Source organism: Homo sapiens, chromosome 22 (assembly GCF_000001405.40).
Source record: "Homo sapiens chromosome 22, GRCh38.p14 Primary Assembly".
In the NCBI taxonomy this organism is placed as follows: Eukaryota; Metazoa; Chordata; class Mammalia; order Primates; family Hominidae; genus Homo; species Homo sapiens.
Window position 1 is genome coordinate 15,606,119 of NC_000022.11, and position 133,886 is coordinate 15,740,004.

The window sequence follows — 133,886 nt, forward strand, 5'->3', positions numbered from 1 at the left end:
CCTTGGCCTCCCAAAGTGCTGGGATTACAGGCATGAGCCACCACACTGGGCCCCAGTCTTGGTTTCTTTTAGCAGCACTCAGAGAAACCTTTATCCCTGATGGCTTTTTAGACCATGAGCCACCGCACCTGGCCCTTTTTTTTTTTTTTTTTTTTTTTTTGAGAAGGAGTCTCGTTCTGTTGCCCAGGCTGGAGTGCAGCAGTGCGATCTTGGCTCACTGCAAGCTCCACCCCCGGGTTCACGCCATTCTCCTGCCTCAGCCTCCCGAGTAGCTGGGACTACAGACGCCCGCCACCATGCCCAGATATATATATATATATATATATATATATATATATATATAGTATTTTTAGTAGAGACGGAGTTTTACTGTGTTAGCCAGGATGGTCTGGATCTCCTGACCTTGTGATCTGCCCACCTCGGCCTCCCAAAGTGCTGGGATGTATACGATGTATTTTTATTAACTATAGTCATATGCTCTACCTTAGATCTCTAGAACTTACAGCTGAAAGTTTCTACCCTTAGACGAACAACTTCCCATTTCCCCCGCTCCCTGCCCTCTGGTAACCACCCTTCCACTCTGTTTCTGTGAATTCTACTTTTTCAGGTTCCACAGAGAAGTGAGATCACATGATATTTGTCTTTCTGTGTCTGATTTATTTCACTTAGCATATGTCCTCCAGGTTCATCCACATTGTCATAAACGGCAGGATTTCCTTCTTTTGAAGGTTGAATAGCATTCCACTGCATATATATACCACATTTTATTCATCCATTCATCCATCTATAGACACTTAGTTTGCTTCCATATATGTATTTGTTTTGAGACAGAGTTTTGCTTTTGTTGCCTAGGCTGGAGTGCAATGACGCCATCTCGGCTCACTGCAACCTCCGCCTCCCAGGTTCAAGCTATTCTCCTGCCTTAGCCTCCCAAGTAGCTGGGATTACAGGCACGTGCCACCACACCGGGCTAATTTTGTATTTTTAGTAGAGATGGCGTTTTCTCCATGATGGCCAGGCTGGTCTCGAACTCCCGACCTCAGGTGATCCGCCCACCTCGGCCTCCCAAAGTGCTGGGATTACAGGCATGAGCCACCGTGCCTGGCACTCATCAATGTTCTTAATGGAATCTAGAATGGTGACTCCTTTCCACAAGGCTTTCCATTTACTTTGCACAGGTCCATCAGAAGAATCACTATCTGTGGCAGCTTTAGCCTTATAAAATGTATTTCTTAACTAATAAGACTTGAAAGTCAAAACCACTCCTTGAACCATGGGCTTCAGAATGGATGTTGTATTGGCAGGCATGAAAACAATATTCCTCCCCTTGTACACCTCCATTAGAGCTCTTGAGGAACCAGGTGCGTTGTCAAAAAGAAATAATAATTTTGAAAGAATTCTTTTTTTTCTGAGCAGTGTGTCTCCACAGTGGGCTTAAAATATTCAGCAAAACACACTGTAAACAGATGTCTTCCAGGCTTTGTTGTTAAATTGACAGAGCACAAGCAGAGTAGACTGAACGTAATTCTTAAGGGCTCTAGCATTTCTGGGATGATAAACAAACAACAGCTTTAATTTAAAGTCACCAGCTGTGTTAGCCCCTGAGAAGAGTCAGCTGTCCTTCGAAGCTCTGAAGCCAGGCAGTGACTTCTCTCTAGGAGGGATGTCCTAAATGGCATCTTCTTCCACCAAAAAGCTGTTTCTTCTACATTGAACATCTGTTGCTTAGTGGAGCCACCTTTATCAATGATCTTAGCTAGATCTTCTGGATAACTTGTTGCAACTTCTACATCAGCACTTGCTGCTTCACCTTGCACTTTTTTTTTTGTTTTGTTTTTGAGACAAAGTCTCACTCTGTCCCCCAAGCTGGAGTGCAGTGGTGTGATCTCAACTCACTGCACCTCCGCCTCCCAGATTCCGGTGATTCTCCTGCCTCAGCCTCCCGAGTAGCTAGGATTACAGGCATGCCACTACGCCCAGTTTATTTATTTATTTATTTATTTATTTATTTATTTATTTATTATTATTATTTCTTGAGACAGAGTCTTGCTCTGTTGCCCAGGCTGGAGTGCAATGGTGCAATCTCGGCTCACTGCAACCTTTGCTTCCCAATTCAAGCGATTCAACTGTCTCTGCCTCCTGAGTAGCTGGGATTACAGGCACGTGCCACTGTGCCCGGCTAATTTTTGTATTTTTAGTAGAGACGGGGTTTCACCACAGTGCCCAGGCTGGTCTTGAACTCCTGACCTCAGGTGATCCACCTGCCTCAGCCTCCCAAAGTGCTGGGATTACAGGTGTGAGACACCGTGCCTGGCCCAATTTTTGTATTTTTAATAGAGACGGGGTTTCACCATGTTGGCCAGGCTGGTCTCGAGCTCTCAACCTTGTGATCCACCTGCCTCGGCCTCCTAAAGTGCTGGGATTATAGGCGTGAGCCACCGCGCCCGGCCAACCTTGCATTTTCATATTATAGAGATGACTTCTTTCCTTAAACCCCATGAACTAACAACCTCTGTTAGCTTCAAACTTTTCTTCAGCAGCTTCCTCACCTCCCTCAGCTTTCACAGAACTAAAGTGAGCTAGGGGCTTGCCCTGGATTAGGCTTTGCCTTAAGGGGATGTTGTGGGTGATTTGATGTTCTAACCAGCACTAAAACTTTTTCCACATCAGCAACAAGGCTGTTTTGCATTCTTATCATTTGTGTATTCACTGGAGAAGCACTTTTAATTTCCTTCAAGAACTTTTCCTTTGCTTTCACAACTTGGCTAATGGGCACAAGAGGCCTAGCTTTCAGCCTAGGTCGGTTTTCGTTATGCTTTCTGCACTAAAGGTAGCTGTTTCTGACTTTTGATTGAAAGTGAGAATCATGCAGTTCTTCTTTCCACCTGAACATGTATAGGGCACTGCATGGTTATTAATTAGCCTAATTTCAATATTGTTGTGTATCAGGTAATAGAGAGGCCTGAGAAGAAGGAGCGAGCTGGGAATGGATGGTGGACAATGCAGTCAGAACACACATAACTGGCAGGGTGCAGTGGCTCATGCCTATAATCCAGCACTTTGGGAGGCCGAGGTGGGAGGATTGCTTGAGTCCAGGAGTTGGAGACTAGCTTGGGCAATATAATGAGACCTCGTCTCTACAAAAAATTTACAAATTAGCTGAGTGTGGTGGCACATGCCTGCTGTAGTTATTCGGGAGGCTGAGGTGGGAGGATCGCTTGAGCCCGGAAGGTGAAGGTTGCAGTGAGCTGAGATCATGCCACCGCACTCCAACCTGGGTGACAGAGAAAGACTCTGTCTCAAAACAAAACAAAACGAAACAAAACAAAAAGACACATAGACAACATTAAGTTCACCCTCTTATATCAATGAACTTGTAAACAATTACAATAGCAACATTAAGGATCACTGATCACTATAACATGATAATGAAAACATCTAAAATATTGTGAGAATCAGCGAAACGTAATGCAGAGACAGAAAGTGAGCATATGCTGTTAGAAACACGGCACCGCAAGACTTGCTTGACACAGGGTTGCCGCAAACATTCAATAGGTAAAAAACAATATCTGCAAAGTGCAATAAAGCAAAAACACTATAAAACTTAGTGGGCCCGTACATGAGACTTCTCTGCATTATTTCTTTTTTTTCTTTGTAGAGATGGCGTCTCTCTGTCATCCAGGCTGGAATGCAGTGGCACCATCACAGCTCACTGCATCTTTCAACTCCTGAGCTTCAAGGGATCCTCCTGCCTCAGCCTCCCAAGTAACTGGAGTCACAGGCATGGGCCACCACACCGCGCCCAGCCTGTCTTTTCATTCTTAACAGTGTCTCTGGCACAGCAGACATGTTTCACTTTAATGAGGTCCATCTTGTCCATTTTTTCTTTCGTAGATGGTGTTTTTGTGTTGCATCTAGAAACTCATTGCCAAACCCAAGGTCACCTAGATTTTCTCCTATGTTATTAAACTTACAGAAGTTTGCTAGTTTTGTGTTACATTTAGGTCTATGGTCTGTTTTGTGTTAATTGTTGGGAAAGGTGTAAGGTCAGTGTTTATATTCATTATTCCACATGTGGATGTCTAGTTGTTTCCAGCACTATTTATTGTAAAGACAATCTTTTCTCCATTAAATTGCGTTTGCTCCTCTGCCAAAGATGAGTGGCCTCTATTTGTATGGGTCTATTTCTGGGGTGCTTATTTTGTTCCATTGATCTATTTACCTATTCTTTTGCCAGTACTTCACTGTCTTAATACATACAGAAGACAACATAAACAAAGTAGGAAGTCAACTATAAATGAGAACAAAGTACTTGCATTTTTCCCCCAAAGTATTTTAACCAAACATTTTGCAAAAAATCAAAATGCAAAAATATAAGAATGTCAACAAATTTGCTCAACTATAACAGAAAAAGAAAGCTTACAAGAGAATGTAGAGCTCAGAGTTTCTATTTACTGTTCATTAGATAAATGGTTTAAATGGACTGAAAACCCTGAAAAACTGCTCAAATTATAAAGAATCTATGAAATACTATGGAAGCATTTTCTAACCTGTTTCTGAAACCTCTGAAAAAAACTCATCATGTATCAATACAAGCTAACTTGCTTTACAGAAATAAAAGGAAAACTATACATTTCATTACATGTATACATGTGTCTTTCACATACTTGTAACTCAGAAAACCATGCTTTCACAAATATAATAATAGAAATACCATAATATTAGCAATCATAACATTCGTGAAACTATAAAGAAAAAACTGGCCAGATGCTGTCTCTTACACCCTAGAACCCAGGTTCTGGTCAGGGCTTCTCTTGGTTGTATGAATTCACCTCATGGAACTGTCGTAAGACTCAAAAGAGATAGTGTAAACAAAAGCATCCTATAAACTGTATTAGCCTGTAGATATGTGGTTCATGTAAATCCAGGCACTTTAATGACTGACAGCTGCCCCGGCAGAACCGCTTGTCTCGGTTCTTTTTTTTTTTTTTTTTTTTTTTTTTTTTTTTTTTTTTTTTTTACAGGGAATCTAAAGAATTCTTTTATTCTGTTAAACAGAATAAAAAGGAAAAAAGAATACAGACATCACAGTGATGAACTTTCACAAAGCTAACAGATTTGAACTACAGAGCAATGGAATATTCATAAGCAAGATGTCATGGTATTAATGACCAAATGGCATCCAACTAGGTTTTCTAAGCTCAAAAACATTTAAAATCTCAGACTTAAAATTCAAATCTAGACATGACAATTGTAAGCACACCACTCAGTCATTTAAAACTATGCAGTGAGTGCTACTCCTGATTAAATATTTTTTTCTTGTTATTTTTTTCTCCCAAGATTTAGAATGTCACATCTCATGTTCTTACTAGTAATCACACACAGGATTAAAAGCCCAACCAAACAAGAAAGTATTCTTTTTATAATGTGTTCTTAAAAGAAGAAAGAAAAATTAAATGTGAACATTTTGTACAACAGTTGCTGAAGAACAGCAACACCAATTCTGAAATATCATGTGGACTATACAAAAAGGCACGGCTCATGGAACCAAGTATGTAATGCTACAGCATTTGAACATCAGTCTCCAAAAGTTGGTGATATTACATCCTGTACACAGCTCTGTGTCTCTCTACCCGGCTAGCGCATGCCCAGGATCTGTCTGCTTTTTAGTTGATAATTTTTCTCAAAATCTGACAGGGCTTGAGCCCGCAGCTGGGCAGCATGAAGCATGAAGCAAGGACCTTCAGGTCCTTGCACTTGGACTTAGATGTGAGCTGACTCTCAGAATTCTCACTCCTCATGACATTCTCTTTACTTTCCCCACTGAAATGAACTTTCTTCTTAATTACTGAGGATGGAAGATTAAGAAGTTCTGGACTACTTGCCAGAGACAGGAACTTCTGTTCCTTTAGCAAGCTGTAATTCTTCAACAGATTTTCTGGTATAGCCAGTCTGTCCTCTGCTAGTCTCTCACAAACACAAAGCTCCTGTTCTTTCTGCTCCAACCTTTCTTCTCCTGCTTTGAGAGCTCGCTCTTGCTCCTCTAACTGAATTTCCTTTAGTTTCAGCTCACTCAATACAAGGCTGGAATCCGGCAATTTTTCTGGCTCTCCTAATTGTCGCCCTCTTCTCTCAAGATTTCTTCTTTGCTCTTCTGCAACCAAATCTGCTATTAAAGGGTTCTCGAGAATTTCTTCAACAGAAGGTCGATGGTAATCCTTTAACATCCTCATAATAATTTCATTCAATTCATCAGAGTAATGGTATAGAATTCGCCTGAATTTGCCTTCTCTGATTTTCCCAGCGAGTTCTTTCTGGCTAAAAGCTGTAAATGGAGGCATTAATGCACGCGACTCATACGGCAAGCAGCCCAATGACCAGATATCTGGTTTCTCATTGTAGGACATGTGATTCGTTTGTTCAGGAGACATGTAATAAGGTATGCCAACAAATGTTTTTGCAAAACTCGTGTCGTGGTTTAATATTCTGGCTAGCCCCAAATCTCCAAGCTTGACGTTTTGCTTGCCATCCAGGAAAACACTGGCTGGTTTCAGACCCCGACGCACTACAGTATGATCACCACCACTTCGTCTGTGGCATTACTTCAGGGCCAGAGTCAACTGAGTCGTCACTCGAAGAACAAACTCTTCATCTAAGTATTGCCTTTCCTTGGTTCCCTTTGTAATTACACTAGCCAGGTCTCCTTCTTCACAATATTCCATTACAATGTACAGTGTTGTGTTGGTCCGGTCAATAATACGATCATAGTAATGAACGATGTTTGGATTTTTCAGTTTACAAAGCAAATTCACTTCAGAAATAAGCATCTGTTTCTCAGCTTCTGTCATGAAGCCATAATCAAGTTCTTTCCAAGCTAGTATCTTGCCGTCACTCTTCCTCTGGATCTTCTGGCAGCGGCCAGAGGAGCCTGTGCCAATGGTGTCCAACACTTCATAGTTCTCAGCCCGGGACGGCATGGCCAGCCAGTCGCCAGAGTCACGCTGCCTCACGCAAGTTGTGCCCCCAAGTGCAGAGCTCCAGGGACCGGGAGCTCCAGGGACCTGGATGGAGAAGCCCCCGAGCAGCACTGACCTGCCACCCCTGCCTTCGGCCCCATTTCTCTCTCGATTCTTAAACAACTTATATTTCCAAGTCCAGTTCAAAAGTTGTATTCTTGGAAGCCTCCGCATCCCACCTGTCCATCCAGGCAGAACTAATCCATCTACACTCTAGTATTATGCTCTCATAACTCTTGGCTCTTCACCAATTCATTCAAGGGTATAATGAGCATTTAAAATATGTCAGGCATCAGGCTATGCACTGGAGAAAAAAATCCTAAATGTGTAAAACTTCCAAAGTTTTCTCACATACATTATCTCATTTCATACTTTAAAAAAATATCCCATAGGATGATAATTTTTTGTTAACAATTTCTCCTACCAGAATGAATTCCCAGGGGGTAGAAACTAAGTGTGATTCGTCCTTGACTCCCTAGAGTCTAGTGCAGTGCCTAGCACACCGAAGACACTCATTAAATGCTTGATAAAGGAGTAACAGACACTTGTTTAATTACTAAAATATCAATCAGGGTTAACACTGAAATAATCTTTCCACAAAGTTTCCACAGGGGAAAGGGGAAAATACATTATATGAACACATCTGTGGAGCGAAAATTCCTCCCTACGACAGAGCATCTCCAACTCAAGTTTAACTGTTTAACAAAGCCATGTAGCAACTGAAGATGGATTTGATTTCACTATTAAGAGTAATAAGCTCTAACTGAAGAACAGTGAGTTCTGCATAAAAGCTCCTGTGCAGATCATTCTGCTTGGTAAAACTGGACGTTATTGCACAAACATTAAAATAAACATTTAAACTTGGCCGGGCGTGGGTGGCTCACGCCTATAATCACAGCATTTTGGGAAGCTGAGGCGGGTGGATCACGAGGTCAGGAGATCAAGACCATCCTGGCTAACACGGTGAAACCCTGTCTCTACTAAAAATACAAAGAATTAGCTGGAAGTGGTGGCACGTGCCTGTAGTCCCAGCTACTCGGGAGGCTGAGGCAGGAGAATCACTTGAACCCGGGAGGCAGAGGTTGCAGTGAGCCGAGATCGTGCCACTGCACTCCAGCCTGGTGACAGAACGAGACTCTGTCTCAAAAAAAAAAAAAAAAGATTAAAAAAAGTTAAATTGACAGACTATATAAATGGGTTTATCATCCTTTTCTCCTTTAGTATTTACTTTTCTTAATCTCACATCATGTTCTGCTTTACATAAAAAAGCCTCACAGTTTACAAAGCCCTTTCCCTTATATGGTCTTAGCAATCCTGTAGATACCATCAAAAGCATCTTGGAGAGGTAGTGCAGTACTGGAGAAGCAACACAATGAGAAGACCTGGGCTTGAATCTTAGCTTTTACTAGCTGTATGACCTTAGGGATATGTAGCTAAAACTGCAGAAGAAATAAAAATGAATATGTGTCTAAAATTATAGAAGAAATAAAAAATGAAAACATTTTTAATGTTTTTAAAAAGCCTACAACTTTGGATCACACAAATGACCAAGCTGATGAACCTTAAAAATTCAAAATATCGGCTGGGTGTGGTGGCTCTTGCCTGTAATCCCAGGACTTTGGGATTCACCTGGCTAACGTGGTGAAACCCCATTTCTACTAAAAATACAAAAAATTAGCCAGGCGTGGTGGCACATGCCTGTAATCTCACTTACTTGGGAGGCTGAGGCAGGAGAATCTATTGAACCTGGCAGGTGGAGGTTGCAGTGACCCGAGATTGCGCCACTGCACTCTAGCTTGGGCAACAACATTTTTTCTGGCAGCCGTAATCCCATGCCTCAGCTTCTTGAGTGGCTGAGATTATAGACGTGCGCCCCCACGCCCTACTATTTTTTATTTTTAGTAGAGATGGGGTTTTGCCATGTTCCAGGCTGGTCTCGAACTCCTGACCTCAAGTGATCCACCCGCTTTGGCCTCCCAAAGTGCTGGGAGCCACCATGCCTGGCTAATCCCACTTTCTGACTTTGGCCACTGCACTGAGGGGGATATTCTGGCAGTGTCGTTATCACTGGGGAAACGAAGGCCAGGGAGCATTGCCTTATGGGCTGTGACTGTTTCTTCAGCTGCTTTTACATAAGCTTTGACAGCCTGCCCCCTCAGCAGGAAGGACAGGGATGGCTGTCACCGGCAGGCCCAGGCCCAGCCCCTCAGCCAGGTAGGATGCCCGGAGGATGCCAGGCAGCACTGGCTCCCCAGCCTGGGGCTCACCGCTCTCATCCAGGTCCTCCAGGCGCACTGTCTGGTGGGGCACGGGGCCATCCACAACTCGCTCCAGGATGCCTTGGACCAGGGCTGGCTGGTTGCCTGGGCAAACCCTGAGGTGCTCCCCACCGCAGGTAGTTCAGGCCTTGGCTGTCCTCACAGGAGAGTTCCACCAGGATGGTGATGTGGCTTGGGAAGGAAAAAGAAGCCTCAGGTGGGCTGGGCCCTGTGGCTCACGCCTATAATCCAAGCACTTTGGGAGGCTGAGGTGAGCGGATCACCTGAGGTCAGGAGTTCAAGACCAGTCTAAGCAACATGGTGAAAACCTGTCTCTGCTAAAAATTACAAAAAATTAGCTGGGTGTGGTGGTGGCTGTAATCCCAGCTACTCGGCAGGCTGAGGCACATACTGGACATAGGGACACCAGAAATCAACTGGCTGGCCAGCACCTAACATTAAAGGTCCTGCCAAGCAGAGATATTTTTTAGCTGAATCATATTTTCTTTCTGGAATTTTAGACATGCAAGTACTGAGATAATGAAGGGACTACTATCTGGGGCAAAAGCTGAAAGGATACAGAAAGATGAAAATCATGAGGAGGAGCTGAACACAAAACCAAGAGACAGTCAAAGAGTGTAGCCAGTTCCAGAACCCACAGCCATCTAGTTCTCTCTATATCTGGGTAGGCTCTGCTCTAATTCATGCTTTTCCTAAGATCCTTAAGAAAATACAAATGACTGCTTTGCAATAAAAGCCTAACTGGAACAACTTAAATTGATCGCCCAGGCTCTCACAGGTAAACTCAAGATTTGGTGACTAACAATGAGGAAGATAAAAGAAATAAGAGGAGGGGGGAAGGGGGAGGGATAGCATTAGGAGATATACCTAATGCTAAATGACGAGTTAATGGGTGCAGCACACCAACATGGCACACGTATACATATGTAACAAATCTGCACGTTGTGCACATGTACCCTAAAACTTAAAGTATAATAATAATAATTAAAAAAGAGACTCCCACACCACTTGTGCATCCCAATCAGAAGCCTGATACCCATCCCCACATGGACAGCTGCACAGGCCCTTGGGCTCCACGTGCTTGTGAACACACATGTACTCTCAAGTAAGGACACGGGTTCTTGTGCATCAAGTGGTATGTGGACAGGCCCCTTTGCCCATCACTGGGTATTTCTGGCAGTTTCCTGTTGTTATTCTCTTTGATCTTGTAATGGGTTTTGGGACCCCCACTTCTCCAGTCCCAGGGCTCAGAAGCCCACCAGGCTTTCCGATGCTCTCACTAAGTGTTGGCTTCTTGAGCAAGAAGGGCTAGGTCAGGGGGTGGGGTCTGGTTTTACTCATCTCTGAGTCTAGCCTCTAACCCACTGCTTAACGCAGAAAAGGTACCTGGTGAAAATCTATTAAAATCAATGACTGATTTCGCCCAATTTGGAGTGAGACATTCCTGCACAGTCTCAATGTCTGGAGAGCTTTACAAACCCCAGGGGACACCAGGAAAAAAAAAAAGAAATAAGAGGAAAGAATTTAAAATGATTAGGGTTTCTAGATGGGGAACTAGAAGAGATGATGATGCTACTGAGAAAGAGAAATATGGTGTGAAGAGGAGGTTGATTGGAAGAGATACTGAATTAAGTTTTGGACATTTCAAGTCTGAAACGTCTGCGGACTATCTATGAGGAGATTGGAAAATCCGCAATTCAAAAAGCATCACTTAATACATGGTAGTCTAAGCCGCAGAAACAGAGGAGTATCAAAAGACAAGTCAAACCCAAGTGCTCTTTGACAAAGCTGATGGCATATAGACAGACAAGACCTTCATAATGGAGTAAATGGATGCTCTGCCCTGATGTACTGTGTACTCATCTGTCCTGGAGCTAGGCTTCCCACCAGGCGAAAATGAAGGCCAGGAGGAGCTCCAGTAGGTCTAAGTAAGAAGCTAAAAGGACTGAAAATCTGAAACTGACAGTGCCATATCCCCCAGAAAGAGAAAGAAAGAAAAAAAGAAAATCTCAAATTTACTCCTTACACAACTTTATAGGTCACAAAACACTTTATAGGAGAGGTGGACAGTTTTCATAAGCACACACCCCAGCTTTAACATATGAAGCAACAGATTTGGAAAAATAAACTTATCTAAGATTATGCAGCTAAAGCCAGGTGTGGTGGCTCACACCTGTAATCCCAGCACTTTGAGAAGCTGAGGCAGGCAGATCACCTGAGGTCAGGAGTTCGAGACCAGCCTGGCCAACGTGGTGAAACCCCGTCTCTACTAATAATGTAAAATTAGCTGGATGTGGTGGTGCATGCCTGTAATCCCAGCTACTCAGGAGGCTGAGGCAGGAGAATCACTTGAACCCAGGAGGTGGAGGTTGCAGTGAGCCAAGATCGTGCCACTGCACTCCAGCCTGGGCAACAAGAGTGAAACTCCATCTCAAAAAAAAAAAAAAAAAGAATATGCAGCTAATAAGCAGCAGAGCTGAGAATCCTTAGCACTCTCAAGCCACAAGACTCAACAGGTTTCACGGAAACCGAACTGATTGAATCTCACTGAAGTATCCACAGCAGGTCCAATCTGCTTTCCTTTAGCTTTTTCTAGATCACCACAGAGAAGGAATACAAATATAACAGTTTCTGATCCTGAAAAAAAAACCAACCCAACTTTGTTTTCCAGAAATCTTTGCTATTTGTAAACTAGTCAGATTTTAGACTGGGCATGGTGGCTCATGCCTGTAATCCCAGCACTTTGGGAGGCCGAGGCAGGTGGATCACGAGGTCAGGAGATAGAGACCATCCTGGCAAACACAGTGGAACCCTGTCTCTATTAAAAATACAAAAAGTCAGCCGGGTATGGTGGCATGCGCCTGTAGTCCCAGCTGCTAGGGAGGCTGAGGCAGGAGAATGGCATGAACCCGGGAGGCGGAGCTTGTAGTTAGCCAAGATCGAGCCACTGCACTCCAGCCTGGGTGATAGAGCGAGACTCTGTCGCAAAAAAAAAAAAAAAAAATTAAAGAGGAGGGGACACACATCTTCTACCTTCCTCACCAATGTTTGCTTTCTACTTACACAAAAAAGGGAAAGTAAAAACATCCTGGTTGTATTAAAGGTTGGGGTTAGAATGCAAATATGGTTCATCTCAAGTACAAAAGAAAATTAAAAAATACAAACTACCATCAGAGAATACTATAAACACCTTTATGCAGATAAACTAGAAAATCTAGAAGAAATGGATAAATTCCTCGACACATACACCCTCCCAAGACTAAACCAGGAAGAATTTGAATCTCTGAATAGACAAATAGCAGGCTCTGAAATTGAGGCAATAATCAATAGCTTACCAACCAAAAAAAGCCCAGGACCAGATGGATTCACAGCCGAATTCTACCAGAGGTACAAGGAGGAGCTGGTACCATTCCTTCTGAAACTATTCCAATCAACAGAAAAAGAGGGAATGCTCCCTAACTCATTTTATGAGGCCAGCATCATCCTGATACCAAAGCCTGGCAGAGACACAACAAAAAAAGAGAATTTTAGACCAATATCCCTGATGAACATTGATGCAAAAATCCTCAATAAAATACTGGCAAACCGAATCCAGCAGCACATCAAAAAGCTTATCCACCATGATCAAGTGGGCTTCATCCCTGGGATGCAAGGCTGGTTCAACATATGCAAATCAATAAACGTAATCCAGCTTATAAACAGAACCAAAGACAAAAACCACATGATTATCTCAATAGATGCAGAAAAGGCCTTTGACAAAATTCAACAACCCTTCATGCTAAAAACTCTCAATAAATTAGGTATTGATGGGACGTATCTCAAAATAATAAGAGCTATCTATGACAAACCCACAGCCGATATCATACTGAATGGGCAAAAACTGGAAGCATTTCCTTTGAAAAGTGGCACAAGACAGGGATGTCCTCTCTCACCACTCCTATTCAACATAGTGTTGGAAGTTCTGGCCAGGGCAATCAGGCAGGAGAAGGAAATAAAGGGTATTCAATTAGGAAAAGAGGAAGTCAAATTGTCCCTGTTTACAGATGACATGATTGTATATCTAGAAAACCCCATCGTCTCAGCCCAAAATCTCCTTAGGCTGATAGGCAACTTCAGCAAAGTCTCAGGATATAAAATCAATGTGCAAAAATCACAAGCATTTTTATACACCAATAACAGACAGAGAGCCAAATCATGAGTGAACTCCCATTCACAGCTGCTTCAAAGAGAATAAAATACCTAGGAATCCAACTTAGAAGGGACGTGAAGGACCTTTTCAAGGAGAACTACAAACCACTGCTCAATGAAATAAAAGAGGATACATACAAATGGAAGAACATTCCATGCTCATGGGTAGGAAGAATCAATATCGTGAAAATGGCCATACTGCCCACGGTAATTTATAGATTCAGTGCCATCCTCATCAAGCTACCAATGACTTTCTTCACAGAATTGGAAAAAACTACTTTAAAGTTCACATGGAACCAAAAAAGAGCCCGCATTGCGAAGTCAATCCTGAGCCAAAAGAACAAAGCTGGAGGCATCACATTACCTGACTTCAAACTATACTACAAGGCAACAGTAACCAAAACAGCATGGTACTGGTACCAAAACAGAAATATAGACCAATGGAACAGAACAGAGCCCTCAGAAATAATGCCACATATCTACAACTATCTGATCTATGACAAACCTGACAAAATAAAGCAATGGGGAAAGGATTCCCTATTTAATAAATGGTGCTGGGAAAACTGGCTAGCCATATGTAGAAAGCCGAAACTGGATCCCTTCCTTACACCTAATACAAAAATTAATTCAAGATGGATTAAAGACTTAAATGTTAGACTTATAACTGTAAAAACCCTAGAAGAAAACCTAGGCAATACCATTCAGGACATAGGCATGGGCAAGGACTTCAGGTCTAAAACACCAAAAGCAATGGCAACAAAAGCCAAAATTGACAAATGGGATCTAATTAAACTAAAGAGCTTCTGCACAGCAAAAGAAACTACCATCAGAGTGAATAGGCAACCTACAGAATGGGAGAAATTTTTGCAATCTACTCATTTGACAAAGGGCTAATATCCAGAATCTACAATGAACTCAAACAAATTTAAAAGAAAAAAACCAAACAACCCCATTGACAAGTGGGCGAAGGATATGAACAGACACTTCTCAAAAGAAGACATTTATGCAGCCAGAAGACACATGAAAAAATGCTCATCATCACTGGCCATCAGAGAAATGCAAATCACAACCACAATGAGGTAGCATCTCACACCAGTTAGAATGGCAAGCATTAAAAAGTCATGAAAGAACAGGTGCTGGAGAGGATGTGGAGAAATAGGAACACTTTTACACTGTTAGTGGGACTGTAAACTAGTTCAACCATTGTGGAAGTCAGTGTGGCGATTCCTCAGGGATCTAGAACTAGAAATACCATTTGACCCAGCCATCCCATTACTGGGTATATACCCAAAGGATTATAAAACATGTTGCTATAAAGACACATGCACACGTATATTTATTGTGGCACTATTCACAATAGCAAAGACTTGGAACCAACCCAAATGTCCAACAATGATAGACTGGATTAAGAAAATGTGGCACATATACACCATGGAATACTATGCAGCCATAAAAAATGATGAGTTCATGTCCTTTGTAAGGACATGGATGAATCTGGAAACCATCATTCTCAGCAAACTATCACAAGGACAAAATAACCAAACACTGCATGTTCTCACTCATAGGTGGGAATTGAACAATGAGAACACATGGACACAGGAAGGGGAACATCACACACCGGGGCCTGTTGTGGGGTGGAGGCAGCGGGGAGGGATAGCATTAGGAGATGCACCTAATGCTAAATGACGAGTTAATGGATGCAGCACACCAACATGGCACATGTATACATATGTAACAAACCTGCACATTGTGCACATGTACCCTAAAACTTAAAGTATAATAATAAAAAAAAATTAGAATGCTAAAATCCAAAAAAAAAAAAGAAAATTAAAATTATCTTAGGCAATTTAGAAATAGCAACTGAGATAAGAGCTGGAGAGAGGCCTTTCATGGGAAGGTGAGAAGGGGTTACTTAGAATTGTTAAAGGGCGGGGCGGGGAGGTTCGACACAATTTTCTTACTTTCTTGATTCCCTAATGCTCCAGTCCTTTGGACTTCTTGGTCTTAAGGCTATATGAATGACCTAATTAGACAAGTTTCCCATCTTCCACTGATTCTTCACCGCCTCTCCACTATTTCTCAACCTCAATTTGTTTCCTACACACTGCCACCTGTGGCCAGCAAATTGACTAACAATGTACGTCTACTAACTTAACGGTCATGGATGTTAAACACTGTTAAATCCAGGAAACTGGTAAAGATTAAGTCTATAGCTAATGATTGGCAGAACTAAGTCTAAACATGATCCTTGAGATTCCAAAATCAGTGGTCTCTATACGTATCATGTTGTCTCTAAGGCTCAATTACCATGAATGTATGTTATGGTAAATGGGACCAAATAATGTCACAGAAGAGTTTTCAAAAGGAAGGTAAAATGAGGCAAGAAAAAAAGACAATGATAGGGAAGGCAATGCAAGCATCATATCTATTATTAAGGAAGAGCTCACAACATTTCCAGAAAGGCTTTCTAGGAACCAGCCTCGACTGAGGGCAGCACGAACAAGCACCATTTTCCAGGCCACCCCTTGCACCATCTTCATGATTTCCCACCACCCCTTTGAATTATTTGCTAAATCACCCTGATGCTGTCTTACACAGCATATTTTTAAAAGTTCTCAGAAACAGGCTCTTACAGTTTTATTTCTTCTTTTAAAAAAAGTTCCCGCTTATCATGTTGTACTATTTAATCAGAATATACTTGAAAACAAAAGATGCTTTGTGGTTTTTTAACTCTTGGTAATTAATCCATTGTAGGCAGTATTTTAAAAAATGATGTAGGACAGGGAAACCAATATGAAATGGGTAGTCTGAAAAGCAGTTACTAGATACTGACCACCATTTTAGGAAAGGCAGGCTATTTAACCCACTGTATGCTCCCAGGTAAACTTGTCTTCAATTCTTGTTAAGTCAAATATGAAAAACCAAACTTGCCATCTCTATAATTGCTATCGTTTAAAAAATTCTGTTGAGAGGAGACACCAAACATAGTATTTCTTACCCCGTGCAGCATAATAAAAAATAGGATTCCCAGCTTTGGAAGCCCCAGCTTGGTAGAAAATACTTAACGTTTTCAAAGCCTTGATCTCTTCTTTTTCAGGTACCTGATGCCTAAAAGAAAAAGAACAGAGTACCTCTGAGGCTTTATGTTGTCTACTGAGTATGTAAAATAGTCTATAATTGGATAAACAATAAAATACTAAAATAAAAAATATTTTAAAAGCAACAGGCATTCTAAAGGGTAATCTGACAACATGCACCAAAAATTTCAAGGTATTGCTCTTTGAGCCACAAAAGCACTTTTAGGACTATTCTAAGAGAACTATTGGACGAGGATATTAACCATAGGATTGTTTTTACTCATGACATTTTTGTCCCAGACAGAAGTTTATGATTTTTGAATGAATTCATTTTATCAATCTTTTCCTTTCTAGCTTATGGATTTTGAATGGATGAAAAAGGCCTTGCTTTGCCATGCTGTTTTGATTTATGGGAGTTTATCCTCATAAATGGTATGAAGATATTTTTCCAGATCATTACTCAGTTTTATCAACACCATTTATTGAAAGTCCAACCTAATCTCCTGGATTTCAAATACTCAACATGTACAGATTTTTCTTTGTTTTTATTCCTTAAACAATATGGTATAACAACTATTTATATAACATTTATATTGTATTAGATATTATAAGTAATCTAAAAATATTTAAAATATATGGGAGGATGTGCATAGTTTATATGCAAATACTATGACATTTTGTATCAGGGACTTGAGTCTGTGGATTTTAGTGTTCATGGGAGTGAGATGTGGGCAGGAGTTTGGGGGGTGGTTCCTGGAACCAATCCCTGACAGATACTGAGAGACGACCGTATTATAAAGCTAGGCTTTGTCAAAGAAACATATGTAAATGCTTATTATACAGTCCATAGTGTTTAATCACTTTCTGATATGTGTCAATAAGTATTTATCATTAAAGTAGACTTAATTACTTCCTTTTTTGGTCTATCTCTGGTGTTTGAATCAGGAAATCAATTGTTTCTTAGACTCAACACAATGAGTTTCTCAAATAATACCTTTATCTATCTCATCATAACATAAATGCAATCTGAGGCTTTATGTATCTTATTTCCCAATAACTGTAGACTATTCTTCATAAACTGACAACAATAACTTCCCAAACATACCGCTCTCGCACATTTATTTTTCCTGAAAGTCTATCGGTCAAGAAAAAGTAGTAATAAAGATTAGTGTCTTTACATATTTTGAACACAAAAGTTTTACATCTAAAAAGTTTAAATACACATAAAATACAAGTATAAAGCTGTAATGAAGTAGTTATAATTCTCACAGTAAAACCCACTAATATTTGAAAGTCATTTTTTTTACCTTGTAAGACATTTTACATCATCATCTGCTGCTTGGTTTGATGTTCCCATAACCCAGTCTGTCAGGTATTCTACCATCTTATTCCTATAGAATGGTGGAGAAAAGAGAAACAGCACACAATTTTTCTGAAGTCATACCCCCCCACACACACACCTTCAGTGATGTAAGATTACTTATGGTGCAAATAATTTGGCAGATAACCCAGGTGACATGACGACTTTATAAAAGAGATACTGCTATCATAGATGTAAAAGCCAGAAGGAACAAGCAACGTGGATACTGATCCTCCATCATGGCCTTTAGTTATGCTATCAGATTGGAAACAGAATCAAATTCTTAGCTCAAGTACAGCAGAGTTTTAGAAAAAGGGAGGCTTGCCACAGGCACAAAGCTTAGGGAAATTTGAGGAGAGACACAGAGAAAAACAAACATGTAAACTGCTCTCTTTTTATGTCTTTCTTCCTACCAATAACCAGATATCTACTCTATTTCTGTACTTCATTCAACAAATTAAGATTTACAAGACCCTACATTGCTCTTTTGAGAACTCACCTAAATTTCATCTCTCGGCAAAATGAGAGGTCATCTCTCCTTGCCATCGTTACTTCAACCAACTGACACAGTTTCGTTTTTATTTGAATTGCATGGACCATATTCCCAAGCACACAAACGTACCTATACAGACATAGAGACAATAAAAAAGTTATCAGATACAGACACAAGATAAGGCATTCAAAATACTTTAACCATCAAATAAAATGAACTAAACGTAAGTTTGAAAACAGTAAGACATTTATTTATAGGAGAGCATACACAATTTCTGGTTACCTTGTTGTCACAGCCTAGTTTGTGTGCAGTAAAGAATGGCAAATTATTTTATCAATTACTATCAATATCAATGTGTGACAGGTTTTTCTTGTCTCTTAAATCTTAAAGTATGTTTCTGCTACATTTCAGTAGAAGGCTTACCTGACCAGATTTAACATCATTGTTTCAATGCTAGCTTGCTCTAGATGTTCAGAGCTGCCTTCAGTATGATTATCTAGCAAGTTCTTCAATATAGCTAGGGTTTCCTCTACAAATTGAGTATTGGTATCAGTCAATAAAACCTATAGAGAGAACAAATATATTAATGATTTGCCATCAATGCCCAGAAGACAGATCCCTAGAGAGATGAAACTGACTGATCTAAACACACAAATAGAGACATGCACCCACAGGCACGCAGCCAAACAGGCACACAGATATACACAGACACTCATACCCATATACAAGGCACGTATACCCTCAGGCACACATACACATCAGAGTTCCTAGAAGCAAGCTGACCATTCATTGAGATGATTCTTCTTTCTACAATTTTTTGACAATTTTTAAAAACTGTGAGTACCTAATTTAAATAATCTGAAAGAAAAAGGCTTCATTATTTCAAACAAGTCACTCTATTCATAGGGAAAGGTGAAAAATAAAAAAGAGCACACTTTACCTGTCCTTAGGAGTCAAAAAACTTGCTGATGCGTCTCTTCAATTTGTTAAATAGCATCAGATAAAGAGCAGGACTCAATTCTAGACCCACCAGGTCCTTACCATTGGTCCGTATTTGAAGTCCCACTTTCTCAAGCTTACACACCATTAACGACAACAGCTGATCCATATATTTGCTGACAGGTGTATCTGCGTTTCCCTCTGAGGACATCACTGAAATCATGGAACCCTTATGTTCACTGACCGGACCCATGGGTGGGCTATAGGTTGCCAGGCCAGAATTCCTTCTCTGCTGGAGGCACACTCCCCCAAGGGCACAAAGGAAGCTAGTCATGTTGATCCATGCCTGTAGGGAGTCTGTGTCAGACAAATCTATGGGTCCTCCTCCACTCACATGGGACATTCGCCTCTTAACAATGGTCTTGTGAAGCTTTCAACAGCCTAAACACAAAATTTTTGTGCAAAGCATGAATTAAACCTAAATTAGTTGAGACTTGACAAATTACTCTTTATCCAACATTTCTTCCGTGACAAACGTACAAAAAAATGTAAAAAAATACATTAAAATCAACCCCCTAAATTACCATATACATTTTTAAAGAGCCACTGATTTATTTTTGTCATACACTAATATAATTGCCAAAGTATCAAATTTCTTTTAAAAAGCTTTGATTTCACACGGATGAACCTTGGGAACATTATGCTAAGTGAAAGAAGCTAATCGTAAAAGGCCACATATTCTAAAACTCCATTTACAGAAAATATCCAGAATAGGCAAATCTACAGAGACAAAGTAGATTCGTGGTTGCCTAGGGTTGGAGAAGCGGGGGGAAGAGAGACAAGAAAGGTGGGGGGTTGTTAGAGGCAGAGATAGCTAAAGGATACCGGCTTTTTTTCTCAATTGATGAAATTGTTCTGAAACTGATGGTGGTGATGGTTGCACAACTCTGTGAATATGCTAACAACAGTCACTGAATTGGACACTTTGAATGCGTGAATTGTATGGTATGTAATTATATATTATAGTAACAGTTATCCCCCAAAAGCTTTCATTCTAAAGCTACATGTCCCCTCCAAATAAAGGTATGAGGTACACAATTTTGCTTCACGAAAATATAACTTTTTTCTTATTATAATTAAGCATGACAGAAAAATAACATGGGGGAAGAGCCAGTTTTTATAAACCACCTAATAATGAGAGCAATATGAGCATTATAAATCATATACACACAAACACCAACTCATCAATTTCCAAAGTAATGGATAATATAGTCAATAGTAATAGTTGAAGGAACTGTCCATATTTTAAAATTTTATTTTATCTATGGGTTCCATCTTCTGCCCAAGACATTCTTTAATTAGAATACCTAACAAAATAGCAAAATGAATGGTTTCCATGTTAATTTTTCTCTACCTCTGTTGCTCCTTTTCTGAAAATTCTGTGAAACACCCTGATGAAGGGAGAAAGAGCAAGAAAAGATAAAGAAATGGTCTTTGCAACAAACAGTCTCTAGCAGTGCTGCCCAGTATTTCTGTGATGATGGAAACATTTTCTCTCTGCTGTCCAACAGAGTAAGTACCTGTCATATGTGGCTACTGGGTACCTGCAATGTGGCTACTATATGATTGAGGAACTAAACTGTATTTAATTTTAATTATGTTAAAATTTAAGTTAAAGAGTCACACGTAGCTAGTGGCTATCATATTACAAAGTACAGGTCTAGATAAACCACAACTAAATATCAGTTTTCAGACAACTATATGCTTACTTTACTGAGTGACTCGTGAAAGATTACCAAAGAGAAGGACATATATTTAGCAGATCAGTTAATAGACAAAAGTCAACTTTACAGACTTACCTGGCCATCTTCCATTTGGGCTTTTGGATAGCTAAGGATTAGTTTTGTTGCTTGTTCCCATTTTGCATGTGTATCTTCCCAAGTCTAAAATGAAGACAGTTATCACTTGAAAGCAACTTTAAGTCTAGAGCTAAACATCAATCAGCAACAGCCAAGCTTCAAACTTGATATATATTAAGTACTCAGATATTATACTTGTAATATGCACGTATCTTGGATTTACTTCAAAGCTATTCCTGATCACACATATGTAACAAGAGGCTTCCAAAATCGAGCGTGGGTGCCTGGGAGAGGTGTTTTTGTTGCTTAGAGCACACCTCAGTGTTTCCTGCAGTGGGATGCTCAGTGCGCCTCAGCAGTGCCATCACTCTTTCGGAAGTGCTGCTGTGCCTAAGCAACTACAACAGCAAATCAAGTTACTGCACTTAGAGCCCTGCCTGCCAATGGACAACCTGATAAGCCCACCCAAAAGGCAGAGTAGGAGGAGCAGAGCAAATGCCTCAAATGATAAAGCCAAAAACTTCCGTTCACTAACCTCACAGGAAAGGTACTTATCTTAGACTCTACAATGTCCACAGCATAAAATAGCTATTCCCACCTATAATTTACTCAAAACAAATGCCAATGTGTGTAAACTTCACTATCCATAACATACGGAGTTATGGATAACATAAATTACATAGTCATATGTAATTTGACTATGTATATGGATAACATAAATTACATAGTCATACAAACGTAAATTACATAGTCATAACTGATAGTAACACGTACTGCCAGTTAATTTTAAAATCTATAGCACATTAAAAACTCAGTGGGAGACTAACAATTTATTTCAAACGCTTTTTATTTTCATCTTACTTTGTTCAGAAAAGGATTTCAAGTAAGCTACTTGAATTTCTCCTGTAAACTTACAGAAGTGTAATCTTAAATACATTCTCACAATCAGATGCCATGTGCTTTAGGGAGGTTGAGTAAAAAAACCACTATTCATATTTACCTGTTGACATCACATTGCTGACAGGCAAACTCCATGAATGTGTTAAGAGTTGGGCAAGAGGTTACGCACCGACACTTCGTCCACCCCACACCGGGTATCTGCTTCCTCACAGAGGTGGCGGAAACAGGACATGGCAACCAGAACAGCTTCAGTGTCAGGGTTCCGCAGAAACATGTACAGGGCCACTTCTAGACTGGTCTGCGCTTGTCAGCAAGTCAGGGGGGTTCCGCTGCATCCTGCTGCACTATCCTGAGAGTCAAGGGTGGTAGACATATATTTGCAACTTGGGTAATTTTATGTATAAAACCCAACAATGCAATAAACTGCGTGTGTGTGTGTGTGTGTCCACATATATCTCAGCATACAATAACTCATAAGAGCTTTCTCCTTTAATCATTATATGAATTTTTCAAACCCCAAAATATCTTGTCCAAATGAGAAATGAGATTATCTGGACCAACATAAAGCTACTATCTGTCCAATTTCAAATAAAATAGGTATTATCCTATTCCAGATTCCAGAAATGGAAACCGATTCTAACACGGACAGGTAAAACACCATAACATAAATCTACTGCAGTAACTATATAATGTACTTCCCAGTCAATTACAAATGACAAAAACAGAGGAAGTAACAGGAAATTCTATCTACTTGCTCTAGGGAAGTAATAAAATAAGTACACTGCGACACTCATTGAAACAAGGGCATAAACAAGAACAAAATATTGCTGTAGAAGATAGACTTGATTCTGAATGACCTATTCCCCAAACATGAAATGGAGAAAATAATTGACAAAATACATTCAAATTCTGCAAGTAAAACAGACAATAATAAATAGCATACTGCTTAGATTTTTTTTCTTTAACAAGGCTATATTAAAAATTAGGGATGAAAAAAGTTTTGGTTTGGAAAATAAACTCTTCTGTAATGACCCGATATTTTCACTTGAAATATGATTTATATTTAAAGGAAATTATACACACAAATGCAAATCACAGAAACACTTATCTTTAACATGAAACAAAATATTTTGTTTTTATCCCTGTACATCTGTACCTTTGTTAGCTGGTACAAATTCTATACTTCTATGCTATGAATGGTTTTTCATGAGGTGGAGGTTATCAGATACAGCTTGTATGTGTCAAGTGCTATTTACACATTTTTTTATTTAACCCTCACAACAACTCTGGAGCAGGAATTATTATTGTCCCCATTTTAAAGTTGAGGAATTGAGGAACAAGGATGTTAAGAACTTGCCCAAAATTCCATAAAGAGCAGTGATAGAACTAGAGTCTAAGCAGTTTTTCACTATTACTCTATATTACCTGGATGAAATTTACCAAAGTTCATTCAGAAAACAAATAGAGCACACGAGATGATACAGGAAAATTACAAAAGAAGCAGACCATAGAGGAGTTCCCTTTTCCCTTCTGGAGAGAGGCTCAGGAGTACATAGTGACACTTCATGACCCATGGACATTTGATTGGTATTTCCACTAGAAGGAGTATCACATCCTACTCCATAAAAAAGGAGAAAGTGACATGAACTTCTATCTGCCTGCTAGAAAAAAGAAGGAAAGAAGCTTTACTGACGCACTGACAACCAAGAGGAATAAACACTTATATCGGTTGTCTTCCTGTTTGAGACTCTCCTAGAAAACCTCTCCTCTCAATCTCTATGCCCCACCTTGAAGGAAATTCACTAGAAACCCATTAGAACAAATAATGTTCACTTAATGTCTTTAAAATTTCTTTCAGTTTCCCATTCTCTAAATAATCAGAAACAGTAGATTCTACAAATATAAAGTAAGTCTAACATAAACATAAGTAAAACATCAACAATGTAAATCCACTGTATGAAAACTATAATTTGGTCTCAATGACAAAGATTTTTTTTCTGCAAGATTTTATCCGTGCCATGTTGGGATAACTAGAAATTGACTCTTGAGATTAAGTTCTTCTGGACCAGTAATTAACCCTGGTATATACACCAACTATATCACAAGAGTGACTGTGCTGACCAGGGCACTACGAATTCATTACTGGATTCCTCATACTCATATTCTGGAGATTATGCCATAGGCAAGGGCACGAAAGTCTGAAGTCTAATCTCTTTCCAATCTTTGGAATAATGCCAAATTCAGCTACATTAACACATCAAATAAGCCAGATGTGAATAAACCCACTTCACCATTAGTCTATTTCTAAACAGAGACAATTTATTAATAACAAGCTGTATAATACTGAAAAGGATATGAGTTTCATACATTTAAGGTTTTTCACAGCTATGCTTCTAGTACCAGATAAAAATTCATTAAATCAAGTACTCCTAAAACTAGGCCATAATAGAATTCCTAAATTGATTAACTATAGAAACTATATGTTAAAAGAAATGTAAGACTCTTCTCTATCTGCCACAACCTCACCATGTTTCAATAGTGCAGAATCAAAAAATTTCACTCCACCCCAAGAAGTGTCGTGAAATTTTCAAGATGTGAAACCCTTATTGGAGGCATAGAAATAAACCTAGATTGAGGACCCTCAACCTTTTCCCTTTTGCTTCTTGATAGATAATTCTCTGGACTAGTCTAGCCACGACATCTAGGCCTTTATGATTTCTCAGAGCTATGATTCTAGAACTGGACAAAAAACTCATTAAATCAAGTACTCCCAAATCTATGCCATAATAGAATTCTTAGATTAATTATAGAAGCTATATGTTAAATTTTACGTATGAATTATGTCTATGTGTGAACTTGAGAGTAAAGATAGAATATGCTCCTCAAGCTACTTTGGTTATAGCAGCCCCCACTTTTCCTAGGCCTGTCCCATAGAGACCTATTTAACTCAAACTAGAACTAGAATTCATCAACAGTGTGGTTTTACGGCCAAAGCTTCAGAATAATTTTTAAAATGCTAATTTGCCAGCCCTTGTCCTCTGCACATATATATCCTTTTGAGAACCTTGGGGGGAAGGAGGAGCTGAAATAGAAACTAATTTGGCTATAAAACACTTTCTTAATCTCTCCCCATCACCATTCCAAATATTCTCCCATTTTTTAAAGATGTCATTTCGTTTATCTTATTTTTAAGAAAAAAATTTATTCCTGCAGATCAAAATTTCCTGCAACCACTTGAGAATTTCTGTGCTACTAAGCATTTAATGACTAGTTAATTTCTTGCAGATGTAAAAATACACTTGTGAGCTGCAGTAACATAAAATTTATTGTCACTAGCATCAACAATAACCTAATGCAGATATAACCAGACATAAGAACGGCATTCTCCCATAATGAATACCAGCTTAGAGAAGCTTAGTTATGTTAAGCATGTCAGTTGAATGATACGGAAATTAAGAAGAAAGAGAAATGTTAAGAAATGGTAAGGGCAATTAAGAATCTGATCTAATTATATCAGTATTCATTATACATTAGGTTTCTTAGAGACGTCTTAGTTTTCAGTTACGATCAGAAAGGATCAGTAAGTGCTCTTGAGCTAAAAATTACCCTCAAGGTCTTGGCGTTTCAGTTAAACCAAATGAACTTAGTGTGGTAATTTTGACGTATTTCATAAAAAAACACTTACACAAAGCAAGAGCTCTGGATCTGCATGAATTAGTTTCACCATGGACAAGAGAAGATACTTACAGCTTCTTGTCTCCAAGCCTGTAGGTTTTTCTTTAAATTTAAGGCTTGTTACTTTTTCTTTAAATATAAGACTCTAAAAACAAAACAAAAACATGGTATCAGACATAAGACTCAGGATAATAGCTATCCAACCTTTTAAAAGAAATTTATTATGAGAAAACTTTGAAAAAAGCTATTTTTATACTACCAAATGTGTGGTATAAGTAGAAACACTCAATAGTAAGCATAAGGTCAGTATTATTAAGCTTACAAAATGGAAATTGTTTTTGCACCATTTATATTATTTTTTAATCAATCTAATGAAACAATGAAAATCTACTACAATACTCAAAGCTTAATATCAGGTTGTAAAAAGCCTCCTATTTAAAAAACTATTTTCCAAAATGTAAAAACATAAGGGAAAAAATATTTGGTCTATAGTTCTCACAAATCTCCACACCGGGTAACTCATTAACAAACACTCCCCACACATATACGCAAGTATTTCACAGACTCTACAGTATTGTCCGTTTTAAGATGCAGCATTATTTGATGTCCCAAAAGGAATGAAAACACACTGTCAATTGTAAGACACCATCTAAAATACGATACACTCCCAATTTCAGAGAAGAGTAAAAATAAGTGCTCCTTAGAATTAATGAAATATGTTATCTAGACAATCTCTGTATTTACTAGTTTAATTGTAAAATCTGCTTTTTCCTTCGATGGCACTCCATCTCTTTTGAGTTACAGAATGCACGCATTTTGCCTGAAGAACATTCATAAAACAGAAAGAATTCAGAGAAAGGTAAAACTTATGGAAAATATGTTTCCATTACAGAGACATAGGATGAATTAAAATAATCATAGATGTTTTTCAACCAAAAATCCAACAATTATATTCTAGATCTAATATCACCTATTATTATAACATATTTCCTTCCTTTTCTTCTTTAAAAGAACACAAAACTATCTGATTTTGACATGAATGCCTTTATGTAAACATATATATAACATAGAAATAGTAGACTGTGTACCAACTGTGGACCCATAATACAAATGTCCAAGTAAACAGGCTGTCTTTCAAAGTTAAAAAGCGGACATGCATATCTACAACACAAATGAACCATCTTCTGTGTTTAAGTGAAATATGCGTTTGTTATTATACCCAAGAACACTGAAGGGCTGTAGTCCTCAGAAGGGAAGAATAGCTATTTAAATGCACACATTTATATTCAAGAATGTCACAACAGAAGAGAAATAGCAAAACTTACAAATAGTTTGCTTTTATATTTATAACTGCCCCTTAACCCCTAGGCAAATGTTTTACTAAATGATTTAACAAATGCTGGTTTTACTGTTTGCTCTCTTTCAACTGTATTTTTTCCTCACTCTAAGTTGAGGTGTTTCACCTTAGATCAAGCTGAAACTTTGATTAAACAAATGTATTTACTTTGACGTAACTAAGTGTAACTATCAAACGACTCTTCTCTAATGCAGCCATTGCACAGGAAGATAAGATCAGAGAACAAGTAGTAGATATCAGAATTTTTCCTTATTTAAGAATAATTTCCAAAAAAAGTAAATAGTCTTCTGCCACATAACAACATTTCAGACAATGATAGACAATATGTAACACAGCTGAAAAATTCCTATCACCTACTGACATAACCATCATGATGTCCAAGCACAATGCATTACTTTTTGTTTGCAGCGATGCTGGTGTAAACAAACTTTCACTTCTATTCATATAAAAAGAGTATAGCACATTCAATTATGTATAGTATACAATACTTGATAATGAGAATAAATAACTGTTACTGGTTTATGTATTTACTATAATATACTTTTTTTTTGAGATGGAGTTTCACTTTGTTGTCCAGGCTGGAGTGCAGTGGCGTGATCTCAGCTCACTGCAACCTCCGCCTCCCGGGTTCAAGCAATTCTCCTGCCTCAGCCTCCAGAGTAGCTGGGACTACAGCTGCAAGCCACCACACCTGACTTATTTTTTTGTATTTTTAGTAGAGAAGGCCTTTTGCCATGTTGGCCAGGCTGGTCTCAACTCCTGACCTCAGGTAATCCATTCGCCTGGGCCTCCCAAAGTGCTGAGACTACAGGCGTGAGCCACCAGGCCCAGCCTACTATGGTATATTTTTTATTGTTATTTTAGAGTATACTCCTACTTAAAGATAAAAAGTTAGCTATGAAACACAGCCTCAGAAGGTCCTTCAGGAGGTACTCCAGAAAAAGGCATTGTTACTACAAGAGATGACAGCTGGATCCACACGTTATTTCCTCTAAAAACCTTCCAATGGGAGCAGATGTGGAGGTGGAAGACAGTAACACTGATGATCTTGACCCAGTGTAGGCCTAGGCTAATGTATATGTTTGTGTCACAGCTTTTAACAGAGTTTTCAAGAAAATTAAAATAGAACGTTTTTCAAATAAAAAAACTTACAGGCTATAAAGAAAAATATTTTTATACAGCTAGCTGTACAATGTATTTTAAGCTGTTATTGCAAGTCAAAAAGTTAAAAAATTTAAAAGTTTATAAATTTTAAAAGCTACAGAAAAGTTAATTATCAAAGAAAAAATATTTTTTAATAAATTTGGTGTAGCTTAAGGGTACAGTGTTATAAAGTCTACAGTATAGATCCTGAGTATGAGAAAAAAAACAAGTATTGAAAGAGGCATCCTGTGCCCTGGACTCAGAGGCTTCCCTAGGGGGTGCCCCACTTGCCCAAAGCAGTGCAGCCTGAACCCAAAACTGTGAGCAGAGAGTCCCATGTGTGTTTGAAGGGTTTCCTATGTCCTCTGTGTTCTCCTATAGAAAGCAGCAGGGGTGTGTCGAGCACACACAAGACGCGCTAACAACAACCTGAGCACAACCTCATGCTGCTGAGATGCACCCGGACCCTGGACAGGCCGTGGTGAGAGCAGCCCGAGGATCGTGGCTGGGGACTGTGTCTGGCTTCATGGAGGAAGTCACATGGAGTGCCTTCTCCAAGAAGACAGCCAACTCCCTGCAGGCAGCACACTCCACTGCGCACCTATCAGTCTGTACAAGTGTGGGATTTCATTTGGCAGATCCCCAAGGCAGGAGAGAAAAGGAGGAAAGCTAACCTAACTCCAGGCTCTCCATGGACGCCAACATCTAGAAGTGTCTGACAGGAGGCATGCATCCTTGGCCCCGATGAGGCTGCGGGCCATCCCTGCAGTCCTGGCTAGGCAGCCGAGAGGCAGGCCTTGTGGATGCTCTGGGCACAGGTGCTGAGCAAGGTGGTAACCTAGTGCTTGTCCGGGAGCTGCAGCTGCCTGGAGGTCACGCGGTGGTGCATCGACCTGAGGAAGGGGTTGGTGCCTGCAACCGAACAGTGGGCATGAGCCTGAGGCAGCTGGCGCTGCACCCACGCCCTGCACACCCGGCAGTGCTCTGGGAAGTGGCAGCCCCAGGACTGGCTGAAGCACCAGGAGGATCCCTGCACGCTGCCTGCCTGGCCATCAGGCTCTCCTCCCGGAGCCTCATCATCAGTGAAGAACTGAATCTGAACGGGATTTGGAGCTCAAGGCTTTGCCTCTGACAACCTTGGGGACCCAGCCCTGGCTCTGCTATGTGCCAGCTCTGGGCTCAGGGAGACTGACTCCTGTCAACATGACTCTCTTTGGAGACACATCACCCAGATGGGGTCTTGTGTGCCCAAGCTACTGGTAGGACCTGTCAGCTCCACTGAGCTCCCTAGTGGCCTCTGGGAAAAGCGGGGTCTGTCCTTGAGGCGTAGGGTTTCTCACCCCTCAGCCACTGAACACAGCCACCCTGGAAAGCTGACCGGACACAAGATGAAGGGGCAAAGGGACACAGAAGAGCAGAGACTCCTATCTCTCAGGTTACCACTGGAACCTGAGAGATTCCACACAGGAGGAGCCAGAAGAGGGGAGGAAGGGGCCTGAGCCGGGGAGGGGCACAGAGGCTGTCCCTGCAGCACTAGAAGCTTGGTTTTCCAGAATGACCCCTGCCTGCCCTGGGCCCCCAGACAGCTCCTCTGGGTCTGCCCACTGTATAGCCACTGCCAGTCCATCCACAGTGGACTCTGGGCAGGGTAGTGGGTGGGCACATGGTGGCACACTTGGGAGGTCCTTGTCGTTTGCAACACACAAGGCTGTACCTGTGACCCGGACGAGCCCTGGCCTGCCCCGCCTCACAGCCCTGCTCCCGAACAGGACTCTTCACACCCCGGGAGGTTCTGGTGAGGCTTGCGGCAAAGCCTGGATGTCTCTCTGACTCTCAGATTTCCAAACCTGAAGCCCAGAGTGCCCTGCGTCAATGGGTGCCCAGAGGTCCTGCCTGTCACCTCCCTAGGGCCCCAGGCAAGCAGAGCCGTATCTGTGTTGGGGAGATGAGGGTGCGTGGGGGCAGAGGCATGGCCAGTCTGTCCTGGGCTCCGTGTATGTGAAGACAAAGCAGACAGCCTGCTGGGGTGTGAACACAGGGTGGGGTCTGGGCACGGTGCCCTCCGGCTCGGATGGCAGAGACCTGGTGCTGTGGACAAGGCTTCCTAACTTGTGCCGGCCTGGCCCTCCTGGACGCTCGCCCAGCTTGCAGACCAGGTGGACGGTGCCATTGTTGCTGCAGCGAGAAGAGTCCAGGTTTATCATGCACTTGGGGTCCAGCCTGGCCACCTCGCCCTGGAGCATGCTGGGGATGCTCTGCCGCTCATCGTCCTCAAGCCTGTGCTTCCGGGTGCACACCACTGTGGACGTGAGGAGGCAGCATGGTGACCACAGTGGGCACACATGGTCCAGGGCTGGCCATCCGCCCTCTGTAAAGCCCAGCCCAGCTGGATGTATGTGATGAGTGGGCCGTGGATGGCAGTCATGGCTGGAGCGAATGTGCGGTACAGGGAATGGCTGAAGAGGGTGAGCAGATATTGGCTAGGACAGCATCCAGGAGCTGCTGGCATAGGTACTGCTGTTTGGTCAGCGGCACCAGGGGCAGCGGGCTGGCGGTAGGATGGGCACGGTCAGAAGCCCGGGACCTGAGGGTTCTCCATTTAGGGGGCCTTCCTACCTCTGGCCAGTCCTCACTCACAGCCAGATTCCCGAGGCCTCTCTCTTAGCCTCCACCCTTGTGCAGACAATGTTGGCCGATCCTGGGTATAATCCCCACCCCCACAGCCTTGTCCTCCCCAGAGTCCCTGCTGTCTCTGGACCGGGTGGCAGAGGCACCCACGGGGGCCACAGACAGAGGGTGACTTCTCCCACGTTCCCGCCCAGCACAGCAAACCTGGCCTGGAAGAGGCCTGGTGGGCAGGGTCTCAGATCAGGCCCAGCCCCCACCCAGCCTGACCATGAAGGCCCCTCCAGTGGTGCCCCCAGGAGCTCTTGAGGGAGCCCCGATCCCCCAGGGGTCCCCAGCATCCCACTCACCACCGCCATGTCATTCTTGAGTTTCTCCAGGGTGATCTCACACTTTGGCAAGGTCTTCAGGGGACCTGCAGAGAGAGGGGACTTGGGCTGAGCTCTGTGCTGGAGGGCTGGGAGACATGGCAGGTCTCAGGCTGGGATCTGGGATCCCAACCACTGCCACTGGGCCTCGGCCCTCAGAAACCTCTGCAGGAGCTCCCTTCAGCTGACCAGCTGTTCCCAGACCCAGAGTCTAGGCAGGTGGCCCTCACCCCTAGGAGCTGCCCATCCCTGTTGGCAGTGAGGCAATGGGTCAAGAGAAGGGACAGTGGCCAGGACCCTGACCAGGCTGGAAAGGCCTCAGTTGCACCTAGGCCAGTCCCTGTCCTGCTCAGTCCTATAACCCTAATGAAGAATCAACTCAAGAAGGCCTGGAGGACCACCCAATAGTGACTGGCATTCTATCCAGACAAGCAAAACAGAGAGACACTTCTAGACGGGGGTGGGGGGACACCCTGAGTTTAGGTGACAGGGAAGTATAGGCCAACGCCCATGCGGTTCTGAGGTGCTGCCCGAGCTCACAGCAGCCCGTGGCCGGTGGCCCTGCCTTCCACCTGCTTCTCACCAGCACCGTCTTGTTTCATTTTCATGACAGCACACATGGGCTGCAAATGGGGTAACTGAGATGCAGTCGCCTGTCCATGGTCACCGGGAAGTCAGGGGCAGAACTCCAGGTCATGCTCAGGCCCATCACGGCCAGCTGATGTTCAGGTCACTGCAAGCTGGGCCCCCAACTACTGGCTGGATGAGACCTGGCTGTGATGGGCCAGCATGAGGGCCACAGCAGTGGTCAGGAGTAGGGCAAAGGCTGGGCACCGGCCAAGATGAAGCCTGGGCTCGAAGCCCCAGCACACACCAGAGTGGAGACTTGGAGGCCTCTGTCCAGGGCCCAAAGAGCTGCCTGGGGCCTTTGCTAACCCCACATCATCACCAAATGCCCATCCATGGCTGGACGACCCACGCCCTTGTGGACCCTACGTTGGCTGTAGGCAAAACTCACTGCTTGGAGAGGTCTGTCACAATGTCCAGAAGGCTCTTCATCTTGCTCAGGTCCTTTTTTCTGTCTGGGACAGCAGAGGGGACCATAAGACACGAGCCTGGTGGCATCCCCAGGGCACTGGCCCCCACCCCGGCCGCAGCCCACCTTCACTCTTGTCGATCTTGTTGACCACGCGGTGCAGGGGCTTGATGTGCTTGGACAGCTGCTTCAGCGTGTCCCAGTACAGCTGCTCCTGGCCCGGCTGGAGCCGGCTGGACTCATGACAGAGCTGGGGTCACTGCAGGACTATGGGCGGGTGAGGCCTCAGCCCTAGACCCTCAGGCTGGGAGCTTGGGCTCTGAGGGCCCCAGAGCACGCATGAATGGTATGACCTGAGGCCTTTTAAAGGTGAGGGGTGACCTAGCACCTCAACCTGCCAGGCCGTGTACAGCTCACATGATGGAGCTGTGGGTCCCAGGCCTGGCTTAGCAGGTGTGTGTAAAGGACTAGGGGAGGGGACACTGGAGTTCTGTGGGGTTTGTGCTGTTTCTGGGTGCTGGGAAGGCTGCAGTGTGGAGCTGGGCAGGAAGCTACGGGGGACAGAGCAGGGCTGGAGCTGCAGCCAAGCGGGAGAAACATGGGAGCTGGGCCCAGGCAAGGCAGCCACCAAACTCACTCTGCAACAAACCACAGTGGTGACCAATCCCCATCCTCCTTCCCATGCCAGCTGGGCGGGACCTCACCCGAAACAAGGGGTGGGAAAACTGGCAAGACCAGCACCCCGAGCACAGAGCCAAGAGCACACACAGCTGGCATCCTGCTTCTGGAAGGTGATGGGATGCCAGCGAGACTGCAGGGTGGACACTTCCTTCAGCTAGAAGTCTTACGAGCATACCAGCTGGGTCTGCACCAGCTGAAAACACCGGCTGTTCCATGGCTGCTCACTTTCCAAATACCAAGAAATGGAAAGAAAAGGGAAGTTTGGCCCGGCACAGTGGCTCATGCTTGTAATCCCAGCACTTTGGGAGGCCGAGGCAGGTGGATCAGTTGAGGTAAGAGTTAAAGACTAGCCTGGCCTGTCTCTACTAAAAATACAAAAGAAAAATTAGCTGGGCATAGTGGCACGTGCCTGTAGTCCCAGCTACTTGGGAGGCTAAGGCAGGAGAATCGTTTGAGCCTGGGAGGTGGAGGTTGCAGTGAGCTGAGATCACGCCACTGCACTGCAGCCTGGGCGACAGAACAAGACTCTGTGTCAAACAAAAAAAAAAAAAAAAAAGAAAAGAAAAGGGAAGTTCTAGGCTGGGCTTGATAGCTCATGTCTATAATCCCAGCACTTTGGGAGGCCGAGGTGGGCAGATCTCTTGAGGCCAGGAGTTCGAGACGAGCCTGGCCAACATGGTGAAACCCTGTCTCTACTAAAAATACAAAAATTAGCCAGACATGGTGGCAGGTGCCTGTAATCCCAGCTCCCTGGGAGGCTGAGGCAGAATAATCCCTTGAACCCAGGAGGCAGGGGTTGCGATGAGCCGAGATCTCGCCACTGCACTCCAGCCTGGACAACAGAATGAGACTCTACATGAGAAAAAAAAAAAAGAAAGAAAAAAGAAAAAAGAAAAAAAGAAAGGAAAAGAGAATCTCATTTTCCTGCTGGGCTTGACCTGAGGTGTTTAGATGAAGTGAGGTCCTGGACAGGGGAGGGACGGTCCAAAGAGGCAAGAGCAGCAGCTTCCACTGGCTGGGCAGTCACTACATCCCACCACCAGGCTGGCTCTCAACACACACTACGTCTTTCCTCTGCATGAAAGACCAGGAAAAGGGAGCCCCCAGCAGGCCTGAGGACATGTGGAGACACACAGGGAAGTGTGGCAGTTGGGTTCCAACCTTGTCACACAAGGTGGTCAGCCTCCCCCAGCTGTAAGTGAACATAACTTCTGTGGTGTGTTTCACACAAGACTCCATCTAAGAAAGAAGATGACTGCTGGGCACGGTGGCTCACACCTGTAATCCCAGCACTTTGTTAGGCTGAGGAGGGCAGATCACCTGAGGTCAGGAGTTCGAGACCAGCCTGGCAAACATGGTGAAACCCAGTCTCTACTATACTTTTACTGATAAAGCAGACAATGAACATAATGTATAGAAATCTTGAGCACAAATAGACATCAAAAGCACAAACAACAAAAGCAAAGATGTAATTACATTAAACTTGTCAAAAGTATAAGCAACAAAGGCAAAGATGTAATTACATTAAACTTAAAACCTTCTGCAAAGCAGAGGAAGCAATCAGTAGAATGAAGAAACAACCCAGAGAATGGAACAAAATATTTGCAAACTATGCATCAGCCAAGGGGTTAATACACAAAATATATAAAGAACTCAAACTACTCAAAAGCAAAAATACAAATAATCTGATTTAAAAAAATCTACCCAAAACCTTTGTCTCTCACCATTATTTCTCCACCTTCTTTTCCCGACCGCCTTTGGTCTCCTCCCCCTCGCCACCCATTTTCTTCCTCCATCTACCCCAAAACTTTTTCCCCACCATTTTTCCCCCACCGTCATTTCGCAAAGCCTTCTCTACTCTCCCGCTCACCACCCTTTTCCCCATCTATCTGCCCAAACACTTTCCCCACTGTTTTCTCCCACCGTCTTTTCCCCTTCTCCCTGGCCACCTTCTTTTTCCCCGTCCCACTCTCATCACCATCTTTTGCTCCTTCATCTAAGCAAAAGTATTTTCCCCCCTCTTTTCCCAAAACCTTCTCCTCACTCCTGCCGCTCACCAACCTCTTTTCCCCCTTCATCTACCCAAAAACTGTTTTCCTCATCGTCTTTCCCCTGCTCCTCCTTGCCACCCTCTCCCTTCTCCATCTACCCAAAAACATTTCCCCACAGCCTTTTCGGAAAGCCTTCTCCCCACTCCTGCTCACCTCCTTCTTTTCCCCCTCCATCTATCCCTCAAAGTTCTCCCCACCGTCTTTTCAGTATTTCCCCCTTCCCACTCATCCTCTTTGCCCTATCCTGCTTTCCACTCTGTTTTGCCCTCCATCTACCCCAAACTATTTTTCCATTTTTTCCCCAACCCTCTTTCCCTGCTCCCTCTCGCCACCCTCTTTTCTCCTCCTCCTGGTCACCCTCTTTCCCCCGTGCATCTACCCAAACACATTTTACCCATCATCTTTTCTTCCCCGCCCCGTCTTTCTTTTCTGCCTGCTGTGTTTTTGCAAAACCCTGTCTTCCTCCCGCTGGCCACCCTTTTCCCTTCCCCCACTTGTTACCCTCTTTTCCCCCTCTATCTACCCAAAAACTTTTCTCCCCACTGTCTTTTCACAAAACCTTCTCTCCCTACTGCTTGCCCCCATTTCCCTCCCACCCTCTTTCCTCCTCCCCCTTGCCACCCTCTTCTCCTCCATCTACCCATAAACTTTTTACCCACTGTCTTTCTGCAAAACCTTCCCTCCCTCCCGCTCCCCACCCTGTTTCTCCCCCTCCATTTACCCAAAAACTTTTTTCCCACCATCTTTTCCCCACTGTCTTTTTGCAACACCTTCTCCTGCTCGCTATTCTCTTTTCCCTTTGTCACTAACCACCCTCTTTACCTCCCTCCATCTATCCCAAAACTATTTTCCTCCTCCTACCTCTTGCACCACACTGCTTTCTCCGTTGCCGTCACCACAAACCGCAGCGAGGCGAGCCGTCCTACCGCGGCTCCAGCCTCCAGCGTACGGCCTGTGATTACCCATTCCCGGTCCTCTAAGCTGGGCCCTGAGCAGCTCTACAGGAAGATACCGGAACCTTAAAGGGGCAGCCTTCCCTTCAGGATCATTCATATACTGAGGTTATATATAGATGAAGGTTCCTAGACTGCATGTTCTGATTGGATGAGAAAAACCCTCCAGGGTTACTGGGATTGGACTTTATTATCATGTTCTGATTGGATGAGAGCAAGTCTTAAGACAACAAATCACAGCATGAAAATAAAGCCCAATCAGAGTAGGCCTAGAGGTTTTTCTCTCATCCAATCAGAACATGTAGTCCAAGAACGCATGTGCGTAACCTCAGTATATAAAGCACGGTGAGAGCAACCTCAGGTCATTTCAGGTTCTTCAGTGCTGGTGTGCTGCTCTTCGCTTAGAGAACTAGGAGAGGGGACCGCCATCTGCTGCCAGCTGGAGCCAGGGCACTGGCTGTCTCCGGTTGGTGGTGGGGATGGAGCGGTCGAAGGGTGGCCTGCAGTGGGAGCTTTTCCTGCCGGGCAGGAGGAAGAGTAGAAGGGAGAGGCACGGACGCATGCTGGAGGCTGGAGCTTGCGCCACCGCAGCTCGCCTCGCTGCGGTTGGTGGTGATGTCGGACACTGCAGGTCTTCCAGAGTGGTAGACGTGCCGTTGGGTAGGTGAGTTTTCTGGGGCTGCACTGCCCACCTCTGGGGGCAGGGGTTGGGTGTCCTTTTGGGGCTCACTGCCCAAGGCTGCACTCCCTGTGGCAGGCAGCTGGTTCGGGGCACTCTCTGGGGTATTGCTGGCGGTTGGGGGGGGGGTTGGCTGGCTATCACTGGCTACACTGCCTGCGGTGGCGGGGGTGGTGGAGGGAGGCAGATTGTGTGCACTAATGTGTACTGCTGGTTGTGGGTGATGGGTTAGGGGCACTATTTTCTGCTCCACTGCCTGCGGCAGGGGGTGGGTTGGGTGGTTATCTGGAGCTATAATGCTGGCAGTGGGCGGTGGTTTAGGGGTGTTATGGAGTGCTGCACTTCACTTACTTGGGGTGCACTATCAGGAGTTGCACTGCCCGTGGTGGGGTTGGGGGGGGCGGGTTTGGGGCACTGACTAGTGCAGCAACCCCCTTGGCTGGGTCGGGTTGTGGGCCCTGTAATGTGCTACACTGCCTGTTGGGGGTGGTGGCTTGGGGGGGTACTGGGGTTATATGCCTGCAACTGGCACGGGATGTGTTGGGTGTGCTATCCCGGGGCTACACTGCTGATGGCAAGGGGCAGGCAGGTTAGGGGTGCTGTCAGGGGCTACACTGCGTGGCATTGTTGGGCTGCAGAGGTGGCAGCAACAGCAACAGTGGTGGCCTCCTTTCTCCTTCCAGTGACCATTCTTCTTTTCCCAGATTCCAGACTCTAGAGGGTAATCTTCTCCTGCTCATGCAATTGTGAGCACAGCAGGGCCCACACACCCCCCGTGGTTCCCCAGCCTGTGCCTCATGCTGCCTGTTGGGGAGACCACCTGGGACTACCGGGCAGGGATTAGTGGGAATCATGGGGGACTGTGGGGCCAGGGCACTGTAGGTGGAGGCGTCAGGAACAGGAACCAGCACTTGGGTGGGGAGGGCTGCCTAGGTCTGAGTTTTTCCTAGTCCTGCTCCTGGAGGAGTGCAGCCCTGGTGGGCCCAGCAATTTCTGGCCAGCTGCACCTGAACGGGGGCACTTTCAGCGAAGGCACTCACACCCACCTCAGGCCCCAGTTCTTGGCCAGCTTTGCCAGAAGTAGAAGCTGGACTTTGGAGGGTGGGTGTGAGTGCCTTTCCTGAAACTGGTCCTTGCCACCCAGTGGCCAGCGTGACAAGGTGAGGCTCTAAGGCTACCACTCTCTGCATCCCATTCTAGGCTTTTCTGGTTTTGCCCTCCCAGCTGCTCCAAGCCAGGATGGAGGAGGAGGACAAGGAAGAGTCACCTGTGGTAAACTGGAGCCTGCATATGGCTCTGCAGCTGGTCTCACGAGATTGGTGGCAGCGACGGAGACTGCAGCTCGACTGGAGTGGTAGGAGGGTGCCCGCGGGGGCAAGGTGGTAGGAGCCTTGTAGGGTGGGCTGCTGCATTGAGGGCGACAGCGGTTGTATTGGCATCGGTGCTAGTGGTGGTATCAGCATTAAGTCTGGGGGCTGGGAAGGGGGAGTAGGAGCGCTGCAGGGCCCAGCCCGACCTGGGGATGGGGAGGAACCTGCGGGTACTGTACCAGGCCTTGGTGGCAGCAGTGGAGGTGCACCTAGGGAAAGGAGGAGTCCTTCCCCTTCTCCTGCAATCTGTGGAGGGTGCCCTCCTCCTGCTGGTGACTGAGCCAGGCGTGAGGGGCAGGATTGTCTTATTCTTAACAAAACTTAGGGGGTGACTATTTGTGTATCTTGTTTCTTTTTTGTTGTGATAGTCTCTGACTTTTTCAAATTTCATGAATTGGGGAGGGGATAAAAGGTATCATAATAGGCCTTCTACTTCCCACACCTGTTCTTTTTTCTTTCTTCTAGTCTGTATTGTCTTCTTCTCATCTTCTTGTTTCTCTTTATTTTCTTTTGCTGCTGCTTCTATTTCATGTTTCTATTGTGGTTTATCCTCCTTTTTAAATTTTCTTTATGCCAAGCAATGGCCTTAACAAACAACAAACCGAAACTGAGTTAAAAAGAAACTACTGGTCCCTGTGTTGTATTTTTAAAATAAATGGTCCCTTACTGTGTTTTAGAGATGAGAAAAAAAATCAGTTGTATTAGTCACTTGAATAGGTATGCTTTCATGATCGTGTTAACCCACTTATGCCTAGTGTTCCATTATTGGAATACTGAGCATGAGGAATTAACTTACATCCTACTGCCCAAGGTCATTGACAAGGTCTGATTTTTCACTCATGCAAAAATTCAAAAAATTGCAGCCTCTTGCATAAGTGGGCTAATGCGTTGTAAGTAGTTACTCAAGGAATCAAAAATGAAGCATCACATAAAATATCGGTAGCAAACAGCCATTTCATTTCTGTCACATATTTATCTGGAGCTATGCAAGAGTCACCGGGGTAATAAGTTCCAGTTTATGAGATTATTAAGTGAACTGTATTCTCTTCATTTTATTTGTCTGCCACCATTTTCTTTTTTTCATTCATTCTTTCTTTTTTTTTTTTGAGACAGAGTTTCACTCTTGTTGCCCAGGCTGGAGTGCGATGGGGCGATCTCGGCTCACCGCAACCTCTGCCTCCTGGGTTCAAGTGATTCTCCCGCCTCAGCCTCCCTAGTAGCTGGGATTACAGGCATGTGCCACCATGCCCAGCTAATTTTGTATTTTTGGTAGAGATGGGGTTTCTCCATGTTGGTCAGGCTGGTCTTGAACTCCTGACCTCTGGTGATCCACCTGCCTCAGCCTCCCAAAGTGCTGGGATTACAGGTGTGAGCCACCACGCTGGCTCTCTGCCACCATTTTCAAGAGTATTGTCACCTGCATGAGCAAACCTGGTTCATCACCACCTCTTTGTAAGAAAAAAGGAAGTGGGGAGAGTTGTGTGTAACTTTTTTCTTTTTTTTTTTTTGAGATGAAGTCTAGCTCTTGCCCCCAGGCTGGAGTACAATGGTGCGATCTTGGCTCACTGCAACCCGCACCTCCTGGGCTCAAGCAGTTCTCCTGCCTTGGACCCCCGAGTAGCTGGGATTACAGGTACCTGCCACCATGCCCGGCTAATTTTTGTATGTTTAGTAGAGACAGGGTTTCACCATGTTGGTCAGGCTGGTCTAGAACACCTGACCTCAGGTGATCCACCTGCCTTGGCCTCCCAAAGTGCTGGAATTACAGGCATGAGCCACCATGCCTGGCCGTGTATAATGTTTTAAGGCAAAGAGTCACAACCAAAAACAAGGCTTTATTAACTTTTGCCTCTAAGAACCTGCAGTGTTGAGCCCTCTTTTATTCCTAGTATTACTACCTTTGGTGTGAACCGTTTTTTTATTTTTATTTTTACTCATTCTTCTGGAAGTTTATACATTTTCTTGCCTGCTTTAAAGACAATCTATATTATTTTTCAAGCCCACAGTAATGTGTAAGGCCTGTAATTTGGACACTTTTCAGTTATGTTTAAGGTTATGAGCATGTAAGATACTGTTGATATATGGAAGAATATGTCTAATTACCACTAGATAGCTTATATTGAAGAGATAATATCTAAATGTTTGTCCAGAGTTGATTGGGTGCAGTTTCATAGGTGTGTTTCTCAATAAATTGCATCCATGTTTTAAAGCATATAGGAATTTGAATACTGTTTAACCTCATATAGGCCTTGTTTGTAGGTTTAATATTTCTGAAGACAAAAGTCATCACAGCCCCCTTTAAGGTTCAGTAATATTAATAAAATTTGAGATACACAGGGTTAGAATCCAACAAATTCAGAAGAAAATTGTAAAATTATATAGCTGTAGAGCAGGAATGAAACTCAGGTTCTAAGTTCCTAGGGGACCATGAGCTACCATACAGGGGCATCAGTGACTGGGCATAGAGTTGGCAAAATTGCAGGATGGTAAGAGAGTGAGCTGTGGAGCCTAACTCTATGTGAACATGAATTTTTAAACTGCATGGTGCCTCAGTTTATCCATCTTTATGGTGGCGACAGTAGTAAGTTTTTCTTTTTCTGCTCAGTTGTCCGAATTATTTCCCTTGTCTGTCTTGTTGCCACTCTTGATGCTCACGTGAGAGGATCTAAGGTAATTTCTGACAGCCTGGGACTCCTTAAGGAAAAATAGAAGGTTCGACAAACCCCATTTTAGGAGAAACTCTGTTTTCCTCATGGAACCCCAAGAACTTTAAGCAGACAGGTCCTTCTCAAAACCTAAGGCTCTCCTCTGTTTTGCCTTGCGTTATCTGACCTTTTTGGTTTAGGTGGACATCAGAAATTAGTAGGGGAGAGAGATCTAAAGAAAGTTGTAGATGTGAAGATGTATTGATGGTAAGAAAAGTTATGAAGGAAAGAAATGTTGTATGAGAGAGGATCTTATATGGCAAATTGTTGTCCTAAAGTAGAATGACTAATTACGAAAGAGGAAAATACAGGACAGGTCAGAAAGTTTAATCATGTCATAGATGCTCTGTGGAAGTTGTGTTATGGTTCATGAAATGGGAAAGAAAATCTTAACAGCTGCTAGATCTTTTTCTGTCTAGAAGTGTTGTGTATGTGATGTATATATAAAGGAGCTCTAGTGGCTCGGCTTAAAAGAAAATGAAAGCTCTTAAATATTTTGTCAGAAAAACAGAAGCTCTAATGCCTTTTATTTCATGTGAGTTCAGTAATCTTGGGGAAGTAAAGACAGTGTTAAAATCATTGGTAAAATAAAAATATCTTCAAAATTTATCCATTTGGTCTAATTTAAGTCAAAGTTCAGAAGTGCTTTAATGTCATGAATTGATTGTTTGACTTTGGAAAATAGTTCTGTTTATCTGGTTTGGAGCCGTTAGATTTCTAGGTAAGGCCTCCAGACAGGTGGAGTTAGCCATGTCTCCTAGCTATGCTGGAAAGAGTCAGACTTTATCTACGGTTCCGTCTTGAATCCTAAACTCTGCACCTGGTATGTAATTAAAACTTCCTGCTGCTGCTAATCTCTGGGTTCCATTTAAAATCCTTCCGTCACATGAATACTATCCCCTGTACTAAATTTTTCCACAATTAAGTACTTAGAATAGTTTTTGCTGACTTGACCCAACCATTAGTGATATATTTTAAAACTACTTCTAATGTGTCACAATTTATTCAGCAAATGCAGGGAATGACATTTTTCCTTTTGTCAGCATTTACATAGCATTTATGTAGCAATGCTATTTCAAGTATTTTTAGTCATTTAAATATTGAATAATAGATAATGCTTTTGATTCTTTCATTTCTATGTAAATAAATGTAATTGAGATATTTAGTAAATAGTATCAATTACATGTCTCACTTATAGAATATACTTATCAAATTGGGATTATTCTTTTTATACACTACATCATATTTCCTTGTTGGTTTTATAATAACTTAGAAATAATATTCTGGATTAACTGTGTGACTCATGAGAGAGGGAGTTTGTGCAATTATAGTCTTTACAAATTTTTATTAGATTTTCAAGACTTACACTGGAACTGTGAGAACAAGGTAATAAATAAGCATATCTATTAATATCATCTTTGGTCAACTCTTGGCTGGACCCAATGATAGTGTAGGAATTAACATAATTTTTCCTACTAAAGGTATTGGATTTGTTTTGAGAGACCACAGTTTAATATCATTGACATAGAAAGTTTAAAAATTGTTAGACTAAAATTTTTTAGTGCTGTTGAAGTTGTTTTACAGAAAAATATCTATCCTGGTTTACATTGATAGTTTTTTTTATAAGAACTAGATCAAGAGAAAGGGAGAGTAGTGATAAATGTCCAGGTTTTCGAGTTGAAAAGTAACAATCAGTGTATTACAACAGATAGATTTGATGTCAAATTGCAAATGCTGAAAACGTTATATGTAATTGACTAGCCAGAGTAATTATACAAGGCAAAGAAAGGAAAAGCATCTAAATAGGAAAGGAAGGGGTGAGATTGTCTCTGTTTTCTGAAAATGTAATCTTTTAACATAGGGAAAATCTTAGACTCCACCAAAAAAACCCATTAAAGCTGATAAACACTATATTCAACAAAGTTGAGAGTTACAAAATTAACATACAAATAGTATTCTTGTTTTTATACACCGATGATAAACTATTATCTGAAAAATAAATTAATAAAGTAATTCCATTTATAATAGCATCAAAACAAATATATAAATAAATAAAAGGCCAAGGAGTAATTTTAATGAAGGATGTGAATGATGTGTATACTGAAAATTATAGCACATTGATGAAAGAAATTGAAAGTGACATAAACATCCTATATTTATAAATTGAAAAAATTAATATTGTCAAAATTGCAATGCTACCGAAAGCAGTCTACAGATTAAATGCAACCACTATCAAACTCCAATGTCATTTTTCACAGAAATAGAAAAATTAGTCCTAAAATCTGAATGGAACCACAAAAGACCCTGAAAAACCAAAGCAATCTTGAGCAAAAAGAACAAACCTGGAGGCATCAGACTATACCTAATCTTTGACAAAGCAAACAAAACATAAAGTGGGAAAAGATGCCCTATTTGGTGCTGGCATAATTGGCAAGCCACGTGCAGAAAAATGAAACTGTTCTTCAAAAGGTTAAGTATAGAATTATCACGACTCAGTAAATTAACTCCTATGTATACAGCAAAAAGGAATTAAAACAAATGCCTTACACAAAAAGTAGCATACAACTGTTTATGGCAACAAAAAGTAGGAAACAACAGAAATGTCCATCAGTTGAGGAGTGGATTAATAAAATGTGATCTGTCCATAAAATAAAATATTATTTGGCAATGAAAAAGAAAACGGTATTAATAGATGCTCCAAAAAGGATGAACATTGAAAAAATAAGTGAAAGTAGTGAGTCACACATAACTATATATTATTATGATTCCACTTACATGAAATGTCCAGAATAGGCAAATCCTTCCAGAATTGGCAAATCCTTAGGAAGTAGATGGATGATTGCCTAGGGCTGGGAGGGTTTTAAAGGAAGAGTGGGGAAAATGGGAAAAGATTGCTAATGGGTGCAAGGTTTCTTATAAGGAGCATAAAAGTGTTCTAAAATTATATTGTGATTGTTTATGCACCCAGTTAATACACTAAAAAAACCTGAATTTTATACTTTAATTGAGTGAATTAAATAATACATAAATTATATCTCAATGAACCTGTGAAAAAAGTTTAAAAATATGTGGTATGCATAAACAAAAAGTTCTTGTATTTCCATAGGGTTTTGGGGAACAGGTGGTGTTTGATTATGTGAGTAAGTTCTTTAGAGGTGATTCATGAGATTTTGGTGGACCCAACACCTGTGCAGTGTACACTGTATACAATTTGTAGTCTTTAATTCCTCACCCCCTCCCACCTTTTCTCCCAAGTCCCAAAGTCCGTTGTATTCTAATACCTTTGCATCCTCACAGCTTAGCTACCTCTTATTAGCGAGAGCATACGATGTGTGCTTTTCCATTCTTAATGTTACTTCACTTAGAATGATAGTCTCTGATCGGCTGGGCGCGGTGGCTCACGCGTGTAATCACAGCACTTTGGGAGGCTGAGGCAGGTGGATCACGAGGTCAGGAGATCGAGACCATCCTGGCTAACATGGTGAAACCCCGTCTCTACTAAAAATACAAAAAATTAGCTGGGCGTGGTGGCGGGCATCTGTAGTCCCACCTACTTGGGAGGCTAAGGCAGGAGAATGGCATGAACCCGAGAGGCAGAGGTTGCAGTGAGCTGAGATCGTGCCACTGCACTCCAGCGTGGGTGACAGAGAGACTCTGTCTAAAAAAAAAAAAAAAAGAAAAACGAAAAGAAAGTCTCTGATCCCATCCAGGTTGCTGTGAATGCCATTATATTTTTTCCTTTTTATGGCTGAATAGTATTCCATGATGTATATCACAATTTCTTAATCTACTCATTGATGGGCATTTGGGCTGGTTACATATTTCTGCTATTGTGAATTGTGCTGTTATAAACTTGTGTGTGCAAGCATCTTTTTTATATAGTGACTTCTTTTCCCCTCTGGGTAGATACCCAGTAATGGAATTGCTGGATTAAATGGTAGTTCTACTTTTAGTTCTTTAAGAAATCTCCACACTGTTTACTATAGTGGTTGTACTAGTTTACATTACCACTAGCAGTATAAAAGTGTTCCCTTTTCACCAAATGCCCCCCAATATTTTTTATTTTTTGCTGTTTTGATTATGGTCATTCTTGCCAGAGTAAGCTGGCATAGCATTGTGAGTTTTTGGTTTTTTTTTTTGAGATGGAGTCCGCTCTGTCACCAGGCTGGAGTGCAGTGGTGTAACCTTGGCTCACTGCAACTTCCACCTTCTGGGTTCAAGGGATTCTCCTGCCTCAGCCTCCCGAGTAGCTGGGACTACAGGTGCCCACCACCACTTCCGGCTAATTTTTGTATTTTTAGGACAGATGGAGTTTCACCATGTTGGCCAGGGTGGTCTTGATCTCTTGACCTAGTGATCTACCCGCCTCAGCCTCCCAAAGTGCTGGGATTTCAGGTGTGAGCCACCGCTCCCAGCCTGACATTGTGGTTTTGATTTGCATTTCCCTGATCTTTAGTGATGATGAGCATTTTTTCATGTTTGTTGGCCATTTTTTATATCTCCTTTTGAGAATTGTCTATTCAAGTCCTTAGCCCATTATTTGAAGGGATTGGTTTTTTTCCTGTTAATTTGAGTACCTTGTAGATTCTGGTTATTAGTCCTTTCTCAGACGTATAGATTGTGAAGATTTTCTCCCATTCCATGGGTTGTCTGTTTACTCTGCTTATTGTTTCTTTTGCTGTGCCAAAACGTTTTGGCTTGATTAAGTCTCACCTTTTAATCTTCATTTTGTTGTCGTTGCACTTGCTTTTGGGTTCTTGGTCATGAAGTCTCTGCCTAAGCCAATGTGTAGAAGGGGTTTTCCAATGTTACCTTCTAGAATTTTTATGGTTGCAGGTCTCAGATTTAAGTTGACTTTTGTATAAGGTAAGAGATGGGAATTCAGTTTCATTTCTTGGGATGTAGCTTGCCAATTATCCAAGCACCATATGTTGAGTAGGGTGTTCTTTCCCCACTTTATATTGTTTGCTTTGTCAAAGACCAGTTGGCTGTAAGTATTTGAGTTTACTTCTGGGTTCTCTATTATGTTTCATTGGTCTATGTGCTTATTTTTATACCAGTATTATGCTGTTTTGCTGACTATGGGTTTGTAGTATAGATTGAAGTCAGGTAATGTAATGCCTCCAGATTTGTTCTTTCTGCTTAGTCTTGCTTTGGCTATGTGGGCTCGTTTTTTTTTTCCCATATGAATTTTAGAATTATCAGGAGCCACCAGGTGCTGCAGCAGCTTTGGGATAACTTGAGGGCGCATCCTGGGGAAGAAACACCTCCTGTCCATGGTGCTGACTGCTGAGGACAGTGCTTCGGCGTGGCTTCTCCGTGGCCCAGCTTCTTTGGGGCGTTTTTCTTTCATGGTGAGTACAGAAGCTTTCGTTTTGTGGAATGTTCTGTGCATTTCTGCTAGATTCTCACTCCTTTTTTCTCTCTTGATATCTTGCCATTAATTTTACAGTAGTACTCATTCCCTGAGGGCTTTTGAGTTTGGAATGTGTGGGAGGCTTTAGGGCTGTTTCTGAGGGAGACTCCCCATGTAGGTGGAGAGGAAAGCTCTGGCTGTGGGAGGAAGGGGAAGCCTGGCCCAGGTGGGGTTTTGGGGCCAGGCCCCAGTTTGGCTGCCTTGCTTTCAAGCCTCAGATGGAAGGAAAGGATCCAACTTAACCTCCAGGGTTTGCTGATTTTTTAATTGTTTTTATTTTTATTTTTATTTTTTGGAGATACAGTCTTGCTCTGTTGCCCGGGCTGGAGTGCAGTGGTGGATCTCAGCTCACTGCAACCTCCATTTTCTGGGCCCAAGGGATTCTCCAGCCTCAGCCTCAACAGTATTTTGGCCTATGCCACCATGCCCAGCTATTTTTTTTTTTTGTATTTTTGGTAGCAACAGGGTTTCGCCATGTTGCTTGGGCTTGTCTCAAACTTCTGAGCTCAAAGCAGTCCTCGCGCCTCAACTTCCCAAAGTGCTGGGATTACAGGCATTAACTACTGCACCCGGTCTGGTGAATTTTTAAATCTGTATCCCTGCTATCAGGACGTAGGGGTCACATTTCTCCACTCCCTGCAGTGCCTGCCTAACTCTGTCCCTCTAGTCATGGCCACCTGACTGGGGGAAGGGACCTTGAGTGTGGTTTACTGTCCTCTTTGCAGAAATGTCTATTCAGGGTCCCTGCTCATTTTTGGATGGATCATTGGTTTTTTTGTTGCTACTTAGTACTGTTAATGTGTTGTATATTTTCCATAACAACCCCTTAGCTGATTCGTGATTCCTCAAAACATTCTCCCAGCCTTTCTTTTTGGGTTCATTGTTTCCTTTTCCTTGCAAAAACTTTTCACTTTGATGTTGCCATGCATGTTTTCTTATGGCCAGGCATAATGGCTGGTGCCTGTAATCCAAGCACTTTGCAAGGCCAAGGTGGGCAGATCACTTGAGCCAAAGAATTTGAGACCAGCCTAGGCAACATGGCAAAAGTTCATCTCTACAAAAAATACAAAGAAATTAGCCAGGCGTGGTGGTGTGTGCCTGTAGTTCCAGCTATTCAGGAGGCAGAAGTGGGAGGATCACTTGTGCCAGAGAGGTCAAGGCTGCAGTGAGCCATGATCATGCCACTGCATTCCAGCCTGAGTGACAGAGTCCTTGTAGTTATCACTTCTATGTTTCCTTCAAATGTTCTAACAATTTTTTTGAGACAGAGTTTCATTCTCTCACCCAGGCTGGAGCACAGCGGCATATCAGGGATTGTGAGTCCTCCAACTTAGTTTCTATTTCTCAGGATTCCTTAGACATTCAGGGCCATTTGTGGTTCCATGTGATCATCAGCATTGTGTATTCACTTTTCTTAAATTTCTGTGCATAGTAAAGTATATAATTAGAGAGTCTGCTGGGACTGTTTTTCCTCTGGCACATTTTGATTCATGTATATTTTTAGTAATGATCAAATCAGGGTACTTGGCATATCTGTTCTCTCATACAGGTATTATTCTTTTGTGAAAACATTGGAATTGCTCCCTGTGGCTTTTTTGAAAAATATAGTATTAACCAGAATCACGGAGCTGTGGTATAGAGCACAAGAATGTATCTGTCCCAACTAACTGCAACTTTGTTTCCACAACCAATCCTCCCATTCCCTCCTTCCCCTCTCCTCAGAAAACCACTACTTATCCAAGGCAAAGTTTTCTGGATTCCATATAAGTGAGATGAATCTGTGGTTATTTTTCTATGCTTGGCTTATTTTATTTAACATATTTTCCAGGTTCATCCATATGGCTCCAAATGAAAATTACATTAATTATGGATGAAGAGTATTGTGTTGTGCAGATATACTGCAGTTTCTTCATCCCTTCATCTATGGATGGACAGGTAGGTTGATTCCATATCTTCTATATTGCGAATACTGTCATGAAACATGGGAAGGCAGGTAACTCCTTAAGGTACCGGTTTCCTTTGCTTTAAATGCATACGCAGTGTGAGGAACATCCCAACTTTTTCACAGTGTATTCACTAATTCACATTGGCATCAATAGCGTATAAGAGTTTCCCTTTCTGTAAGTCTACACTGGCTGCTACCTTCCAAAAATGTTATTCCTGTTTTTGGTAATATTCTCAGTGGAGTTTGATGGTATCTGATATTGGAGTGTGATTCTGACTTACATGTTTGGAGTGATTAGTGATGTGGAGAATCTTTTTTTTTCACCTGTGAATCAGTTTCATGTCCTTTGCAGAAGTGATTGTGCAGGTCCTTTGCATATTTTTAGCTTGTGTATTTTTTTAATCTTTTCCCCACTTAGTAGCTTTAGTGCTTGCATATGTTAGATAACAACCCCTTCCAAAATCACGATTCTCCACAATTTTAACCCAATCATCCTTTCCGCCAAGGTAAGATGCTTTCTCTTTGGGTTCATTGTTTTCTCCCCCATGCAGAAGCTCTAAAGTGTTGGTCTCACAGTTTTTTATTTGCTTTTGTCAGCAGGGATTTCTGTGTCCAATCAGAGAGAGAAAAAAGAGATCACAAAGTCATTGTATTGTCTACAGGTATTTTCCCTGTAAGTGAGAGCATGTGGTATTTTGTTTTCTGTTAGATTGTGTTAGTTTGCTTAGCATAGTGACCTGCAGGTCCATCCTTGTTGCTGTCAAGAGCATGAATTTTTTTTAAGCTGTGTAGGATGTTGTGGTATCTATGTATAGCACTTTTAAAGCATGTAATCAACTGTTAAGGGGGGACATAGGTCGATGTTATTTTATATTTCCATGTGAATAGCACTTCCAAGAACATACCCATGCCTGTGTCATTTTGAAAGGAAGATTTATGATTTATTTTCCTTTGTGTAGATACCCAGTTATGTGATTGCTCATTTGGATGGTAGTTGTTAAGTTCTTTGAGGAACCTCCAAACCACTTCTCATAGTGTGAGAGCTAGTTTTTATTCCCACCAAGAGTGTAGCAGTGTTTGCTTTCCTCCATTGCCTTGCCACCATGTTAATGCTTGGCCTTAGGACAAATGGCCATTCTGACCGATGTGAGATGGTATCTCAGTGTTCATGAGAGTTGCATTTCTCTGATGATGAGGGATGTTGAGGTGTTTGTTCATGTTCTCTACCCATTGTTTGAATGGTTTGTTTTTCTGCCTCTTGATTTTTTTAAGGTCATATTAGAGTCTGGCTATCAGACCTTGGTGAGAAGCATAGTTTGGGAACATTTTCTCCCATCCTGTAGCCTGTGTGTTTACTGTGCCAGTGATTTATTTTGCTATCTGGCAGTGTTATAGTTTCTTAGGCCCAGCTTGTCCTTTTGGTTTTTCTTACTGTTGCTTTTTGTTTAAATGCTTTTCCAAAGCCCGTACTGAGAAAGATATGTCCTAGGTTTCCTTGTAGGACTTTTATAGTTTGAGGTATTCTGCTGAAATCTTTCATTCACCTTGGGTTAGTTTTTGTATCTGACGAGAGTTAAGGCTCCAGTGTTGTCCATCTGCATGTGTCTAGCCACCTAGCCCAGTGCCCTTCACTGCATAGTGAGCCTTTTGTCCATCTGACGTTTGGTGTTTCAGCATGGCTTTGGAGTTTCAGGGCATTTTGTGGTCCCATGGGAATTTTAGCATTGTTTGTTTATGTTGTTTTTAGGAAACAAAATTGGCCCTGTCCTAAATATGTACAACTAGAGGGTCGAGTGGGACATTTGGGTCCATGCATGCATCGTATAGGGATGAAATCAGGGTATTTAGCATCCTTTTATGCCTGGTAGAGTTTTCATGTCTTTGAGTGAGGAGAGCGAGAACCCTCCTTTCTGGCTGTCTTGAAGACCACCCTTTGGTAAAATTTTCCCTAGTCATCCTGCTGAGGAATAGAACAGCAGGTTTCATTCCTCTCATGCAACGTGTCACTTTGTACCTGTTTCCTATGCCCACCCTTGCCCAGCCTTCTTTTCCAACCCTGGCAAGCACGATGGTGCTTTGTAGGTCTGTGTGAGATAAAGTTTCCTAGATTCCTCATGAGTGAAGTGATGCGAGGTTTGTCTTTCTCTGCCTAGTGTGTTTTGTTTACCATAATGTTCTCCAGGTTCCACAGTGTTGCCACGGATGACCTGATTTCAGTACCCATGTCTGGCTGAAGAGTATCTGGTTGTGACTGGATACTGCAGTTTCTGGATCTCATCCTCTGTGGGTGGACAGGTAGGTTGATTGCTTATCTTGGCTATTGCGACTGTTTCCACAGTCAGCGTGGGAAGGCAGATACGTCTTCTGTGTACTGATTTCATATGATTCCAGTAGCAGCACAGCTCAGTGGTTGTAAGTTTAGTTTTCTGAGGAACCTCCAGGTGGCTTCTGTAGTGTGCATACTAATTACCTGTTAACAGTTGTGGATAAGAAAGCTAACCTCTCTGGAAATTCACAGCAGCTTCTTTTAAGATACACAAAGGTCTTTGTAATAATCGTTCCACCAAGAGAGGCACAGTATCTGAGTCTTGTTCTGATTTTCATTTTTGCCATGATTAGTGGTGTTAACCGGGTGTTAACAAGCATACTTATTTTCAGTTTTATGTGTCTTTTGCAGAAAAGCCTCTTTGGTTTTTTTATCCAGTTTTGGTTTGGTAATTAATTTCTGTTTTCTGGTGTTTTTTGCTAGTTAGTAATGTTAGTTACTTACACCTTTTCCAAAAAATGCCTCATCAGCTGTGTTTTTCTCCAAATGCTTCTTATCATCCTTTGTATGTTTCTTTCTTTTCATTCATGTTTTTCATTCTTTCTTGCCCACAAGCCATGTAGTCTGATGCAGTTTCAGGTGTGTGCAGTGTTCTGGTTTTCCCTTACTTTGGTGACTGATGAAGTTAAAGAAATTCACCAGCTTATCAATCTGTTGCCAGTGAGTTTTGGTTGTTGCTTGTTTGTATTCTTTTTTGTCTTCTTTATTTTTTCTGTTTTCCTTTTTGCAAACCATGAGCATAGTTCCAAGTTGACCCTGGTATCTGCACACTATATGCTTTCTTCTTAGAGAGTGACTTTATCAGTTTTGGATAGGTCTTTCTTTCAGTTGAATGAATTGTGAATTTCGCACAATAAGGACCCTATGTTATTTTGCTTAGGGATATCCAGTTCCCTGAACACTGTATTGGACAGACTCTCCCTTCCCAGGGTGACTTTTGTGGTTGTTTTCAAACATGTGCTTACTCGTATGTTGTTAAAGGAAAGTATCTTGGTCCCCCAAAATCACTAAGGAAAACTCAGGCTGGAAACTGCTTAGGGCCAACCTGTCTCCCATTCTGTTAAAAGCCACCCCTCTGCTCACTGAGATAGATGCATATCTGATTGCCTCCTTTGGAGAAGCTAACCAAAACCTCTAAATAATGTAATTATTTGTGTATCTCTTATCCATGACCTTGAAGCTCCCTCCCTGCTTCCAGTCTTCCTGCCTTTGCTTAAAGTTGTTCCACCTTTCCAGAACAAACCTATGTACTTCTTAACATACATTGATTGTTGTCTCATGTCTCGCTAAAATGTATAAAACCAAGCTGTGCCCTGACCACCTTGGGCACATGTTTTCATGACTTTCTGAGGCTTTGTCAGGAGTGTGTCCTCAACCTTGGCAAAATAAACTTTCTAAATTAACTGAGACCTGTTTCAGATTTTCAGAGTTCCCCTTTTGGTAACCACGAGGGATTCTGAGTGGAGATGCCCCTGACCTTTGGCAAATCTCCTGTCAGTGCTTGGGACCAGTGTGAGCTCACTTTATGACCCAAACCAATAGGACAATTTGCTGAGATCTGAGAGCACTCCCTCCAAAGAATCCTTCATCTCCAAAACTTTGGTCAAGATCTAAAGTTTATTTTGCTGTACAACTCCTCTTTTTTTTTTTTTTTGGAGTTTTACTTGCGTCCAACAAGACAAGTTTTCACACCTCCATGATGTTGGAAGGCAGGTAACTACTTTATAGAGTTTGAGCTCACTTCTTCTATTAGGCAAATTTGTTTTGTGTGTTTGTTTGTTTGTGTGTTTTTCCTGCTTCTAGGATAGTAGAGAGTAGTTTGCAGCCTGAGATCCATCACTAGGTAAGAAACTAGTTTTGGATTCTGTCTTGCAAATTCCTTTTAAAGAATAAAGTTAACATTTAACAACCAGCCGGTGTTAATTTCTGCTTACACGTCAGAGTGCTCAGAAATCATATAATTTGTGTGACCATTGTTAGTTTAGCAGCATTTTGTCCTCGCTGAAATATGGTAATAAGATTAAAAGAGTTTTGTTTAAAGGAGCACAATTGTGTAAAAGTCAGCTTAATTAAAAGGGTAACATCCAGATGTGTGTGCATGTGTGCGCATGTTTGTATTTGAAAGGCCTTCATGTTTTTTGTTTTTTTGTTTGTTTTACTCTCCTAAGACCTTGTCTTTTTGTTGTTGTTGAGCAACTGTGTTTATGTTTTTTTTGTCTTTTTTTTCTCAGTTGACTGAATTCTGTTTTCACTTGATTTTTCTTGACTAAAGTAGTTATTGCAACAGAGGCTACTCTTGGGTTTTTAAGGAAGACTGTAGTTTAATTTAATGTTTAGTTTGGCTCGAAGAAAATATTAGTGTCTCCCTCTAGCACCACCAGACTCTTTCCTTGTGTGCTTTATGTAGTAAATTTTGCTATTTGATTTTCACCTGAATTGTTTCCCTTAACGTTCAAATTTAAGGCTGTTTAGTTGACAGCTGCCTAGGGTTGTGAAACAAGTTACCAAGAATCTGAAAGTCTGAGAGAGAAAAAAAGGGGGAGGTCTTCAATCTATAAAATGTACCGTGACAGCCCAATGCGTTCACCTTGCCCGCTGCCTAGACAGAACCGATTTATCAAGGTAGAAGAAGTGCAGTGGAGAAGGAGTAATTCACGCAGAGCCGGCTGCATGGCAGACCAAAGTTTTTACTCAAATCGGTCTCCCCGAGCATTCGGGGATCAGAGTTTTTAAAGATATTTGGTGGGTAGGGGCTTGGGAAGTGGGGAGTGCTGATTAGTCAGGTTGGAGATAGAATCATAGGGGGTTGAAGTTAGGTTATCTTTCTGTCTTCTATTCATGGGTATGACGGCACAACTGGTTGGGCCAGATTACTGGCCTGGGCAGGGTCTGCAACACGTATCAAGCCCTGATCTTAGGTTTTACAGTAGTGATGTGATGTTACCTGCAGGAGCAGTTTGGGGAGGTTCAGACTTTCGAAGCCAGAGACTGCATGACCCCTAAACTGTACATTCTAATCTTGTAGCTAATATGTTAGTCCTGCAAAGGCAGACTGCTCCCCAGGCAAGAAGGGGTTCTTTTCAGGAAAGGGTTGTTATCAATTTGCTTTCAGAGTCAAACCGTGAACTAAATTCCTTCCCAAAGTTAGTTGAGCTTACACCAAGGAATGAACAAGGACAGCTTAAGGGTTAGAAGCAAGATAGAGTCGGTTAGGTCTGATTTCTTTCACTGTCATAATTTCCTTAGTTGCAGTTTTGCAAAAGTGGTTTCAGTACTTCCATAGATATGCCTGATAGATTTTTAGATGTATTTATGTATTGTGTACAGAATGTTGGACTACTAAAAATATATAAAAGCTCTAATCGGCTTAAAGAAAAATAAAACCACTTAAGTTAAATACTAAGAAAGACTTGTGAAATGCTTTTTCAACTTTATGTAACTTAAGCAAAATCTTTAATAAATAAGCTATCTTTAAAATTATTGGTAAAAAAATATTAGAAATGTCTTAAAAATTGGCAGCATACATTTTTGTTTACATTTAGTATCAACCAATTTCATACATATTCCTGCCAAATACTATAAGGTGTCAAAATTTGGCATTGGGGTTTCAAAAGTATAAACCCAGCCCAAAACGGAATGATCTTTACTTGTGTAATTTTTAATAAGTAAGACATTGATATGGGGTTTAATAAAAACAGCTGCATGTTGAATTTAGTAAGATTACTAGCACTTCTAATCCTGCGGCATTTGGCAGTCTAGTCCACAGACAATAAGGTAAGGACTGTTACTGCCTTTGTTTCAAATCTAAACTATAAACCAGGTTCCTCTCAGTGTTAGTTCAGCCTATGCCCAGGAATGAACAAGGACAGCTTGGAGGTTATGAGCAAGATGGAGCCAGTTAGGTCAAATCTTTTTTTCACTGTCTCAGTTATAATTTTGCAATGGCGGCTTCATAACTTTAAATCATGACTATCACAGATTTCATAAATAATCTAGATAAACAATTAAAATAATTAGGTAATTGTAATGGGATAAACACTTGTAGACAAACTGGTCATAATTTAGAATATAAAGTTAAGTTAAATAATAGATATTTCATTATTTGGGTATTTTCCAATACACATATATTGTAGGAAAACATTCTTGCCAAAAAAGTGTCTTTTTTTCTAAAAAAAAAAAAAAAAAGAACATGTTTTGTCTAATTCAAAGCTTATTTAAAGTTATATATAAAACAAAGTAAAAGGAACCAGGAAATAAAAAAATGTAAAGAAAGTTGTAAAGAGGTAGTTTTTGAGGTAAAAAAGAGTTTAAAGAGAAATACTATTATATAAGAAAGAATCCTGTGTAGTAAGTTTAGTCCTAAAATAAAATAACTGGTTGTTTAAAAAGAAAGGATGTTCAGAACAAATCAGAAAGTCTGACCATGTCATGAACAATGTAAGTTACAATAAGGATTTATATATTTAAAAAATCCAAAAACTTTTATATAATAAAGTTGTCACATTAAGTTTTGGTTTACTTAGGAAAAAAACTGAGATTTTTTAAAATTGAAGTTATTACATCCATGTATCTTCCTGTATATGCTTTCAAAATCCTTGCAACATTGAGTTACAGGGCTTTTTAACTCCTATGTCTAAAAACGAAAACCAATTCCTGCTAAATCTTAAATACCCACAGCAATTAAAGCCTCATCTTCAGGACCAGTAGAAGATGCCAATTTAAATAAACTGCTGCATTCCTGAGACACAGGGCAGGAAATGAAAGCTATTGAACTCCTCAAGACCAAGAGACTATTGTGAAAGAGGTGGGAGCATAAGATTGTAAGGGCCGATTTTGAAAGATAAAGTTGGTTCAGTTTCTCTATACATTAATTATTAATGTCAAAATCACAATGATGCAAAACCAGTATATGGACCCCTGTGTCAGATTAACAAGGTTTTCTTGAAGCATTTACCAACTCCTTAGTACAGGTTATAAAAGGCTTATGGAAGTTATATTTTATAATCAAGATTACATTTTATAGATTTAGAAAATTTTAAAAAACAAATGTAATTGGCTTCATGCTGTTTTTATTAGGGCTTCTTGTTTAAAAAATTAAGTCTCCTGTCTCAAAGGATGAAGGTTTTCACTTTTAAAAAATCCTTGAATTATCACTTTGGTTAAATAAATGACTTTACAATGACCTGTAATCCTATTTTTTAATATCAAGTGTTTTAAACATTTTATATTTGACAAACTTTCCAAAATCAAATTATATATTATGTCTTTTTCCATCCTAAATAGAACATTAGTTTCTCTAAAGTCTAAAAATGACATAATTTGGCTTATCTGGTATAAAATTTATACAGGAAAGTACTGTCAGATAAGAAATGGTGTTTGGCTTTCTTTCATATCCATTTGTATAAATATGTTATTGGTATGTGTTCCAAAATGATGGGAAACTCCTGTAATTCTGATACAACTTAGTGTACATTATTCGTAATAATCATAATTGCTATGTTAAAATTATCGTGTGCCACGGAGGTAACACATTCACTTGTCAATTGTATCTTTTAACTATGGCTGCCTTTACTTTTTTTTCATCCACAGACGGTTATCTTGTTTTGTCTTGTTTTGTCTTGTTTTAAACCCTCTTTATAAGGTGGGTTTATAATCAGCTGTAGGACTCTTAACAGGTGCACTTAAATTCAGGTTTTCTGATAATTTTGGAAATTGTTACATTGGAATAAAGCAAAAAATTTCGGAACTCTCTCATGGAGAGCTGAAATGTTCCTGACTATGAAACGGAACAGGAGTTAATAGAAATAACTGAACCAACAGAAAATTGAAGTAATCTTTTTGACTTCTTGCTTAAAACATTGCTGATACTTTGTTTAGTTTTTCAGAGTTAAGAAAACTTTGTTAGTTGCAGATTTTAACAATAAAGTATATTCCTGTGAACAAAATTTGGAGCATATTTGTTTTTCTCTACCTAATTTCTCCAGAATTTGGAAACTGGGGGTATTCTTAATTTATGGCAATATAGTTATTTGCATAAGTGCAATAAGAATCTGTTTTATTTAGCAATAGGACACAGTTGGAGAAGTTGGTTATTTTATCAAGGGTTTGACTGAAATGGTGTGCTTTCCTTTAAGGAATCAAACTTGACTTATAGAAGCCAATAAAGCCCGTGGAAAAACTGGCCTCATATTTTGTGTACACAGTCCCTGTACAGGGTTTTGACCTGTGGTAAATAAAGAATGTCACTTTCTGACAGGTGCAGAAGCCCCAGGTTTATCTTGGAACCTCAAGAGGAGAGGAAATTCACTGAAATCATAGGTATTTGATGGCACAAATCCATGGCTGGGCCTGGCTTAAGAAAGTCTTATCTAAGATTCCTCCTATGGAACAAAGTTCCATCAAAGCCAATTTAAAAGCCTGTGTAAAAAATAATTATGGTTGTTGCACTGTATGCAAATAATTAGACCAAGAATAATAAAGCAAATCAGTTCTAACATGATTTATCTTTAGTAAAAATGGAAAACTGGAGAGAGAAAAAATTATGTTTCAAAACCACAGTAGACCTGTTTTTAGATTCTAGTCTTGCCTAATATTTTTTTCAATTTTTATTATTTTCTGCAGTTGGGACCAAATTCTAATTTTTCTTGGCTACAAGTCTTTAATGTTTTCAATTTTTTTTTCAATTATTCCTAACTTGGAGTCACTGAAAACTAAGCTGTGCTTTCTTAAAACCCTGTGAACTGAAGCCAGACAAATTAAACTTCAGAAGAAAATAACAGCAACCTGTTGACATACCTAAGCCACTTTCATACCTGCCTACTGAGGCATGGACTGCAGAGTAATGTGGCTTGCATTGATTTTTCCAGGATTGTTCTTTTGTTTGTTGTTGTTTTTTCTCACTTCCTCCCCCCTATTTTAACTTCAAAGGATGTGAGACATCACAACCTGCTAAAAATGAGCTTTTGGGACCTACCTCTCTAGGAATAAACCCTCCTAGCCATGAGAGATCAGATGAAACCCGAGACCAGAGACTCATTTTCTTGTAAAATGCTTTTTCCAAAAGATTTTTTAAAAAGAAAAGGGGGGAAATGTGAAAGGAAAATATCTTGGGCCCCTAAAATCACTAAGGAAAACTCAGGCTGGAATCTGCTTAGGGCCAACCTGCCTCCCATTCTATTCAAAGTCACCCCTCTGCTCCCTGAGATAGATGCATACCTGATTGCCTCCTTTGGAGACTAATCAGAAACTCAAAAGAATGTAACCATTTGTGTATCAGTGATCTGTGACCTGGAAGCTCCCTCCCTCCTTCCAGTCTTCTGAGTTAGCTTCAACTTGTCACACCTTTCTAGACCAAAGCAATATACTTCTTAGATATATTGATTGATGTCTCATGTTTCTCTGAAATGTATAAAACCAAGCTGTGCCCTGACCACCTTGGGCACATGTCATCATGACCCTGAGGCTGTGTCACAAGTGTGTTCTCAACTTTGGCAAAATAAACTTTCTAAATTAACTGAGACCTTCATTTGAGTTTGCTGCTGGACACCCTCATTGTGTTCGTTGGCCTGTGTTTCTCTGTTAATGCCTATCACGAATCGCTTGGGTAACTAAAGCTTTGGGAAGTAGTTGAAAGTGGAAGAGTGTGATGGCACTCCACTGACTTTGTATGTGCAGAAACTGCTTTGGGAATGCAGGGCATTTCATTGTCCCACGGGATTTTTAGTAGTGTGTTGTGATCCTATTTGGAAAACAAAAATAGGACATGGTCTATGTTTTTATTTAAAGGGTGCAATGGACCTTTTTACATGAATCAATGAAACTACAGGACCTAGCATCTGTTTCATGCTACAGTGAGGATTTCTTGATGGAGAGAGCATTCCAAATCCTTTCCAGCAATATTGAATATTATGCTATGATATTGTTAAGCCTAGTCACCCTGCTGTGCTGTAGAACACCAGAGTACCTGTGCCTCATCTGAGCATCCCTTTGTAGCCATTTCCAATCCTCCTCAGAGCCTCTGGTACCCACTGTTGACATTGCTACTGTATGAGATTCACTTTGTTAGATTCCACGTGCATGAGATTGCACAGTATTTGTGTTTGTCTTCCTCTGCCTGGCTCATGTTTTTTAACTTAATGCCCTCCAGGTTTCTCCATCTTGCTGGTAGTGAACTGATGTCCGGAAGTTTGATGGCCGAAGAGTATACCGTTGTGCATATATCCTTCAATTCCTGATTTTATCATCTGTAGAAAGACAAGTAGGTTGATTCCCCACCTTGGTTATTGTTCAGAGTACTTCATGAAACATGGGAAGGGAGATACCTCCTTAAGGTAGGTTTCCTTGGCTTTGCAGGTATACCCAGTGTTGGGATGGCTAGAGGAACTGGTGGTTGTGTTGTTAATTGTTTCAGAAAACTCCAGCTGTTTCCCAGTGGGTATACAAATTTGCATTCAAACCAGTAGTATGTAATAGTTCCTCTGTCTGCAAATCTACACTGCCCTTATCTTCCAAAGTTTTATTGCTGTTTCTGGTCATACTCGTTCTCTGGGGAGAAACTCTTCTGATGTGGAGAAACTTCTGTTACCTGAGAGGCTGTTTCAGGTTTTTTCAGAAATGCCTATGCCAGTCTTTTGGGCATTTTTAGTATTGGTTTTTGTCCACTTAGGTGTGACAAGCATTGTATATTGGTTTTTGTCCACTTAGGACCATTAGTTTCTTGAATATGTTAGATAAGAAGCCCTTCCAGATCCACAGTTTTCCATAATTTTCTCCCAGTCTGTAGGATGTTTTCTGTTGGGTTCACTGTTTTCTCTCCAGTGTTGAAGCTGTGTGAAGCTCTGAAGTTGTCCTTAGTTTCACATGGTCACATTAGCTTTTCTTAGTGGTGATTTCTGTGTCCCTTTGAGGAGAAAAGCAAGATGGTGAAGCCATTATGTATGGTCTATGTGTATTTGGTTCCTATGTCTTCGTTTTCTGCTTGTAGCTGAGGTTCACAGGTTCAAGTTTCCCCACAGTAGACACACACCCTATGCGTTTTCCTTGGAGATTTTGGTTTCAGGATTGAACTTAGGTGTTCAGTAGATTTTGTGTCACTTTTTGTGTCTTGGGTAAAGGAAGGGTTCGGTCCTTTACACGTGACCCCCACCCCCCCCACAGTTTCCTCAACCATTGTGCCTTTGGTGTGCTTTTGGGGTAAAAGCAAGAATCCCATGGGTTCAGTGTTTATAACTGTGGGTTGATTATTTGGCTCCTTCGTTGTGTCCATTCTGTTATCTTTCTGTGTTCATGCCACTAAGAGGATGGATTGGGTCACTGTAGGCTTTTTGTTTTGTTTTGTGTGTTTTCTTCCTTTTTTCTATTTTTATTTCCAAAGCTGGGTTTTCTAAAATGATAGCTACTTTTATTGTGATCAAGGGGTACGCCTGCAGGTTCACTTCACTACATGGCTATACAGTAGAATTTTGATGCTTGAGGTCCTAACGTACCTGTCGTCCAGGCAGTGAACACAGCACCAGTTGGGTCTTTCTTCCTCCAAGGCTCCCTGTCTCCCTTCTTTTTCTGTCTGGTAGTACCCAACGTCTGTTGATTTCATATTGATGTTGATGTGCATTGGGTGTTGAGCTTCCACTTATAAATGAGAACCTGCAGTGTTTGGTCTTCTGTTCTTGCCTCAGTTGCTTAGCAGAGTGGCCTCCAGTTCCACCCATGTTCCTACTGAGGGCATGATTTTGTTTCTGTGTTTGATTTTCCTTAGTGGTTTTTTCAGCATTCTGTGATGTATAGGTACCACATTTTAAAAAATCCAATTTTCTGTTGGTGGGCATCTAGGTCAGTTCCACATCTTTATTCCTGTCAGTAACACTCCCGTGGACATGTGAGTGTCTGTGTCCTTTTGATAGATGCATGTGTTTTTCCCTGGGGTAGACGCATGGGGTGGGATTGCTGCGTCAAAGCGTAGCTCTGCTTTCTGTCCTTTTTTTTTTCCAGAAATCTTCAGACTGATTTCCACAGTTTGAGATCTAGTTTGCATTACCTCCAAGAGAATAGCCATGTTTGCTTTTCTCTGCTGCCACACCAGCATGTTATGTTTTGACTTAGGACAAATGGCCACTCTGACCAGCGTGTGATGGCACCGGTACCTCATCTCTGATGATTGGTGATGTTGAGCATTCCCCATGCCTGTTGGAATGGCAATCCCTTGGAAATGTCTTCTCAATAGTTACTACCCATAGGTATGTTGCTCAGGCCACTGTGTGGCCCCAGCACTTGGTTTGCATAGGGACTTGGGGATTGTTTGTCATCATTAGCCGGGACAAATGTTACACTGCTGTTCCTACAGTGAGTAGTGGGAGTGGCGTATGGGGGCATATGCTTATGTCCACAGTTCCATCAGAAATCCCACTGCCTTAAGACAGTCTTACGGAAACCGAGTCCCAGCCTTGCAGCACCGGGTAGCCCTGTGGCATTTTGACATTGAGTGTGTCTGCATTGTTGAAGTCACTCAGCATGTTGCCATGCGTTTATCCACTTAGGTCAACGTTAAGGGAAGTTCATCGCCTCTGCTTCTTCAGTAACTGATGTCTGGTGCATCAACTGAATGCATTTCAGGCTTTTCAGCAGTTCCCCCAGATCTATGGGTAAAAAAAGGTTTTCACCATGCCCACCTCCCCAGTGAGTGACGAATGTCTCATTGTTAATGCATCTGATGCACAGAGTTTAGTGGTCTGAGGGAGGTCAGTCGCCAAGTGGAGATTGAAATCACATTTGTATTTACATTATTACTTTTCTACAGTTTGGTTTGTTGCAGGCTTTCACACTACTAATCTGGGCTGAATCCTTGAATTACTTTGTCTACCAAGGGTTTCAAAGAACTTGATAAACTTGTTCTAATTAGCCAACATATTCATCCATGTTGTCCGTATACCAGGTGTAAAAATAAAACGTTTCTTAATGCACACAGGACATGGAAGGCAATCTACACATTTTCAGGTGTAGACTTTGCTTGTGACTCTTTTGTGAGGAATAGTCATTGTTACTTTAGGAAAACCCTGAGTTTATCCAACTCTTGTTAGAATTGGATAAGTGTAAAAACCTACAATAGAATGCAAGTGTGAGAGCCAATTCCTCTGGTAAAATAAACTCATATTATTATTTATATATGTCTGGTCATTGTATTAATAAAATCAGTTTGTTTTGGCTGAAACACATGGTTGGCCTTTACAATAGATGTGAAAATGGGCTTATAGATCATTGCTCTTTATTGTGAATATTAGGTTGTATTTATTGCCAAACTCTTTCAACAGCTTCTAAGCAGTGAATTTTCAGTGCATTGTTGTTGTTCTCCAAGTACAAGCAGCCACTTCAGTTTTACCACATTCATCTTCCACACACTGATGAACCATATGGAGGCAGCAGGAATTGAAGTAGAACCAGAGGGAGTAGTTAGGACAGACATTCTGATTCATTCATTCTGATTCTCACTATTGTCAGTGAGTAAAGGTTCATTGAATTTTTCTTCTGATGAATAAAATGGTCAGTTTTCTCAGTGCAATGGCTTACTTTTGGAAGAGCAGCTCTAAAGACTTTACTACTGATTAGTAAAGTCTAAACTGCTTTCTGTATTTTTTTTTAAATTCAACTTTTATTTTAGACTGAATAAAAATGTGCAGGTTTATCGTGTGATACTGAGTTTTGGGGTATGATTGAAGCCATCACTAAGGTAATGAGCATCTCACCTTCTCCTTCTGTTCAGTCTGTTACAGAGAACAGACCCTCCCAGTCTTCAGTGCACTCTAAATACTGGCTAATTCTGGCCAATGGAAGGCATCTGTGGAAGAAAAAAGCCTCAGATCATGTGCTGTCTGTCTTTATTCAGTGTGACATATTAGGTAATGGTCACAGACACTCACCATGGCCCCAGTTTTTAATAACATGACCCTGCTTTTGTGTTCCAGTAACTTCTGTTGTTTTCCCAATCCTAAGTATGATAGAAACTTCCTGCTGCTGCTAATCTCTGGGTTCCATTTAAAATCCTTCCATCACATGAATACTATGCTGTGTTCTAAATTTTTCCATAATTAAATACTTACAATTATTTTTGCCTACTTCTTTTGCCCCTTAGTGATATGTTTTAAAAACACTTATAATGTGTCACAATATATTTAGCAAATGTAGGGAATGACATTTTTACTTTCGTCAGCATTTACACTAGCATTTATGGAGCGATGCTATATAAAGTATTTTTAGTAATTTAAACGTTATATAACAGATATCCGTTGATTCCTTTGTTTCTACGTAAATAAGTATACTTGAGATATTCAGTAAACAGTATTGAATACATGTTTCATTTGTATAATATAAAATTATGATTATTCTTTTTAAACAGTACATCATATTTGCTTGTTGGCTTTATGATAACTTAGAAATAATATTCTGGATTAACTGTGTGACTCATGAGAAGATTTGTGCAACTATGTTTCCAAATTTACTTGATTTTCAAGACTTACACTAGAACTGTGAGAACAGGGTAATAAATAAGCATATGTATTAATATCACCTTTGGTCAACTCTTGGGTAGCCCCAACGGTAGTGTAGGAATTAACGTAATTTTTCCTACTAAAAGTATTGGATTTGTTTTGAGAGACCACAGTTGAAAATCATTGACATACAAAGTTTAAAAATTGTTAGGTTAAAAAATTTTAAATGCATTTGAAGTGGTTTTATAGAAAAATAATTATCTAACTTGGTTTATATTGACAGGTTGTTTTCTTGGATAAGAACTAGACGAAGAGAAAGGGAGATTAGTGATAAATGTCCAGGTTTTCAAGTTGAAAAGTAACAATCAGTGTATTACAACAGATGGATGTGATGTCAAATTACAAATGCTGAAAACGTTATATGTAATCATGTAGCCAGAGTAATCATACAAGGCAAAGAACGGAAAGGCATCCAAATAGGAAAGAGGCTGGAATGCAGTGGCACCATCTCAGCTCACTGCAACCTCCGCCTCCGGGTTCAAGTGCTGCTCCTGCCTCAGTCTCCCAAGTAGCTGGGACTACAGGTGCGTGCCACCACGCCCGGCTAATTTTTGTATTTTTTTAGTAGAGACAGGGTTTCACCATATTGGCCAGGCTAGTCTCGAACTCCTGATCTCGTGATCCACACACTTCGGCCTCCCAAAGTGCCGGGATTACAGGCATGAGCCACCGTGCCCAGCCAATATAGAGATAATCTTAAAGACTCCATAAAAAAGAAAAAAAGTGTTAAAGCTGATAAACGCATTGAAAGTTGAGAGTTACAAAATTAACATACAAATAGTATTCTTGTTTCTATACACCAATGACAAACTGTTAACTGAAAAACAAATGAATAAAGTAATTCATTTGATAATAGCATCATAACATATATAAGTAAATAAAAGACTAAGGAGTAATTTTAATGAAGGATGTGAAATATTTGTATACTGAAAATTTATAGCATTGTTGAAAGAAATTGAAAGTGACATAAGTAGAAAAACATCCCATATTTATGGATTTGAAAAATTAATATCGTCAAAATTTCAATGCTACCGAAAGCAATCTACAGATTAATGCAATCACTGTCAAAATCCCATGCCATTCTTCACAGAAATAGAAAAATTAGTCCTAAAATCTGAGTGGAACCACAAAAGACTCTGAAAAACCAAAGCAATCTTGAGCAAAAAGAACAAAGCCAGAGGCATCAGGCTACTTGATTTTAAACAATATTAAAAAGTTATAGTACTTAAAACAGCATAGCACTAGCATAAAAACAGACACCTAGACCAGTGTGAAGGAATGTAGAACCTGTAAATAAATCCATGTGTCTGTGGTCCGTTGATTTTTGATAAAAGGACAAAGAATACACAATGTGGAAAGAAAATTCTCTTCAATAAATAATGTAGAGAAAAACTGACTATTCACATACAGAAGAATAAAATTGGATTGTTATTTCACTCTTTATACCAACATCAAGTAGCAATGCATGAAAGACTTAAATATAAACCTGAAACCATAAAACCGCTACAAGCAAAGACAGGAGAAAACCATATGACAGTGGCCTCAGCTATGATTTTCTACAGATGACCCCAAAAAGTACAGGCAACAAAAGCAAAAATACACGAACGAGATGCCATAAAACTAAGAAGCTTCTCTGCACAGCAAAAGAAACAGTAATAGATTGAAGAGACAACCCACAAATGGGAAGAGAATGTTTTTAAACCATATCTCAGGTAAGGGGTTCATACCAATAATATGTAAGGAACTCAACCCAGAAATGAGAAAACAAGCTTACTAAAAAATAAGTAAAGGAGTTGAATAGACATTTTCTAAAAACAGACATACAAAAGGCCAGATTTTTATCAAAAATGTTGATAAAAAACATCAACATTCCTAATTATCAGAGAAATAGATGTCAAAACCATGAAGATATTATCTCACAGATGTTACTGAGGTTATTATAAAAAAGATGTGGCGGGGCACGGTGGCTCACACCTGAAATCTCAGCACTTTGGGAGTCCAAGGCAGGTGGATTGCCTGAGGTCAGGAGTTTTAGACCAGCCTGGCCAACATGGTGAATCCCCGTCTCTACTAAAAATACAAAAAATTAGTTGGGCGTGGTGGCATGCACCTGTAATTCCAGCTACTTGGGAGGGTGAGGCAGAAGAATTGCTTGAACCTGGGAGGTAGAGGTTGCAGTGAGCCAAGATTGCGCCACTGCACTCCAGCCTGGGTGACAGAGCAAGACTTCATCTCAGTAAATAAATAAATAAATAATTAAAAAATGATGGAAGATAACTATTGATTAGAATGTGGAGAAAACGGTTGTACACTGTTGGTCGGAATTGAAATTATTACCACCATCTTGGAAAATAGTATGAAGCTTTCTCAAGAAATTATAAATATATTTACATTATGATTCATCAATGCCTCTTCTGGATATACGTCTGAAGAACTTAAAATCAGTATGTCAAAGAGACATCTGCAATTTCATGTTCATTGCAGAGTTATTCATAATAGCTGTGATTTAGAAACAACCTAAGTGTTTATCAACTGAAGAATGGATTAAAAATATGTGAAAATTTGAAACCCTTATACACTGCTGATGAGAGTTTAAAACAGTCTGGCAGTTCTTCAAGAGGATAAGTATAGAATTACCATATGACTCAGTAAATTAACTCCTATGTATACACCAAAAAGAAATGAAAACAAATGTCTACTCAAAAGGTAGCATACAAGTACTTACAGCAACAAAAAGTGGGAAGCAACAGAAATGTCCATGAATTGCAGAGTGGATTAATAAAATGTGGTCTGTCCATGAAATACAATAGTATTTGGCAATAAAAAAGAAAAAGGTATTAATATACATGCTTCAAAAAGGATGAACGTTAAAAACATAAGTGAAAGCAGTGGGTCACACGTAACTATGTATTATTATGATTCCATTTACATGAAATGTCCGGAACAGGCAAATCCTTCCAGAGTAGGCAAATCCTTAGTTAGGAAGTGGGTGGATGGTTGCCTAGGGCTGGGAGGGGTTTCAAGGAAGTGGAGAAAATGGGAAAAGATTGCTAATGAGTGCAAGGTTTCTTTTAAGGAGCATAAAAATGTTCTAAAATTATATTGTGATTGTTTATCCACCCAGTTAATACACTAACAAATTGAAATGTACACTTTAAATGAGTGAATTAAATAACGTATAAATTACATCTCAATGAACTTGTGAAGAAAGTTAAAAAATATGTGATGCATACACAGATACACAAAAACTTATTGTATTTTTTTATTTCCATAGGTTTTTGGGGAACAGGTGGTGTTTGATTATATGAGTAACTCCTTTAGAGGTGATTAGTGAGATTGTGGTGCACCCAACACCTGAGCGGAATACGTTGTATCCAATTTGTAGTCTTTTATTCCTCACCTGCCTCCCACCGTTTCCCCCAAGTCCCCAAAGTCCACTGTAGTATTCTAATGCCTTTGCATCCTCATAGCTTCGCTCCCACTTGCGAGTGAGAGCAAACTGTGTTTGGTTTTCCATTCTTAAGTTACTTGACTTAGAATAGTAATCTCCGATCTCGAGAATCCAGGTTGCTGTGAATGCCATTATTTTTTTCCTTTTTATGGCTGTGTGTGTGTGTATATATTATATCGATAATATATATATAATAATTTCTTAATCTACTCATTGATTGATGGGCATCTGGGCTGGTTACATATTTCTGCAGTTGTGAATTGTGCTGCTATAAACATGCGTGTACAAGTATCTTTTTCACATAATGACTTCTTTTCCTCTGGTAGATAACCCAGTAATGGAATTGCTGGATTAAATGGTAGTTCTACTTTTAGTTCTTTAAGAAATTTCCACACAGTTTACTGTAGTGGTTGTACTAGTTTACATTCCCACCAGCGGTGTAAAAGTGTTCTTTTTTCACCATATCCCCACCCACATTTATTATTTTTTGATGTTTTCATTATGGCCATTCTTGCCAGGAGTAAGGTGGCATGGCATTGTGGTTTTGATGCATTTCCCTGATCATTAGTGATGATGAGCATTTTTTCATGTTTGTTGCCCATTTTTATATTTTCTTTTGAGAATGGTATATTCAAGTCCTTAGCCCATTATTGGAAGGGATTGTTTTTTTTCCTGCTGAGTTCTTTGTGGATTCTGGATATTAGTCCTTTCTTAGATGTATAGATTGTGAAGATTTTCTCCCATTCTGTGGGTTGTCTGTTTACTCTGCCAATTGTTTCTTTTGCTGTGCAGAAACTTTGTGGATTAATTAAGTCTCACCTGTTTATCTTCATTTTGTTGTCGTGCTTGCTTTTGGGTTCTTGGTCATGAAGTCTTTGCCCAAGCCAATGTGTAGAAGGGTTTTTCCAATGTTATCTTATAGAATTTTTATGGTTTCAGGTCTCAGATTTAAGTTGACTTTTGTATAAGGTAAGAGATGGGGATCCAGTTTCATTTTTTGGCATGTGGTTTGCCAGTTTTCCAAGCACCATATGTTGAATAAGGTGTCCTTTCCCCACTTTGTTTTTGTTTGCTTTGTCAAAGACCAGTTGGCTGTAAGTATTTGGGTTTATTTCTGGGTTCTCTATTCTGTTTCATTGGTCTATGTCCTTATTTTTATACCAGTATTATACTGTTTTGCTAACTATGGCCTTGTAGTATAGATTGAAGCCAGGTAATGTAATGCCTCCAGATCTGTTCTTTCTGCTTAGGCTTGCTTTGGCTATGCAGGCTCTTTTTTGGTTCCATATGAATTTTCGAATTATCTTTTCTAGTTCTGTGAAGAATGATGGTGATATTTTGATGGAAATTGCTTTCAAATTGTAAACTGCTTTTGGCGTTATGGTCATTTTTACAATATTGATTTTACCCATCTATGAGCATGAGAGGTGTTTCCATTTGTTTGTGTCATCTGTGATTTCTTTCAGCAGTGTTTTGTAGTTTTCTTTGTAGAGGTCTTTTATACTTCCTTGTTAGGTATATTCCTAAGTGTTTTATTTTATTTTTTTGCAGGTATTGTAAAAGGGATTGAATTCTTGATCTGATTCTCAGCTTGCACATCATTGGTGTATAGCAGATCTATTGATTTGGGTACATTAATTTTGTATCCTGAATTTTTGCTGAAATTATTTATCAGTTTAGGAGCTTTTTGGAGGAGTCTCTAGGTATACAATCATGTCATCAGCAAACAGTGACAATTTGACTTCCTATTTACCGATCTGGATGCCCTTTATTTCTTTCTCTCATTTGATTGCTCTGGCTGGGCCTGTCAGTGCTATGTTGAATAGAAGTGGTGAGAGTGGGCATCCTTGTATTTATTGTTCCAGTTCTCAGAGGAAATGCTTCTAACCTTTCCCCATTTAGTATTATGTTGGCTGTGGGTTTGTCACAGATGGTTTTTATTACCTGAAGCTATGTCCCTTCTGTGCATTTTTTGCTGAGGGTTTTAATTATAAATGGATGCTGGATTTTGTCAAATGCCTTTTCTGTGTTTATTGAGATGATTATGTGACTTTGCTTTTAATTCTGTTTATGTGATTATCACACTTATTGACTTGCCTGTGTTAAACCGGAAGAGCCAAGGTGTTCTCAGGAGCCACCGTGTGCCACGGCAGCTTCGGGATAACTTGAGGCTGCATCCTGGGGAAGAAACACCTCCTGTCCGTGGCGCTGACGGCTGAGGACAGAGCTTTGGTGTGGCTTCTCTGCGGCTGGCTTCTTCGGGGAGTTCTTCCATCATGGTGAGTACAGAAGCTTTCGTTTTCTGGAATGTTCTATGTATTCCTGATGGGTCTTCCTTTTTTCTTTCTTTCCATCTTAGTATGAATTTTATAGTAGTACTCAGTCCCTGAGGGCTTTTGAGGTTGGAAAGAGTAGGAGGCTTTAGGGCTGTTTCTGAGGGAGACTCCCCATGTAGATGGAGAGAGAGGAAAGCTCTGGCTGTGGGAGGAAGAGGAAGCCCGGCCTAGGTGGGGTTTTGGGACCAGGCCCCAGTTTGGCTGCCTTGCATCCAAGCCTCAGGTGGAAGGAAAGGATCCCAGCCACCTCCAGGGTTTGCTGATTTTTTAATTGGTTTTATTTTTTTGGAGATAGGGTCTGGCCCTGTTGTGCATCCTGGAGTGCAGTGGCAGATCTCAGCTCACTGCAGCCTCCACTTTCTGGGCTCAAGGGATTCTCCAGCCTCAGTCTCCCCATTAGCTGGGCTTGTGCCACCATGCCCAGCTATTTTTTTTTTTTCATATTTTTGCTGGCCACGGGGTTTCGCCATGTTACCCAGGCTTATCTTGAACTTCTGAACTCAAAGCAATCCTTCCACTTCGGCTTCCCTAAGTGCTGGGATTACAGGTGTGAACTACTGTGCCTGGTCTGCTGAATTTTGTTTTTCTTGTATTTTTGGTAGAGGCAGTGTTTCGCCATGTTGCCCAGGCTGGTCTCAAACTTCTGAGCTCAAAGCAGTCCTCTCGCCTCAGCTTCCCAAAGTGCCGGGATTACAGGCATGAACTACTGCAGGTGGTCTACTGAACTTTTACATTTGTTTCCCAGCCGTCGGGACATAGGGGTCACTTTTCTCAACACCCCCCACCCCCCACAGCGTCTGCCTAACTCTGTCCATCTAGTCACGGCCACCTGACTGTGGAGGAAGCGCCCTTCCATGTGGTTTAATGTCTTCTTTGCAGAAATGCCTATTCAGGTTCCCTGCTCAGTTTTGGATGGATCATTTGTTTGTTGTTGCTACTTAGTACTATTAATGTGTTGCATATTTTCCATAACAACCCCCATTAGCCGATATGTGATTTGTTCTCCCAGCCTTCCTCTTTGGGCTCATTGTTTCCTTTTCCTTGCAAAAAGTTTTCACTTTGATGTAGCCATGCATGTTTTTTTATGGCCAGGCGTGATGGTTCATGCCTGTAATCCAAGCACTTTGGGAGGCCAAGGTGGGCAGATCACTTGAGCCAAACAATTTGAGACCAGCCTAGGCAACGTGGCAAAACTTCATTTCTACAAAAAAATACAAAAAAATTAGCCAGGCGTGGTGGTGTGTGCCTGTAGTTCCAGCTATTCAGGAGGCAGAGGTGGGAGGATCACTTGTGCCGGAGAGGTCAAGGCTGCAGTGAGCCATGATCATGCCACTGCACTCCAGCCTGAGTGACAGAGTCCCTGTCTCAAAAAAATTTTTTTGATCTTTTTAGTAACATTCATTTCAATAAGAGTGAAATGACATCTGAGTGTGGTTTTGAAGTACTTTTTTTTGATGAACAGTGATGTTGAGGACCTTTTCTCTTACCTGTTAGTTTTATGTCATCTTTGCAGATAACTCTATTCAAGTTTTTTGCTCAATATGAGTTCAGATATGTATTTTTATGCTACTTAGTATTGCTTTTTTCTGTGTACATGTTTGGTAACAACAATTTATCACTTCTATGATTCCCTCAAATTTTCTAACAATTTTTTTTTGACACAGAGTCTCATTCTCTTACCCAGGCTGGAGCACTGCGGCATATCAGGGATTGTGAGTCCTCCAACTTAGTTTCTATTTCTCAGGATTCCTTAGACATTCAGGGCCATTTCCATGTGATCATTAGCATTGCGTATTCACATTTCTTAAATTTCTGTGCGTAATAAAGTATATAATTAGAGAGTATGCTGGGACTGTTTTTCCTCTGGGACATTTTGGTACATGTATATTTTTAGTAATGATCAAATCAGGGTACTTGCTGTATCTGTTCTCATACAGGTATTATTTCTCTGTTGTGATAACACTCAAATTGCTCCCTTCTAGCTTTATTGAAAAATGTACTATTTTGTTAACCAGAGTCACCCAGCTGTGGTATAGAATGCAAGAATGTGTTTGTCCCAACTAACTGCAACTTTGTTTCCATAACCAATCCTTCCATCTCCTCCTTCCCCTGTCTTCGGAAAACCACTACTGTACCTTGTACTTATTGAAGGCAAAGTTTTTTGGATTCCATATAAGTGAGATGAATTTGCTTGTTTTTCTATGCCAGGCTTATTTTATTTAACAATATATTTTCCAGGTTCATCCATATGGCTCCAAATGAAAATTACATTATTTTGTTAAGGATGAAGAGTATTATTGCATTGTGCAGATACACTGCAGTGTCTTCATCTCTTGATGTGTGGTTGGATAGGTAGGTTCATTCCATATCTTCTATATTGTGAATAGCGCTTCATAAAACATGGGAAGGCAGATAATTTTTTATGGTACCAGTTGCCTTTGCTTTAAATGCATACCCAGTATGAGAAGCTCCCAAGTTTTTTTCACAGTATGTTCACCAATTTACATCGACATCAATAGCATATATGAGTTTCCCTTTCTGTAAGTCTACACTGGTTGCTGCCGTCCAAAATTTTTATTGCTGTTTGGGTAATATTCATTCTCAGTGGAGTTTGATGGTATCTGATATCGGAGTGTGATTCTGACTTACATGTTTGGAGTGATTAGTGATGTGGAGAAACTTCTGTTTCACCTGTGAATCAGTTTCATGTCCTTTGCAGAGGTGGTTGTGTATATCCTTTGCATATTTTTAGCTCGTGTATTTTTTTTTAATCTTTTCCCCACTTAGTAGCTTTAGTGCTTGAATATGTTAGATAACAACCCTTTCCAAAATTATGATTTTCCACAGTTTTCCCCCAATCATCCTTTCCGCCAAGGTAGGATGCTTTCTCTTTGGGGTCATTGTTTTCTCCCACATGCGGAAGCTCTAAAGTGTTGGTCTCACAGGTTTATATTTGCTTTTGTCAGCATGGATTTCTGTGTCTCATGAGAGAGAGAGAGAGAGAGTGAGAGAGAGAGAGAGAGAGAAAGTGAGAGAGAAAGAGATGGCAAAGTCATTGTATTTTCTATGGGTATTTTCCCCCTAAGTGAGAACATGTGGTATTTGGTTTTCTGTTCTTTCCTTAGTTTGCTTAGCATAGTGGCCTGCAGGTTCATCCTTCTTGCTGCCGAGAGCATGAATTTGTTTAAGCTGTGTAGGATTTTGCAGTATCTATATACAACACTTTAAAACATCGAATCAACTGTTAAAGGGAACATAGGTCAATTTTATTTTATTTTTTCTTGTGAATAGCACTACCAAGAACATACCCATGTCTGTGTCATTTTGAAAGAAGGGTTTATGATTTAGTTTCCTCTGTCTAGATACCCAGTTATGCGATTGCCCATTTGGATGGTAGTTGTTAAGTTTTTTGAGGAACCTCCAAACCGCTTCTCATAGTGTGAGAACTAGTTTTTATTCCCTCCAAGAGTGTAGCAGTGTTTGCTTTCCTCCGCTGCCTTGTCAGCATGTAAATGTTGGACTTTGGACAAATGGCCATTCTGACCGACGGGAGATGGTATCTCAGTGTGTGTGTGAGTTGCATTTCTCTGATGATGAGTGATGTTGAGGGTTTTTTTTGTCTATTGGTCACTTGTACATCTTATTTTTACAAGAACGTCTTCATGTCTTTTACCCATTGTTTGATTGGCTTATTTGTCTTTCTGCCTCTTGATTTTTTTAAGGTCACGTTAGAGTCTGGCTATTAGGTCTTGGTCAGAAGCATAGTTTGGGAACATTTTCTCCCATCCTGTAGGCTATGTTTTTACTGTGCTGGTGATTTATTTTGCTGTCTGGCAGTGTTTTAGTTTCTTAGGCCCAACTTGTCCATTTTGGTTTTTCTTGCCGTTGCTCTTAGGGACTAAGTTATTTAAATTCTTTACCAAAGCCCATGTTGAGAAAGGTATTTCCTAGTTTTTCTTGTAGGACTTGTATAGTTTGTAGTCTTCTGCTGAAATCTTTCATTCACCTTGAGTTAGTTTTTGCATCTTGTGAGAGGTAAGGCTGTAGTGCTGTTCATCTGCAAGTGGCTAGACACTATCCCAGTGCCATTCATTGCACAGTGAGCCCTTTCCACATCTGAATTTTGGTGTTTCAAAGGTCAGATGGTTGTGGGTATGTGGGGTTGCTTCTGGGTTTCCTATTCTGTCTAGGTGGAGGTGGGTCTGTAGCTTTTCTGTGAAATTTGAAATTGGAGAGTGTGGTCCATCTGACATCGTCTGAATCTCCCAGCCTGGCTTTGGAGTTTCAGAGCATTTTGTGGTCCCATGGGAATTTTAGCATTCATTGTTTCTTCACATTGCTTTCAAAAAACAAAATCGACCCCATCCTAAAGGTGTACAGGTAGGGGGTAGAGTGGAATATTTGGATCCATGCATGCATCACATAGTGATGAAATCAGGGTATATAGTGTCGTTTTTGGCCTTGTAGAGTGTTCCTGTCTTTGAGTTGAGGAGAGCCAGAACCCTTCTTTCTGGCTGTCTTGAAAACTATCCTCTGGTAAAGTTTTCTCTAGTCACCCTGCTGAGGAATAGAACAGCAGGTTTCCATTTCTCTTATGCAATGTGTCACTTTGTACCTGTTTCCTGTCCCCACCCATGCCCAGCCTTCTGTTCCAACCCTGGCAAGCACTATGGTGCTTTGTAGGTCTATGTGAGATTAAAGGGTCTTAGATTCCCCATGACTGAGGTAATGTGAGGTTTGTCTTTCTCTGCCTAGTGACAGACATTTAACATAATGTCCTCCAGGTTCCACAGTGTTGCCACAGATGACGTGATTTCAGTACCTGTGTATGGCTGAAAAGTGTTTGTTTGTGAATGGATATTGCGGTTTCTGGATCTCATCCTCTGCAGGTGGACAGGTAGGTTGATTCCTTATCTTGGCTATTGCGACTGGTTCCAGAGTCAGCATGGGAAGGCAGATGTGTCTTCTGTGTACTGATGACATATGATTCCAGTGCACACCCTGCGGTAGCGTGGCTCGGTGAAATGGTCGTTGTATTTTTAGTTTTAAGAGGAGCCTCCAGGTGGCCTCTGTAGTGTGCGTACTAATTTACCTTGCCAACAGTTGTGGATAAGAGAGCTCCCCTCTCTGGAAATTCACAGCAGCATTTGTGGTTTCCCTTCTTTTAATATATATGAAGTTCTTTGTAATACTCTTTCCTTTGAGAGGGACACGATATCTGAGTCTTGTTCTGATTTTCATTTTTCTTATGATTAGTGATACTAACTAGGTGTTAACAAGTACATTTGTTTTCAGTGTTGTGTGTTCTTTGCAGAAAAGACTCTTTGGTTTCTTTGCCCAATTTTGGTTTGCTAATTACCTTCTCTTTTCTGCTGTTTTCTGCTAGTTAGTAGTGTTAGTTACTTACACCTTTTCCAAAAGTCTCCTTAGCTGTGTTTTCCCTGATATCTTTCTTATCATCCTTTGGATGTTTGTTTCTTTTCATTCATTGTTTTCGTTCTTTCTTGCCCCCAAGCCATATAGTCTGATGAGTCTGATGCGTATTCAGGGGTGTGCAGTGTTGTGGTTTTCCACCACGTTGGTTACTGATGAAATAAAGGAAATTCACTAGCATACGAATCTGTTGTGAGTTTTGCTTGTTTGTTGTTTGTATTCTTTTCTTTCCTCCATATTTTTTCGTTTTCGTTTTTGCAAACTGTAAGCATAGATCCAGGTTGACCCAGGTATCTGCACACCATATACTTTCTTCTCAGAGAGTGATAGTTTCAAGTTTTGGGTATAGGTCTTTCATTCATGTTGAATAGATGGTTGTGAATTTCACACAATAAGGACCCTATGTTGTTATTTTGCCTAGGGATATCCAGTTCTCAGAACGCTGTATTGGACAGACTCTCCATTCCTGTGGTGACTTTTGCGGTTCTTTCTAAACATGTGCTTACGCTATATCAATTTGAATTTACTCCTGGGCATCCTCATTGTGTCCGTTGGCCTGTGTTTCTCTGCTAATGCCTATCACAAATCATCTGGGTAACTAAAGTTTTGGGAAGTAGTTTAAAGTGGAAGAGTGTTATGGCTCCACCGACTTTGTGTGTGTAGGAATCTGGGTAACTAAAGCTTTGGGAAGTAGGTTAAAGTGGAAGAGTGTGATGGTCCACTGACTTTGTATGTGTAGGAATCTGGGTAACTAAAGCTTTGGGAAGTAGTTTAAAGTGGAAGAGTGTGATGGCGCTCCACTGACTTTATGTGTGTAGGAATCTGGGTAACTAAAGCTTTGGGAAGTAGTTTAAAGTGGAAGAGTGTGATGGCGCTCCACTGACTTTGTGTGTGTAGGAATCTGGGTAACTAAAGCTTTGGGAAGTAGTTTAAAGTGGAAGAGTGTAATGGCGCTCCACCGACTTTATGTGTGTAGGAGCTGCTTTGGGAGTGCGGGGCACTTCGTTGTCCCACAGGACTTTCAGAAATGTGATGTGATCCTATTTGAAAACAAAAATTTCACATGGTCTATGCTTTTACTTTAAGGGTGCAAGGGACCGTTTGACATATGGATCAGTGCTGTTGTGATCAGATTACAGGAACTCGCGTCTTTGTTTCAGGCTACAGTGAGGATTTCTTGGTGGAGAGCGTACCCCGATCACCCCTTCACGCTATATCGAATATCATGCTAGGGTATTGTTAAGCCTAGTCACCCTGCTAAGCCGTAGAACACCAGAATTCTTGCCATTCATCTGAGTGTCACTTTGTAGCTGTTTCCAAGCCTCCCCTCAGCCTCTGGTACGCACTGCTGACGTTGCTCCTCTATGAGATTCACTTCGTTAGATTCCACGTGCGTGAGATTGTGCTGTGTTTGTGTTTGTCCTCCTGTGCCTGGCTCATTTCCTTTAACTTAATGTCCTTCAGGTTTCTCCACCTTGCTGGAAGTGACCTGATATCCAGAAGTTTGATGGCTGAAGAGTATACCATTGTGCTTGCGTCCTTCATTTCCTGCATTTCTTCCTCCATGGATGGACAGGTAGATTACCTCTATACCCTGGTTATTGTCCAGAGTACTTCATCAAACATGGGAAGGCAAATATCTCCTTAAGTTTCAAGTTTCCTTGGCTTTGCCGGTATACCCAATGTTGGGATGGCTAGAGGAACTGGTAGTTGTATTGTCGTTTCAGAAACCTCCTGCTGTCTCTCCCAGTGGATATACAAATTTGCATTCCTACCAATAGTGTGTGAGAGTTTCTCTGTCTGCAAATCTACACTGCCCTTATCTTCAAAAAGTTTTATTGCTGTTCCTGGTCATACTCGTTCTCTGGGGAGTTTGGCAGTATCTGAGTGTGGTTGGGATTTACATTTAGGGGATGATTACTGATGTGGAGAAACTTCTGTTACCTGCAAGTCTGTTTCAGGTCTTTTCAGAAATGCCTATGCCAGTCCTTTGGGCATTTTTAGTGTATGTATTGTTTTTTATGATTTTTTCCACTTAGGACCATTAGTTTCTTGAATATGTTAGATAAGAAGCCCTTCCAGATCCACAGTTTTCCATAATTTTCTCCCAGTCTGTGGGATGTCTTCTGTTGGGTTCACTGTTTTCTCTCCAGTGTTGAAGCTGTGTGAAGCTCTGAAGTTGTCCTTAGTCTCACGTGGTCACATGAGCTTTTGTTAGCGGTGATTTCTGTGTCCCTTTGAGAAGTAAAGCGAGATGGCAAAGCCATTGTATGGTCTACGGGTAGTTGATTCCTATGTGTTTTCTGTTTGTAGCTTAGGTTCACAGGTTCAAGTTTCCCCACAGTAGACACACACCCTATGCGTTTTCCTTGGAGGTTTTGGTTTCACAATTGCTCTTTGGTGTTCAGTGGATTTTGTGTCATTTTTTGTGTCTTGTGTAAGAGAAGGGTTTATTTCAGTCCTTTGCACATGAACCCCCCAGTTTGTTCAACCATTGTGCCTTTGGTGTGCTTTTGGGGGAAAAGCAAGAATCCCATGGATTCAGTGTTTATAATTGTGGGTTGATTATTTGGCTCCTTTGTTGTGTCCATTCGGTTATCTTTCTGTGTTCATGCCACTAATGGATGGATTGGGCCACTGTAGGCTTTTTCTTTTGTTTTGTGTGTTTTCTTGTATTTTTTTCCTTTTTTTCCATTTCCATTTCCAAAGCTGGGTTTTCTAAAATGATAGCTACTTTTATTGTGATGGAGGGGTGTATGCCTGCAGGTTCATTTCACTACATGGCTATACAGCAGACTTTTGATGCTTGAGGTCCCAACTTACCCGTCACCCAGGCAGTGAACACAGCACCAGTTGGATCATTCTTCCTCCAAGGCTTCCTGTCTCCCTCCTTTTTCTGTCTGGTAGTACCCAACGTCTGTTGATTTCATCTTTATGTTCGTGTGTGTTCAGTGTTGAGTTTCTGCCTGTAAGTGAAAATCTGTGGTGTTTGGTCTTTTGTTCTTGCCTGAGTTCGCTTAGCAGAGTGGCCTGCAGTTCTATCTATGTTGCTGCTGAGGGCATGATTTTGTTTCTGTGTTTGATTTTCCTTGGTGGCTTCTTAGTATTCTGTGGTGTATAGGTATCACATTTAAAAACACCTGATTTTCTGTTGGTGGGCATCTAGGTCAGGTCCACGTCTTTATTCCTGTGAGTAGCACTCCCATGAACATGCAAATGTGTGTGTCTTTTTGATAGACACATGTATTTTTCCCTGGGGTAGATACACAGGGTTGGATTGCTGGGTAGAAGGGTAGCTCTGCTTCCTTTCCCTCTTCGTTGTTGTTGTTGAGGAATCTTGAAACTGCTCTCCGCAGTGTGAGACCTAGTTTGCATTACCCCAAGAGTGTAGCTGTTTTCGCTTTTATGTACTGCTACACAAATATGTTTTGTGTTTGGACAAATGGCCATTCTGACTGGTGTGTGATGGCACTGGTACCTCATCTCTGATGATTAGTGATGTTGAGCATTTTCTCGTGTCTGTTGGTCTTTTTTAGGTCTTGTTTTGACTAGTGTGTTTGTATCATTTGCCCATTTTTTACTTGTGTTATTTTTCTGCTTCTTGATTTAGGTAAGGTCCTCTAGATTCTGGCTGTTAGAACTTGGTCAGATGCTTGGTTTGGGAACATTTTCTCCCATCATGTAGGCTATGTGTTTACTGTGTTGGCAATTGCTTTGCTGTGCAGCAGGTCCGTAGTTTCTTAGGCCAGACTTGTACTTTTTGTTTTTTCTTGCATTTCTTTTGGGTACTAAATTGTCTTAAGTGGTTTGCAAAAGCCTATGTTGAGAAAGGTGTTTAATAGGTTGTCTGTTAGGACTTTTATATTTGAAGTCTTCTATTTCAGTCTTTGGTTCATCTTGAGTTAATTTTCCATATGATGACAAGCAGGGCTGCAGTGTTAATTGTCCCGCACATGGCTAGTCATGTATCCCAGTGCCATTCATCGCATAGTGAGCCTTTTCTTTCTTATTTCTGTGGTTTTGTCAAAGGTCAGATGGTTGTACTTCTGCCAGGCTACTTCTGCATTTTCTAACTTGTCTAGGTGAAAGCTAGGTCATTTTTTTTCTGTTACGATCTATTCTGATTTCTTGGGTTCAAGAACAGATAAATAAATTTTAGAAACTGAAGAACCCACTTAGACATTCTCAAGGTTAGAAACCATCACCATCATCCTATTCTGTGATGCTATGGACTTTATTGAGTTACATCTTTGCCCTTTTCCCTCAAGTCTCTCCTCTGGATTTATTTTGTGAAATTAGATTCTGAATCACATTTTGTTGCATAAACTGTGCTTGAGCAAAAAAAAAATTTTTTTTTCTAAAAACATCCTTAGTATACATGGGGTGAAGAACAACAAACGTGTCTCCTCTTTCCACTAGTCACACCATTACACTCCTTTCCAGCCTCTTTGCTGCTGCATATGGCCATTCAAATGAGCCCTGGCTAAGTACATGTCGATAGAAGTTAATGTTTGCTTCTTGCAAGCCTGGCCCGTGATTCTATGTTCTGATTTAGAACATTCTGATTTAGAACATAAAAAGGAAGTGAGACTTGCTGAATGAGACAGAGAAAGCACTCTTGAACGCTTCCTCTGACAAGCTCCGAGGCACACTAGTTGTCTTGCAGTGCTTTGGACAGCTACTCATTTGTTGGACAATAATTTCCCAACATGGGGACAACCCAGAACATTTTCCACGTTCATATTCTGCTTCAGTTGCTCATGGTTTTGGTCAAAGCTAGACAGTGACTAATGCAGGAGACTCAGACCCCAGGCCAGCGTGGAGTCCTGTGGTTGAAGACAGGCTGGACCGTCAGAGGAAGAAAACAGCCATTTTTTCTGGATTTTCACTTTCTCTGTTTTCAGGAAACCTGAAGCCGGTTATGTTATTCAGGCATGACTGAAAAGAGATTATTTTGAGTTGTTTTGGTGGCACCAAGAAATGTGCCAATGTGACGGCCAAAAAAGCAGAAAGACCAAGGCATTGAGTGTGGGAGAGCCACTGATGATGCTGGGTTTGGTAGGCTTTTCGAGATCTCCCAGCCCCAAAACAGCCAAGCAACTTTGTCCTGGGTTGTGAGTGGGCTCAGCCCCTGTGTACACCCATGCTTGGATTCTGGCACACATGGCACCCACAGGAGGCAACGCCCCCTCCAGGAGACCGGTTGGCAGGACCCTGTCTCCACACGTGAAGACAGCAGGCAGAACCCACACGTCCTCTACTTCTCCCAGTGCCAGTCACCCGTGGGGGTTCACGATGAGACCCACAGGTCCAACCTGCAGGCAGAGTTACCACCCCAGCCTGAGTCAAAGTGGACCTTTTTCTGCCAGAGGGGTCTGCTTTCCCATTGGCCAAAATGGCCTCAAATGACAGGGACAGAACAAGGCACAAGTGCCCATTAGAGTGTCTGAGCCCACCTGCTGTCTGCTCCCACACATCTCCTGAGAGGTCCCAGCAGGCACCCAGGCCTGGGCCACAGCTTACCCCACATTCAGAAGTGGATAGCACAGCTGCCCTGTGCAGGCCTCAGGGAGGAGAGGGAGAAAGAGAGATGACAAAAGCAAGACAGAAGAAATGCAGCAAAAGCACACACACACACACACACACGCACACACACACTGACACTCATCTGGGGCAGGCCATCCTGTCACCATGACGAGCAGTGCAGGCAGCCGAGAGCCGGGCAGGAGGCGGTGCCGCTGTCCCCTGAGTTAGGGTCTGGATCCAGGGAAGAATATAGAGTCCATAGAGTCAAGGGCCACTGACCTCAGGACCTGCAGTTTGCAGGGAGGGGATGCTGTGAGAAGAACTGTTCCACGTCACAGCTAAATATGTCTGACTTCAAGAAAATATTTCAAACCAAAGTACATTTATGGAAGATTCTCGATGATATAAAAAAAGCACAGTTTAGAAAATGTGAAAGCAATCACTGGACAGATTCATATATTTTCATCTAAATTTAGTTACAGAGTTTTTCTAAAACTGGGATCAGGCCAGGTATGGTGGCTCAGGCCTGTAATCCTAGCACTTTGGGAGCCTGAGGCAGGAGGATCACTTGAGACTGGGAGTGGGAGACCAGCCTGGGCAACATGGTGAGACCCCTTATCTCTACCAAAAATACAGAACTTGGCCAGTCATGGTAGCACGCCCCTGTAGTCCCAGCTACTCAGAAGGCTGAGGTGGGAGGATTGCTTGAACCTGGGAGGTTGAGGCTGCAGTTAGACAAGATTGCACCACTGCATTCCAGCCTGGGTGACAGCCCGTCTCAAAAAATAATAACAATAATTCCTGATTTTAATAACGATTCTGGAGTTGTGTAGGTTCTCACTCACGTGGGAGCTAAAGAAACTTGATCCCATGGACAAAGAGAATACAATGGCAGTACCAGAGGCCGGGAAGACTGGGTATGTGGAAGGGAGAATGAAGAGAAGTTGGCTATTGGGTACAAACCTACATTTAGAAGAAATAGGCTGTAATGTTTGACAGCAGGCTGTGGTGGCTAAGTAATATTATTATGTGTAAATATTCAAAGTAACCAAAATACACATTTTATGCATGTAACAAGTATTTGTATGTACCCTACAAAGAGGTAAAATATTATGTGTCAGTAAGATGGAGAGGTTATGCCCAAGCCTCCAGAGAGGGGCTCCTTGGATCCACACAGCACATCTTGCCCACCTGCATCCATTGCTGCACTATGCTCGTCATATCTGGGCCTTCATGTTCTGGTCCCCAAGGCAGGTGATGCTGACTCAGGTGGCCACACTGTGGACCTGGGTGTTGGTGGCCCAGAGGGTGGGTGCTAGAGGCTTCCTGCCCTTCTTGTTCCACTGGGACCAGATGGAGCCAGGCAGTGACAGGCTACCACCTTCTTGACCAGATCCTGGAACACAGGAGTGTCTCACCTGGCCCCTCGTCATCCCAACTTAGCACCCAAAGTACCTTCGGGCCTGGACCATGGCTGGGCCGGAACTCAGGATGGTTAGGATGCAGCTCAAGCCTTGTGGCATCTCTGGGTTCTCTGTCCACTGAGGGTGCCCTGGGACACAAAGCTGGTGGGAAGAGGTTGGCATTTCCCCAGCCTATCCTTACTCATGCCAAGCACCCCAGACTGTCCTTCCTGGTGCATTGCCCTGGTCACATTCCCCAGGGCAGCTCAGGGCTTTGTTTAGGGATTTCCCATAGTCAGGTGCCTGATAAGTGTTGAGATGTGCAAGGCCACGTGGGCAGATGGGTAGGTACTCTTTGTTGAGCACCCCCAGCAGGGCAGTCCCCCACCCAGGTGTCTACCTGCTCCTGCTTGTGTTTGACTGTTACAGCACCTCATGCCAGGGCCACCAGCTCCCATCCCTCCTGTCAGGAAGGACACAGACAGCAAGCGTCTGGGGGTAAGGCATTTGCCAGGTGACACAGGTGGCGAGTGCCGGAGCTGGGATTTGAACCCGGATCATGGCACTCTGTATGGGGCAATGGAAGGTTTGAGGATGCCCATGTAGGAAGGAAGGGCAATGTGGCCCCACTGAGCCCAGCTGCTCCCTGTGAGCCTGGAGGAAATTGCTCAGCCCCCCAGCTGGGGGGAGAGTCCAGGAGGCCAGGCTTCCTCTTGCTTCCTGGCTCAGGGGATCACAGAGGAACAAGGAAATTTAGTGTGTGTGTCTTCTTTTTGTTTCATTCAAAATTTAATTTAGTATCAAGCAAGAGGAGCTTTAGCTTAACCCTGCATATCAGGCAAGATTTCACTTACAAAATAGTACCTTTTTTTTTTTTTGCACTTGTGATTGGCTTTTCCTCTACTTCTTTTGGTAAGAGCAGGTTGGTGTCCAGGCTCAGAATCCATTTTTCCTCCCACACCAAAGCACCTGTGGTTTGGGTGAAGCAGACTGGAGCCTGGCTGCATAAAGCTTTGCAGCAGGAGAGTCCTGGCAGGAGCGTTGAAGTGCCACTGCCCTGGTCCAGCTCAGAGGCCAGCACCAGGGAGGCTCAGTGTCTTTTTCTCAGGATCTGCACATGGGGTTGCCTTTCTGCATCTCCCCATCAGTGGTAGGTGCTCCTCCAAGCCCCCTCTTGCTGGCCTGGACACAGCGGCCTGCACCTTGACCCTATTGCATGCCAGTGGAGCAGAGCCCCCCAGGCCAGAAGCCCCACAGATGTTGGCCCTGGCTTGGACAGGCAGGGGGCACCGGGGCAGGAGCTGGCTGCGATCCTGTGGCCCCAAATGCCCCCTCGCTGATGGCCTCGTGTTCTGGGTGTGGAGCAAGGAGGAGCAGGTATCGAAGGCACCTCAGGCAGGTGCTGGGCTCGGTGGGCGTCTTGTGCTCCATGATTTTTTTTTTCAAATTTTATTATTATTATACTTTAAGTTTTAGGGTACATGTGCATAACGTGCAGGTTTGTTACATATGTATACATGTGCCATGTTGGTGTGCTGCACCCATTAACTCGTCATTTAGCATTAGGTATATCTCCTAATGCTATCCCTCCCCCCTCCCCCCACACAACAGTCCCCGGTGTGTGATGTTCCCCTTCCTGTGTCCGTGTGTTCTCGTTCCATTCCCACCTGTGAGTGAGAACATGCTCCGTGATTTTGAGGCCATTTGCAGCCAGCTCCGCCAGCCGGTGCTCTGAGCTGCAGCAGCGGCCATGCACAACAGCACCACCAGGAGTGTCCTGGGGGCTTTCTTCAGAGGAGGCTGTCAGCATCCTCAAGTTCCAGCCACTTAGCCCCAGTCCTGCTTCAAGAAGCTTTTTCTTTCACCAGAGGCTTCTCAATGGCCTGAAAGCTCGGCTGACTCCCAGGAAGTTTGCCGGGAACACCAGGCTGTCAGTGACATTTGTGGTTCCAAGACTTATGCAGGTTGCACGCATCCGCAACTGTCTGTGCCACGTGTACTGACACCACCAGAGATGCGCACGCCGCACGCGCACGCCGCACGCGCACGCCGCACGCGCACGCCGCACGCGCACGCCGCACGCGCACGCCGCACGCGCACGCCGCACGCGCACGCCGCACGCGCGGCAGTGGCTTGGCTGGCTTGTAACGGCTTGCACGTGCATGCCGCGCGCGCACGCCACACGCGTGGCAGTGGCTTGGCTGGCTTGTAAGGGCTTGCACGTGCATGCCGTGCGCGCACGCCGGACGCGTATAACGGTTTGGCTGGCCTGTAACTGCTTGCACGCGCATGCCGCACGTGCGTAATGGCTTGGCTGGCCTGTAATGGCTTGCACGCGCATGCTGCACGCGCGTTAACGGCTTGGCTGGTCTGTAACAGTCGGCATGCGCACACTGCACGTGCGTAACGGCTTGGCTGGCCTGTAGCGCTTGGCTTGGCTTTGCGTTCTTTGCTTGGCTTGGCATTTGTCGCTTGGATTGACATTTCTTCCTTGGACTGACGTTTTTTCTGTCACGTTACTTTGCTGGACTTGACCTTTTCTCTTCTGGGTTTGGCATTCCCTTGGGTGGGCCGGGTGTTTTCTTGGGGGGTGGGGTTGGCCCTTCCTGGGGTGGGCGTGGGGTCGCCCAGCGTGGGTGTGGGCTTTCCCCAGGTGGGTGTGGGTTTTCCCTGGGTGGGGTGGGCTGGGCTCCCCTGCTGGGGTTGGCAGGTTTTGGTCGGGACTTTTCTCTTCAAACAGATTAGAAACCCGGAGTTATCTGCCAGTTGGTGAAACTGGTTGGTAGACGCGATCTGCTGGCTACTACCGGCCTTCCCTGGCTGTTAAAAGCAGATGGTGGCTGAGGCTGGTTCAATGCCGGCTGCCTCCTCTGTGAAGAAGCCATTTGGTCTCAGAAGCAAGATGGGCAAGTGGTGCCGCCACTGCTTCGCCTGGTGCAGGGGGAGCGGCAAGAGCAACGTGGGCACTTCTGGAGACCACGACGATTCTGCTATGAAGACACTCAGGAGCAAGATGGGCAAGTGGTGCTGCCACTGCTTCCCCTGGTGCAGGGGGAGCGGCAAGAGCAACGTGGGCACTTCTGGAGACCACGACGATTCTGCTATGAAGACACTCAGGAGCAAGATGGGCAAGTGGTGCTGCCACTGCTTCCCCTGCTGCAGGGGGAGCGGCAAGAGCAACGTGGGCACTTCTGGAGACCACGACGACTCTGCTATGAAGACACTCAGGAGCAAGATGGGCAAGTGGTGCTGCCACTGCTTCCCCTGCTGCAGGGGGAGCGGCAAGAACAAAGTGGGCCCTTGGGGAGACTACGACGACAGCGCTTTCATGGAGCCGAGGTACCACGTCCGTCGAGAAGATCTGGACAAGCTCCACAGAGCTGCCTGGTGGGGTAAAGTCCCCAGAAAGGATCTCATCGTCATGCTCAAGGACACTGACATGAACAAGAAGGACAAGCAAAAGAGGTAACCAGGCCTGGGCTGGGAGGAGGTGGGATGTGGGAGGATGATGGGGACATACCCTCCTGGCCGGGGAGGAGGGGAGCCTGGTTTTCTTGCCTCCACAGGCCTCACACCACCCTGGATGTGGAAACCTCAGAGAGTTCAGGGCACAGGCCCCTTTATGAGCAGCAACACAAAAACAAAACTTTAGCTGATTTCCAATCAAATCATAATTTCCTTCCTAGAACACGAATAGACTGTTTTGAAGTGATTTAACTCGCAACGTTGTCGATGCAGCAGATTATTTTTAATGTACAGATTTTAAAACAATGTTCTATACATTAAAAAAGTGTATATTGAGAACTAAGAATGAAGCCCCATAACACATCAACTTCAGGGCTAAATATTCTTCAAATAAAATCCAGTATGGATTTTATATCAATGTACACTATGTAAATATGTTCTTTACTGAGTAATCTTAGAAGGAAACTGAAATGGGAAGATGGTTCTTGTGCTTGAATAGGAAGATTGAATTTTCTGAAGATGTGAGCTTTTTGGCTGGGCGTGGTGGCTCACACCTGTAATCCCAGCACTTTGGGAGGCTGAGGAGGGCAGATCATGGGGTCAGGAGATCGAGACCATCCTTGCTAACACGGTGAAACCCCGTCTCTACTAAAAAATATAAAAAAAATTAGCTGGACGCGGTGGCAGGCACCTGTAGTCCCAGCTACTCAGGAGGCTGAGGCAGGAGAATGGCGTGAACCTGGGAGGCGGAGCTTGCAGTGAGCCGAGATCACGCCACTGTAGTAGAGCCTGGGAGACAGAGCAAGACTCCGTCTCAAAAAAAAAAAAAAAAAAAAGTGAGCTTTTTCTATTTATCACTTTTACTTAAGCCAAATAAAAATAGCAGTTTTAGAGTTTTTAAATTACACATGCTGTCTTTTATTATTGTGCTAAGTTAATTTTTTTGTAGCAGAATGGACAAAGGCTTGCTTTTCCAGATGTCAAAATGTGCATGTTATTTATTTCCACAAATTGTTTACTAACAGCTGAAAAGACATCAATGAATAAAACAGAACAGGAAATTTAGAAATACCGAAATATATGTAGGAATTTAGCGCTTGATAATGGTGATGTTTTGTATTATTTAAAAAAGATGGATTGTTCATAATTCATTTTTGGAGAAAACTAGCTAGATGTTTATATCACAAAAATCAGAGTATAGATTAAAAATTTTAAATATACAAAAAGAGAAACATACCAGAAGAAAACACAAGTGCCTATTTACATATGCAGATACATATATATATATATATATATATAAATTTCTTTTTTTTTTTGATGGAGTCTCACTCTGTTGCCCAGGCTGGAGTGCAGTGGTGCGATCTCAGCTCACTGCAACCTCTGCCTCATAGGTTCAAGCAATTCTCTGCTTCAGCCTACTGAGTAGCTGGGATTACAGGCGCCTGCCACCACACCTGGCTAATTGTTTTGTATTTTTAGTAGAGATGGGGTTTCACCATCTTGGCCAGGCTGGTCTTGAACTCCTGTCCTCGTGATCCACCCACCTTGGCCTCCCAAAGTGCTGTGGTTACAGGCGTGAGCCACCATGCCTGGCCTATATATGCAATAAAATAAGCACATTTTAAAATTGGGCAAAGTACTTTTTTGCATATCTACCAGTGACCTATGTGCATAGGAAAAGATAGCATTCCTGGTAGAAGAAGGAATTTAAGTTAGAAGAGGAATGAAATACTGTTTTCTATTTAAGTTAGAGGAGGAATGAAAGGCCAGGTGCAGTGGCTTACGCCTGTTACCCCAGCACTTTAGGAGGCTGAGGCAGGTGGATCATGAAGTCAGGAGTTTGAGACCAGCCTGGCCAGTGTGGTGAAATCCTATCTCTACTGAAAATACAAAGAATTAGCTGCGCATGGTAGCATGCACCTGTAATCCCAGCTACTCAGGAGGCTGAAGCAAGAGAATTGCTTGAACCAGGGAGGTGGAGGTTGCAGTGAGCCGAGATCGTGCCACTACATTCCGGCATGGGTGACAGAGTGAGACCCCATCTAAAAAAAAAAAAAAGCATGAAATACTGTTTTCTATCCACAAATGAGGATGAATAACAGTGGTACTTATATAGTTGTTTAAAGTTTAAGTTGCTGCAGCTTTTCAAACAGGCACTTTAGTGGTAAGAACCACATTTTAAAAATGTTATGCTTTTTACTCATCAGTTCCATTATACTGAAATATCTTCACCAAATAGATGTCTGTTTTTCTTAGTATTGCTTAAAATAGCAGTGTATTTAGAAAAGCCCATATAAAGATTTCATGAACAAATTTCAGTGCATCCATAGGACGGAATAATATGTAACTATTGAGGGTGTCAGTACATAGAGATATGTCGACATGCAAAGATGTACCTTGCTATAGCAAGTGAGAAAAAAATCAGTTTGTTACACATATACACGAACAGAATCTGCTCTTGTGTTAGCTGAAAATATGTAGAAAATATAATCAAACTTGTTTCTGGGGATTTGTAAATGAAGTTTTTCCTTTTATCTGTGATTTCTGCAATGAACATCTGAACTTTTAGTTTAGGTTCATTAGTAATGACATAATCCTTGGGAAGAGAAGGAATATGCTTCTTGCATAGATGCAAATAATTTCTCACATTCTATTATTTATTTTTATTTCTGTGGTTGGCTATCTACTGTGAACTTTTACCCTCTTCAGAAGTAGAGGGATTGTGTTTACCTGTTCCTGTAGATTTTATTGTATATAGATTTTATTACATAATTACCTTTTCATTATATATAGATTAACATGTAAAAAGTATGAATTAATCATTTTAGTTGAGTTATATATTTATGAAAATTAAAATAGCAAATATAAATGATATTACTATTGCAAATGTATTGCCCTACTCTACAGGAGTTTTCTTTAAAAATATTGAACTCCCAAGCTGTGTTCATCCATTGTTTTCAATCCGTTTAGTCATCAGACATAAGCCAGACACCTATTATGGGGCAGGCATATTCTACTATCTCTCAGGATCCTTCCATCTTTGAAAACATTTATGTTTGCCTGCTGGGCTTGAGCAAGCTGAGAGATTTAAAATTGGGGCATTAGGACTTAATCTCAATTGAAGCTTCTCCTCCCTCCTTTCAAACAGAAGCATTTCTGAAGGTAGAAAATAGTAAAAGACAACCCTTAACTGCCCTTTTGAAAATGTATAAGTCTTGGATAAAGACTGTTTTAGTTGTTTTAAGAACTAAAATGTGGTACATAAACAGCATGGAATACTATGCAGCCATAAAAGAAGGAACGAGAGCCTGTCCTTTGCAGGAACATGGATGGTGTTGAAAGCCATTATCCTTAGCAAACTAACATAGGAAGAGAAAACCAAATACTGTATGTTCTCACTTATAGGTGGGAGCTAAATGATGTCAACACACAGATACCTAGAGGGAAGCAACACACACTGGGGCCTATCAGAGGGTGGAGGGTGGGAGGAGGGAAAGAAGCAGGAAATAGAATGAACGGGTACTGGGCTTAACACCTGGGTAATGAAATAATCTGTACAACCAACCCCATTGGTGCACGTTTACCTATGTAACAAACCTGCACATCCCGCACATGTACCCCTGAATGTAAAAGTTGAAAAAAGCTCCACAAATAGTTTCATAAATCCATTTTAAAAAGAGAAAATTTATAACAGTCTTAAATCCTAATATGAATGATTGGAAATATCTGATGTACATACATTGTATAAATCTAAGTATTGAAAAAAATGAGCCCATGCTATTCATTTCAATTCCAAGTTTTGTTTGGCTTAAAGTTTATTGAAAACCAAAGTAAGAATTGGTTTATTTTAGAAATTTGTTTTTGTTTTCACTTCAGCTCTCTTATTCCATAGTACTTTTAAGAACTAAAATTTAAATGCTGGTCATCTGACTGGAACCGCCCCAGACCTGTTACATTATAACATATTCTACTTAATGTAAGGCACCAGAGATTGTATGATGCCCCATTATTTTATGTCTCAATAAGAGAATTATTTAAATGCCGCCAATTATAGTAAATCATGAATTGTAAGTGGTATTTCAGTGGAGACAACATGGAGACAATGATCATCTCAGAATCACTAAAATACAATGTTAGCTGTAATATTTAAAACACACCTGAAAGTGTAGGTATAATTGTATCATCTCACTTAATTCAAATGTTGTCTTTAGTGGTATTAGTAAAAATCATAATATCTAACAATTATTGAGCTGTTATTTGTGTTAGGAACTATTCTGTATCTTTTGTGCCGAGTCTCATTTAAGCATTACAGTGGTTTCCTGTGAGAAAGCTACTATTTTCATTCCTATTTTATTGATGAGGAAACTGAGACCCCAAAAGGCTAAGCAACAGCCAGAAAGTGACAGAGCTTCAAGTAGGATTCCAGCCCAAGTTGAATGTCATCCAAGGGCTATGCTCTTTGTATTCATATAGGCTGCTCTTTCATTAATACAGCGAGTAATGAGAGATAATAAATCGTGTGCTTTTTTCATGGGAAAGTTAAATGTTTGTTTTGAAGGCACAGTAATAGCAGGCTATTCAGTGTTTGCGATTATGTGTATCATTGATATGGCTGTAGCTAGTGCACTACAATTTCCTAAAAAGTCTTCTCACCCTCATAGGACTGCTCTACATCTGGCCTCTGCCAATGGAAATTCAGAAGTAGTAAAACTCCTGCTGGACAGACGATGTCAACTTAATATCCTTGACAACAAAAAGAGGACAGCTCTGACAAAGGTATGCAGTAGCCAACTATGTCAGCGTGAAGTGGGTTTGATTTCAATACATAGCATAAAAATGAGTTTTCTCCTTTAAATATAACTAGTTGGTGAAAGCTGTGGAATGTTATTTTGAAATCCTAGGATTTGTAATTTGTTTATGGTGTAATACTGACAGGCCGTACAATGCCAGGAAGATGAATGTGCGTTAATGTTGCTGGAACATGGCACTGATCCGAATATTCCAGATGAGTATGGAAATACCGCTCTACACTATGCTATCTACAATGAAGATAAATTAATGGCCAAAGCACTGCTCTTATACGGTGCTGATATCGAATCAAAAAACAAGGTATAGATCTACCAATTTTATCTTCAAAATACTGAAATGCATTCGTGTTAACATTGACCTGTGTAAGGGCCAGTTTTCCATATTTGGAAGCTCAAGCATAACCTGAATGAAAATATTTTGAAATGACCTAATTATCTAAGATTTTATTTTAAATATTGTTACTTTCAAAGAAGCATTAGAGGGTACAGTTTTTTTTTTTTTAATGCACTTGCGGTAAATACTTTTTTTTGAAAACACTGAATTTGTAAAAGGTAATACTTACTATTTTTCAGTTTTTCCCTCCTAGGATTCTTTTCCCCTAATGAATGTAAAATGGCAAAATTTGCCCTGAAATAGGTTTTACATGAAAACTCCAAGAAAACTTAAACATGTCTCAGTGAATAGAGATCCTGCTTCTTTGGCAAGTTCCTAAAAAACAGTAATAGATACGAGGTGATGCACCTCTCAGTGGCAAGGCTTAAGATATTTCTGATTGCTCATGAGGCAGAAGTGGAAAGGGAAAAAGAGAGCAGTCAGAAATATCAGGGCCAATTTGGAAATTAGGCAATAGAGGGAAGAGACCATGAAGAGGTTGTGTGTGTGTGGTGTTGTTGTTGTTGTTCATTTATTTATTTCCTTTGTATGGTGAGACAAAGTTCTCTTTGATTTTAGAGAATGACAGTTTTCAGTTTGGGAGAGGGAGTTAGTGGGTTGTAAACTGCCTAGAGATGAATTTTAGGAGGCCTCTGAGGAACCAGATTGGCAGTGAATAGGTGGGTAATGTAAGGGGAAACCCTTGAGCAGGGGGAATATCAAGTAATTAACTGACTTAGTATCCTCTTCTGGTAGAAGTGGCCAATTAGAGCCTCAGCTCTGCTTTCAAATCTAGAGTGTCTGGATGGGAAGGTGGAAGATAAATGAGTAACAAGATCAAGTTGGATTTTGAGTTGACTAGATACTGTTGTGTTACCGGGAAAAATTATGTGGTGTTTTCAGCAAATGGGTCTCTCTCCTACTCTTTACTCTTTTTGGCCAAATCTTCAAATAAGAAAGGGAATTGGTTATCTGGGTGGTGAGAAATGAGACTGAAGTAATTGTCTATTGTACTAGCTTTCAGCTAGAATTGTGCATCCCAGTAACCTGAGGAAAATTTTTAAATAATCAACAAGTCTAGGCTTATTCCTGAAGATTTTGATACAGTAAGTCTAATAAAGCTTGGATATGTATATTTAAAAATGTTTCCTTGAAGCCAGGCATGTTGGTGCATGGCTGTAGTCCCAACTGTTAGGGAGGCTGAGGTGGGAGGATTGCTTGAGCTCAGGAGTTCGAGTCTAGCCTTGTCAACATAATGAGCCCCTGTCTCTAAAAACGACAGCAACAATAACAACAGCAACAATTTTCTCAAAATCTGGATACACTCCTGCTTAAGAACCACTGAATACATAAATGTAATATATAAATTCTTATATCTCAGAAACTTAAGGTATCTCTAGAAGAGTTGGAGTTGGATATGTGCTGATTTCTTTAAATCTTTCCTTTCCAATAACATTAATCTGACTTTTTTTTTTTTTTTTAGATTGAGTCTCACTCTGTTTCCCAGGCTGGAGTGCAGTGGTGTGATCACAGCTCACTGCAACCTCGACCTCCCGAAGCTCAGATGGTCCTCCAACCTCAACCTCAGTTGTTTTTTTCTTTCTTTCTTTTTATTTTTATTTTTATTTTTATTTTTTTTTAGTAGAGATTTGGTTTTTGCCATGTTTCTCAGGCTGGTCTTGAACTCCTGGGCTCAAGCAATTCATCCCCCTCAGCCTCCCAAAGTGCTAGGATTACAGGTGTGAGCCACCATTCCTGGCCTAGTCTGACTTTTATCTCTGTGGTTGAGACATTAAAATGAATATTATTGGTAGTATCTATCAGGTTACATATCAGGTTACAGAATAATATATTTTCCTTTCTACCATCAGTTATTCACTGCCATTCAGAAGGTCTTTAGTAGTTTGCTGTGAGCAGTCTTTCAATAAGTAGAGGATGGCCCTCTCAGGATTTTGTGTCTCTTTGTTCAGTCATTCAAGTGCTTAGGTCAGTAAGTCATTAAGAGCAGAGTTTTCTCAATTGGAATTAAGCAAATTCTAAACTGTTTTTTATCAATTGAAGCTGTATTGTGGACTGTCCAGTGTGTCTCTTTAAGTATGTAGAGCTTTGGCATAATCAGCATGGCAGTTTTACACACTTAAAACCATGGAGTTATTAAGAATGCAGATAGGAATTCTGTTAATTTAGTTTCAGTAGTCCTATGAACTGATTATTTAGTAACAATCTGGGAAAGTTAAATATAAATAGATTTTAAATAAATAAATGTTGGAAAATTTTTTCAGATGGGCAGTGTGAGTTTTAATAGCAATTTTTGTTGCATGTTGGAGGTTGAACTTTCAGTAAAACATGAAACTAAAGAAATATTTTACATGCAAATTCTTGCTTTATACGCAATTTATCTTAGGGTTGAGGATATAGAAACAAAAGATACAGCCCCTGCCCTCAAGGAGCTCTTTGTTTAGATGGGAAAAATATTACCATCCAATAATACCATATCAAATGCTGGGTTAGAAGCAAAGAGCCTTGGAAGCAGTAAATGTTTAAAGTGAGTTTTTGAGATGAGTAGAGTTACTGTGGTGAGGCAGAGAAGGGGTGTTTCCAAGGGAAGGAGCAGCGTGTGGGAAAGCACAGAAGAGTGAGAAGGAAGCGACTACATTTTATTTACTTTCTATGCATGTAAGTCCATAAGATCTTATATAAAGTTTCCACTTCGGTTGAGGAATATGTACTTTTTTGAATTACATACGTTTTTGCTTTATATTGTTTTACAGCATGGCCTCACACCACTGTTACTTGGTGTACATGAGCAAAAACAGCAAGTGGTGAAATTTTTAATCAAGAAAAAAGCAAATTTAAATGCACTGGATAGATATGGAAGGTATAGTTCTTTCTTTTAATCTGTGTGTTCTAGATGGATAGCAGTCACTCAAGTCATAAATATTAAATTAATAAGATTAATGTATACTTATTGGGATATAGTGATCAGTATGAACACAAATCAGTTCGGTAGAAAAACAATTATTTGGACTGGGCAACATAAAAGTTTTAGTAGGATTCATCTTTTATTATATTGACTGATGTTATTTGCTATGTAATGTTTTTGGTTACATGATCTTATGTTAGCTAAAGGGATTTCATATTTTATGAAGTTTGAACTTTAATTTTAGTTTACTTTATGACTCAGTATTGAACTTCTTAACCCTTTCTAATAGTTTTTAACCTGTGTCTTACATGCTTTTCCACTAAATACGCTGTATTAACCATAAATAGGGGTTGAAAATCCTTTTGTCTTTTCAATGATTCTGCCTTAAGTTGCTTTCTTTGAAGAATATTAATGTTAGCTTATCCCTGCATGACAATTAATTGCTGTTCCCACGTACTGTGGGTTCAACAGCTTTTTTCCTTTTTTATTTCCAGTGTATTTTGATGTTTTTATTTTTAATTGGTATGGAGAGAGGGAGTGAAGATAGTTTTAAGTGGATACACTTTTCCTTTAATGAAGACAAGCCGTAGGTGGGTGATAAAGAGAAAAAAGTTAGGCTTTAGATTCACACAATACTGGTTTTAATTCCTAACTTTCTTACTTGCTAGGTGTGTGACCTTGGGAACGTTATTTACCACCAAATATGTTGTCATATATGAAAAGTAGGAGAATATATCCTTCAAAGTTTGCTGTGCATAAGAAAGATATATGTGGCATTTAATTCAGTGCCTAGCACATGCTTATTGGCATCATTAACTGAAACTCCTGTGACTACTATTCTTACCATTATTATTAATCTTACTTGCTTTCAGCATGCAGAGAGCTCTTAGTTATTTTACCCCCTAGCTGATTTTCTATTACAGCATATCAGTCTAGGGAAGCTGTGATGAAATCTTCACTTAAATCTTTGTTCATTTCAGATAAGTGGCCCTAATATTGTTTCTTGTCCATCAAAGGACTTTAAATTAGTAGCTTCTGCTATGCAATACCCCACTGAGATAAGAGGGTTTTTTTTTTTTTGTCCCTTCCTTTCAACCTTGGTGGTATTTTACAAAGATGAACACTTGAGCACTGAAGATGCTTATGTCTTTTAGTGCATGTAAATGTTTGATTCTGCACGGACAGGCAAGATGTTAAATTGGTAAAGTATATCAAATTAGCTTTTAAAATAACTTTATTACTGTTCCTATCTCTGTCATTTTAGAACTGCTCTCATACTTGCTGTATGTTGTGGATCGGCAAGTATAGTCAGCCTTCTACTTGAGCAAAACATTGATGTATCTTCTCAAGATCTATCTGGACAGACGGCCAGAGAGTATGCTGTTTCTAGTCGTCATAATGTGTAAGTGTTTACATTAAAAGGCTAGTTAATGCTAAATTGAGGTTTAAAATAATTATAACAGTTACATCTTACATATCAGGTGAGATGTCATAGTTCAGTTCAGGTAATTTTCGTGTGGCAGTGAGCTAGTCCCCTGCATCAGCCAGAAATCAGACAAAAAACAAGACAAGTTAGAAGTACCAGTGGGTGCAGGATTCTTTATCTCAGGACTTTTAAGACCTTTATCCATAGAGATCCCAACATTGTTCATTTGATCCAAGTGTAGCACCTATGCATGGGATAAAAAATAGTATCACATCTTTGATTTTTCTGATTAGTTATTTGGGTCTTGAAATGTCCAGTTTATCAGAAAGTCTTGTACTGTCTTCTGGGGACTATGTCCTAGATACTCCTTGAATTTTTCAGGAACCAAAGGGGTTCACTAAATCCAAGGAAGACGGTCCCTTTTATCAAGTCAGAAGGAGGAGAAAAAAAAGGACATTGCAATCATTCTGTTGTTTCCATTGATTCTGCTGCTGCATTGTTGCCACTCAGACTGGTCCTGCTGCCTTAAGATGAATCGGTAGATTCAGGTCCCTCAAGTCTTCATGGCAATTGATACAGTGACTTTGATGTTTTTTGTTCCCATACCTATGGTTATATGCTCAGCCATTGTTCCCAAAGCAGCAGCCCCCTGCTCTGGCCCCTGGGCATCCTGACTTTATCCACACACAAAATGAGCAAATTGACCCTTCCCCCCATATTCAGAACCTAATGTGGAACCCACATCTTAGCCAAGAATTAGCTGAGACCTTCATGGTAAGAGATCCTTTGAGGCCGTTGTTGGTCTTTTCTCTAGCAGATATTAGGTAGGCTTGTTCTAAAGGGTCAGAGGAGTTCCAAAGGGTCAGAGGGGTGGCAGAAAGAGATCAGTGTTTGTTTCTTCTTCTTTGCTACCAGATCTATACTGTGAGGCACCTTTATATCCTGTATAGAACCTTGGGCAGTAGAAAGTCCCATATGAACCTTCCCCTGAGCAGTGGCTCCCAGCTGTGGTTGGCCCCTTGAGTGACCCGATTTACATGATAATGAAAATCGTCCAAGCTACTTCCATCTCTAGCTCAAGATTTTAAGATATTTTCAAACTCTAGCTCACAGGAAGCCATTGAAGAGAAATCTCAGAATCTCAGGTAGGTTAGTTGGACTCAACAGAGCCAAGCCTTGTCCATGAAGCATCACTAGGCATGTGTAAAAGTAGGGCTTTGTGCTTGCTTCGGCGGCACATATCCTAAAATTAGAACAATACGGAGAAAGTTAGCGTGGCTTCTGCATAAGGAGGCAGCACAGATCTTTGAAGCATTCCATATTTTGTGCAGTCACTGGAAGGTCATTTGACTATTTGCTGACTAGCTCTAAGGAAACAGTGTGAATCAAAGCGAAATGGGTGCCACCCAAATATTGAAATTGTGATTTGCGCTGCAAAAATAGTCATGTAAGATGGTCTATGAGATGACTTAGAGCTGAATAACATGTTTGGTGCAAAATATATTGTTAGTATGTATGTCGAAAATGACAGAATGTCAGCTTGCTACTTCTTCATGGAAACTAAAAAAAATAAAAGTAGACTTTTGGTCTCCCATGTCAGCCGGAATTGAACATCAATATAAAGCATCATTGTAACCAACATCTGCGGGCTCAGAGTTTGAGTCTGTAGAGAAGGCTCATTGGTCCAAACCAGGTCTTAACATCCATTGGTTTTTCTGCCCTTGGTGTGATTGATCAACTCCGTAATAGTGGACAATCACATTATCTACTTTAATGAGATATTTAGGAATACATTTAGTTACAAACTATGACATAGTTGAGATGCCCTGAAATATAAGCCATAAAGAGTAGGACAACTAAGAGGCAAAATTCGGACTTAATAACATTTTCTGAAAACTACAACATTTGCATATTAGAACCTATGAACAAAATACGCATTGGGTTTTATTTGTGATTCCAAGATAATTTTAGTCATAAAGTTTAGGAAGAGATTATTCCATTGCTTTACTATTTCTCTCAGCATTTAAAAAATGTGATCTCATTAAATTTTTATCGGAACCTAGGGAAATAAGGCAGCAAAGTCCTCACTTTGTTGAAGAAGACATTGAGCCTAAGAGAAGCAAGTTGTCCAAGAACAAATAGCTGTTCATTATGGAGCTAGGACTTATGCAGAGTTGGGACACTTTCTATTATGTCAGGTTAATGCAACCTAATTTACTGGGTCACATGCCCTCGATTTATGAGTATTTCACCCTACATTTTTTTCTTCTTTAATTAGAAGCTTAAAGAGAAGTTTGCAGAATGTACTCATAAGTGGATGGGATAATACTGTTAAGTTCTGTTATTCTGATATTGTTTGAAATACTGTTAAGAATTTCACATTTGGTAAGTATTTTTTATATCAGTATTAAAATAGTAATTTGGTTTATTACAATTTTATACATAGAATTTGCCAGTTACTTTCTGACTACAAAGAAAAACAGATACTAAAAGTCTCTTCTGAAAACAGCAATCCAGGTAAGACTTATAACAGTGAATTACTTTAGGTTAGTTTTCCCCAACCTTTTTGGCACCAGGGACCGGTTTTGTGGAAGACAATCTTTCCATGGGCTGGGGAAAGGTGGGGATGGTTTCAGAATTATTCAATCATGTTACATTTATTGTGCTATTTTATATTATTATTACATTGTAATATATAATGAAATAATTATACAACTTACCATAATGTAGAATCAGTGGAAGCTCTGAGCTTATTTTTCTGCAACTAGATGGTCTTATCTGGGGGCAAAGTGAGACAATGATAGATCATCTGGCATTAGATTCTCATACGAAGCACACAACCTAGATCCTTCGGATAGGCAGTTCACAACAGGGTTCGTGCTCCAATGAGTTTCTAATGTTATCACTGATCTGAGTGGAGGCAGAGTTCAGGCTGTAATATGAGCCATGGGGTGTGGCTGTAAGTACAGGTGAAGCTTCCTTGGCTTGCCTAGTGCTCACCTCCTCCTGTGTGGTGTGGTTCATAATAGTCCGTGGACTGGTATGAGTCTGTGGCCTGGGAGTTGAGGACCCCTGCTCTGGGTGGTTCTACCATAGATAAAAAACTAAAAGTAAGGAATTTTTGATCACAAAAGAACACTGAAGCACAGGTCATGTTACATATGCTTGTCCCAATAAGGTCTCACTATTACTGACTTCATTCCTCCTCATTTGAAGTTGGAAAGAGATATATTGACTTTTTTGGAACAAGATGTGTTCTTCTACCTGCTGGTTAATTGTCATGATAACAGTAATTTTGTTAGAACAAGATGCTCTGCTACCATTTGCCAAAAGAGTGTCATAATAAATATGCAAATTGCCCAACTCTAGGCTCAGCAGATTATCATAAAAGTAGAAAAATGTTTCACACTCACAAAAATGCTAGTATGCTACCTGATTGTAGACACCTAATACACTGTATAGTCCAAACTGTATGAGGACACCTTTAATTTAGCCATCTATTTATCAAAGAGCTTCTGTAAGTTAGGTTTTATAAGTTGCAGGAGACAAAAATGGAATAGATGTAGTTTTCATCTTTAAGGTGCTCATAATAGAGCTGTCTCCATTTCATTTCTGTGCTTTTTCAACAGAATTTACAAAGAAAACATTTCCATTTTCACTTGTCCACTTAACAGATAACTATCAAATGTCTTTTAGATACTAGCCATTTTTTCTAATGCTACAGAGCACAAACAATTAAAAGTAGAGACAGGAGCTTGTTATTATCATTGTCATTTTCATTATTTGACTACTTTATTCAGTGCTTACTGTGTGCTAGATGCCCACTGGAAGCTTATAATTATGATTTATTATATATTGATTATGTGCCAGACATATGTGATGAGGAATGAAAATTTTGGAAAAAAGTAGGTATGATTTAAGGTAAGCATGCAGAGAGAGAAGAATTTTTCTAGGTAAAGAAGCAGAAGAATAATGTTTGGCAGAAGGAACATGCAACGAGGTTGTGTGTTTGCCAGAAGGAACATCTAATGAGATTGCCTGTTTGGCAGAAAGAGCAGCAAGTGCAAAAGACAAGATGCTTGAGTGAACTTTGCAGGGATTCTGAGCAATTCACTTTTGCTAATACCAAAAGTGTGAGATACGAGAGGTTGGGAATGAGGTGAATACTTAGCTAAGGCAAGTTCATGATAGACATTTTAATACTACAGAAATGAGTAGGTTTTACCCCATGGGCCATGGGAAGTTTACCAGGTAGAATGCTTTGGACTGCAAATACTAGATGAGCGGTGGCTAAAACAGTAGGAACCAGAGTTGTTTTGTTTGTTCATTGATATCCTAGGATCCCACTTGTCCCTCTTTCAGCTGTGCTGTTGGCAGTGTTTTATTCACGTAACTGGGAGAAAACTTAGAAGCATGCAAGGGCTTCCTGTAATATTTCATTGGCTAGGTCAGAGTACCTGCTCATTCCCAAACCAGGCACTGGGAAGGAAAATACATGATTAGCTTAGAATAAACATTTCTCTTTCTGAGGCTGAGGAGGGGGATTGGGATAATAAATATCCCAATAGACTTGTGTTTCTTCTGCAAGAAAGAATAAGGAATGGCTATTGATAGGGAGCCAACAATGTGTGCTGCAGGGGCTCATTGGAGAAATTTGAGCAGGGGAGTCACAAGATTAAATTTGAGTATTAAGGCTTCTGGTTATGGTGTAAAATGGGTTAGAAAGCTTTTTCTGTAAAGGACTAGGTGGGAAATATTTTAGACTATGTGGTCTCTGTCATGTCTTCTTAACCCTGCTGTTGTCTGCTGTTGTAGTGTGAAAGCCACCAGAATTATATGTAAGCAAACAGGCATGACTGAGCTCCTATAAAACTTTACTCACAATGCCATAATGCAGATTGGATTTAGTCTGTAGCCTATAGTTTGCTGGGATTGATGGAAGGTTCTTTACTATGTAAAGAAACCAGGAGACAAAGGAAGCTTTTGCAGTAGTCAGCTATGGTTTCCTTGTCATACATCCTTGGAGTAGCATCAATGTATTACAAGGTTTTCACCTGTCCATAGTGAAATAAATAAAGTTAGGAATCTCAATTACTCGTTTTAATATGTTGGCCTTTTTTTTTTTTTTTTTTTTTTGGTGTTATGCTTTTTTCATTTGTTTAGCTTAATTTTTTTCCCGTAAGAAATAACATTAATTGTTGGCAGTTTTTTTTTTCATAAAAGCCATTTTGTAAATGTTCATGTTCCCAGTGGCAGTGGGAATACAAAATGGAGGCAGAAGAGAGGTATCGTCAATATGATTTAGTGATAATTGAATGAGAAAGGCTTGGGGGACAGAGAGAAATCTCAGATGATGTACAGGTTTCCAGGTTGTACACTAGTATTTAACCTAGACGTGAGGAAGGAGTAGGAAATTTTCTGGTGAATACAGAAGAGCAAAGAACAGCAGGTCAGCAGGAATGACTAATGTTTTTCTATGCATGTTTAATGGAATATTCGTGTAGGATATTTTGAGTAGGTAATTGGATAATCAGCATTTGTAACTTGCATCCTAGTAGTCTGACTCTCACTAATAAGACTTGTCAAAGTTCCAAGAATCTGAAAGTGGATGATAAATGTCCATGTGTATCACCATCCATGACCGAAAGTCAGCATCCACAGAACACAGAATTGGGACAGATGAACTTAATAGATAAAGATGAATATCGGAGTTGTTCCTCTTAGGGAATGATACTCTCCATGAGCTGTGTGAGTCACAGCTGCCAGAAAAGAAAGAGCAAGGAGCGTATGAAGGCAGCACAGCAAATTCAGTCCTAGAGTGCCCTGCTTGGCTTCGTGTCATAGTTCTGACTTCTAATAAATCATTTTCTGCAAAATATGCTCTGTGTTTTTCCCTCTTGCTGCCTGCAGCCAAACAGAATCCCTTTAGCAGGGCATTTTTGTGTTCTTCCTTTAAACAAGGCAACATATAAATAATGAAAACAAGAGAAAGAGTGGTTTTTGTATGGGATAGTATTTAACGTAAACTTGAGAGTGAGTACCAGGATTATACTTAGAATTTATGGACTGGATGGGAAGACTGGATAGAAATCTAAAGATTGCTGACTCAAACACAATGTAATTTCTTTGCTTTATTGTCACAGCTCTGAATTCACGACTCTTAGTTGTATTCATATGCACTATAACTTTACAAAGCATCTTCCCAAACCAAATCTTTACTGATTTATTATAATTTGTATGACTTTATTATAGAATTGACTTTCCAAGTGTTCATGAGAATTATTGAGAATTCGCTACATAGTATCATTTCAGTTGTGTCCACATGAATTATCAGTCACCTTGTCTTAATGAATAATGGTTCACTACAAATATTGGTTTTGGCATTTAAAGTGATCTATATCTAAATGCAGATAGGACCAGGGACCACTCTTGAACATTAATGTCCAAGCATCTTAAAATTACACATGAGGCTTTCATAATCTGACTTCTGCCCCACTCTCCATCTTTAGCCCTTTTCCCTGTGTGCCCTTTCTCTGGCATTACTGAGCTGCTGGTAGTGCCCTACTCACTCATCCTTCTATTGTAGGCAAATACTTTCATTCTTTCAGGCCTCGCTCCCGCTCTTGCTGCTGCCGGGCATGCTGTCACCCTTTCCTGCCCTCTACCCCTTTTAATCTGGCCAGCCTCAATATTTAAGTCTCTGCTTGGGCATGTGTTCTAGAAAAGCCATCCCTGAGATGCTTTATTTTCATTCTTTTTAGACCCTAATGCCTAGCATGTATGTAGCAGGACTCAATACAAATTTTCTGAGTAAAACAAAGACTGTTTTTACAAAGATGATGTGCAAGACTCTCCCCTGCAGTTTTGGAGCAGAGGGGACAGACATATGGAGAAATAATGTACAGCTTAGGGGGTAAAGATGCCGTAGAAAAATCAGTAAAATACTAAGGCAGCCTCAAGGAAGGAGATACCTGTTTATTTGGGGAAAGACATGCAGAATCAAGGAAGACTTCACATAGAATTGTTTCAAAAGATGAAAATAAGTCTGGGTGTGGTGGCTCATGCCTGTAATCCCAGCACTTTGGAGGCTGAGGTGGGCGGATAATGAGGTCAGGAGATTGAGACCATCCTGTCCAATGGTGAAACCCCATCTCTACTAAAAATACAAAAATTAGCTGGGTGTGGTGGTGCTTGCCTGTAATCACAGCTACTCAGGAGACTGAGGCAGGAGAATCACTTGAACCAGGGAGTCAGAGGTTGCAGTGAGCTGATCGCACCACTTCATTCCAGCCTGGTGACAGAGCAAGACCCTGGCTCATTAAAAAAAAAAAAAAAAATTAAAATAAATTTGTCAGAATTATGGAGGGAAACATTTTAGATATTAGGAAAATGTTGTACAGTAATAAAGGTGTCAGCAGTGATTTTGGAAATCATTTATAAGGTACTATTAGGAAGTGGAGAACAATATACTGTGTCACTTTATTGTTTCTACTGTATTTTAAAGCTGTGTTTATGGTGGTTTTGTTCATTTATGTTGGGTGGATGAATTTATGAGGGAATTTTTAACATGTGTGTATGTCTTCAATCTGGTGACATCTGATGTCTCCCCAAGTGGTTTTTTGAAGTTTTTGAGAATTATTTCATAAATGACAATTTCATGAAAGATTAAACACTCAATTTATGAAATAAAATGAAATGTCTTAAATCTGTTTTTAAAAGGCAATAGTTTTTAACTGTTGTAAGTGGTTGATTTTAACTGAATATATGGATTTTTCAACAGAACAAGACTTAAAGCTGACATCAGAGGAAGAGTCACAAAGGCTTAAAGGAAGTGAAAATAGCCAGCCAGAGGCATGGAAACTCTTAAATTTAAACTTTTGGTTTAACGTTTTTTATTTTTTTTTTTTTTGCTTTAATAATATTAGATAGTCCAAATGAAATTACTTTTGAGACTAGGCTTTGAGAATCAATAGATTCTTTTTTTAAGAATCTTTTGGCTGGGGGGGTGGCTCATGCCTGTAATCTCAGCACTTTGAGAGGCTGAGGTGGGCGGATCATGAGGTCAGGAGATCGAGACCATCCTGGCTAAGATGATGAAACCCCGTCTCTACTAAAAATACAAAAACTTAGCCGGGTGTGGTGGTGGGCACCTGTAGTCTCAGCTACTCAGGAGGCTGAGGCAGGAGAATGCCATGAACCTGGGGGGTGGAGCTTGCAGTGAGCCGAGATCTGCCACTACGCTCCAGCCTGGGTGACAAAGCAAGACTCTGTGTCAAAAAAAAAAAAAAAAAAAAAAAAAAAAATATTTTAATAGATTCTTAAAATTTATTGTAATAAATTCAGCAACCTTATTAAAAGAATCAATAGATTCTAATTTAATATTTGATATTTAACTTCAACATAACCCACTATGAAATTTAAAATACTCTTATTTTAAAATATTCTTATCTGCCTTCTTGATTAGCTTATAGCTAATCTTTCCTTTTGGAATAGAGGCAAAAACAAATTTCAGAACTTTGTTCTTTTATTTTTACAACATCCTAACATGATGAAGAATGTAACATCAATTATTGGATTATATTATTAAGCAATAGAATTATGAACAATGTAACACTGATGGTCCCTGAGCTGGATTCATGGTTAAAGAGTAATCATGGCCAGTGATTGAAAATCTGCAGTTTTATATTGTCAGTCACTGATACTAAGGTTAAAGATATATTCTGCCTTGTGGTCTCTCATTGACCTCAGTGTTTCTGTTTAGGGAGGGAACCAGGTCAAAAAAGCAACCCAACTGCCTATTAAAGGAATCATATCTTGCAGAATGGGACCTTTGGTGTTAGTGCACAAACACAATAACATTCTAATTTATTTCAGTTGCAGAAAATCAGGACAGATTAAAATTTTTATCTACTGTCATTAGTACATATTAGAATATATTAGAACTGGACTTAAGCAGATAATCTAGATACATAACACTATCATATTACAGTATATAATTTCAATTAAAATGTAAGAATTTGCATCTCTTTCTGTTTGGTGTTGATTTCGGCTCCTAATAATTTAAAGTGTGCCTACAATCCAGTTAGGAATCTTTTGAAAAAGCACTTCAGTGCACTGTAGGGGCTCACTAGTTAGGGTTTCATGAGGTAAACTCTTTTCAAGTGAGGAAGGTTTTGCAACACTACAAATGATCTGCTGATTCATTTTTGGTAGATTTAACACATAACAAATTAAGTTTAGTCTGAACAAATAGTGACCAAGTTAAGTTTGCTGGTTCATGTTTTTCTTCTCCCTTTGGCTAAGGTGAATTATTTTTCACATGTTAGAAGCCAGTGATGTGGCGGTAGCTAAACATAGATTAAAAAGTTAATCTTAATTTTAATTATTATTTATTTTTTAAGTTTAATTTTAATTATTTTCTAATTTTTATTGTCCATACTTGATTACTTAAGAATAAAATTATTTTAAAAACATGTGCTCCAAAAGAGGAGACATCACAGAAATACAACAAGCAAATTAACCTTCTGTTTTTGCATCTGCAGGAAATGTCTCAAGAACCAGAAATAAATAAGGGTGGTGATAGAAAGGTATACTTTTATATTCAAATGTTTGCGTTGAATTAGATTTTTACATTATGTTGTTTAACAAAGTGTAGTAAGTGTAGGCATACGTGATCCTATCATGTAAGTAGCATAAATCATCAGTGAAAAATTTAATACTTAACTCAGAATTCTATACATTGAATTTTAAAGAGATGCAAACCCTAGAGATATTCTTTCATTATTATGGAATAGTCCCAAATGGTGCCGTAAAATGCTAAGTAATGCCACTTTAGGAGCTTTGGATCAATAATTTTATCTTTCTTGGTTTTAGTCTGATTATCAATAGAAAATGTGGCTAAAGTAGATAATTTTTTATTCTGTGTATTTTCCAGCTAGAAAATTTTATGGCTATCGAATGTGAAATTTGGGGAGCAACTCATTTTCTGGAATTCCATGATTGTACCTCAGCAGTTTCACTCTGCTCCTTATGTTGTGGGAAACTTTGGTTCCCATGTTTCAGTGAGCACCTTCGTGTTTTTGATATCCTAGGAACCTAATGAAAAAAGAATGCTCAAAGGCAGTGGGGGAGAAGAATATCTTAGTGCAGAAAAGGGCCATCTTCCATTCTATTCCTGAAGCCCCATGGTGTCTCATCCTCTAAAATGACTGTTTAATGTAAAATCTAGGTGGTAAAGAGGGATGAAGACACATTTTGCATCTTTGTCTTTTTATTTATGTGTTCCCACCAGTCAAATGGGGGTAAATACATATATAAGATTCTGAAGAGTGATTGAGAATAAAAGCACAAAATAAAGGAGGGCCCTTTTTGAATTTTGGAAAATTCTGTTTTACTCATTGAAACAGAAATGAAGCAAACTTTACAAAAATTTCTGTGATATATTAGTGATATGATAAGTACATCTTAAAATTATATGGTAATAGTTCTGTGTATATGATCCAATTTAAGAGTGAAATGTTTTTAATGACTAAAATAATGATAAACTGGTCAAGTGATAAAATCAATTAAAAATATTCTTTCTATTCAGTAAAGGGATAACTATCCTTAATATCAAACTTTCATTCAAGGTTGAAGAAGAAATGAAGAAGCACGGAAGTACTCATATGGGATTCCCAGAAAACCTGACTAACGGTGCCACTGCTGACAATGGTGATGATGGATTAATTCCACCAAGGAAAAGCAGAACACCTGAAAGCCAGCAATTTCCTGACACTGAGAATGAACAGTATCACAGGTAAGTCTGTGGCAACATTGAACAGGAGATAACTCTATGCTGTGAATCTAATTCATGATGAACAAATTTTATACTTTTACTAGGATATTCAGCCTTGCCTGTTAATCAGAAAAATGAAAATCAGTAAACAATGAGTTACCATTTTTTCCAGTCATTAATTTATTTGAAAAATAGCCAGTATTGGCAAATGTGAGGGAAAAGGCATTTTCTTTTCTTTTCAGTGACCTTTTATTTTAGCTTCAGGGTACATGTGCAGGTTTATTATATAGGTAAACTGTATCATGGAGGTTTGGGTACAGATTATTTCATCAGCCACATAATAAGCAAAATACTCGAATGGTAGTTTTTTGGTCGTCTCCCTCCTGCCACTCTCCACCCTCAAGTAGGCCCCAGTGTCTGTTATTCTCCTCTTTGTGTCCATGAGTTCTCATGTTTAGTTCCCACTAATGAGTAAGAATATGTGGCATTTGATTTTCTGTTCCTGCATTAGTTTGCTTAGGATAATGGCCTCCAGCTCCATCTGTGTTGCTGCAAGGGAAATGGTTTCACTGAAAAAGACATTTCATACACTGTTGGTAAATACATTTTGAACATTAATTTAGTAGCATATTCACACACACACAGATATATAACGGAGTAAGGATGTATAATACATGTAAAGGATATTTGTGTAGATATGTTACATACATACTTACATATAAGGACATTTATTATAGCATTATTATACTAAAAATTTGGAGCTAGTCTACTCCCTTATCAATAGGAAATAGCTCAATGTCCATACCCCCAAAATAATGTATTATGCAACCGTTTTTGAAAAATGAGGTTAGATCTAGGGTATACTGATTATTTCACAATTAAAATGTATTTAAAGCATTTAGTTTAATGACACATCTTAGGAGTTCTTGTTAAAATTCTTGTAATATCTGCTGTGTTGGAAATGGAAGCTACATGCTACATTGACACTGTACCTTGTTAGCAACAAGATTGCTAATTATTAAATTTTTGTTGTCAGTGCCTGAGTGCTGAAATATTGGACCCTCAGTCTGAATATTGCCAAGGGATTGTACATGGGGATCTATATTTAATATAAACATTTCAGTGTATTGGGTAAAACTTTTATTAAAATACATCAAAGATCTTTGATCTACTAAACCAAGAGTTGGCCAGCTTTTTCTGCAAAGAACCAATTAGTAAATATTTTAGGCTTTGTGGACTACATATATTTATTTTCTTGAGACAGGGTCTGGCTCTGTTTCCCAGGCTGGAGTGCAGTTGTGTGATCATGGTTGTGTGATCACTGCAGCCTCGACTTTCTGGGCTCTAGTGATCCTCCCACCTCAGCCTCTCTACTAGCTGGGACCACAGGTGTGCAACATCACACCCAGCTAATTGTCACTATGGACTGTAAAGTGAATAAGCATGGCTGTGTTCCAGGATACTTGACTTACAAAAACAGTCAGTGGGCTGGATTTGGCCCACAGGTGCTTATTTGCTGACCTTTGTGCTAAAAGGAAGGTGCTGCTAATGCATTGACTCTTATATGTAAAAGTGTCCTGCATGGGTGACATTATCTTTCCTTTGAGAAAAGGATATATTTGAGTATTCACCTCACCATATTTTTCCACAGTGACTTCATATAATTTTAAAAACTTCATTTATAAAATAAGATTATTTTCTGCATTTCTCTCTCTTTATTCCTGTTAATAGAACTCAGTATTTTACTGTGATCAATTACTTTGTATATTTGATGAGTGTCAACTGTCCTAGAATTGGCTGATTTTTATCAAGCAAGAAATATTCTCGTTGAGACCTTTAGTATTTCTTGGTCTTTATGTATAAGCATGAATGAACAAAATGATAATCAGCTTATGTGATCTAGAAATGTTCTAGGGGCCTTTAAAACCTTGGTCTGGCATTTAATGCCACATGTGTATAATTTTTATAACCTTTGAAATATATAATTGTTACATAGCATTTGAAACCTCCACCTGTTATGTAAAATTTGGAAACTATTTCTTGTCTATCACTTTTCCATGACTGTGGATGAAAATTACATCATTCTCAGTCGTGAGTGTTAAGTATGTTGTCCTTTAAGTAACTGTCTACACTCACGAACTCAAATTTTCTTTCCATTCACTCTTGATCTCAATGCCAGTAAGTCTTCAATTTCAGCACTCCTCCAGAGTTGTTTTTCTCAAGGTTATCACTACTTTTTTCTGTAAATAAATCTATGCATTTTTTCTTACACCTCATTTTATTTAATCTGTCAGCAATATTTGAGCCAATGGAGGGCATCTTCTCCCTAACGGCGTCTTCACTTGGCTTTCAGGACCTCACTCCCTCAGGCTTTTACTCCTGCCTTTCTAGTCCATTCATCACGGTCTGTTTTGCTTGCTCCTCCTCATCTTTCTCCTTTTGGACATTGCTGTTTCTCATGGCTCAGTCCTCAATCTTCTTTCTCATGACATTTTTTTTTTTTTAAGATGAAGTCTGGCTTTGTCCCCTAGGCTGGTGTTCATTGGCACGATCTTGGCTCATTGCAACCTCTGCCTCCTGGCTTCCAGCGCTTCTCCTGCCTCAGCCTCCTGAGTAGCTGGGATTACAGGTGTGTGACACCATACCTGGCTAATTTTTGTATTTTTAGTAGTGACAGGGTTTCCCCATGTTGGCCAGGCTGGTCTCAAACTCCTGATGTCAGGTGATCTGCCCGCCTTGGCCTCACGAAGTGTTGGGATTACAGGCATGAGCCACAGTGCCTGGCCCTTCATGACTTTTTCTACTGTATATATGCTAGTGATTTCCAAATGCATGTCTCCAACTCAGATCTCACTCCTTAATTCCAGATCTCTGTATCAGCCTGGCTACTTGACAGGCCTAGCCTATCAGACGTAGCTACCTAATAAATAGTTATTTGATTAGCTGTTGAGTATCACACACTTGTCAGATCCAAAATTGGGCTACTGATGGCCTTCCTGAAATCTACACCTCATGTAGTCTTTCCTACTTTGGTTAATGGCAACTCTTCCAGTTGCTCTGCCAAAAACCTCGGTGTCATTCTAGACTCATCTTTCTCTCTCTCTTGACACTTCACATCTAATCTCTCAGTAAATCTCGTCAGGTCTACCTGAAGAATATGTCCAGAAGCCAGTCATATCTTGCACATGTGAGCCACCATCATCTGCCATCTAGATGAGTGTCATAGACTGGGAATTGATAGTCCTGGTTTTTAAAAACTTCCCCTTTCATCAATTCTTAACTCAGTGGATGTATTTAAAACATAAGTCAAATTGTGTCATTCCCCTGCCCCAGCCCTTCTGATTGCCTCCCATTTCACGCTAAGTATGTGTCAGAGTTCCTCCTAATAACTAAAAGGCAGTCAACCATCTGGCATGTTATCTCTCCTGCTTAAACTTCTGTTTCTTATCTCTTTTGCTCTGTTTCAGCCACACTGAACTTCTTGCTATTCCTTACCTATCTCTAGTGCTTAAAAACTCCAGTCACACCTCTGCACTTAGCAGTTCCCCATGTCTGGAATGCTTTTTCCCCAGATATTCTTCTAGCTTACTGTTTCCATTACTTCAGTTTTTTACTTAAAATCCCCTTTCTAAGAAGAAGAAAAAGGGTAAAAAGAAACACATTAAGGAATAACCACTTTCGGAGGAAGAACCATGTACCAGCACAATTCCTAGTCCAGAGAAAAATGAAGAAAAAGAAAAAGAGATAACGAGGACTAACAGAAAGGAATTACGATTGTATCACCAGGACGCATCAGGCTTAAGATTCAATTGGGAGCATACCAGGGATTCTCTCTAACGTAATTGAGGGAAGGTTCAATGAAACAGTGATTTATCATCTCTAACTTCAAACCTATTTGTGTCTTGACATCAACTCTGTTAACATCATCATTTTTTAGAGTCTTTGATGTACAAATAAAAGTTTCTTTGTGTTAAAGAAAAATCCTCTTTCTCATCAGGGACTTTTCTGGCCATCCCAACTTTCCCACGACCCTTCCCATCAAACAGGTAAACATTTCATTTTCCTGCTTTAGTTTTTCTCCTCTAATGTACTGTATATTTTGCCTTATCTGTCTGTTGTTATTGTGTGTTTATCTCACTCTCATGAATAGGGTTTTTATTGTTCATTACCATATCCTTACTTCTTAGAAAAAGGCCTAGCCTATCAGACGTAGCTACCTAATAAATAAGTATTAAATGAATGAATGGAGTTTATCCTGGCTATATTGTTTGATTGATTCTCACTTAAAAAGTGTTTGACAGAGTTCATTTTAACAATTTTGCCTGGTAATTATATGTATTTTTAAAATTCTTTTGGCTTTTTATAATCTACATTCTTTATGTTAATATTTTTTCACTTAGGGAGAAAAGTCCAATATTGTGGTTATTCACTATTCTTTTACTGGTAATCATGATAATTGCAATTATGGTAAAATGAGTCAGAGGAATTGCAAACTTTACTGGTATTTTATTTATTTAGAGATAGAGTCTCGCTCTGTCACCCAGGCTGCAGTGCAGTGGCGTGACCTCGGCTCACTGCAACCTCCGCCTCCTGGGTTCAAGTGATTCTCCTGCCTCAGCCACCTGAGGAGATGGGATTACAGGCGCGTGCCATGAGGCCCGGCTAATTTTCGTATTTTTAGTAGAGACGGGGTTTCACCCTGTTGGTCAGGCTGGTCTCGAACTCCTGACCTCAGGCAATCCACCCGCCTTATCCTCACAAAGTGCTGGGTGGATTACAGGCGTAAGCCACCATGTCCGGCCACTAGTATTTTATTTAAAAAAATATTAGGGTGGTAAATGTAATGGACTCACAAATTGTTTCCAAGGGATTATAGACCTTTGGTATTTGAAATAAAAAGACAGTTGGAATCTTTTGCTTCGGATAGTAAGACTATACTGGTCAGGCACTGTCTATTCTGATGAAGCAGCTGTTGCTGCTTGGCTGTCTTTCAGAAGCAAGCTGCTCACATTGATATTGGTTGGTGAGCAAAGCCAGTGGTCATTGATCGATTGACTAGATTTTGAACTGGCTCTGGGTGGCTTCTTGTTACCATGGCTACAGGTCAATTCTTTCCTAAGTTTGAGTCAACTTTAAACAGAAATTTTCTGTTCAAAAGTTGCCTTCCATTAACTATGTTCAAAATGAAACTTTTTAATATTTCAGAATTGTGGATTTAAAGTTTTGGTTATGATGACTTGGTTAATAATAGCTCTCACGGAGATTTTTTTTTGATACATCGTCTTAACCAGAAGAGTTCTCTGTATAATTTATTTCTTAAAAATAATTGTTTTGTGTTTGTTTTGGGTATTTTTAGAAGCTTTTGCTCAAGTCCTAACATAATCTCCAGTAGGAGATTTTAGTCTGTCAGTTCATGTATGTGTATGATAGTCATATTGTCATATTGTCTTTTTAAATTCCTTTTTATGTTCACTTTTTTCTCTGTACAATAATAGTGATGTTGTTATACATTTTTATCTCATTAAAAAGTAGTTACAGTATTCTGCTGGCAAATCTAGCTTTTTATATATTTTGACTGAATAGGTTAAAAGTGAAAAAAATTTATCAGATCATTCTATTTTCAAACAAAATCATCACTAATAAAAATTATTATTTTGAATTATAAATAATGACATTTAGATATTTTAAAAATAAGGATACCCCCCCACAATAGTTTGGCTTTGTGTTTCTATGCAAATCTCATGTCAAATTGTAATTCCCAGGTGTTGAGGAAAGACCAGCTGGGAGGTGATTGGCTCATGGGGTCGGTTTCCTCCGTGCTGTTCTTGTGATAGTGAGTGAGTTCTCACAAGAGCTGACGGTTTCATAAGGGGCTCTTTCCCCTTCCATTCTCTCTCTCCTGCCGCCTTATGAAGAAGGTTCCTGGTTCCCCTTCACGTTCTACCATGGTTGTTAAGTTTCCTGAGGCCTCCCCAGCCATGCATAACTGTGAATCAATTAATCCTCTTTCCTTTATGAATTATCCAGTCTCAGGTATGTATGTGTATGAATTACCCAGTCTCGGGTATGTACATACGTATATGTGTGAGTGTATATACACACATACGTATATGTGATATATATATATGTGATGTGAGATATATATATTTTTATATATCTCCATTTTCTTTATTCCATTCATCAGTTCATGGACACTGGCTGATTCCATATCTTTGCATATTGTGAATTGTGCTGCAGTAAACATATGTGTGCGGGTGTCTTTGTGAGAGTACGATTTCTTTTGTTTTGTGTAGCTATCCAGAAATGAGAATGCTGGATAAAATGGTAGGATCTATTTTTAGTTCTTTGAGAACTCTCCATACTGTTGTCCATAGATTTGTATGAATTTGCATTCCCACCAGCAGTGTATCACTGTTCTCCTTTCACCACATCCACACCAACATCTGTTTTTTTTTGTTTTCTAATAGTGGCCATTCTGGCTGCAGCGAGGTGATATCTCACTGTCATTTTATTGTGCATTTTCCTGATGATTCGAGATATTTCGCATGTTTTTATATGCTTGTTTACCGTTTGTACATCTTCTTTTGAGAAATGGCTATTCATGTAATTTGGCCACATTCTAATGGAAATATTTGTGTTTTTTCCTGTTGATTTGTTTGAGTTTCTTGTAGGTTATAGATACTAGTCCTTTGTTAGATTCATAATTTTCAAATTTTCTTCCCATTGTATAGGTTGTTGGTTTACTCTGATGATTATTTCTTTTGCTGTGCTGAAGGTTTTTAGTTTAATTAGGTCTTATTTATTTTCATTTTTGTTGCATTGGCTTTAAGGTCTTCATCATAAATTCTTTGCCTAGGCCAATGTTTTCAGGTCTTAGGTTTGGGCCTTTCATCCATCTTGAATTAATTTTTGTATATGTTGAGAGATAGAGATCCAGTTTCATTCCTCCACATGTGGCTCTCTTTTTTTCCCAGCACTATTTACTGAATAACCTGTACTTTCTCCAGTGTATGTTTTTGTATGCTTGCTCAGAGATCACTTGGTTGTAGCGGCTTTATTTCTGAGTTGTCTGTTCTGTTCCGTTGATCTATGTATCTGTTTTTATACCAGTACCACGCTGTTTCTGTTACTGTGGCCTTAGAGTATAATTTGAAGTCAGGTAACGTGATGCCAACATATTTGTTCCTTTTGCTTGGTATGTCTGTTGCTATTCAGGCTCTTTTGTGGTCCTACATGAATGTCAGCATTTTAAAATAATTCTGTGAAGAATGACATTGGTACTTTGGTAGGAATTGTATCGACTATGTAGACTGCTTTGGGCACTGTGGTCATTTTCACTATATCAGTTCTTTCAGTCCATGAACATAGGATGTATTTTCATTTGTTTGTGTCATCTGTTATTTTCTTTGGTGGTGTTTTCCAGTTATCTTTATATAGATCACTCACCTTTTTCATTGAGCATATTCCTAGGTATTTCACACTTTTTTGCAGCCACTGTAAAAGGGATTGGATTGTTGATATGAACTCTCAGCTTGGTCGTAGTTGGTGTGTAGTGGTGCTACTGATTGGTATTCATTCATTTTGTAACCTCTGAGACTTTACTGAATTCATTTATCAAATCTAGGAGTGTTTTGTAGGAATCTTCAGGGTTTTCTAGGTATAAGGTAATATCATTGGTGAAGAGATAGTTTGACTTCCTCTTTTCCAATTTGGATGCCCTTTATTTCTCTTGCCCAATTGCTTTGCCTAGGACTTCCCAGTTTTATTCTTAATATGCATGAAATAAAAGTAAAATGGAAAATGCTTAATGATGAGTTTATTTCACATCTCTCTCTCATACACAGATAAAATTAATTCAAAGTCCTATGTTAAAAACATAATATTAGACCCTGTCTTGTTCTAAAAGGAATTTCTAAGTTGTTTATAAAATACATAGGAATCAAGAATATAAGTGGAAAATGTTTCCAAAAAATAAACACAAAAAGTATGAGTTATAGGCCATAGACCAGTACCAGTCCCTGGCCTGTTAGGACCTGGGCCACACAGCAGGAAGTTAGAGGCAGGTGAGCAAGCAAAGCTTCATCTGTTTGCAGCCACTCTCTGTCGCTCGCATTACCACCCGAGCTGCTCCTCCTGTCAGATCAGCGGTGGCATTAGATCGTCCTAAGAGTGTGACCTGAACCCTGTTGTAAGTTGCTCATGCAGGGGATATAGGTTGTTCACTCCTTATGTGAATCAAATGCCTTTATGATCTGTCACCATCTCCCATCACCCCCAGATGGGACCATCTAGTCGCAGGAAAGCAAGCTCAGGGCTCCCACTGATTCTACATTTTGGTGAGTTATATAATTATTTCATTATATATTAATAATAATAGAAATAAAGTGCACAATGAATGTAATGTACTTGAATCATCCTGGAACCATCCCAAACCTCAGGTTCCTGGAAAAATTATCTTCCGCAAAACCAGTCCCTGGTGCCAGCATGGTTGGGGATACTCGGTTAACAGATGTGAGACCCCTTTGCCTTGTATTGGAATAATGTGCAGATATACATTGTGTGAATGACATCTGATGGCGCCATCTTGCCCTGTAGATCATTTTGGGGACACCTCCAGTATTTCATGAAAATTAATTTTTTTTCTAGTGATGAACAAAATGATACTCAGAAGCAACTTTCTGAAGAACAGAACACTGGAATATTACAAGATGAGATTCTGATTCATGAAGAAAAGCAGATAGAAGTGGCTGAAAATGAATTCTGAGGTATTTAGTTATTTTCAAATGTTTTTATATGTGTATATATTTTTTAAAAACTATGTATTTTGGATATACAAAGGATTTTTAAGTCATATATATGTGTGTATATATTCTATATATCCTTTGTCATGTATCTATATCTGTACATATAGGAGAAAGCCATGTTCTTAATTCAACTCCATTTGCCTGCAACAGTCGAGTAGTGACCTTCACAATGGCCTCAATCCAAAGGAGAAGCATTTGATATTTTTCATAAGAATTGATGATCTTTCCATATCAAAACTAAGTTTTGCTACTAAAAACAAATTTTCTAGTTTTTGGACATTAGTTTTGTTAAAAAATGTTAATAGAGAAGTCAATTGATGGTTTTCACTGATAGGAAAGTAGGAAATGTATAGTTGGGTCAGAGGCCACATTGTGGATGTCATCATCCTTACTTTTGTGGAGAGGAACACTTTGCTCCAAGTAATTTCTCATTTCAATGTAAAGAGGTTTGAAAACAATGACATGCCATGATATACATTTAGTGATAATTTATTGATATGTATTTTGTTCCTAGAGAAATAGTTGAGTATATTTCCCCTATTTCACAGTTACTACTGTTTCAAACATTATAAAGAGGAAATAAAAGTTATCACAATGACAAATAATCTCATGATTTCTAAGAAAATCTCTATAAGTTGCATCTTACTTACCATTCATATTTTGAAACAAAAGGCTTCTTTTGTATTTATATATTTACACCACAGAAGTAACTGTGGTTTTGTGGAGGATCACTAGAAGTAGCATCAGCAGACCTGGGGAAAATCCTGCATCTTGTATATATTTTTTGACTTCTCCTTTTAAGAATCACGATCTTAAATGAGTTCAGTGTTGTATGTAGGAGTGCAATGCTTAGATACAGATGTGTACAGTGTAGAAGGGTACAGTGCTTAGATTTAAGTTATGAATAAATATAATTCTTATAACTGAGTATAAAAATATTAGAAATGTAGAATATCGGTAAAACGTTCTTCAGTAAAAGAAACTTAAAGAACTTTGAGAAATTGCTTCTGTCCAAATATATGCATAGCTAAGGCTCTTAGGATGGTGTGGTTGATAGGTTAGATATCAGAGTATAAACCTAATCTTAAAAATATAGTCAAATGTATTAATCTTATATTTTATGCCTCTGGGTTTTTTGTAACTCAGAGAAAGGCTTTTTTAATTCTGAGATTCTTAAAAATCCTCTAGTGATTTATTTTTCATAGTCTTTAAATAAATATTTAAACTTTTAGGAATTCAGGAGCAGATTCCTAAAAGTTTAAATCTTTATTTAAAGACTATGAAAAATAAATCACTAGAGGAATTTACACTCTGCTAGGTTTGGAGTTTTGTCCAGTTTTTTCCAGTTAAATATCCACTATGGGGATTCTTTCATTATACAAATACAGATGTTATTTTTTAATTTCAGAAGAAATCATGATATATCAATCTATTGAGTGCTAACTAAAAGTTCCCTTTGTTTACTTAGCTTTCTCTTAGTTATAAGAAAGAAAAAGACCTCTTGCATGAAAATAGTACGTTGCAGGAAGAAATTGTCATGCTAAGACTGGAACTAGACATAATGAAACATCAGAGCCAGCTAAGAGAAAAGAAATATTTGGAGGAAATTGAAAGTGTGGAAAAAAAGAATGATAATCTTTTAAAGGGTCTACAACTGAATGAGCTCACCATGGATGATGATACTGCCGTGCTCGTCATTGACAACGGCTCTGGCATGTGCAAGGCCGGCTTTGCAGGTGACGATGCCCCCCGGGCTGTCTTCCCTTCCATCGTGGGGTGCCCCAGGCACCAGAACATGATGGGGGGCATGCGTCAGATGGAGTCCTATGTGGGCAATGAGGCCCAGAGCAAGAGAGGCATCCTGACCCTGAAGTACCCCATGGAGCACGGCATCATCACCAACTGGGACGACATGGAGAAGATCTGGCACCACACCTTCTACAATGAGCTGCGTGTGGCTCCCGAGGAGCACCCCATCCTGCTGACCGAGGCACCCCTGAACCCCAAGGCCAACCGTGAGAAGATGACCCAGATCATGTTTGAGACCTTCAACACCCCAGCCATGTACGTGGCCATCCAAGCCGTGCTGTCCTTGTACACCTCTGGCCGTACTACTGGCATTGTGATGGACTCTGGTGACGGGGTCACCCACACTGTGCCCATCTATGAGGGGAATGCCCTCCCCCATGCCACCCTGCGCCTAGACCTGGATGGCCGGGAACTGACTGACTACCTCATGAAGATCCTCACCGAGCGTGGCTATAGGTTCACCACCATGGCCGAGCAGGAAATCGTGCGTGACATCACAGAGAAGCTGTGCTATGTTGCCCTGGACTTCGAGCAGGAGATGGCCACAGCGGCCTCCAGCTCCTCCCTAGAGAACAGCTATGAGCTGCCCAACGGCCAGGTCATCACCATTAGCAACGAGCGGTTCCGCTGCCCCGAGGTGCTCTTCCAGCCTTGCTTCCTGGGCATGGAATCCTGTGGCATCCACGAAACTACCTTCAACTCTATCATGAAGTCTGATGTGGACATCCACAAAGACCTGTACACCAACACAGTGCTATCTGGTGGCACCACCATGTACCCTGGCATTGCCCACAGGATGCAGAAGGAGATCGCTGCCCTAGCGCCTAGCACGATGAAGATCAAGATTGTTGCTCCTCCCAAGCGCAAGTACTCCGTGTGGGTCGGTGGCTCCATCCTGGCCTCGCTGTCCACCTTCCAGCAGATGTGGATCAGCAAGCAGGAGTATGAGTCAGGCCCCTCCATTGTCCACCGCAAATGCTTCTAGGTGGACGCTGACTTAGTTGCATTACACCCTTTCTTGACAAAACCAAACTTCGCAGAAAGCCACATGAGATTGGTATGGCTTTAATTGTTTTCTTATTTCATTTTTTGTTTTGTTTTTTATTGGCTTGACTCAGGATTTAAAAACTGGAATGGTGAAGGCGAGAACAGTTGGTTGGAGTGAGCTTCCCCCAAAGTTCTACAATGTGGCTGAGGACTTTGATCGTACATTGTTTTTCTTTTCAATAGTCATTCCAAATATTGTGAGATGCATTGTTTCAGGAAGCCCCTTGCCCTTCTAAAAGCCACCCCACTTCTCTCTAAGGAGAATGGCCCAGTCCTCTCCCTAATTCACACAGGGGAGGTGATGGCATTGCTTTCATGCAAATTACGTAATGCAAAATTTTTTGAATCTTTGCCTAAATACTTTTTAATTTTGTTTTATTTAGAATGATCAGCCTTCGCGGCCCCCCTTTTTTGTACCCCAACTTGGGGTGTATGAAGGCTTTTGGTCTCCCTGAGAGTGGCTGGAGGCAGCCAGGGCTTACCTGTACTCTGACTTAAGGAGAGTTGGAAAAAAGTGCACACCTTAAAAAAAATTCAATGAGGAAGCATTAACAAAAACAGTATTTCTGTACAGTGGACAGCTTAGCATGTTGACAACTGAGAATAAAATGCTCAGTTCTGAACTGGACAATGTAAGACACAACGACGAAACACTGGAAATGGAAATTCAATTACATCATTGTAGACTGGCTACTGCTCTACATGATTGTGACCAAAGTCAGAGAGCTGAAAGAGACTTCTTTCCAGAGAACAAGACATGAACAGGTTTATTTACAGAAGACAATGAATTCTCATTTGTCTAACCTAAAAGATTACAGAATCTTTCTCAACAAATCTAATGTAGACAGTAAAATCAACAGGCTAAAAATTAAGTTCCATGAAACAAGATAAAACTCTGAGAGAAAAGATGGGGCAGGCCGCCATCTTTCCCGTTCGGGCAACTTAGTCATTCCAGCCTGAGGGCTTTGGAGAGTACAAACTGACCAGGGAAAGAAGAGATCCCAGAGCACAGCATAGCTGCTTTACCAAATCATGGCCAGACTGCTTCTGTAAGCAGGCCCCTGATCCTGTTCCACCTCACTGGACAGGACCTCCCAACTGGGGCCTCCAGCTACCCCCACCAGCATCCCTTGGCCAATGGAAATTTGAAATGTTCCTGGGACAGAGCTCCTGGAGAGAGGGGCAGGCCACCACCTTTGCTGTTTGGGTGACTAGCCGTTCTGGCCTGCAGGCTTTGGAGAGTCCAAGCTGACAAGGGGTAGAAGAGGTGCCTCAGCACAGCACAGCCACGCTACGAAAACATGGCCAGACTCTTGTTTAAGTCAGTCCCCGAACACATTTCTAGTCAGTGGGTGAAGTCTTTCAACCAGGGTCTCTGGCTACCTTGACTGCTGTTCTCTGGCCGACAGAGGTCTCAGGCCTCCCTGAGTCAGAGCTCCCGGGGGGAGGACCAGATTGTCATCTTTGCTGTTTGGGTGACCCAGCCATTTCAGCCTTAGGGCTTCAGAGTGTCTGAGGTAGCCAGGGGCTGAAGTGAACCCCCAGCACAGCACAGCTGCTCTATAAAAACGTGGCCAGACTTTTTCTTTAAGCAAGTCCCTGTTCTTATTCCTCCTGACTAGGTAAGACTTCTCAACTTGCCTCCAGCCACATCTTATTGGTGTGTTCAGATTGGCAACAGGTTCGTACCTCAGTGGTACAGAGCTCCCAGAGGAAGGGGTAGGCTATCATCTTCCCTGGAAAATACGAGTCAATTAGGGACTTGAGGGGACCCCCAGCATTCCACAGCAGCCCTTCAGAAAAGTGGCCAGACTCTGTACTTGATGGGCAGATCCTCCTGGCCTGTGTCTCTAGCCAGCCCACCACTGGAGCTATCAAGCCAGTAGCAACTCAGCAGTTCCTTGGACAGAGCTTCCAGGAGCAAATGAAATCCTTTCTGCCACTGCCTTTGCAGTGAACTGCCCTTGCTATCCTCAGAAGATATATCACGGGAGCAAAGACCCTAAGTGCCATATCAACACCTCCAATAAGCTGCAGTTGACCCAAAGAACAAGCCAATCCATCTCCCACAGGTACCACACACACTCCACTACTCATCACCAGACAGGGAACCCTGGCTTGGGCCCACAGCACAGACCCTCCATCCTGGGCCGATTACACTGAGTGATTGCTAACTCACATGTCTCTGGGATGGAGCACCCAGGAGACAAGCAAAGTGGTGGAGCAGCAAGTCAGGTGATGTGGAGCCCAGAGGGCAGGGACAGCTATCTCTCTAGGCTCCACTTGCCCTTGTGAGACACTTTGTCCCAGCACTTTAGGAATGCTGAGGTCAGACCAGCCACATCTCATGTGCAAGATTGCCCAGCAGACATCAGGTCTGAGAGTTCCCCTTTTAAAAAAGGGGACTTGCTTAAAAAAGAAGTCTAGCCACGATTGTGTAGAGCAGCTGTGCTGTGCTGGAGATTCACTTTTGAGAGAGTTCTCCTCTGAGACCTGATCTTTAGAGGCTGGGCAGTCTTGCACATGAGATGGGGCTGGTCTGATCTCAGCACTCCTTAGTCTGCTTGCCTCTCCCAGGGCCCCAGCCTGGCCACACCTGCTTACAGGGCACTCTCAGATGCCCATACCATAGTTTCTGTGCTAGTGGACCGTACCATATCAGTGGAGAGCTGCAGCAAGGTGGCACCTACGGCCACGCACCAGCCTGCACATTACCTCTCCATACTGCAGCCCTTTATATGGAAACTTCCTACATCATTTTGCTGTGTGTGTTTACACAGGTGGATTTTGCTTTACTTGCACTGACAGCACACAGGAGGGCAGCACACACCCCAACCCACATCAACTGCCATTAAAGAAAAGAAATTTCAGCCCATTATTTCATGTCCAGCAAAATTAGGCATCATAAGTGAAGGAGAAATGAGATCCTTTTCAGACAAGCAAATGCTGAGGGAATTCAATATCACCAGATCTACCTTACAAGAGCTCCTGAAGGAAGCACTAAATATGGAAAGAAAAAACCATCACCAGCCACTACAAAAATGCAGTGAAGAACGCAGTGAATTACGCAGTCCAGTGATGCTAAAAACCAACCACATACGTTAAGTCTGCAAAATAACCAGCTGACAGCATGACGACAGGATAAAATCCACACATACCATTACTAACCTTAAATGAAAATGGGCTAAATGCTCCCATTGAAAGACACGGGGCAAGCTGGATAAAGAACCAAGACCCACTGGAGTATGCTGTCTTCAAGAAACCCATCTCACATGCGGTGGCATATATAGGCTCAAAATAAAGGAATGGAGAAAAATATTTCAAGCAAATGGAAAACAGAAAAAAGCAGGTGTTGCACTCCTACTTTCTGACAAAACAGACTATGCGAATAAAGATAAAAAAGAGAAGGACATTACAAAGGTGGTCCTGACCTTTGATAAATCTCATTGCTTGATACCAACCTGGGCTGTTTTAATTGCCCAAACCAATAGGATAATTTGCTGAGGTTGTGGAGCTTCTCCCCTGCAGAGAGTCCCTGATCTCCCAAAATTTGGTTGAGATGTAAGGTTGATTTTGCTGTACAACTCCTTTTCTGAAGTTTTACTCATTTCCAAAAAGGAAGGCAAGTTTTCCTGCTTCCATGACGATGGAGAGCAGGCATCTCCTTTCCTGAGTTTCAGCTTGCTTCTGACAGGGAAGGTGAGTGTAAGTTTTTTCCAGCTTCTAAGATGGCAGAGAACGATCACCAGCCTGAGCCTTATTTCCAGGTAAGTAGCTGAATTAGAGTTTTGTCTTAAAATTTTTCCTTAATGAATAAAATGTAAGATTACCCACCAGCTGCTTTTAATTTCTCCTTAGCATTAGAACACTCAGTAATCATATGAATTGTGCATTTGTTTGTTTTGCTTAACTCTTTCTGTTTGTTTATGTTTGGGGTTTTATTGTTGTTGTTTCGCTTTTCTCCCATCTCTTCCTGACTTGGTCAAATCCAAAGGAATGTTCCAAATTATGGGGAGCAAGGCATCTGAAATGGCTAAAACTCCTGTGGCTGCAAAAAATAAAAATAAAAAAAAATATAAAAAAATAAACACACACAAAAAATGAAAAACAAAAACAAAAAACACAAAAAAGCCAAAAGAAAAAACCCCAAAAAAAAACAAAAAAAGGCAAAACAACAACAACAACAACAAAAAAAAAAAAAACCCAAAAAACAAACAAACAAAAAAAAAACACAGAAAATCCAGTTGGAAATTTTTTAAAACTTTTTTTTTATATAAGTGGTCTCATCTACATAACAAGGCCATCTTTTGCTAGCAAAGGCCAAACTGAAGGAGTAATGGTGGGGACCGAATGTTAAGATTCTGCCCTGTTCACTACAGAAACCTGAGTTTGGTTCCTAAGTCTAGTTCTTTCTGTTTGATATTTGTATTGCTTTTAAAATATCAGCAGTTTGTCCCAGCTATGATGTGGTAGTAAGAGACTCAAAACGATTTTCTTTAAAAGTTCTATGATAAAAGCTTAATTAAAAGAAAATTTGTTTTTTTAAAATTATACTTTAAGTTCTGGGGTACATGTGCAGAACATACAGGTTTGTTACGTAGGTATAATATACACATGCCATGGTGGCTTGCTGCATCCATCAACCCATGATCTGCATTAGGTATTTCTCCTAATGCCATCCCTCTCCTAGCCCCCCACGCTGACAGGCCCTGGTGTGTGATATTCCCCTTCCTGTGTCCATGTGTTCTCATTTTTCAACTCCCACTTATGAGTGAGAACATGTGTTTCTGTTCTTGTGTTAGTTTGCTGAGAATGATGGTTTCCAGCTTCATCCATGTCCCTGCAAAGGACATGAACTCATCCTTTTTTATAGCTTCATAGTATTCCGTAGTGTATATATACCACATTATCCAGTCTGTCACTGATGGGCATTTGGGTTGGTTCCAAGTCTTTGCTGTTGTGAACTGTGCCGCAGTAAACATACGTGTGCATGTGTCTTTATATTAGAATGATTTATTATTTTTTCAGTATATACCCAGTAATGGGATTGCTGGGTCAAATGTATTTCTAGTTGTAGATCCTTGAGGAATCATCACACTGTCTTCCACAATGGTTGAAATAATTTATACTCCCAGCAAGAGTGTAAAAGCATTCTTATTTCTCCACGTCCTCTCCAGCATGTGTTGTTTCCTGATCTTTTAATGATGGCCATTCTAAGTGGTGTGAGATTGTATTTCATTGTGGTTTTGATTTCCATTTCTCTAATGACCAGTGATGATGTGCTTTGCTTCACGTGTTCTTTGGCTGCATAAATGTCTTCTTTGGGAAGTGTCTGTTCATATCATTTGCCCGCTTTTTCATGGGGTTGTTTATTTTCTTGTAAATTTGTTTAAGTGCTTTGTAGATTCTGCATATTAGCCCTTTGTCAGATGGATAGATTGCAAAAATTTTCTCCCATTCTGTGTGTTGCCTGTTCACTCTGATGATAGTTTGTTTTGCTCTGCAGACACTCTTTAGCTTAATTAGATCCCATTTGTCAATTTTGGCTTTTGTTGCCATTGCTTTTGGTGTTCTAGTGATGAGGTCTCTGCCCATGCCTGTGTCCTGAATGGTATTGCCTAACACAAGGACATTTCTGTGCCTGAATGCCATACCACCCAAAGTCATTTATAGATTCAGTGCTATCCCCATCAAGATACCACTGACTTTTTTCAAAAAATTAGAAAAACTACCTTAAATTTCATATGGAATCAAAAAAGAGTCCGCATAGCCAAGACAATCCTAAGCAAAAAGAACAAAGCTGGAGGCATCACAGTACCTGACTTCAAACTACTCTACAAGGCCACAGTAACGTAAACAGCATGGTACTGGTACAAAACCAAGTATATAGACCAATGGAACAGAACAGAGGCCTCAGAAATGACACCACACTTGTAAAACCACAAGATCTTTGACAAAACTGACAAAAGTAAGCACTGGGGAAAGGATTCCCCATTTTATAAATAAATGGTGTTAGAAAAACTGGCTAGCCATATGCAGAAAACCGAAACTGGGCCACTTCCTTACACTTTATATACAAAAATTAACTTAAGAAGGATAAAAGAGTTAAATGTAAGACCTAAAAGCAAAAAACCTAGAAGAAAACATAGGCCACCAACCTCAGGGGAAATATACTTGTAATGAAATGCATGGTACAAACGCGCATTCCCTGCTTCCTTGAGTGGGTGAGGTTGGTGGCTGGTCCATCTGCTCCAAGCGTACCCTTACAGAGGTGGCTGGTTGCTCTTTGAGGCAGCTTGGCCTTGCCTGGCATGCACAAGCTTCAGTGCAACAACTGTGCTATAAATGGAGCCACATAGGGGAAATGAGCAGCAGGCTTAGGACCAGGGTGTACACTGCCTTTGGGGCTCCAGTCCGTGCCTCAGGGATGGTATGGCACTGCGAGCTTCTTGGTTGCCAAGAGGCAGATCACAGGCCGTTTTGAGAAGGACTTCATGTTCAACTGCAGAAAGCAGCCAGGATTACCATCTAGGGTACTTGTCCTTCTGTGGCCCTGGCCAGACTTAGAATTTGGGCCAATGCAGGACAAGATCACTCGGAGCTGTGTGGCAGTCGCTCGGGCGTGTGCATGCCAGGCAAGGGCAAGCTGGCTCAAAAAGCAACAAGCCACCTATTCGAGGGTGGACCTGCAGCAGGTAGACCAACCACAAACCTCACTTAACCAAGGAAATACATGGCCTGGTTCCCACAGCCCGAGTGGCTGCCACGTGATGGCTGATAGAGCAGAGGACTTCAGAAAAGCAGATGGCCCTTTGGTCCTACCTTTAGGGTAGAAGAACTGATGTGCCATTTGCGGGAGTGAGTGAGGTTGGTGGCTGGAGAACCGGTGCCTGGCACACCGTGGCAGAGTTGACTGGTTGCTCTTTGAGCCAGCTTGGCCTTGCTCGGCCTGCACAAGCCTCAGTGCAACAACTGTGCTATGAATGGAGCCACAGAGAGGAAACAAGCAGCAAGATCAGGACAGGGTGTACACTGCCTTTCGGGCTCCAGTCCATGACTCGGGTCATATGGCACTGCAGGCTTCTTGGTTGCCAAGAGGCAGACCACAGGCCGTCTTGAGGAGGACTTTACATTCAAGTGCAGAAAGCAGCCAAGATTACCGTCCGGGGGACTCGGCCTTCTGTGGCCCTGGCCAGACTGAGAATTTGTGCCAAGGCAGGACAAGCTCACTCGGAGCAGCGTGCCAGTCGCTGGGGCCTATGCATGCTAGGCAAGGCCAAGCTGGCTCAAAGAGCAACCAGCCACCTGTTCAAGGGTGCGCCTAGAGCAGGCAGAGCATCCACCACCTCACCCACTGAAGGAAGTGGGGATGGCCAGCTTCCCACAGCTTGATTGGCTGCCACCTAATTGCTGATGGAGCAGAGGCCTTAGGAAAAGCAGATGGCACTGTGGCCCTACCTTTAGGGTAGAAGAAGTGAAGCACATGTCTGGCTGCTAGTTGGTGACTGGTGCACCTGCTCAAGGCACACCCTTGCAGAGGCGGCTGGTTGCTCTTTGAGGCAACTTGGCCTTGGCCGGCATGCCCAAGCTTCAGTGCAACAACTGTGCTACAAATGGCGCCATATAAAAACGAGCAGCAGGCTCAGGAGCAGGGTGTGCACTGCCTTTGGGGCTCCAGTCCATGCCTCAGGCGTCATATGGCACTGTGGGCTTCTTGGTTGCCAAGAGGCAGACCACAGGCTGTCTAGAGGAGGACTTTATGTTCAAGTGTAGAAAGCAGCCAGGATTGCCACCCAGGGCACTCGGCCTTCTGTGGCCCTGTCCGGACTTAGAATTTGTTCCAAGGCAGGACAAACTCACTTGGACCAGCGTGTTAGTACCTGGGGCCTGTGCATGGCAGGCAAGGCCAAGCTGGCTCAAAGAGCCACCAGCCACCTGTGCAAGGGTGTGCCTGGACCAGTTGGACCAGCCACCAAGCTCACCCACTCAAGGAAGCAGGGATGGCGAGATTACAACAGCCTGAGTGGCTGCCACCTGATGGCTGATGGAGCAGAGGCCTGAGGTAAATCAGATGGCACGTTTAACTCTTTAATGGATCTTAAGTTAATTTTTCTATAAAGCACATGGCACCAGTCCATGCCTCAGAGTTCGTACGGCACTGCGGACCACAGCAGGCCGAGTCCCCTGGGTGGCAATCCTGCCTGCTTTCTGCACTTGAACATAAAGTCCTCCTCAAGACGGCCTGTGGTCTGCCTCTTGGCCCTACATTTAGAGTAGAGGAAAGGATGTACCATGTCTGGCAGGGAGTGAGGTTGGTGGCTGGTCCGCCTGCTCCTGGCCCAGCCTTGCAGAGGTGGCTGGTTGCTCTTTGAGCCAGCCTGGCTTTGCCTGGCGTGCACACAGCTCAGTGCAACTACTCTGCTACAAATGTAGCCACAGAGAGGAAACGAGCAGCAGGCTCAGGAGCAGGTTGTGCATTGCCTTTGGGGCTCTAGTCCATGCCTCAGGGGTCGTGTAGCACTGCGGGCTTCTTGGTTGCCTAGAGGCAGACCACAGGCCATCTTGAGGAGGACTTTATGTTCAGGTGCAGAACGCAGCCAGGATTACCATCCAGGGGGGCCTTCTGTAGCCCTGGCCAGACCTTGCAGAGGTGGCTGGTTGCTCTTTGAGCGAGCTCGGCCTCCCTGGCATGCACAGGCCCCAGGTACTAACACGCTGCTCTGAGTGAGCTTGTCCTGCCTTGGCTGCCACCTAACTGCTGATGGAGCAGTGGCCTTAGGAAAAGCAGATGGTGCTGTAGCCCACCTTTAGGGTAGAAGAAGTGATGTACCATGTCCGGCCGCTAGATGGTGACTGGTGCACCTGCTCCAGGCATACCCTTGCAGAGGTGGGTGGTTGCTGTTTGAGCCAGCTTGGCCTTGCCCGGCATGCACAAGCTTCAGTGCAACAACTGTCCTACAAATGGAGCCACAGAGAGGAAACAAGCAGCAAGCTCAGGAGCAGGGTGTGCACTGCCTTTGGGGCTCCAGTCCATGCCTCGGATCGTATGGTACTGCAGGCTTCTTGGTTGCCAAGAGGCGGACCACAGGCCTTCTTGAGGAGGACTTTACGTTCAAGTGCAGAAAGCAGCCAAAATTACCATCCATGGGACTGAGCCTTCTGTGGCCCTGGCGAGACTTAAAATTTGTGCCAAGGCAGGACAAGCTCACTCGGAGCAGCGTGTCAGTAGCTGGGGCCTATGCATGCCAGGCAAGGCCAAGCTGGCTCAAAGAGCAACCAGCCACCTCTGCAAGGGTGCGCCTAGTGCAGGCGGAGCATCCACCACCTCACCCGCTCGAGGAAGTGGGGATGGCCAGGTTCCCACAGCCTGAGTGTCTGCCACCTTATTGCTGATGGAGCAGAGGCCTTAAGAAAAGCAGATGGCACTGTGGCCCTACCTTTAGGGTGGAAAAAGTGATGTACATGTCCGGACGCTAATTGGTGACTGGTACACCGGCTCCTGGTACACCTTTGCAGAGGTGGCTGGTTGCTCTTTGAGCCAGCTTGTCCTTGCCCGGCATGCACAAGTTTCAGTGCAACAACTTTGCCACAAATGGAGCCATATAGAGGAAAGAAAAAGCAGGTTCAGGAGAAGGGTGTACCCTGCCTTTGGGGCTCCAGTCCATGCCTCAGGTGTCACATGGCACTGCAGGCTTCTTGGTTGCCAAGAGGCAGACCACAGGCCATCTTGGGGAGGACTTTATATTCAAGTGCAGAAAGCAGCCAGGATTACCATCCAGGGGGACCTTCTATAGCCCTGGCCAGACCTTGCAGAGGTGTCTGGTTGCTCTTTGAGCCAGCTTGGCCTCCCTGGCATGCACAGGCCCCAGGTACTAACACACTGCTCCGAGTGTGCTTGTCCTGCCTTGGCTGCCACCTAATTCCTGATGGAGCAGTGGCCTTAGGAAAAGCAGATGGCACTGTGGCCCACCTTTAGGGTAGAAGTGATGTACCATGTCTGGCCGTTAGTTGGTGACTGGTACACCTGCTCCTGGCACACCCTTGCAGAGGTGGCTGGTTGCTCTTTGAGCCAGCTTGGCCTTGCCCAGCATGCACAAGCTTCAGTGCAACAACTGTGCTACAAATGGAGCCACAGAGAGGAAACAAGCAGCAGGCTCAGAAACCAGGTGTGCGCTGCCTTTGGGGCTCCAGTCCATGCCTCAGGGGTCGTATGGCACTGCAGGCTTCTTGGTTGCCAAGAGGAAGACCACAGGCCGTCTTGATGAGGACTTTACGTTCAAGTACAGAAAGCAGCCAGGATTACCATCCAGGGGACTCGGCCTTCTGTGGCCCTGGCCAGACATAGAATTTGTGCCAAGGCAGGACAAGCTCACTCGGAGCAGCGTGTCAGTCGCTGGGGCCTATGCATGCCAGGCAAGGCCGAGCTGGCTCAAAGAGCAACCAGCCACCTCTGCAAGGGTGCGCCTAGAGCAGGCAGAGCATCCAGCACCTCAGCTACACAAGGAAGTGGGGATGGCCAGCTTCCCACAGCTTGATTGGCTGCCACCTAATTGCTGATGGAACAGAGGCTTTAGGAAAAGCAGATGGCACTGTGGCCCTACCTTTAGGGTAGAAGAAGTGATGTACATGTCCGGCTGCTAGTTGGTAGCTCGTGCCCTTGCTCCTGGCACACCCTTGCAGAGGTGACTGGTTGCTTTTTGAGCCAGCTTGGCCTTGGCCAGCATGCCCAAGCTTCAGTGCAACAACTGTGCTACAAATGGAGCCATATAGAAACGAGCAGCAGGCTCAGGAGCAGGGTGTGCACTGCCTTTGGGGCTCCAGTCCATGCCTCGGGTCGTACGGTACTGCAGGCTTCTTGGTTGCCAAGAGGCAGACCACAGGCCTTCTTGAGGAGGACTTTACATTCAAGTGCAGAAAGCAGCCAAAATTACCATCCATGGGACTGAGCCTTCTGTGGCCCTGGCGAGACTTAAAATTTGTGCCAAGGCAGGACAAGCTCACTCGGAGCAGCGTGTCAGTAGCTGGGGCCTGTGCATGCCAGGCAAGGCCAAGCTGGCTCAAAGAGCAACCAGCCACCTCTGCAAGGGTGCGCCTAGTGCAGGCGGAGCATCCACCACCTCACCCGCTCGAGGAAGTGGGGATGGCCAGGTTCCCACAGCCTGAGTGTCTGCCACCTTATTGCTGATGGAGCAGAGGCCTTAAGAAAAGCAGATGGCACTGTGGCCCTACCTTTAGGGTAGGACGCTAATTGGTGACTGGTACACCGGCTCCTGCTACACCTTTGCAGAGGTGGCTGGTTGCTCTTTGAGCCAGCTTGTCCTTGCCCGGCATGCACAAGTTTCAGTGCAACAACTTTGCCACAAATGGAGCCATATAGAGGAAACAAGAAGCAGGTTCAGGAGAAGGGTGTACCCTGCCTTTGGGGCTCCAGTCCATGCCTCAGGTGTCACATGGCACTGCGGGCTTCTTGGTTGCCAAGAGGCAGACCACAGGCCATCTTGGGGAGGACTTTATATTCAAGTGCAGAAAGCAGCCAGGATTACCATCCAGGGGGACCTTCTATAGCCCTGGCCAGACCTTGCAGAGGTGTCTGGTTGCTCTTTGAGCCAGCTTGGCCTCCCTGGCATGCACAGGCCCCAGGTGCTAACACACTGCTCCGAGTGTGCTTGTCCTGCCTTGGCTGCCACCTAATTCCTGATGGAGCAGAGGCCTTAGGAAAAGCAGATGGCACTGTGGCCCACCTTTAGGGTAGAAGTGATGTACCATGTCTGGCCATTAGTTGGTGACTGGTGCACCTGCTCCTGGCACACCCTTGCAGAGGTGGCTGGTTGCTCTTTGAGCCCGCTTGGCCTTATCCAGCATGCACAAGCTTCAGTGCAACAACTGTGCTACAAATGGAGCCACAGAGAGGAAACAAGCAGCAGGCTCAGGAACCAGGGGTGCGCTGCCTTTGGGGCTCCAGTCCATGCCTCAGGGGTCGTATGGCACTGCAGGCTTCTTGGTTGCCAAGAGGCAGACCACAGGCCGTCTTGATGAGGACTTTACGTTCAAGTACAGAAAGCAGCCAGGATTACCATCCAGGGGACTCGGCCTTCTGTGGCCCTGGCCAGACATAGAATTTGTGCCAAGGCAGGACAAGCTCACTCGGAGCAGCGTGTCAGTCACTGGGGCCTATGCATGCCAGGCAAGGCCGAGCTGGCTCAAAGAGCAACCAGCCACCTCTGCAAGGGTGCGCCTAGAGCAGGCAGAGCATCCAGCACCTCAGCCACACAAGGAAGTGGGGATGGCCAGCTTCCCACGGCTTGATTGGCTGCCACCTAATTGCTGATGGAACAGAGGCCTTAGGAAAAGCAGATGGCACTGTGGCCCTACCTTTAGGGTAGAAGAAGTGATGTACATGTCCGGCTGCTAGTTGGTAGCTCGTGCCCTTGCTCCTGGCACACCCTTGCAGAGGTGACTGGTTGCTTTTTGAGCCAGCTTGGCCTTGGCCGGCATGCCCAAGCTTCAGTGCAACAACTGTGCTACAAATGGAGCCATAGAGAAACGAGCAGCAGGCTCAGGAGCAGGGTGTGCACTGCCTTTGGGGCTCCAGTCCATGCCTCAGGCATCATATGTCACTGTGGGCTTCTTGGTTGCCACGAGGTAGATCACAGGTCCTCTTGAGGAGGACTTTACGTTCAGGTGTAGAAAGCAGCCAGGATTGCCACCCAGGGCACTCGGCCTTCTGTGGCCCTGGCCAGACTTAGAATTTGTGCCAAGGCAGGACAAACTCACTGGGAGCAGCGTGTTATTACCTGAGGCGTGTGCATGCCAGGGAAGCCCAAGCTGGCTCAAAGAGCCACCAGCCACCTGTGCAAGGGTGGGCCTGGACCAGTTGGACCAGCCACCAAGCTCACCTACTCAAGGAAGCAGGGATGGCCAGGTTGCAACAGCCTGAGTGGCTGCCACCTGATAGCTGATGGAGCAGAGGCCTGAGGAAAATCAGATGGCACATTTAGCTCTTTAATGGATCTTAAGTTAATTTTTCTATAAAGCACATGGCACCAGTCCATGCCTCAGAGCTCGTATGGCACTGCGGACCACAGCAGGCCGAGTTCCCAGGGTGGCAATCCTGGCTGCTTTCTGCACTTGAACATAAAGTCCTCCTCAAGATGGCCTGTGGTCTGCCTCTTGGACCTACCTTTAGAGTAGAAGAACGGATGTACCATGTCCTGAAGCAAGTGAGGTTGGTGACTGGTCCACCTTCTCCTGGCCCAGCCTTGCAGAGGTGGCTGGTTGCTCTTTGAGCCAGCCTGGCCTTGCCCAGCATGCGCAAAGCTCAGTGCAACTACTCTGCTACAAATGTAGCCACAGAGAGGAAACGAGCAGCAGGCTCAGGAGCAGGTTGTGCATTGCCTTTGGGGCTCTAGTCCATGCCTCAGGGGTCGGATAGCACTGCGGGCTTCTTGGTTGCCTAGAGGCAGACCACAGGCCATCTTGAGGAGGACTTTATGTTCAAGTGCAGAAAGCAGCCAGGATTACCATCCAGGGGGGCCTTCTGTAGCCCTGGCCAGACCTTGCAGAGGTGGCTGGGTGCTCTTTGAGCGAGCTCGGCCTCCCTGGCATGCACAGGCCCCAGGTACTAACACGCTGCTCTGAGTGAGCTTGTCCTGCCTTGGCTGCCACCTAACTGCTGATGGAGCAGCGGCCTTAGGAAAAGCAAATGGCGCTGTAGCCCAACTTTAGGGTAGAAGAAGATGTACCATGTCCGGCCGCTAGTTGGTGACTGGTGCACCTGCTCCTGGCATACCCTTGCAGAGGTGGGTGGTTGCTCTTTGAGCCAGCTTGGCCTTGCCTGGCATGCACAAGCCTCAGTGCAACAACTGTCCTACAAATGGAGACACAGAGAGGAAACAAGCAGCAGGCTCAGGAGCAGGGTGTGCGCTGCCTTTGGGGCTCCAGTCCATGCCTCGGGTCGTATGGTACTGCAGGCTTCTTGGTTGCCAAGAGGCGGACCACAGGCCTTCTTGAGGAGGACTTTACGTTCAAGTGCAGAAAGCAGCCAAAATTACCATCCATGGGACTAAGCCTTCTGTGGCCCTGGCGAGACTTAAAATTTGTGCCAAGGCAGGACAAGCTCACTCGGAGCAGCGTGTCAGTAGCTGGGGCCTATGCATGCCAGGCAAGGCCAAGCTGGCTCAAAGAGCAACCAGCCACCTCTGCAAGGGTGCGCCTAGTGCAGGCGGAGCATCCACCACCTCACCCGCTCGAGGAAGTGGGGATGGCCAGGTTCCCACAGCCTGAGTGTCTGCCACCTTATTGCTGATGGAGCAGAGGCCTTAAGAAAAGCAGATGGCACTGTGGCCCTACCTTTAGGGTGGAAGAAGTGATGCACATGTCCGGACGCTAATTGGTGACTGGTACACCGGCTCCTGCTACACCTTTGCAGAGGTGGCTGGTTGCTCTTTGAGCCAGCTTGTCCTTGCCCGGCATGCACAAGCTTCAGTGCAACAACTTTGCCACAAATGGAGCCATATAGAGGAAACAAGAAGCAGGTTCAGGAGAAGGGTGTACCCTGCCTTTGGGGCTCCAGTCCATGCCTCAGGTGTCACATGGCACTGCGGGCTTCTTGGTTGCCAAGAGGCAGACCACAGGCCATCTTGGGGAGGACTTTATATTCAAGTGCAGAAAGCAGCCAGGATTACCATCCAGGGGGACCTTCTATAGCCCTGGCCAAACCTTGCAGAGGTGTCTGGTTGCTCTTTGAGCCAGCTTGGCCTCCCTGGCATGCACAGGCCCCAGGTACTAACACACTGCTCCGAGTGTGTTTGTCCTGCCTTGGCTGCCACCTAATTCCTGATGGAGCAGTGGCCTTAGGAAAAGCAGATGGCACTGTGGCCCAACTCTAGGGTTGAAGAACTGATGTACCATCTCCGACCTGTAGTTGGTAACTGGTGCACCTGTTCTTCCTTGCAGAGGTGGCTGGTTGCTCTTTGAGCCAGCTTGGCCTTGCCGGGCATGTACAAGCTTCAGTGCAACAACTGTGCTACAAATGGAGCCACAGAGAGGAAACAAGCAGCAGGCTCAGGAGCAGGGTATGCGCTGCCTTCGGCTCTCCAATCCATGCCTCAGGGCTCCTATGCCACTGCACGATTCTTGGTTGCCAAGAGGCCAACCACAGGCCATCTTGAGAAGGAGTTTATGTTCCACTGCAGAAAGCAGCCAGGATCACCATCCAGGGGACTTGGTCTTCTGTGGCCCTGGCCAGACATAGAATTTGTGCCAAGGCAGGACAAGCTCACTCAGAGCAGCGTGTTAGTACCTCAAATCTGTGCGTGCCAGACAAGGCCAAACTGGCTCAATGAGCAACCAGCCACCTCTGCAGGGGTGCGTCTGGAGGAGGTGGACCAGCCACCAACCTTACCCAGTCAAGGAAGTGGATGGCCATGTTCCCACAGCCTGAGTGGCTGCCACCTGATGGCTGATATAGCAAAGGCCTTAGGAAAAGCAGATGGCCCTTGGCCCTACCTTTTTGTTAGAAGAACTGATGTTCCATGTCCTGCAGCGAGTGAGGTTGGTGGCTGTGCCCCCAGCTCCTGGCACACCCTCGCAGAGGTGACTGGTTGCTCTTTGAGCCCTCTTAGCCTTGCCCAGCATGCACAAGCCTCAGTGCTACTACTGTGCTACAAATGGAGCCATATAGGGGAAACGAGCAGCCATCTCAGGAGCAAGGTGTATGCTGCCTTTGGGGGCTCCAGTCCTTGCCTCAAGGGTCTTATGTCACTGTGGGCTTCTTGGTTGCCAAGAGGCAGACCATAGGCCATCTTGAGAAGGACTTTATGTTCAAGTGCAGAAAGCAGCCAGGATTACCACCCTCGGGACTCTGCCTTCTGTGGCCCTGGCCAAACTTAGAATTTGGCCGTAGACAGGACAAGCTCACTTGGAGTAGCGTGTCCGTAGCTGGGGTCTGTGCATGCCAGGCAAGGCCAAGCTGGCTCAAAGAGCAACCAGCCACCTCTGCAAGGGTGCACCTAGAGCAGGTGGAGCAGCCACCAGCTCACCCACTCCAGGAAGCCGGGGTAGCCAGGTTCCCAAAGCCTGAGTGGGTGCCACCTAATGGCTGAAGAAACAGAGGCCTTAGGAAAACCAGATGGCACTGTGGCCCTACCTTTATGGTAGAAGAGCTGATTTAGCCTGACTGGCAGCGTGTGAGGTTGATGGCTGGTCTGCCTGCTGCTGGCACATCCGTGCAAAGATAGCTGGTTGCCCTTTGAGCCAGCTTGCCCTTGCCCAGCATGCACAAGCCTCAGTGCAACAACTGTGCTGCAAATGGGGCCATATAGAGGAAAGGAGCAGCTGGCTCTGGAGCATGGTGTGCACTCCCTTTGGGCCTTCAGTCCATGTCTCATGGGTCGTATGACACTGCGGGCTTGTTGGTTGCCAAGAGGCAGACCACAGGTCATCTTGAGGAGGACTTTATGTTCCAGTCCAGAAAGCAGCCAGTGGTACCACCCAGGGGACTTGTGCTTCTGTGGCCCAGGCCAGACGTAGAATTTGACAAAGTCAGGACGGTCTCAGTCAGAGCAGCATGTCGGTCCCCGGGGCCTGTGCATGCCAGGCAAGGCCAAGCTGGCTTAAAGAGCAAGCAGCCACCTCTGTTAAGGGTGTGCCTGGAACAGGTGGAGCAGCCACCAACCTCACCCACTGAAAGAAGCAGGGATGGCCAGGTTCCAACATCCTGAGTGGCTGCCACCTGATGGCTGATGGAGCAGAGGCCTGAGGAAAAGCAGATGGCACTGCTTTGTAGTGCTGTTCTTTGTCTCTCTTGATCTTTTTCAGTTAATGTCTGTTTTATCAGAGACTAGGATTGCAAACCCTGCTCTTTTTTGCTTTCCATTTGCTTGGTAAATATACCTCCATCCCTTTATTTTAAGCCTATGTGTGTCTTTGCACATGAGATGGGTCTCCTGAATACAGGACAACAATGGGTCTTTACTCTTTATCCAACTTGCCAGTCTGTGTCTTTTAACTGGGGCATTTAGCCCATTTACATTTAAGTTTAGTATTGTTACATGTGAAATTTATCCTGTCATGATGTTGCTAGCTTTTTATTTTTCCCATTAGTTTGCAGTTTCTTTATAGTGTCAATGGTCTTTACAATTCGATATGTTTTTGTAGTGGCTGGTACTGGTTTTTCCTTTCTACGTTTAGTGTCTCCTTCAGGAGCTCTTGTAACACAAGAATGTGGATTTATTTCTTGTAAGGTAAATATGTGGATTTATTTCTTGGGACTGTATTCTATGGCCTTTACCCCAAGAATCATTACTTTTTAAAATGCAATTCAAATTAGCA

General features: G+C 42.0%; 1 protein-coding gene, 1 long non-coding RNA gene and 5 pseudogenes across 2 annotated transcripts; 2 read left to right on the forward strand and 5 right to left on the reverse strand.

Annotated features, from left to right (window-relative positions):
- Positions 1-5,440: 5,440 nt before the first annotated feature.
- NEK2P2 (NEK2 pseudogene 2) lies at positions 5,441-7,119 on the reverse strand (annotated as a pseudogene).
- Positions 16,483-25,932, reverse strand: NF1P6 (neurofibromin 1 pseudogene 6; annotated as a pseudogene).
- LOC124905152 (mediator complex subunit 15 pseudogene 7) lies at positions 25,835-68,706 on the reverse strand (annotated as a pseudogene).
- On the reverse strand, positions 28,522-29,195 carry LOC124905152 (mediator complex subunit 15 pseudogene 7; annotated as a pseudogene).
- A 15,201-nt stretch (positions 68,707-83,907) lies between the features above and the next one.
- Positions 83,908-115,513, forward strand: POTEH (POTE ankyrin domain family member H). The gene is made up of 11 exons (NM_001136213.1): positions 83,908-84,591; positions 89,253-89,367; positions 89,527-89,700; positions 92,544-92,650; positions 93,960-94,097; positions 96,568-96,638; positions 101,902-101,972; positions 103,664-103,708; positions 104,750-104,916; positions 113,542-113,660; positions 115,168-115,513. The coding sequence occupies exons 1-10, from the start codon at positions 83,960-83,962 to the stop codon at positions 113,657-113,659; spliced, it is 1,638 nt and encodes a 545-aa protein (NP_001129685.1). The 5' UTR covers positions 83,908-83,959; the 3' UTR covers position 113,660; positions 115,168-115,513.
- Positions 94,268-97,236, reverse strand: POTEH-AS1 (POTEH antisense RNA 1). Its single transcript, NR_046571.1, has 2 exons — positions 96,842-97,236; positions 94,268-95,364 (listed from the first exon to the last, which is right to left on the reverse strand). It is a non-coding gene; the product is annotated as a POTEH antisense RNA 1 (long non-coding RNA).
- RNU6-816P (RNA, U6 small nuclear 816, pseudogene) lies at positions 95,341-95,447 on the forward strand (annotated as a pseudogene).
- Positions 115,514-133,886: the final 18,373 nt, after the last annotated feature.

Bases quoted from the DNA above. Each gene is read 5' to 3' on its own strand.
- POTEH (NM_001136213.1), top strand. From the start codon at position 83,960: ATGGTGGCTGAGGCTGGTTCAATGCCGGCTGCCTCCTCTGTGAAGAAG. The intron at 84,592-89,252 runs GTAACCAGGCCT...TCACCCTCATAG, and splicing joins AAGAAGGACAAGCAAAAGAG to GACTGCTCTACATCTGGCCT. The intron at 94,098-96,567 runs GTAAGTGTTTAC...TTTTATACATAG, and splicing joins GTTTCTAGTCGTCATAATGT to AATTTGCCAGTTACTTTCTG.